This window comes from Rhinoderma darwinii, chromosome 4 (genome assembly GCF_050947455.1).
Source record: "Rhinoderma darwinii isolate aRhiDar2 chromosome 4, aRhiDar2.hap1, whole genome shotgun sequence".
NCBI classification, from domain to species: Eukaryota; Metazoa; Chordata; class Amphibia; order Anura; family Rhinodermatidae; genus Rhinoderma; species Rhinoderma darwinii.
In genome coordinates, this window is record NC_134690.1 from 171,787,858 (window position 1) to 171,932,036 (window position 144,179).

General features: G+C 43.4%; 3 protein-coding genes across 3 annotated transcripts; 1 reads left to right on the plus strand and 2 right to left on the minus strand.

Annotated features, from left to right (window-relative positions):
• Positions 1-6,071: 6,071 nt before the first annotated feature.
• On the plus strand, positions 6,072-29,351 carry ABCF3 (ATP binding cassette subfamily F member 3). Its single transcript, XM_075861885.1, has 21 exons — positions 6,072-6,187; positions 7,737-7,884; positions 12,719-12,795; positions 13,951-14,003; positions 16,606-16,703; positions 17,437-17,559; positions 17,781-18,047; positions 18,450-18,530; positions 18,612-18,671; positions 20,622-20,678; positions 21,803-21,825; positions 21,917-21,972; positions 22,062-22,262; positions 22,385-22,461; positions 22,561-22,605; positions 22,695-22,827; positions 23,701-23,789; positions 24,435-24,526; positions 26,379-26,511; positions 26,626-26,713; positions 28,244-29,351. Exons 1-21 carry the CDS (start codon positions 6,115-6,117, stop codon positions 28,400-28,402), a joined length of 2,133 nt encoding a protein of 710 aa, XP_075718000.1. The 5' UTR covers positions 6,072-6,114; the 3' UTR covers positions 28,403-29,351.
• Positions 29,352-60,507: 31,156 nt separating this feature from the next.
• On the minus strand, positions 60,508-69,343 carry LOC142760942 (uncharacterized). Its single transcript, XM_075864117.1, has 2 exons — positions 69,251-69,343; positions 60,508-61,784 (listed from the first exon to the last, which is right to left on the minus strand). The coding sequence occupies exon 2, from the start codon at positions 61,756-61,758 to the stop codon at positions 60,634-60,636; it is 1,125 nt and encodes a 374-aa protein (XP_075720232.1). The 5' UTR covers positions 61,759-61,784; positions 69,251-69,343; the 3' UTR covers positions 60,508-60,633.
• Positions 69,344-108,752: 39,409 nt separating this feature from the next.
• Positions 108,753-118,640, minus strand: LOC142760943 (uncharacterized). The gene is made up of 2 exons (XM_075864118.1): positions 118,561-118,640; positions 108,753-110,889 (listed from the first exon to the last, which is right to left on the minus strand). The coding sequence occupies exon 2, from the start codon at positions 110,776-110,778 to the stop codon at positions 109,000-109,002; it is 1,779 nt and encodes a 592-aa protein (XP_075720233.1). The 5' UTR covers positions 110,779-110,889; positions 118,561-118,640; the 3' UTR covers positions 108,753-108,999.
• Positions 118,641-144,179: the final 25,539 nt, after the last annotated feature.

Below are 144,179 nucleotides of genomic sequence, written 5' to 3' on the forward strand. Positions count from 1 at the left end.
TTAAGGGTATGTGTAAACGGCCGAAAAATCGGAAGCAGAACGCCTCCAAACATCTGCCCATTGATTGCAATGGGAAAAACGGTGTTCTGTTCAGACTGGCCGTTTTTCAAAAAGAAGTGCATGTCACTTCTCGGGACGTTTTTGGAGCAGTTTTTCATTGACTCTATTGAAAAAGAGGCTCCAAAAACGGCCATAAAATACGCCGCGAAAAACGTGAGTGGCTTAAAAAACGTCTGAAAATCAGGACCTGTTTTCCCTTGAAAACAGCTCCATATTTTCAGACATTTTTTATTTTGGGTGTGCACATACCCTAACAGCCAATCACAATAAAATACCAACCACTAGGTGGCACTGTAGTTGCGTAAATCAGGAATACCACTATATCCCAGAGTTAGTGGCCACCTCCAGTGGCGTAGCTATAGGGATCCCAATTGCGACTGGTCCACGAAGCCAGGGGCGCTCGCAGCCCCCTCACATCATGTCTATTAAAAGTTACTATAGTAACTGGGGCCTTTGTATTAAACTACACGGGCCCTTGTTACTATAGTAACAGACAGTATACTTACCCTCCTCGTTCCACGAGCGCAGAAGAGGTTCTGACGTCTCTTTGCATCATAACGTGGTGTGATCCTTTCTGCTGGTCCCTGTATCTTAGCCTACCTTCAACAGACTGGATTACACATGGGCCCTGTATCTAAACCTACCCACATGTGTTACTAATGTTTTTTTGGTTTGTGCTTTTTTTTCTTACTGGTTCGGTTGTTGTACTACATCAGATTCAAGGACCGGTTCGATGACAGCTTTTTTTTATTTTCAATAAAATAATTAACGAGTGTTTCGTGTTTTTTTTCTTATTTCCATAAAATATTTTGTCTTTGTATTTTTTTTAAAATGTATTACTACGGCCTTAGTAATAGCTGCTGATTGACAGTGTCCATTACTAAGGCGGGGCTTAATGTTTGTCGGTGCAGAGGCTAACACTAACCCCCATTATTACCCCGGTACCCACCGCCACTTGGGCTATCAAGAAGAGCCAGGTGTAATCCAGTATCCGACCATCTGTATTGATGTTCGGGCACTGGGGTGGACGCAGGCTAGTATTATGAGGCTGGGAAAGCCCAAAAACAGTGGGCCTTCCCACCCTGGAAATATTTGGAAAGAACGACATGGGATCCTATTTTTTTGTAACCAGCCAGATACAACATAGAAGCAACAGGCTAGCATTACCAGGGTGGGAAAGGCTACCATTAAGCCCTTCCCTTCCTCTTAACCCCTTCAGGACGCAGCCTGTTTTGGCCTTGTGGCACAGCCGAATTTTTCAAATCTGACGTGTCACTTTATGTGGTAATAACTCTGGAATGCTTTTACCTATCCAAGCGATTCTGAGACTGTTTTCTCGTGACATATTGTACTTTGTGATAGTGGAAAAATTTGGTCGATAAATTCAATATTTATTCGTGAAAAACACCTAAATTTAGAGAAAATTTGCAAAAATTTGCATTTTTCTAAATTTAAATGTATCTGCTTGTAAAACAGATAGTAATACCACATAAAATAGTCACTAGTTACCACTTCCCATATGTGTACTTTATATTTGCATCGTTTTTTGAACATCCTTTTATTTTTCTAGGACATTACACGGCTTAGAACTTTAGCAGCAATTTCTCACATTTTCAAGAAAAATTCAAAAGGCTATTTTTACAGGGACCAGTTCAGTTCTGAAGTGGTTTTGAGGGCCTAATATATTAGAATCCCCCAATAAATCACCCCATTTTAAAAGCGGCACCCCTCAAAGTATTCAAAACAGCATTCAGAAAGTTTCTTAACCCTTTAGGCGTTTCACAGGAAATAAAGCAAAGTAGAGGGGAAATGTACAAATTTCTCTTTTTTTTTCCCAAATTCATTTGTAATAAAAAAAATTGTGTAACACAGAAGGTTTTACCAGAGAAATACAACTTAATATTTATTGCCCAGGTCCTGCAGTTTTTAGGAATATCCAACATGTGGTCCTAGTGCCCTAATGGACCGAAACACGGGCCTCAGAATCAAAGGAGCACCTAGAGGATTTTGGGGCCTGCTTATTTTTAGATTATATTTTAGGCACCATGTCAGGTTTGAAGAGGTCTTGTGGTGCCAAAACAGTGGAAACTCCCCAAAAGTGACCCCATTTTGGAAACTATACCCCTCAAGGAATTTATCTAGGTTATAGGTATAGTTAGCAGTTTCCACAGGTATTTTGCTATATTTATTGGAGTTAGTCTGTGAAAATGAAAATCTACTTTTTTTTCTGAAAAAACATAGAATTTTTTTATATTTACAAGGAATAAAGAAGAAAATGCACCCCAACATTTGTAAAGCATCTTCTCCCGATTACGGAAATACCCCATATGTGGTAATAAACTGATGTTTAGACCCACGGCAGCGCTCAGAAGGGAGGGAGCACCATTTGGATTTTGGAGCGCAGATTTTGCTGGATTGGTTTTCAGTGCCATGTCGCGATTGCAACGCCATGGAGGGAACAAAACAGTGGAAACACCCCAAAAGTGACCCCATTTGGGAAACTACACCCCTCAAGAAATTTTTCTAGGGGTATAGTGAGCATTTATACCACACAGGTTTTTTGCAGAATTTTGTAGAATTAGGCCGTGAAAATGAATATAAACATTTTTGTCCAATAAAATGTTGAATTTTTTTCATTTTCACAAGGGATAAAGGAGAAAAAGTCGCCCTAAATTTGTAACGCAAAAATATCAAAGATCCTAGGTAGTTGGCGGGCACAATACACAAATAACAACTAATTACCAATAGGCAAATAACCCTGTTTTCCAACTACCATGAAAGAGAAAATAAATAAATATAAAGTAAATTCTTTAATGTGCTATATATAGCAAAAAGGACAGACCACACAAAAGGTTAAAATTGTCACTGCTTAGATGACAGGTAAACGTATGCAAGGTTGCTGCACATGCAATAGTATGACACACCCATGGACCAACGTGAAAACCGCTATCCTAGCAGTCAATGGTTAGAGTGTGTACCATAGTGTACCCGGCAAACAGCAGGAATTAAAATATGAGGAGCCCCTCCCCCCCCTCAGGGGAAATGGGGCCATAACTTTTTAATTTTTCCCATGAATTGAGAGGTGTGAGGGCTTACTTTTGGCAGGACGAGCTGTAGTTTTTATTGGTACTATTTTCGGGTACATGCAACTTTTTGATCACTTTTTATTCTATATTTTGGGAGGGGTGGTGACCAAAAAATAGTGATTCTGGCATTGTTTTTAGTTTTGTTTTTTTTGCGGCGTTCACCGTGCGGTAAAAATAACATTATAGTTTTATAGATTGGGTCGTTACGAACGCGGTGATACCAAATATGTGTACTGTTTTTTAACGGTTTCATTTTTTCCCTATAATAAGAGACTTTTGTAAAACATTTTTAATAACTTTTTTTTTAACTTTTTTCTTTACTTTTTACACTTTCTTTCTTTTTTTACCTGTAGCTTTGATCGCTGCTAGAATACATTACACTACCTGGGTAGTGTAATGTATTCCAACTGTCAGTGTGACGTCACAGTCAGGCTGGATTCACACGAGGTCATTACGTCCGTAATTGACGGATGTATTTCGGCCGCAAGTCCCGGACCGAACACAGTGCAGGGAGCCGGGCTCCTAGCACATGATTACAGTACGGGACAGTTGTCCTGCAGCGAGGCAGGTACTCCTAGCATCGTACATAAGTATGATGCTAGGAGCCCGGCTCCCTGCACTGTGTTCGGTCCGGGACTTGCGGCCGAAATACGTCCGTCAATTACGGACGTAATGACCTCGTGTGAATCCAGCCTCACTCTAACAGTCTACGAGGAACAGCCAGAGGCTGATCCTCATAGGCTTCCATACATGGCAGACCCGGGGGCCGTTGTCTGGCCCCCGGGTGCCATCACAAGCATCAGCAGCCCGCACAATTGCATGCGGGCTGCTGATGTGCTACAAACCCCCTACATGCGGAGATCGCAATCGAGCCCCGCATGTAACGGGTTAATTGCCAAAATCAGCGGCACTGAGCCGCTGATCGGCAACAGTGGAATGTCAGCTTCAGGGACAGCTCACCTCCCGGGTCCCGATTCAAACTGTCACAGACACTGTCACCGACAGTGTGCATTGCGAACGGCAGTGACGTCCTGTCACTCTGACAGAAAGTCTATCAGGAGGCTGGCCCTGATAGGCTTCCGTACATGGCAGACACAGAGGCCATTACTTGGCCTCCGGTCACCATGCTAGCCATCTGCAAACCTCACAATTTCATTGCCGTAATCAGCGGAAATAAGCCGCTGATTGGCATACAGTGCAGTGTCAGCTGTCAGGGACAGCTGGCCTCCTGGTTCCCGATTCACACTGTCGCCGACAGAGTGCACCGGGAACCACACAGTAACTGTACGTCCCTGTGCTCGAAGACACTGGCCACATGGACGTACAGTTGCGTCCTGGTGCGCCTAGGGGTTAATAATGGATGCTGTCAATCAGCCAGCGGCCATTACGAAGGCAGTAGTAATAAAGTTTTAAAAAAATACAGACATAGAAAAATATTTTATTAAAATAAAAAAAACATACAATCCTCGTCAACCAATTTATAAAGAATAAAAAAACGCCGTCATCTAAGAAGTCCAACGATCGAACCTGCAAAAAACAACAACACAAATACATTTAAAAAAAAAAAAAAAAAGCAAAGCAATTATTATACTTACCTTTCCTAGGTCCAGCGCAGGATCCGCAATACAGGCGAGCTGGGCCCTATATCTACGTCTATGATGTGTGATACTATAACCCTGTCCATAGCTATAGGGTCATAGTGCTATAATAGGCGGTCTCTTATATATCTATCCCTAGACACAAGGCAGAACACTGTAAATAGTGAAAAAATAAGGATCAGTTTATTCACCAACCACGTTTCAACCCTACTCAATGGGGCCTTTCTCACACCTTTGCTCCACTCCAGTAACTTTACAGCTTAGCTCGGAGCTCATTCACACAAGTATATATCTGCTCTGACTGGACTAACGTTATTTCTATATACAGTCAGTAGGCTCTATATTGACTGTATTCGGCCCACAGAAGTCAATGGAGCATGAAGAAATACGCATAATCCGTATCAGGCAGACACGATCTGCCAAATTGACGGTGATTTATCGTTTTAACTAATGGCAACGACATCCTTCCCAGACCAGCCACGAACGACGCGCCAAAAAGCAGCGGTCTGACGTCACTAGAGTACGATCAACTTTATCCGTACTAACAGAATCCCTGATCACTACTCTATTCGTGCATTAGGCCTCATGCACCCTTCCATCACCATTTTCACGGCCGTTTCTCACGGATCCGTTATGGTATCCGTGTGTACTCCGTGTCCGTGTTTCCGTTTCAAACAGAAGTTGTGCTTCAGTTTGGCTTCCGTTAAAAAAACGGATGGTATTGAACTTTATTTGAACTTGTCACATGTCCCAGTCTGTGAACTTTGGCACGCCCTGCTATTGCTAGAGCAACGGATCCGTCCAAAACGGACAGCACACGGATGCCTTCCGTGTGCCGTCCGTTTTTTTGACAGACCCATTGACTTCTATGGGCCCCACGGTGACGGAATCACTGACCAAAGTAGGACATGCTCTACTTTTCACGGAACGGATCCGTCAAAATAACGGAAGTGTGCATGGGCCCATTGAAATGAATGGGTCCAGGGTGCTATCAGTGACAAAAACGGATAGCACCCTGACAAAAAAATCCTGAAGTGGGCATGAGGCCTTAGTCAGAACACCTCATCATAAAGCACTGGGCAGTAGAAGCACCCACGGAAATGACTGTAAACCGCTGGCAGCCAACTAGCATTAGGCAGTTCCCCCCCGGCTAGAGACAGTTCTGTGACTACTGAGAACAGGCCATGAATGTATCTCTCTCCCGTCTGTCATGCCCAAAATACAAGCCGCCTGGTATAACAGCAAACACTCCCGTCAGACCTGTCCAAGAGACGGCACCAGTGTGGAGTGCGAACTACATTTCCCGTCATCCTCTGCTCTTCCGGAGCGCATGATCTCTTTCTACGCCTGCGCTCTGCTTGCCGGCCAACATGGCGACCTTCGTGGAGATCCTGAGGAGCGAGTTCCCACAGCTGGACACCGAGCTCTTTCAATATGTAACCGGTAAGGGGGTCGGATGAGGCCGGTGACATCTCCGGAGTGGCGCTCAGTCACACGTTAGAGTCCGTGTCGATACGTGAGGACTTTGGAGGTGTCCACTTGCCACATACACCGCCCATACAGCAATGACTGGAAATGTAGTGGCCACACATGCGCCAGGATCTGGATTACCCATCCGCTATAGACCGACACTCTCAGTCCATTGCTAGATGGGATCCTGCCATTGGCTTATTTGTGTCTGTACTAAACATACAGCGTGTGAGGTTCAGAGATTTATTAGCTGCCTGTCAAATATAAAAGGAAATGGCTTACATAGCAATCCCTCATGTAATGTTATCAGAGACGCTCCCTAGCAGATGAAGCGATCAGATCATGACCAAGTTTCCCTACTGATCCATCAGCAGACTATAGGTTGCTGCTTGTGACAGCCTGTATTATGCCGATGGACGTGAAATGCCCCATAGTCCCTTTTATAGGGAGCATTTCCGATAACCATACATAAAGGATTATTTATCCATAATATATTGTTGTTTTTCCTAATTAAATAAGAACTCTATCACTATTCTTCTTGGTGCTGTAGGAACAATCGCTATATCTTTTATAGGTTTTACCCAAGATCATGTCACATCCGTCTGATCAGCCTGTAAATAAAGCTGACGTCCTTGTCATTTAATTATAAACCGTGCTTGTGTCCCCCCCCAGTTCTTTTACATGGGGGTAGCTGTTTTAAATGTCATGGTCATGTATACATGTCCGTACACTGTCTCTTGTCTAGACGAGATATTATTCTCTGTTCACATTACTGTTGTGGCTTCCATTAATAGATCCATGACAGATCTGTCCGTTTTCCTTTTGTTTATGACAAATCGTGCTGCCGCCATAAAGCAACAAAAATCTTTTTTTTTAAATCAAGTCTTTTTTTTATTACATTTCACGTTTTTACAAATAACCCTCTTTTCCCTGAAACCAACTCTCCCTCCCCGGAGCAGAGCTTGCATATACAGTATTGCATTTGTACAGTTAAGTAAACTTTTATATGCAATTTTTTTTTTTAAACATTTATTTTTATTCAATATAATATCCGTAAAGGAAGCAGCAGAGAACTGTCCACATACATTGCCTTGGAAACCTGCCGTCACAGGACTAACAAACCACTTTATAAAAGCCTTTTGCAGATAGGATGTCTAGATAGAAATTTGAGTTTGAAGTATTTTACATGTGTTTAGACTCCTACGACTTTCTCTGCCACCCTCGCTTCTCAATGGTAATTCATGGTCTTGATTGGACTGCAGTTGTGGGTGCCTTTAGTCTCCAGGCAATGATGTCCACCTCACCAGTATATTCAATCACATCCATTGTACGCCTCAGCTCATGCCTATAGGATGGGAGGTTGAGCAGTGAAAGGCTCCATCTAGTCGAAAGTTACTCTGCCACTTTTTCCAGATCTTTTTGGGTATTTATATAGGTACTGATTTCTGTACAATTCAGCCAATGTTAATAAAATTATCCAAAATGACAATTTCTGATATACATTATGACTTGATCCTTCTAGATGTCCTTGATAGTGGTCAGTCTGACTTTGAATCGGAGAATGACTTGTTTGAGGCAGTGGGAGAGCTTCTGCAGGATGTGTCTGGAGATACCAAAGATGATGATGACATCCGTGACATCTGTCAGAGGATGTATAGAACTATGCATATGTGAGTATATCCTACCAGCAAACGTGACATCTGTCAGAGGATGTATAGAACTATGCATATGTGAGTATATCCTACCAGCAAACGTCACATCTGTCAGAGGATGTATAGAACTATGCATATGTGAGTATATCCTACCAGCAAACGTGACATCTGTCAGAGGATGTATAGAACTATGCATATGTGAGTATATCCTACCGGCAAACGTGACATCTGTCAGAGGATGTATAGAACTATGCATATGTGAGTATATCCTACCAGCAAACGTGACATCTGTCAGAGGATGTATAGAACTATGCATATGTGAGTATATCCTACCAGCAAACGTGACATCTGTCAGAGGATGTATAGAACTATGCATATGTGAGTATATCCTACCGGCAAACGTCACATCTGTCAGAGGATGTATAGAACTATGCATATGTGAGTATATCCTACCAGCAAACGTGACATCTGTCAGAGGATGTATAGAACTATGCATATGTGAGTATATCCTACCAGCAAACGTGACATCTGTCAGAGGATGTATAGAACTATGCATATGTGAGTATATCCTACCAGCAAACGTGACATCTGTCAGAGGATGTATAGAACTATGCATATGTGAGTATATCCTACCAGCAAACGTGACATCTGTCAGAGGATGTATAGAACTATGCATATGTGAGTATATCCTACCAGCAAACGTGACATCTGTCAGAGGATGTATAGAACTATGCATATGTGAGTATATCCTACCAGCAAACGTGACATCTGTCAGAGGATGTATAGAACTATGCATATGTGAGTATATCCTACCAGCAAACGTGACATCTGTCAGAGGATGTATAGAACTATGCATATGTGAGTATATCCTACCGGCAAACGTCACATCTGTCAGAGGATGTATAGAACTATGCATATGTGAGTATATCCTACCAGCAAACGTGACATCTGTCAGAGGATGTATAGAACTATGCATATGTGAGTATATCCTACCAGCAAACGTGACATCTGTCAGAGGATGTATAGAACTATGCATATGTGAGTATATCCTACCAGCAAACGTGACATCTGTCAGAGGATGTATAGAACTATGCATATGTGAGTATATCCTACCGGCAAACGTGACATCTGTCAGAGGATGTATAGAACTATGCATATGTGAGTATATCCTACCAGCAAACGTGACATCTGTCAGAGGATGTATAGAACTATGCATATGTGAGTATATCCTACCGGCAAACGTGACATCTGTCAGAGGATGTATAGAACTATGCATATGTGAGTATATCCTACCAGCAAACGTCACATCTGTCAGAGGATGTATAGAACTATGCATATGTGAGTATATCCTACCAGCAAACGTCACATCTGTCAGAGGATGTATAGAACTATGCATATGTGAGTATATCCTACCAGCAAACGTGACATCTGTCAGAGGATGTATAGAACTATGCATATGTGAGTATATCCTACCAGCAAACGTCACATCTGTCAGAGGATGTATAGAACTATGCATATGTGAGTATATCCTACCGGCAAACGTGACATCTGTCAGAGGATGTATAGAACTATGCATATGTGAGTATATCCTACCGGCAAACGTCACATCTGTCAGAGGATGTATAGAACTATGCATATGTGAGTATATCCTACCAGCAAACGTGACATCTGTCAGAGGATGTATAGAACTATGCATATGTGAGTATATCCTACCAGCAAACGTGACATCTGTCAGAGGATGTATAGAACTATGCATATGTGAGTATATCCTACCGGCAAACGTCACATCTGTCAGAGGATGTATAGAACTATGCATATGTGAGTATATCCTACCAGCAAACGTGACATCTGTCAGAGGATGTATAGAACTATGCATATGTGAGTATATCCTACCGGCAAACGTGACATCTGTCAGAGGATGTATAGAACTATGCATATGTGAGTATATCCTACCAGCAAACGTGACATCTGTCAGAGGATGTATAGAACTATGCATATGTGAGTATATCCTACCAGCAAACGTGACATCTGTCAGAGGATGTATAGAACTATGCATATGTGAGTATATCCTACCGGCAAACGTCACATCTGTCAGAGGATGTATAGAACTATGCATATGTGAGTATATCCTACCAGCAAACGTGACATCTGTCAGAGGATGTATAGAACTATGCATATGTGAGTATATCCTACCAGCAAACGTGACATCTGTCAGAGGATGTATAGAACTATGCATATGTGAGTATATCCTACCGGCAAACGTCACATCTGTCAGAGGATGTATAGAACTATGCATATGTGAGTATATCCTACCAGCAAACGTGACATCTGTCAGAGGATGTATAGAACTATGCATATGTGAGTATATCCTACCAGCAAACGTGACATCTGTCAGAGGATGTATAGAACTATGCATATGTGAGTATATCCTACCAGCAAACGTGACATCTGTCAGAGGATGTATAGAACTATGCATATGTGAGTATATCCTACCAGCAAACGTGACATCTGTCAGAGGATGTATAGAACTATGCATATGTGAGTATATCCTACCAGCAAACGTGACATCTGTCAGAGGATGTATAGAACTATGCATATGTGAGTATATCCTACCAGCAAACGTGACATCTGTCAGAGGATGTATAGAACTATGCATATGTGAGTATATCCTACCAGCAAACGTGACATCTGTCAGAGGATGTATAGAACTATGCATATGTGAGTATATCCTACCGGCAAACGTCACATCTGTCAGAGGATGTATAGAACTATGCATATGTGAGTATATCCTACCAGCAAACGTGACATCTGTCAGAGGATGTATAGAACTATGCATATGTGAGTATATCCTACCAGCAAACGTGACATCTGTCAGAGGATGTATAGAACTATGCATATGTGAGTATATCCTACCAGCAAACGTGACATCTGTCAGAGGATGTATAGAACTATGCATATGTGAGTATATCCTACCGGCAAACGTGACATCTGTCAGAGGATGTATAGAACTATGCATATGTGAGTATATCCTACCAGCAAACGTGACATCTGTCAGAGGATGTATAGAACTATGCATATGTGAGTATATCCTACCAGCAAACGTGACATCTGTCAGAGGATGTATAGAACTATGCATATGTGAGTATATCCTACCAGCAAACGTGACATCTGTCAGAGGATGTATAGAACTATGCATATGTGAGTATATCCTACCGGCAAACGTCACATCTGTCAGAGGATGTATAGAACTATGCATATGTGAGTATATCCTACCAGCAAACGTGACATCTGTCAGAGGATGTATAGAACTATGCATATGTGAGTATATCCTACCGGCAAACGTGACATCTGTCAGAGGATGTATAGAACTATGCATATGTGAGTATATCCTACCGGCAAACGTGACATCTGTCAGAGGATGTATAGAACTATGCATATGTGAGTATATCCTACCAGCAAACGTCACATCTGTCAGAGGATGTATAGAACTATGCATATGTGAGTATATCCTACCAGCAAACGTCACATCTGTCAGAGGATGTATAGAACTATGCATATGTGAGTATATCCTACCAGCAAACGTGACATCTGTCAGAGGATGTATAGAACTATGCATATGTGAGTATATCCTACCAGCAAACGTGACATCTGTCAGAGGATGTATAGAACTATGCATATGTGAGTATATCCTACCAGCAAACGTGACATCTGTCAGAGGATGTATAGAACTATGCATATGTGAGTATATCCTACCAGCAAACGTCATATCTGTAATTCTTATTCTGCATTCAAGCACGGAAAGAAGCAGATATTCTATTCATTTAAAAGAGGTGACATTGATCTAGTCAGAAAGCAGCTTTTATTTAATTTTATAACAGCGTAAACCTGAATGACGCCATAAATGTGTCATTACGGTCGCGACGATACCGAATATGTGTATATTTTATGTATCGAGACTTATTTTAATGTTTATTGTAATGTGTGTTTTGTTTTTGTTTTTTATTTAACATTACTTTATTTATTTTTTAACTTTTTTATTTTTAAACTTTAATGTACTGGCATATAGACATCTATATGCCAGTACATTCGCCTGTGTACTGATAGTACGCAGGCAGTTGTTAGGGCATACTGAGGTATGTCCTAACAGGAAATATGATCAGACAGCCCTGGGGTCCTTCAATGGACCCTGGGCTGTCCACCCATATATGGTGTGGCCCACGATCGTGTCACAGGAATTCCCTGTGACGCGATCCAAAGGGCACCCCCCCCCTACTCATTTTCCTCTGAATGCTGCGGTCAGCTTTCATCGCAGCATTCAGAGGAATAGCGGCGGAGATCAGAGGTTTCTCTCATCTCCGCCGTTACAGCGGGACTGTGGCTGTGTAATACAGCCATTGCCTCGGTCCTGACAACAAGTGCGAAGCGGTCAGCATGAGGTGATGCGGCCGGCGCTGCACTAATGAGCGGCGGGGCAGCACTGAAGATAGAACATAGGGGTGATTTGTAGAGCGCCCACCATGCTCTGTCTTCAGTTCCGCCGCTTATTAGTGCAGCGCCGGCCGCATCACCTCATGCTGACTGCGTGCACTTGTCAGGACAGGACAATGACTGTATCACACAGCTGCAGCCCCGCTCTCATACATTCATGTGTTACAATACTGAGCTGTATCGAAATACATGAAATTATTGAATCGTTTGAGGGTGCACAGTATCGAAGTATTAATGCATCGTTTAGCCCTAGAAGGAATACAGAGCTTATATCCTCCCCTACATATAGTAAAGAGACTGGACAAACTGTGCTATAGGGCCGTTTTCTTATATAACAATATCGCATTCTTTCAATGTGCTCTAGGGAGAATCATCAGGTCTCTTCACAAGCACAGATTCTACTGGATGCTCCTATCCAGCTGTCTCAGATAACAGATTATGGTAAGACCTATCCATTCTATTGTTTCTTCAAATTACATTGGTCTATGTATATATTATTACTGTTTTAGAAAGGGTCATATAAGGTCATATAAGTTGAAGTGGTTAACTTGAATAACACTATCTCCCTAATTCCAGCGCTATTTTTCTTCCCCCCCCCCCCTCCATTCCAGAGATATGTCCCACTGTTGTCTTGGCTTTCTATATGCTAATTTGTTGTAGTTAGCCAACGGGGTGGAGCTAGCTTCCCTGCCTCTGATGCTGACCAATCAGGACGAGACAGCTTGAGGGTAGTTCACGCCCTGTTGGCTAACCACAGCAAATTAACATATAGGGAGTCAATACAACAGTGAGCCATATATCTAAAGCAGGAGGGTCCAGGGAAAAAATAAAAAAAACACTGCAGGAATCAGTGAGACCGCGCTATTCACGTCAGTAAACCAGTTTAAATGATATGACCTAGTGACAGGTCTTCTTTAATATTTTCGTCGTTTATTATTGCTTGAAATTCCCTGTTCTCTGCCATATTTCTTCCATCCCCCTTTCACGTGTACCCCTGACTAGCCAAGCTTCACCTCTCAGAATTCTCACCCGAGCTTCTGTAACACGGTGTGCAAGCAACCCTGGCATTGACACAAACCTCTGTTCCTTATTTGCAACATGTATCTCAATGTTATATCTTATTCAGTGAGATTACTTCATGGCTCTTTGCACATCATGTCCAAGAGGTCTGTTCTCCCATACATCTTTTTTTTCATCAAAAGGAAGATTGGATCCGGGGACAAGTAAGAGGAAACCTTTCCTAAGGATTTTTTTCTCTTTTTCCTTGTGCATTGAACGAATTTTTCTTTTGGTCAAAAAAGACCTATGGAGTGGACCTCCCAAACGTGATGTGAAAAGGGCCAAACTAATCCAGTACAGAACTGTAACATAATGCGGAATTTCACAACCCATGGAGCGAAACACTGAGCAGAGAGAACCAGTTGAAACGTCTTATTTTTGGCTTTGTTTCTGACGGTTCTTTAGTCTTTTCCGTTCTTTTCTATGACTGTCCAATAATCCAGAATAACACGCTACCTTCTAATTCTTGTCAACACTTTTGTATTAAGATCCAATATATTTGCTCTAATTCCTTTTTATTTATTTTTTGCCTCTCAGATGTTGACCCTCAGGTCTTGAGTGTCTTGTTAATGAAAAAGGATCAGTCTTCAGTAAGATACATTTTATCTTTCTAAATAAATATATCGGTTTAAGGAGATGTGAACAGTTATGAGACCTAATCATTATTTATATTACAGTCTATGTACACCTTTCGAATTGTATTATTATTTTATAAAATCAATGGTCTTTGTGTTTTTAAGCACTTTATTTTTATTTTTTTTATATATATATTTTTTTTACTTTATGACATACAGCTTCTATGTATCCTGTATACATAGAAGCTATATCTTTCTCTCTTTCCATCAGTTCAGCTGAACTGAGCGCTCGGCTGAGAGCGGGTGCTGTGTGCCCTTGCCACACAGGATCCAGCTGATATCGATCACATCTAAGTTAATAACTTAAACTCAGCTGAAATGACAGAATTGACGGAAAGAGTGATACAGCTTCTATGAATACAGGATACATGGAAGCTGTGTGGTAAACAGTACAATTTTTTTTAAATTAAAAGTAAATTAGAAAAGTGCTTCAAAACACATTAAATAAGAAACATTCCATTTAAAAGTTTACATAGCCTTTAAAGGGGTTATCTAGGACTTTAAGATTGATGGCCTATCCTATGGATAGACCATCAATGTTTGATCGGTGAAGGTCTGACCTCTAGGACCCCCGCCCTTCAGCACAATACAGGGGCAGTGGCACTTGTAGGAGCTAGGACATATCACCATTAGTCCACCTCACAGTGGAGAAATGCAAAGTAGAAGTGCCTCCCATCCATTTATTACATATTCGTCCTTTCATTTGAATAGCTGGCATGTAATACTACATTTCCCCTGCAGCTGGCGTTTAAAGGAAATATATGTTTAAAAAAAAAAAAATGCTGTACTCTTGCAGGCACTTGCATTCTGAATCAGTCTAAAAAATTGCAGCAATGTATATTATCTGTGTTCCACAAGACAGCGTACTGTACTTAAAGGGGTTGGCCAGGAATAAATTGTATTTGTTTTAACTTAATGTGCCGTTCACAATTAATTTTCTAATGTTTAATTGTGCCACCGTTACTTATTTCTATATTGCGGTCACGTGACCGCAGCTAGTGTCAATTTTTTATTTCCTGCGACATTCCGTGTCTTTGCTCAGCCAGCACTTCCACCAGATATCTACAAGGGGGCTGTGTGTGGCACAATCTACAGGGGGGCTGTGTGTGGCACAATCTACAGGGGGGCTGTGTGTGGCACAATCTACAGGGGGGCTGTGTGTGGCACAATCTACAGGGGGGCTGTGTGTGGCACAATCTACAGGGGGGCTGTGTGTGGCACAATCTACAGGGGGGCTGTGTGTCGCACAATCTACAGGGGGGCTGTGTGTGGCACGATCTACAGGGGGGCTGTGTGTGGCACGATCTACAGGGGGGCTGTGTGTGGCACGATCTACAGGGGGGCTGTGTGTGGCACGATCTACAGGGGGGCTGTGTGTGGCACGATCTACAGGGGGGCTGTGTGTGTGGCACGATCTACAGGGGGGCTGTGTGTGTGGCACGATCTACAGGGGGGCTGTGTGTGTGGCACGATCTACAGGGGGGCTGTGTGTGTGGCACGATCTACAGGGGGGCTGTGTGTGTGGCACGATCTACAGGGGGGCTGTGTGTGTGGCACGATCTACAGGGGGGCTGTGTGTGTGGCACGATCTACAGGGGGGCTGTGTGTGTGGCACGATCTACAGGGGGGCTGTGTGTGTGGCACGATCTACAGGGGGGGCTGTGTGTGTGGCACGATCTACAGGGGGGCTGTGTGTGTGGCACGATCTACAGGGGGGCTGTGTGTGTGGCACGATCTACAGGGGGGCTGTGTGTGTGGCACGATCTACAGGGGGGCTGTGTGTGTGGCACGATCTACAGGGGGGCTGTGTGTGTGGCACGATCTACAGGGGGGCTGTGTGTGTGGCACGATCTACAGGGGGGCTGTGTGTGTGGCACGATCTACAGGGGGGCTGTGTGTGTGGCACGATCTACAGGGGGGCTGTGTGTGTGGCACGATCTACAGGGGGGCTGTGTGTGTGGCACGATCTACACATCATTCCTGTATACAACCCCCATCACCCCTGTATGTAACTTCCATCATCCCTGTATATAGGGATGATGGGGGTTATATGCAGGCATGATGAGTGTAATAGACCGAGATGATGGGGGTTATATACTGGGATGATGAGGGTGATATACAGGGGTGATGGGGGTGATATACAGGGATGATGGCGGTTATATACACAGATGATGGTGGTACATCAGGGTTGTCATTAGCTCTTGATTTTGTAATGTGTAATGTTGGGATGTAAACAAACAGAGCAGCAGTGACAATCGAGATCAAACAGAAACTAATTCGGTTAGTAGGGGGCTTTAGGGAATGCAAACCAACTTTTTAAAAAATATTTTTTCCTGGCGAACCCCTTTAAGAGCCATATGTGATGGCATTCACTTTTCACAGTTGAGCATTATGTGAACTGCTGCTGTTAATGAAGTCACTGGTTTTCATCTATTACTACTATAAAGAATTGTTGTAAATTTGCTATCTTACTTGTATATGTATAGTGTGTATATATGCGTATGTGCAGACGTTTATTCTTTTATTTTTCCTAATAACACAATTGTTTTATCCCCAGTCTATTGATGTGAGGAAGCTGGAAAAAGCGGAAGCCAAATTAAAAGCAAAGCAAGAAAAGCGTTCTGAGCGAGAGACACAGAAAGGCGGCGGGAATGTGTAAGCGTGCCTGTGTGGCCTTTTAGGAATTTCATGTCTCTGTACAGCAAAACATATTCATGCCACCCATTCATACACATGCATTATGAGTGCTCGATCTTCTACCCCAGCAGTCTTTATCCTTATAGCCATTTCCTTTTTTGGTTTATTGCCTCAGGCCCAATCTAACAGGGGTTTTCATCTCTGTGGGATAGGTTGATTAAAAACAAAGCTAGAAAATGCACGATGGTAACATCAGACTCAAAAACTAATTCAGACCTCAAATGAAACTCAAAAATTCAGACCCCAGAGCAAAGAAACCCCAGACCCCTCCAATTTCTTAGTGCTCCTTGCAACCGTGTTGGGTCCTGATGTCGTTTAGCTTCCAGAAGTGTAGCGGGTAGCGGGCAGCGGGCCAGCGAGCAAGGAGGGTAAGTAAATGAAAGGCTAAACAGCAGTGGAATTTCTGTAGTAACTGGGTCTGAATAGTCTCCCCTAATGGAAACGACACTGGCCCCAGTTACCACTGTATCGTTGCTGGGCAACCCAAAAAATTACAGATGGCGGTGTTGTGCCCTTTTTTTTTTAATATTATCTTGGCCCCTGACAACTGCCAGCCTGGTTGTTGGTGTCTCACATGTAAGAAGTAACTCCATGTCCTGCATTGGGACTAATGAAAAGCTATAATCATAAATGCAATTTAATGAAAAAGCTAATTAGTTATGTTTTGTTTTTTGTCTCATAATTCATGCAGTGTAATGGAAGAAGCTTCAGCAAGTCAAGCTGCCAGCAAGAAGGAAAATAGAATTGAATCCAGTGGCAAGAACAAGTCCTACGATATCAGAATAGATAACTTTGATGTGTCATTTGGGGAGAGGTGAGTATGCAAAATGTCACAAATGCTTTGTTTTACCAGGGTCTGGGGTGGGCTACAATGTAGAGATCTCAGTAACTCTCATCCTCTTCATTGGTGAGTGATTGTTACTGCGGCCACCTCTCTAGAAAACAGGGGACTGGGTGCCATACCTCTTGTAATCTGAAAAAAACCGGACGCCCAACAATATATATATATTACATTCCCTCTACCTCTCATCGCAGGGTCCTATTGACAGGTGCCGAATTGCATTTGGCATCAGGTCGGCGATATGGTTTAGTGGGAAGAAACGGTCTGGGTAAGACCACGTTACTGAAGATGCTTGCAAGTCGCAGTCTTCGTGTTCCCTCACACATCAGCATCCTACACGTGGAGCAAGAGGTGGCGGGAGATGACACTCCAGCCCTGCAAAGTGTTCTGGAATGTGATACATTACGCGAGAGTCTTCTGAAAGAGGAGCGGGAACTCAATGCACGAATTAGTGCCGGAAAGTAAGTGAACGGAAATGCTTAATTTTAATGGATAATTTAGCTTCATGTCCAAGGATGCTGCTCAATATACAGGGGCCAATAATTTTTTATATAGGAAGTGACTAACCAGTGTATTGTTAATTTGTGCTTCTGATTTGTAAATCCTGCTATATGTGTGGTTTGTGGTTCTCTATAGAACGTCTGCTCTTGACCTCAGTGGACTTGGAGAGCAGATCATTAAACCTCATGTGTCAAAACGTTCTCTGAATAGGAAGTTGGCTACATTTTCTAAATCCTTTTTGATATGGCGTTTAGAATGATTCTGACGTTTCATGCGGTTGTACTTCCCAGCAAGGCATTAGTCTAGGCTTAGTATACTTATTTCTAATGTGCATTTGGTTAAACTCTTATTGTTTCCCACAGGGGAGATGGCTCAGAGAGCGTCCGTCTATCCGAGATCTATGTAAAACTGGAAGAAATCGAGGCGGATAAAGCACCTGCTAAGTATATCGTATTTCTTACATTTATCTCTCAGTCTTTCGATTTGAATAAATGAATAATTTTGTGTCTGTTTACCCTCCTCAGAGCCTCTGTGATTCTGGCAGGGTTGGGATTCAAGCACAGTATGCAACAGCAAATGACAAAGTAAGTGTACGTATGATTTAGACAGAATAGTGTCGAGGTGGCATTAACCCATTTATGACTAATGGTTTGGTGCTCTGAAATTTTGTAAATAATGGGGAAGATGTACTAATGAAGTCTTAAGATTTAGACCGTGTAAACTTAGACACGGCAGTCAGAAGATGTACCAAAGTCAACATAGGGGTATGATAAATTTGGTGCATTTTACTTGACCTGCTAGACACTTCTTTCTCCTCCTTATACCACATTTTGGTTTAGTTTGCGACAGAATTTTGGTGCAGCCATACCCCTTTTTCGGAACACTTTTTTAAAAAGTGTCCAGTGAGGAGCAAACATCTGGTTTAACAAGAAATATGCCAAGATGCACCAGGTTTTGGCGCAATTTACCACACGTTTTAGCTGCAGGCACATTAGTACGTTTCCGCCATTGTGTTTTGTTATGCTAGCTACTTGGCGATCACGATTTATTTTTATTTTGGAGAAGGCTTTCACCGTTCAGTAAAAACTACAACTGATCTTTATTCTGCGGCTCAATACGATTACGGTGATACCAAATTTTATATAGGTTTTTTTATATTTTGTGTCGCCACATTCTGAGAGCCATAACTTTTTCATTTTTTTACCGATTTGAGCGATGTGAGGGCTTATTTCTTGCAGGACGAGCTGTAGTTTTTTATCGGTACCCTTTTTTTGATAGAAGTTTTTGATCACTTTTTTATTAAATTTTTTTGGAGAGCAAAGGGTGTGTTCACATCAGCGTTCGTTTCCACTGAGTGGGTTCCGTTTGAGGTTTCTCTCGGGTTAACCCCTCAGCGGAAAGTCAATGGTGACGGAAACCTAGCTAATGGTTTCCGTCTGTCACCGGAACCCTGTCACAATGGTGACAGACGGAAACCATTAGCTAGATTTCCGCCACTTTTGAAATAAATGGTGAGGGAAACGGAAGCTAAGGTTTCCGTTTGCCTTTTCGTTGAGGGGTTAACCCGACGAAACCCCTCAACGGAAGGGCAACGGTGATGTGAACAGGCCCTAAGTTGACCAAAAAACAGCCATCTTGGCGTTTTACATTTTTTTACGCCGTTCACCGTGCACGGTAAATAATGCTATATTGTAATAGCTCAGACTTTTACAGAAGCAGTGATACCAATTTTGTTAACTTTTTTTTTATTTTTTACATTACTTTAGGGGAAAAATGAGACAAGGGTTTTTTTTTGTCGTTTTTTTTTTATTTTTTTATTTATTTTAATTTTTTAAACTTTACTACTAAAAACGTAGTAGTAAAGTAAACTTAGCGGAGGCAGACCTGGGGGCCTTCATTAGGCTCCTGGGCTGCTGTGATAACCATCGTCACCCCCAATCTTGTTGCCTCAGATGATGCGGTCGCAATTGACTGCCGCATTTGAGGGGTTAGAAAGCCAGGATAGCTGCTTCTAGCTGTTAGTCCCGGGTGACCGCTGTAAAATACAGCCGACACCCGCAGCATATGGAGCGCGCTCCAAACATCTTTGGGCAGCCCGGACTTTTCCCATGATACAAACACCCAGTGGTTTTGAATTGCTTCACCCATTGCGAAATGCAGTCTCTATGCAGAGCAGATTTCCCAAACGTCTGAAGGTTTTCCTGTGCTGTCACTATAGACTCTGTTCTTGAAAAATGTCACCATCTTATGTCACACTATGTAAGCACATTTCAAATTTGGCTCTTGAAAATGAAAGCTGTGCTGTGATTGGTTGCTATGGGCAACTAAGCCTGTTTTGCTTTGACTTTCAGTCAAATTTACCACTGGTGTTACTATAACTACAGGCCTTTACTTTCCACCATCCTTTTTGAATCACCCTGTATATATCTTCTTGGATTGGCTTTCATTTCAAACATATGAATAAGGTGTGAAAAAACGCAATAAACGTTTGCATGGTTTGGCTGATTTTCATTTTGTAACTTCTCTACTGTCAGGGAATTCTCTGGTGGATGGCGTATGAGATTGGCACTTGCCCGGGCTCTGTTTGGCAGGTAGAGTATTACATGTTTATTATTGAAAGTAGTTACTAAAGACAGGTTGCACCCCTCTACTTATTCGTATTGTACTTTACAAAAAGCGTTTAAGACAGCGCTTGGATCTTTATGCCGGAAGTGATGTCACATCTGAATGTGATATGAGGGGGAGCAGGATTCTGGGAGGATACAGATCATGGCTAATAGTGATCTAGTAGCCATTAGCCATTATATTACTGTTATGTGATTTGCACACAAAGGAATGTTGGGATAATAGTATATGAGGTTACACCTACGAAAAAATGGACATCGCCACTTTGCACCCACTTACAGATCCCATACACCAGCTACCTTTGCCATATGGCTCCAAGAACTACTATATATGTTGGATAAAGTACACGTATTTGGTATCGTTATATACAAGATAGCGCGAGGACTATAATGTGGTAAAAAAATATTTGGTTCAAATAATTCGATGAAAATATATAAGAAAAAAAGAATCAAATTTTATTTTATTTATTTTTTCCAATTTTACATATTGTCCTCTATATAAGACGTAATGATTATACTGGTTCTGTTTTGGTATCTTTTTTTTAAAGCATTATCTGTGTGGCAGCTAAGTATAAAATAAGCTATTCACCCTTAGAAAGTGTAAATCTGTGCCCCAGCTGCTGCCAACCAGTCCTGCTCACAGCTGAGAAGTGGGTACAACTGCATCAGTCTAGGCAGTGCTCTGTGAGTTCTTAAACACAGCAGCAGAAATCTCTCTGGTAGTTTGCTACAATGTATCAGTCTGGAGTCCAGGCTGTTCTCGCACAGAGACTGGATACAATTGTATCTCTCTTTCTCAGCTGAGCGCAGGACTAGCTATAGGGGTTTGCAGCCTCTGAATGTAAGCAAAACTGTTCTCATTCACTGACTGCAAACAAATATCTTGAATATGGTCAGGAATTGAAACTCAAAGTATATTATAAAGCTGCAGTTTCCTGACCTCTGATAAATGGCGATAGGCGCTACATTATCCCCCTTATAATGGATGCTCAGTGGCACATTACAAACATTGTGTTGGGAGGATATAACAAAATGTGAATTAAAAGTAAAGTTCTGATTAACGATGTAAATGATCTTTTCTCTCTTTCCAGGCCTGACTTGCTGTTGCTTGATGGTAAATATTTTGCCAGTTTTTTTTTAATTCCAAGTTTTATATTTTTGTTTCTTCTCTTCCTTTTGACTTTCCTTGTATTACTTTTCTACAGAACCTACCAACATGTTAGATGTGCGGGCCATCCTGTGGCTGGAAAACTACCTGCAGGTTACTTTGCATAATGTTGTTTTCCATTCACATGTCTTCCCTGCTGCGCTGTATATCTGAAGCTGAACGTCTATCTTTTGTCTCCGCAGACCTGGCCTTCCACAATCCTTGTAGTCTCCCATGACCGTAATTTCCTGAATGCAGTTGCAACAGACATTATGCACCTGCATAGTCAACGCTTGGAGACTTACCGTGGCAACTTTGAGAGCTTTTTGAAAACCAAGGAAGAGCGTCTGAAGAGTCAGCAGCGGGAATACGAGGCACAGCATCAATATCGGGAACATATACAGGTGATCATAGGAATCCTTTATGTAGAGATCAGTAATAAGAAGCCTGATGCTGCAACTCTAAAATGTGTCATCTTAACAGATTATTAGGGTGTCATTTAAACTCTTTACATACAACTTTATAGGTGTTTATTGATCGATTTCGATATAATGCCAATCGGGCTTCTCAGGTGCAGAGTAAGCTAAAACTTCTGGAAAAACTGTAAGTTTTACATTTTGTGTTTTTATTTTTTTGTTTTTTGGATGGGATCTAATGGGGGGCCATAATTACCAATTTGATTGCCTTTGTCCACTCTTGTAGGCCAGAATTAAAGCCTGTAGATAAGGACTCTGAGGTGATATTGAGGTGGGCATCTATTCATTCCCTTTCTTTTTAATTTGGCCTACCAGTTTTTTTTTCTCAATATAAAAGTCCCCTTTTCTTTCTATTGACAGGTTTCCTGATGGCTTTGAAAAGTTTTCTCCGCCAATTTTGCAGTTGGATGAGGTTGATTTCTGGTATTCCCCCGGTCAGCCGATCTTTAAGAATCTTTCGGTGTCTGCAGATCTGGACTCTCGAATCTGTGTGGTAAGAGCTCATATCCGTACCTCGCTCTATTCTAGAATTAGGCAAAGGGTCAGGCTCTGTTCCAACATGTATTTGCAAGAAAATCAGCAGCAGAAATCCATGTCTGACACTTTGATTTTTGCCCACAGATGTGCAGTTTGATATGCTGCGGATCTGCACTAGAATTAGCCCCATTCAATGGGATTCCGTACGGAATCTGTGACAATAAGTAGCATTCTACTTATTTTGGTATTATTATTTTTTTAAATTAAATCCGCACAGAAATTTTCAGTTGCGTGTGAATGGGTTTGCGGAAACCCAATTCCCTTGCATTGGAGGCAGTAAATCTGTAATGTCTGAACATAAACGGTACTGTGTGTTTTTATGTTGTCCCCAAAATGTTAATCCATTTCCTTGTCCGCACATAAATGTAGAAAAGGAGTTGGCATTCTTAGAATTGTTTAGAGAAGCAGTTAATTTATCCTAAAAAGCTACAATTTGGCTCAGGCACTCTGAGTTCTAAGGAAGCTGTCTATTTTTCTGCGTTGATGTCCCCTGGAAATGTTAGTTGAAAGGATCGTGGCATTCTCCAGAAGCAGATCTGCAGTTCTTGATAGAAAACTTCATGTGGTGACAAGAAAACTGCAAACATATAAAACAGAGCCACGAAGTGAACCGAGGTCCTGTGTTTCTATGAAGTCTGTGTGACTTGATCACATTATAGCTCCATAGCTGGAAAAATGGCTCCTGTATTATAGCCAGTATGTGGTCCCAGCTACAGGAGTAAGGAGAAGGTCGGGAGCATAACTAGCTGACATGGGAAATAAAGAACAGTGCACATTGAGATTCTCAGTATTGATCGTTTTTGAGTTTGGATGTGCTTTCATTTTACAGGTGGGGGAGAATGGAGCCGGAAAATCCACAATGTTGAAGTTGTTAATGGGAGAGCTGGCTACAGTTCATGGGATCAGACAGGCACACAGGTTAGTTGTATGCACATGCAGTGGTCATGTATGATCGGGTTATGAAATTGTGCTGACTATTGAAACTGCGCTAGAAAAATGAAACTGGTTATTATGACCCCAAGAGCATTTTTTTAGTAATAGACATAAGACCTAATGTCCAGTGGCAAGCACCAATTTTATAATGCCGTTTACAACACATTTCCTGCAGATTAAGGCTTGGGCCACATGGCGACTTTTGCCGCGACACAGGTGGCGGAGCGTTCAAAGATCGTGGTGGTATCGCTATGTCGCGCTGCGTACATTGCAGTAATGAAAGGAAATGTGACCGGGTTATGACCCACAAGTTGCTGTGACTGTCGCAAGAAATCCAAAATTCTAGCAACTAAGTCGTGGCAACTTGCGGGTCACAAAGCGGCCAAATTCACTTTCAATATTGTGGTGTACGCAGCGCAACACCACGATAAAACGGCGATCTTTGGACGTGCAACATGTGTCGTGGCCAGAGTCACCGTGAAGCTTAAGCCTTCAGTGTGTTGTCTTATTGTGATGCTCCTATGAACTCTCTTTCAAATATGAAAGGATTTCAAAGGATTCGTCTTCCATCTCATCTGAACTCTACTTGTGCTGTTATACTACAGTAATAGATAAATTCTCCACCACCAGGAATCTTAAGATTGGTTACTTCAGTCAGCATCATGTGGATCAGCTGGATCTGAATGTCAGCGCGGTGGAGCTACTTGCAAAACGGTTCCCAGGTAATACCCTACATGTACTTCTAAGCAGCTTTAAAAATTTATTTTTGTCCAGATCTAACCTCCTGATATTGTAAACGTTTCACAGAAGTTTTTAGTACAATACATTTTTGGAAATGTTTTTGATCACAGCTGCAGTTTGCTTTTTTATTAAAAATTCAATACTCAGATTTCGCATGGACATAAGTATTCATACCCTTTGCTACAACAATTCATTTGCTTGGACATGATATGGAAAGACCCACCCCTATCTATATAATGTCTCACAGCTGACAATTGATATCCGAGCAGAAGCCAAGCCATGAGAAATAAAGAACTGCCTGTAGAGTTCAGACACAGGATTGTGTGGAGGCACAGATCTGGAGAAGAGTACAAAAAGATTTCTACTGCACTGAAAGTTCCCAAGAGCACAGTGACCTCCATAATTCTTAAATGGAAGAAGTTTAGAAGAACCAGGACTCTTCTAAGAGCTGGCACCCCACCAAACTAAGTAATCGGGGGAGAAGGGCCTTGGTAAGAGAGGTGACCAAGAACCCAATGGTCACTCTGACTGAGCTCCAAAGATCCTGTTTACAGATAGGAGAAATATCCAGAAGGTCAACCATCACTGCAGCACTCCACCAATCTGGGCTTTATGGCAGAGTGGCCAGAAAGAAGCCTCTCCACAGTAAAAGACACATGAAAGCCTGGAGTTTGCAAAAAAAGCACCTAAAGGACTCTCAGACTGTGAGAAACAAGATTCTGTGGTCTGATGAAACCAATATTGAACTTTTTGGCCTCAATTCTAAGCGTCATGTCTGGAGGAAACCAGGCACTGCTCATCACCTGCCCAATAATGAAGCACGGTGGTGGCAGCATCATGCTGTTGGGGTGTTTTTTAGTGGCTTGGACAGGGAGACTGGTCAGGGTTGAGGGAAAGATGAATGGAGCAAAGTACAGAGATATTCTTAATGAAAACCTGATCTAGAGTGCTCTGGACCTCAGACTAGGCCAAAGGTTCATCTTCCAACAAGACAATGGCCCTAAGCACACAGCCAAGACAACACAGGAGTGGTTTAGGGACAACACTGTGAAGGTCCTTGAGTGGCCCAGCCAGAGCCCTGACTTGAACCCAATCGAACATTGTTGGAGAGACCTGAAAAAGGCTGTCCACTGGCGGTCCCCATCCAACCTGACAGAGCTTGAGGGGATCTGCAGAGAAGAATGGCCGAAAATCGCCAAGTCCAGGTGTGCAAACCTTGTGGCATCATATCCAGAAAGACTGGAGGCTGTTATCGCTGCCAAAGGTGCTTCATCTAAGTACCAAGTATAGGGTCTGAATACTTATGTCAATGCAATATTTTAGTTTTTCCTTTTCAATAAATAAGGAAAGATTACTAACATTCTCTTTTCACTTTGTCATTATGGGGTATTGAGTGCAGATGGGGAAAAACGTGAATTTTTTAAACATTTTTAGCACAAGGCCTCAACATAACAAATTTTGCATATCTAAATTAGGACAGTTTATTAAAAAGAATAAATTAAACAATATTGATGGCCTATCCTAAGCCGGTGCTTATGTAAAAAATCAAGGGGACACCAAGCTTGCTGGAGCTCTGTTGCCTCTTCATTCAGCTTATCGGTGGAGTCTGACTTTCCCGGGTCAAGTCTCAGAAAACACCTTTAAATGACAACTTCAGATCTGCCCCATCTGTAAATCTTCATTTTGTAGCATTGTGTGACCATTTATTTGATTCCTTATCCTCTGGGTTTGCAACCTGTAGATACTATTTAAGGTTTATGTCCGTAGTCTATAGTATGATTGAGTTTTGTTTTTTTTTAATAAATTCTGCTGCATCATTTCCGTCTTCCACAGGTAAAGCAGAGGAGGAATATCGGCATCAACTTGGAAGTTATGGCATCTCTGGTGAACTTGCAGTACGGCCGGTAGCTAGTTTGTCAGGAGGCCAAAAGAGTCGTGTTGCTTTTGCCCAAATGACAATGCCCAGGTAAGATAATGGGATTTGCATTGCTCAGAAATCACTTTTCATCGCAGCTTCTTAGTGTAGTGGATTTTTGTATGGAGGGTAATTTTTAATTAAATTGTCTTTTTATTTTGTCAGCCCAAACTTTTACATTCTGGATGAACCGACCAATCACCTTGATATGGAGACGATTGAAGCTTTGGGAAGAGCTTTGAACAAATTCAGAGTAATTGTTATTTTACCTTTACCCCATCCTTCTGGATATCTTATTCCTTTTTTCTTGGACTTGACATAAATATGTATAAAATGTTATACTTGTGTCTATTACACCTCACAGCACATGACAGAGATAGTATTGGTGATGGTCTGGATACTGAGACCTCTGCAAATTACTACAACGTAAGGGCCTCAACATTACCTAGTGTTCATGCTAACACTGTAGGGGTCTCATTTTCTGGGCCCCCAATTTTACGATGATCTGACATGTCCCTTTGACTTTACATGATGTAATTGGTGTAGAGACCCATTTGCCTCAGTATGTGTATATCAATTTCTTCCTAATATTCTTTTCTACACTAATGAATTAGTTGTTTGTAGTTTATAATCCTTCTGTCCATGCCGTAATGGGATAATTTACTGCTGTGATATCATGAGAAATTAAGTGGATTTGTAACTCCAAAGGGCAACTCTGAGCATTATCTCTGAACTGTAGTCACTGATCATAGTTCTGACCTATTAGATTACCATTGAAAAAGCAGCTGAGGGTCTTATTCATACAGTGCAGTACTAGTGCAGTTGCCAAAACTGGGATTGGATCCAGAAAACAAAACCTTTTAAAGCTGTATACTACTACCACTCATTTTAGAATTAATTTCTATTTTTTAGTTTCAATCTGGTTTTATAATGTTTTTAGAAAAGATGAGCAGGAAAGGGAAACATAATAAATGCAGTACTGCCTTAAAGATATCACATTCATGATCATAAAGGTTGCCTAATGTCGTCCATATACATGGTGCAAGAGGTAACGCATTCTGGGAATGAATCTTTAACATAATGAGACCTATCAAATAAAGCCATAAAAATATGGTCAAAAGGGACCTGGTCAGAAAATTTTAAGAGGAAGTACGCAGAAAAACTAAGAGGTAATACTGCCAAAAGGATCCATACCAAGCAGTGACCAGCAAGGTGCAGTGAGTAATAAATGACTAATATTAGGTACATTATGTATGAAAGGTAATACATATCAGAGCGGATTACAAAAGTGGTAATGCCTAGCAGGAAAACACTACACAAACAGTATGAACAAAGAAAAAAGGGTCTCAATTGGCAGAGAGAAACACAGAAACTGACAAAGGGCAGGGGTAGAGGAAAAGAAGTGATGGGATGAGAGGAAAAAGAGGGGTGTAAGGGAGGGGCCAGGTAGAAAAAAGCATCAGATGATTTAAAGGTGGACCAGGAAGACCAAACCTGTATAAAATGGTTATCCCGTGTCATCAGTTCCTCCATTCTCATGATCGTGTTCACGTCTTGTGTCCACTCGTGTATGGAGGGAACATCGGGGGCTCAATTATGTTTTATAAAAAAAAACAAAACACCTTTGAAAACACTGAATCAGCACTGCATTATGCGTGCAAATAAGTGTTGAAGAAAACGAATAACTGGTAGTGTTAAGCTCCTCTTTATTTTATGTCACTCATCATGTATGTTTAACCTTCTACTTCTTTTTAATGTGCCATTGGTTATATCCTTTCTTTAGGGAGGAATAATCCTGGTTTCCCACGATGAGCGATTCATCCGGCTTGTTTGTCATGAGCTGTGGGTCTGTGAAAATGGCGGCGTGACTCGAATCGAGGGAGGTTTCGACGAGTATCGGGACATCTTGCAGGAGCAGTTCCGCAAGGAGGGCTTCCTATAGTTTGAACTCTACAAGAGTTTGTCAATGCTCTTGTTTGTCTCCCTAGCTTCGCTGGTGTCCTGTACATACTGATAGTCTCATATTGGAGAGCAAGGTTCCGGATGTTTAAAGAAGTCCTATGTTCTGCCAAGATGGGCTCTAGGACACTGCAGCTAATGGGACTGACTGACATGTTCTAGCTGAGGGAAGATATTTATTACACCAACCGTACAGACGGAGCAGAGATAGCTGTGTTTATGCGGAATAATGTCTTGCTGCACATTACCATTTGATTACTGTACTTTACCGCCTCCATTCTTTTATGCCACACTTGTCTTACAGCAGGTCCAATCTTACATAGGGTCCTTTGCTATTATTTATTTTAAGTGTATATCAAAGTTATGATTCTAATCACGTAGAGATGCAGACGGCCCATTATTCTTTCTATTAAAGAGATGTTTGTATGTATTTTAACTTTTATAATGTCTTGGCTCTGCAGTCCTCGGTCATCCCATAATGTACATCTATTATGACTTGATAGATGGTGTATTATAATTAGTGGGAGTATATGATGTGTATGACTCTCTCGTTTTCTGGTCACCCATTATCTTAAAGATAAGACCGAAGCCAAGGATTATTCCCCTGTTTGTTCCTTGACCGACTCCTCCAATGAAGTGTCCATTAAACGTACAAATATTCCCCAACCTCTGTGTTGTCGCGATGATCTTCTTATGGAGTCTCTTCTACAGGTTTTTATTTTCCTCACCTTCTGCATTCGCTCTGATTTGTTGTATTTTTTTTTATCCGGGGGACCGTGACCTTGTCAGTGATGGGCAGTTCTTGTTCAATCGTAATGTGCAGTTAACATCTCGCTCAATGTAAACCACTATCTCTTGCTTCCTGTTAAGTTATTAGAGGTGCCAAGAGACGTGAAGCTAACCAGATGTAAATAAAGAGCAAAATCCTCCTACTTCTCATGTCTTGTTATTTAACCGTTTAGTTTTTATTGTTTAGATTACTATTTTTCCAAATTAAAGTCTTTAACCCCTTAATGACTGCCAATATGCTTTTTCATGGCGGCCGCTAACGGGCTTTATTCCAATGCAATAGACTTTTCACGGCCCTGCATCTGAATAAATAAACAGAGCAGGGAGTCGTTAAATGTCCCTGCTCTCAGCTACCAGTCCCTGCTCAAACGGGTGAGATCGATATTAGTATCGATCTTACCCGTTTAACCCCTCATATGCGGCGCTCAATAGCGAGCGCCGCATCTGAGTTGTTTTGGAGAGAGGCAGGGAGCTCCCTCTCACCCCACTGACACCCGGCGATAAGATGGCCGAGTGTCTGTGTCTCCGATGGCAGCCGGGGGCCTAATAAAGGCCCCCAGGTCTGCCTGTAGTAAATGCCTGCTAGATCATGCCAGAGGCATGTCCTAGCAGATGCCTGTCCGTTTTAAACGGACGGGCAGTAATACACTGCAATACAAAAGTATTGCAGTGTATTATAAAAGCGATCAGATGATCGAATATTGAAGTTCCCTAGTAGGACTGGTAAAAAAAAAGTTTAATAAAGTTAATAAAAAACAAATGAAAAACCCACTTTTACCCCTTACAAAATGCTTTACTATTAAAAAAACAAAATAAAGCAAAAAAGTTACACATATTTGGTATCGCCGCGTCCGTAACGACCCCAACTATAAAGCTGTTACATTATTTAACCCGCACGGTGAACGTCGTAAAAAATTAAACAAAAAACAATGGAAAAATTGCTGTTTTCTGTGAATCCTGACTTTAAAAAAAATTTGATCAAAAGTGGCATCTACTCCAAAATGGTACCAATAAAAACTACAAGTCGTCCCGCAAAAAACAAGCCCTCATACAGCTGCATCGGCGGAACAATAAAAAAGTTATGGCTCTTCAAATATGGAGTCGCAAGAACAAATAACTTTGAAAAAAAAAGTGTTTTTTACTGTGTAAAAGTGGTAAAACATACAAAATCTATACACATTTGGTATCATTGCAATCGTAACAACCCGCTGAATAAAGTTATTGTGTTATTTATACCACACGGTAAACGGCGTAGATTTAGAATGCAAAAAGCAGTGGTGAAATTTCAGGGTTATTTTATATTCCCCCCCCCCTCCAAAAAAAAGTTAATAAAAGTTAATCAATAAATAATATGTACCCCAGAATGTTGCTATTAAAAAATACAACTTGTCCCACAAGAAACAAGACCTTATACAGTTATGTTGACGCAAAAATAAAAAAGTTGTAGCTCTTGGAATGCGACGATGGAAACAACTATAAAAATTGCTTGGTCATTAGGGCCCAGAATGCAAGCAGGGGGAAAGGGGTTAATAATGAAATAACTTAGGATATAGCCACTCTCCTGACATGTCTGTTTTAGTAAATAATTGTTTTACCCATGAAATAACAATTCTGGAGCATCTTTTCCTAAGCACTCTGCATTGTGCCGTTCCTGTTATTCCTCACAGAAATGTATGAATAAATTGACAACTGGGTTACCAGTTGGGGGGGGTCGGGGTCCCTGCACACTAATGCTGTCCAACCCGTGTTGACAGAGTGAGACTTTGTAAGGACACACCCCTTTATCAAGGGGAATGGTAACGCCCAGTTGTCTATTTATACATTTCTAGGCGGAATAGCAAAGGAGCGGCACAATGCAGAGTTCTCAGAAAATATGTAACAGAATTGTTATAATATGGGGAATTCAAGTATTTACTAAAACAAACAGGTCAGGAATGCTGACAGATCCTCTTTAACAAAACTGTTCAAAAGATGAATAAATCACATTTACAACAATTTTACTAATACCTTTTGAGGTTTCTGTACTGACGGATCTGATCTCTATTGGAAATCAGCAGCTAACACGTATAGAACGTGAGGGGGAGGAGTGAAGCAGAAGTAAAGTATGTGCCCACATGCTGGTAGTGGGGTGACCAAAAGCCACCCACTAGCAAATCACATGGATTTGCTACGGTTGTGGTCATAGTTGTTATTTTCGTTTTTTCTCTTTAACCCCTTCCCCCTGCATACATTCTGGGCCCTAATGACCAAGCAATTTTTTTCGTTTTTTCATTGTCAAATTCAAAGAGCTATAACTTTATTTTCATGCGGACATGGCTGTATGAGGACTTGTTTTTTGCGGGATGAGTTGTATTGTTCAATGTTCTAAGTCATGTGCATTCCATAAGATGCTCACAGGTTGTGCTCGCTGCTGTGAGGGAGGGCCCTGAAGTTGTCCAGTGGCTTGTTAGTGTGGGTTTCTTCTGGACATTCTCTTTTCAGTGCAGGCATTTAATGAGTCCGTTCTCTCTTCTGCGCCACTCCTAGGTCGGCGCCATCATCAGGATTTTTCAGACATATGTTCCAGCCTGCTTTCCAGGAATCCCCAGCCTCCTGCTTGGTGGGACACAGAACCAGGGGTCCAGTGGGCCAGCCCTGTGGGCTCTTTTTTTTTTTTTTTCCCAGGGAGCCATACTTTTACACTTATGGTTCCTTTTCACCAATACTTGAAGAAAAACCTTCCTCTAATACGGGAGGCTTCCAACCGACAACCACGTGATGGTGAGGACACCCTATTCGTGCGGTCGCTGCAACAAAAAATATGCCTGCGGCCAGCCTAACTCTGTTGTGCTACCAAGGCCCCCCAGGATAACGCACTTTCACAGGATGTGCCCCCTCCAACTGGGCTGTTTTTTTCCCAGGACATAGGGGACTTTTCCAGGCTCTCCCAGATCATTATTGAGTCTCGGGAACACCTGCTATCCTAAATGGCAGCCCTGATCAACGTTCCACCAGAATTTACAATAGGGTTAACGCAGTCTCCTTTGCTTGTTCGGCCATGATAAAGGCCCAAAAATGGGGCATATCAAGTTCTTCTGGTGTTTGGCTAGTGCACTCGTCTAGAACCAGCACAGAAGAAGCTGCCTCCCTGCATGGTCAGTCTGGCTCCTCTGGGGAATGCTTTGACTCAGAGTCTGAATAAGATGCCAGATTGGCTGCTGCTTTGCATGATTTGATACGTGCAGTCATGTTAAGGTTGACACCTCTGCCCCCCTTCAGGAGCAGGTTTTCTTTCGAGGTCATCAGTGCCAGCCCTTGCTTTTTTCCAAACCACAGCAAGTATGCGGAACTACTTTCTAAAGAATGGAAGCACCAGACAGGCACTTGGCTTCCTCCAAGAGGACAGATATGCTCTTCCCTTTTCTATTGATAAGAGATTGCATTCTCTGGCTAAGGCATAATTTACACGAGCGTAATATACGCGCGTGCTTTTCACGCGTGTTGTACGCACCTATATTAGTCTATGGGGCAGTGCAGACAGTGCGTGAATTTTGCGCAGCGCGAATGCGTTGCGTAAAACTCACGACATGTCCTATCTTTGTGCGCTGTTCGCGCATCACGCACCCATTGAAGTCAATGGGTGCGTGAAAACCACGCATGCCGCACGGAAGCATTTCCGTGCGAACTGCGTGATTCACGCAACAGCTGTCAAACTCTGAATGTACACAGAAAAGCACCACGTGCTTTTCTGTTTACAAACATCCAAACGGAGTGTCATAATGATGGCGGCTGCGAGAAAATCTCGCAGCCGCGCATCATACGCTGATGACACATGGAGCTGTTAAGTGCCTTTTCTCCATCCCACCCAAGGGAGCGCACTCTTCACTGTCTTGATGTAGTGAGTGCAGTATATATCTGCTGTGACAAAATCATTCAGATGGTCCGACTCTCTTTTTGTGATTCCCAAAGGGCCGTGCATGGTCTTGGTGGCTTTCAAGGTCAAAATTGCTCCCTGGATTAGGTCTGAGATTCTGGAAACCTATCGGTAAAAGGAGAAGTCTCCTCCCTTTCAGGTTACCGCCTATTTTACGTTGCTGTTAGTGCATCCTGGGCGGTGTGGCACCAAGCTTCTGTCTCTCAAGTTTGCAAGGCTGCTACCTGGTCTTCAGGTTCTATTCTGGCTTCCTCTTATGTCAGCCCTGGGTTACAAGGTACTCCAAGCTGCTGTGGGTTAGGCAGATTCTTCTTTTGCCCACCCTCTGGGGACTTCTTTACGATGTCTCATGACGCTGTGTCCCCTAATGACATTTCCAAGAGATATGGATTTTTGTACTCACCGTAAATTCCCTTTTTTATTAAATGCATTGGGTGACACAGATTTTGCCCTCTTTTTTTTTTTTTTTTCCTGGGCCCAGGACTTGTTCTGGTTGTTTGGTTGTTACTCTCCCGGGACTATGGATATGTTGTTCATTTCTTTTCCTACTGCTTCTGCACAAAAGTGATTAGTTATCTTTGAGAAAGGTACGGCCTATCTGGGTGAGCCTTTTCCTACATATTGTCAGCCTCCTAGTGGCAAGGACCTATACCCATGGTGCTTAGTCCCCAATGGATTTAACGAGAAAGGGATTTTACGGAGAGTACAACAATCCAATTGTTTCTCTTCTACAAACTCACATCTAATTTCATCTAAAATGAAATACTTGATACATTCTGATTAATCGCTGTCAAAACACCTTTTTTCCGGTCCAAATATGAAAATATAATTTAAAGGGGTTGTACCATAATTGTCTGATCGTTGGGAGCCCCACCACTGGGAGACCCACTGATCACGAGAGTAGGTGCATCAATGGAGCGGTGGTTGTGCATGCGTCCGACTCTTGTTAAATGTCTTTGTGATTGACGAAAACAGCCGAGTGTTGTACTTGAGTGTTTCTGTCATTCCAGTAGACTTTGAATGGAGGGACAGTGCGCATGCTTGACCACTGCTCCATTCAATGTCCTTCTCACTGCAGTGAGGAGGCACAGGGGTTTTCGGGACCCCAATTCACACAATTGGTGGGGCTACCAGCGATCATTTGCAGCCTTTAGGATACTTTTTCCTGGTAGTGGCTTAAATTTTTCGAGAAAATTACGTATCCTTTGTCTAAGGATTCCTCTTGATTTGTTGTCAATAGATAGGAGAAAAACAAGTGCAGCATTCGGGACACGGCACCTGGCAGGTAATTATTTGTTAAAGGGGGGTGGAGTAATAGCGGGATTCACTAGTTAGTTGCACCCACTATTACTACCGCCTTTATAATTAGGGTCACTAGGGTTATGCCTAGTTCCCCTACCTTTTCCTTATACTAACGTCGATCTAATTGCTTTAGCGGCTACTCAAGGGAATAAGACTGTACAATAAATACAATTGTATAGTAAATAAAGGTCATATTTATTAACATACAGTAATCACTCTCATATGTATAATACAGTAACTAATCACCGTACAGTATAAACACGGTATCAAGATATTATACCGCCACCCACTTACATAAACATACACAGAATACAGTTACGTTACAACACAATACACATAAGTTACTTGTGATTCTCACACGCTCTCTATCTCTATCTCACTCCCTCCTAATATAACTTTCCCTATACACTAAGGGTTAATACGGGATAAGGAGGAACAAGGGGACAGCAAGGGTTAACTCAGGGACTCTGGGACAGCAAGGGTTCAAGGGGTTAACTCAGGGACTCTGGGAAGCAAGGTTTAACTTGGGGAGAGCAAGGGGTTAACTTACTCAGGGAGAGCAAGGGGTTAACTCAGGGAAGCAAGGGTTAACTCAGGGAAGCAAGGGTTAACTCAGGGACTCTGGGACAGACTCTGGGACAGCAAGGGGTTAACTCAGGGACTCAGGGAAGCAAGGGTTAACTTAGGGAGAGCAAGGGGTTAACTTACTCAGGGAAGCAAGGGTTAACTCAGGGAAGCAAGGGTTAACTCAGGGACTCTGGGACAGCAAGGGTTAACTCAGGGACAGTAGGGACAGTATCAAGGGGTTAACTCAGGGAAGCAAGGGTTACAGCAGGAGAGACAGGGTTAAGTGTAGCTGCTGCTACACTTGATACTTAGCGTGCCTTTGTGGAGCAGCAGAGGCAGCAGCAGGAACCCAGGTCTTTGGAGGAGAGAGAGAGAGTTGAGCCGTCGGTGATGTGTGTGTGAGGCAGGCAGGCAGCTCTCAGCTGATCTTCTTCAGCTTCGGCTCCTGAGCTCGGCTACTGAGCGTACCAATGCAGGGCTATCTAACCCTGTCGGTACGCTTGCAGCGGGGAGTGTGGCGCTTGCCCCAGGCTAGCATGGGTCGGCATGGTGATAATGTATCACCAGCCGACTCATGAGAGCCCGCACGAGACAGTCCGTGCGCGCGGGAGACTTGAAATGGAGACAGGGGATAACTATCCCTTGTCTCCATGGTTTCCTAACAAAGCAGGGACATGCTAATTGTCCTGCTCTGCTTCCAACCGTATTCATGACTAGGGCTGCTGTAGTTACAGCCCTGGCTCATGATACAGTATATGTACTATACATACACATATATATTATATATATGTGTATATATATATACACACACACACACACACTGCATACATACATACATACTATATACATATATATATATATATATATATATACACACATACATATACATACATACATACACATATATATACATATACACATATATGGACACTTCCCTTTACAATCCCCCTGTTGTCGGGGACTCGACAATGCAATTTGGGGAAGTGTTTGTGGGGTTCTATTTACCCCCTCAACCTCCCCGGTTACTGGTAATGGTCTGAGATGGAAGGAAGTATACTATTAGACCTAGATATTCGACATCAGCTATCTCCTCAAGAACACCTTCCCGCCAGTCCTCTGACTCTGGAGTCTAGTGTCCAAAGAAACGAAACCTCAAAGTTCACAGAATGAAGATGAAATTAAATCTCCTAGTCCATAGAACAAACTTGAGATAAAACTCACAGTCCATAGAACGAAGCCTCGAAGCTCATCAGACGAAGTTGAAATGAAACCTTCATAGTCCATAGAACAAAGAAACCTTCATAGTCCATAGAACGGGGTTGAAATAAACTCACAGTCCATAGAACGAAGCCTCAAAGCTCATCAAACGAACAAAGCTCATTTGAAAATCTCAAAGTCCATGAGCCGCAGATTTCTTGTTCTTTCTTGCTTGGAGTTTCTTCCTCTTAAGTGGCGTCAGCAGGTCTTTCCAGTGGCCGATCCAATTTTAGCATGCCGACCCGTGTAAGGCTACTTGTGCCCTCATATGGTCAGCCTTGGAATGGCTTAGTCCGCCTTTCAACAACCTTTTGTACGTGATCCATTACTTTTCCAACTTTTCCCAGCATCTTGATTGAAGACGAAACAATCTTTGTGGGCCGATATCCAGGTCTTCATCATGGCAGGTTATCATCCCCGAGGAGGAGGTGAGGTCTTGGTACCCAGGAATCTACTGTGGGGTGGAGCATCGCCTTCCATTTCCCCTCTGACATTCAATCCATCATCATATTGACCATACCAGTTCTCAGGTTGAGGTGGCAAATACCTACAAGGGTGTGTGAATACCTTACCTGTCCCTAAGGGTACCTACACACTACCCAATCATACAAACAAAGTGAAAAATAACCAAACATACAAAAATATTCCCCCACCAACCATAGGTATATGTACATATAGAGATTCATGCTCAAACAGCATCTCACACTACCCCTCCATAAACACGTGCAAGGTACACATGTAAATGAGGTGACTACAGGCTGTAAATATATGCCCGCCTCCATGTACACACTCACTCGCTGTGGGACGGGCACGTCCTCACTGAGTATGCCTATGTTGCGGACACATATCAACACCTAGAATGTCTATATGTACACCTTGAAAATTTTGTACGACCCATTGATTAAGATTTACACTTTACAAATATATATATATACACATACAATAATAAACAATTCTGGGTCGCAGGACTTTATCACTAGGTCCTTAGACCCCGTCTACGAATGTATTCGTGGCTTTCTGCTTGACCTCGTTGTATTTGCTCAACCAGTCCTTTCATTCGTCGGTACACGCAGAACAGTCCAACGTACATAATCGCCACAAGAGTGAGAAGGATTATCACTGGGTGGATGAGCAAGTTGAAGAAGGAAGTGGCCTTGGGACTATATCCAAACAAGCTCTCCCACCAAGACACTTCCGCGTCCGCGTCAAGGTTGTTCACAATTCCTGTGATCTTTTTAGTGTCATGTTCCAACTGAATAGTGGCTTGGTGTTGGGAATCTTTCAGTTTCTCCACGACATCCTCTTCATCATTGAAGTCTAGCAGGAGATTTCTTAGTTCGATGCCAAACCCAAGAGGAATCGTCTGGAGTCTCACAGGGGTGTCTGGACGGATGTCGAGCCTTTTTTCAGGTGTCACCGGAGTTCTTCCCTTTTGATCCGCCACATCAACGCCTAATACGGGATTAAGGGTACAGTATGCTCCGGGGAGGATTATGCCTCTTCCAGAGCAGTTAGTCGCGTGGCATTCTGCATTAGATACCAGCACCAATATCCTTGACCCATGTCTTGAGGAGGGCATTGGAATAGCCTTCATATCACAGGACCCCTCGGTATCCCAACATGGGTGTAGGTCAGGATATCCGAGGGGAGCTGTGGATGAAGCACTGTTTTTGTGGTTCCTCACAATTCTCAGGTTTGTAGAACTATATCCTTGTCTTACCAAACCCATTATCTTAAAATCAAGATATGGGTGTAATGCCAGGGTTACCTCCCCCTGTCCAAAGTTTCCTAACTCCAGTTAAACACAGAAGAATCAGCCATACTGTTATTCGCTGTATTTAATTGCACTCGCATTAGGCCTCAGATGAAGTTGTGTTACCTGTCTGAACCCCCCAGGTCTAGGTGCACAGAATAACATAAAACACTACACCGTGAACTTATGTTACCTGTTCGCACCGCCCAACCTGAGTTCACAGTATAATAACAACTTCAACGTTATCCTAATAGAGAGCAACCAAAACATTGGGCGCAAATACACCACTATCCAATGGTTGATTCTCCAGTTGTTTTCCTGGAGTGGTATTCTAATTATGCATTATAAATACAGGCAACACCCATATAGTATAAATACATATTACTGATAACCAGGAATATACCACAATAGAATATGTGAAAGAACCACAAAATAAAAACACAAATGAAAACAAACGGACAACTGGGGACAAACACAACAGACCATAAACACACATTACAGACATAACACCAGACTGAACATGCAATTTATGGCCAACTTCCTAAACGCCTCCCTGGTTGTGGTTTGTCATTTAGACCCTTAAGTACGTGGCGGAGCACATAAGGCTGTAACGAGACTCTTGTGCAGCAATTTTGTCTAAATCCACGTTTTGTTCTGACGTGACCATTTTCTATTGCAATTTCACTGGGCTTTCCATGGTTGCTTATGCCGTGGCAGTTCCTCGCAATATGTCCCATCTGACCACATTTAAAGCATTTAACAGGTCCACATTTCTTAGTACTCAAAGACTCGCAGTACTTCGTAATGTGGCCTGATCTGGCACATGCAAAACATTTAACAGTACATGCTCTGCTGGACTTAGGGCAGTCAGCAGTGCATGATCTCTTAAAGTTCTGCATGGCTAGGGACGCACTTCTAAATATCGTACGCTTACATCTGCGTAACACTTTCGTAACAATGTTACCTTCAGGATTCCGGATGGGATCACGATTTGTGACATCTGATCCATCACTCTTATTACTCCCCCCTTTTTGCCCTGTAGAGGGCAAACTTACAGCAGAATCAGGCCTTGAAAAAGACAAGGCCGGTAACATTTTTGAGAAATCTTTTATGATGTTTTGCATACTGGCAACCAATTGTGACCTAGCAGCAAGCTTATCATTCAACTTGGCAATGATGGCATCCGTAGAGGCCGCCTTATCCTTAAACGCATTGATCACAGCATAAGACCCAGTCAGCTGTGCATCAATATCATCACCATGATTTCTCAAATCTATCACCTGCGATTCCAGCATGCAAATTTGCTGATCTCTACATTGGACATTCTCTGCCAGTTGTGTCTGCAAATCACAAACCTGCTTCACATTGTTGGCACAACACTGGCAGTGAAGATTTGGGGAATCACTCTTCATTTCTGAGTGATCAGGTTTCCACGTCTCCTCATACACACAGATTAATTTAGCGAGCATGTGGAGACGTTTGGAGGTTTTGTTAAGAACACTCCTCTTGCTAATACACAACTTATCATGTGCATAAGCCTCGTCCAGCAGAGTGGACCACAGCATTCCTGCTGACTTGTATGTCGTGGGTGTTACTGGTTTAAATTTACTGTTTTTGGCGAGGTGTTTAAGTGTGGAGAAGTCCATACTCACTGTTCCAGAAGTCATCTCCGTCTGCGTTGTCCTCCTTGTCACCCGCTGTTTTGAAAAAGGTCCTTTTCTTCCGGAACGCCTTTTCCCGATCAGCTGGACTTCACCGGAAGAACACCGACGTTAAAACTTCTGCAAACACCTTTGTATAAGTTGCTCGCTCGCCCGACGATTCGTCGCCATAGAGCAGCATGCCGCAAAGCAAAATAAAAGACGTTAATACCTCAGAAAATAAAACAAAAAACAATAGGTTCGCTGATCAATTATATCCTGTATCAAGCCTTAAATAAAATTGTGTTACTCGTCTGAACTTCAAAAAGGTCTAGGCGCACAGTATAACCCAACACTACACCGTGTATGTACGTTACCTGTCCACGCCTCGCCGCCTATCTGCAGTTCACGTTTTAACACAATTTTATTGTACAAAAATACAGAAATAAATTGACAACAGTTTGGGCTGGCTCGCCAATGTTAAAGGCGGTTACATATATATATATATATATATATATATATACATATACATATACACATATAGTCTCCTGGCTGGCTCGCCAATGTTAAAGGGGGGTGGAGTAATAGCGGGATTCACTAGTTAGTTGCACCCACTATTACTACCGCATTTATAATTAGGGTCACTAGGGTTATGCCTAGTTCCCCTACCTTTTCCTTATACTAACGTCGATCTAATTGCTTTAGCGGCTACTCAAGGGAATAAGACTGTACAATAAATACAATTGTATAGTAAATAAAGGTCATATTTATTAACATACAGTAATCACTCTCATATGTATAATACAGTAACTAATCACCGTACAGTATAAACACAGTATCAAGATATTATACCGCCACCCACTTACATAAACATACACAGAATACAGTTACGTTACAACACAATACACATAAGTTACTTGTGATTCTCACACGCTCTCTATCTCTATCTCACTCCCTCCTAATATAACTTTCCCTATACACTAAGGGTTAATACGGGATAAGGAGGAACAAGGGGACAGCAAGGGTTAACTCAGGGACTCTGGGACAGCAAGGGTTCAAGGGGTTAACTCAGGGATTCTGGGAAGCAAGGGTTAACTTGGGGAGAGCAAGGGGTTAACTTACTCAGGGAGAGCAAGGGGTTAACTCAGGGAAGCAAGGGTTAACTCAGGGAAGCAAGGGTTAACTCAGGGACTCTGGGACAGACTCTGGGACAGCAAGGGGTTAACTCAGGGACTCAGGGAAGCAAGGGTTAACTTAGGGAGAGCAAGGGGTTAACTTACTCAGGGAAGCAAGGGTTAACTCAGGGAAGCAAGGGTTAACTCAGGGACTCTGGGACAGCAAGGGTTAACTCAGGGACAGTAGGGACAGTATCAAGGGGTTAACTCAGGGAAGCAAGGGTTACAGCAGGAGAGACAGGGTTAAGTGTAGCTGCTGCTACACTTGATACTTAGCGTGCCTTTGTGGAGCAGCAGAGGCAGCAGCAGGAACCCAGGTCTTTGGAGGAGAGAGAGAGAGTTGAGCCGTCGGTGATGTGTGTGTGAGGCAGGCAGGCAGCTCTCAGCTGATCTTCTTCAGCTTCGGCTCCTGAGCTCGGCTACTGAGCGTACCAATGCAGGGCTATCTAACCCTGTCGGTACGCTTGCAGCGGGGAGTGTGGCGCTTGCCCCAGGCTAGCATGGGTCGGCATGGTGATAATGTATCACCAGCCGACTCATGAGAGCCCGCACGAGACAGTCCGTGCGCGCGGGAGACTTGAAATGGAGACAGGGGATAACTATCCCTTGTCTCCATGGTTTCCTAACAAAGCAGGGACATGCTAATTGTCCTGCTCTGCTTCCAACCGTATTCATGACTAGGGCTGCTGTAGTTACAGCCCTGGCTCATGATACAGTATATGTACTATACATACACATATATATTATATATATGTGTATATATATATACACACACACACTGCATACATACATACATACTATATACATATATATATATATATATATATATATATATATATATATATATATATATATACACACATACATATACATACATACATACACATATATATATACATATACACATATATGGACACTTCCCTTTACATTATTCAAAAAAAATGTTTTTCTTAGGTATACATTTTATTGTCACACTATGAGTTTCAGGACCAGAAATGTCCCTTCCTCAGGCTCATACCTCATTTCCTGTGAGTTGGATAAATAGGAATTTGTAGGTATGCGTCTTTGAGGTCGATTAATGCCAAAAAGTCCTCTTGCTGTAAAATATTGATGACTGACTTTATGGAGTCAAGTCCATCTTGAATTTTTTCTTTAGAAGAAATTTGTTTAGATAGGTAAGGTCTATGATAAGCCTCCACTGATGATCTGGCTTCGGAACAGTAAACATCCTTGAGTATACCCCCAGGCCTCTTTGATGAATAGGAACCTCTTCTAGAGCTCCTTTCACGATAAATTCCTGCAAAAGGTGGAGAACAGTTAGGGTATGTTAACACGTTTTTTTTCAGCCGCTTTTCGGGGTGTAAACATCCCGAAAAACGACTGAAAAATCGGGACCAGAACGCCTACAAACATCTGCCCATTGATTTCAATGGGAAATACAGCTTTCTGTTCCGACAGGATGTTTTTTTCTATGCCTCGTTTTCCAAAAACCGCTCGTAAAAAGACTCTCATGAAAAAGAAGTGCATGTCACTTCTTGGGCTATTTTTGGAACAGCTCCAAAAACATCCGTAAAAAACGCAGTGAAAAACGCGAGTTGCTCAAAAAACTTCTGAAAATCAGGAGCGGTTTTCTCTTGAAAACAGCTCATTAGAAACCTGTCTGGAGGAGGGGAGATTAATTCCAGAGAATATCCTCTTTCCACACAGGAAAGCACCCAGGAGTCTGAAGTACATTTCTCCCAGACTCTGGAGAATCTTAAAAGCCTTACGCCCACTTGAGGTTGAGTTATGGCGTCATAATTGGGGATTTTTGGAGGAATCTTTGACGTTATTCCTCCTGATCCTGGTTTAGATTGGAATTTTCTTTTCCTGTCAAAGGGTCTGCAGTTCCTTTTGAACTTAGGGGAAGATCTCCTTTGAGGGCGAAAATTGCGCTGTTTAGTTATCTTAACCTGTGGAAAAAAGATACCCTTATCTTCAGTTAGAGATTCTAAAATTGTATTTAGTTGCAGCCCAAACAATCAGTCAGGTTGAAATGGGAGAGCGCAAAAATTATTTTTGGATGGTATGTCCCCTGACCATTGTTTCAGCCAGAGTGCTCTCCTAGTTGCGTTGGTGAGGGCTAGGTTTTTAGATGCCAATTTAAGGGTATCAATAGGGAAATCAGAGGTTAACTTCATCTCAGGAATAGACTAAAATTGTATTCCTATGGACCCCTTCTTTGAGATCTTTAGTAAGTTAGTTAAGTAGAATACGTAAGGTTCTGGCAACTGAGGCCGAAGCCAGGGAGGCTTTACAGACTGAGGAGGAGGCTATATAAAACTTTTTAAGGAGAGCATCTGCTTTCCGCTCCATTTGATCCTTCAAAAGTGATGAATAGTCAGAAGGTAAAATAGATCTCATTGATAAGCGGGCAACAGCTAAATCCACTGTAGGAGGATCTTGCCATTCCAATATTTTATATTGGTATTCCTGATATATACTTAGATCTAATAAATAGACAGGTTTAAACCTAGCCCCTGGATCTGCGCTTTCCTCTGGTTTCTTCCAATCTGATTTAAAGGGAAGGTGTCACGAAAACATTTTTTTTTGTTATTGCTTTTAGTATGTCATTAAAATAAATTGTGTTTTTGTGTTGTACGTTTTTCTTTTTTCTTTCTTTTACTTCTTTATGGGGGCTGCCATTTTTTTTACATCTCGATTAACGACACACACAGAGATGGAATACGGCACATACATCCCCATAGAGAATGCGAACGAGAGCCGTTCCATTCACTATAGCGTATGCCATCTGGGTGGGAACGGCGCATGCGCCGCTCCCACAGTCCAAAAAGAAGGTCTTCGGCAGAGCGACATCCGGCGCCATTTTCATGTGGACCGGAAGCCACGGCCGGACAGTAAGATGACTACTTCCGGTCGCGGCTTCCGTCCTTATGTTCAGAAGCAAGGACTAAGAGCGAAGGGAGCGGAGGCAGCATCAGCAGCAGGTAAGTTATGTTTGTGTATGTGATGTGTGTGTATGTTCGTGTTATACTGTGTGATTACCACTGTATCTAATCCTCCTACACTGTGCATTCGCTCAAAAAATGGCGGTTTGAACATTCAACGCCCTCCTTTCTCCTGGCACTAGCCAGGATAAAGGAGGGGGGAGTTTTTGAGGACACTAGAGCGAGTGTGTCGTCTCTAATTTTGCAGCATAAAGCAATGAGGTTGCTTTACGACATGCCAATGCTGCAATTTTGGGAATTGCTCCCTCTAGTGACCAGCACGTGTAAATGTTGTAAATTAGAATCTAATTTATAATATTTCCCGACTTGTGAAAAAATTAAAAAAATTAGAACATTGTGTAATCATTTATATCTTAAGAGTTTAAATAAATTTAAAAAATTTTTTTTTCTAGCGACACATTCCCTTTAAAGGAACAGTGTCACGAAAAAAATTTTTTAACATCAGTTTGATTTTAGTCTTTTATTAAAAACTTTTATATTTATTTGTGTGTATTATTTTTACACTTTTTCTTCCCTATGGGGGCTGCCATTTTTTACTCCATTTCTGTATGTGTCGATTAACGACACATACAGACATGGAATACGGCAGCTTACAGTCCCATAGTGAATGCGAACGGGGCCCGTTCCATCCACTAAGCTGTACGCCGTCTGTGTAGGAACGGCGCATGCGCCGCTCCCACACAGTCCAAGTTGAACTGAGCGCCTTCCGGCGCCATTTTCCTGTAGACCGGAAGTCGCGGCCGGACAGTAAGATTACTACTTCCGGTCGCGGCTTCCGGACTTGTGCACTTGGAGCAGTGGCAGCAGACTGAGCGGACGGACCGGAGGGAGCGGCGGCGGCAGGAGCAGGTAAGTGATTTCTATGTATGTTCGTGTTTCAGTGTGTTTACTACTGTATGTAAACCTACTACACTGTGTGTTAGCTCAAAAAATGGCGACACACAGTGTAGGAGGTTTGACCGTTCAATCCCCTCGTTTCTCCCGGCACTAGCCAGGATAAAGGAGGGGGGATTCTGAGAGCTCACTAGAGCGAGGGATTTTTTTCCAATTTTGCAGCATAAAGCAATGTGGTTGCTTTACCACATGCAATTCTGCAATTTTGGGAATTGCTCCATCTAGTGACCAGTGCTGGGAAATATTATAAATTAGAATCTAATTTATAATATTTCCTGACTTGTGAAAAAATAAAAAAAATTAGAACAATGTTTAATCACCTACACACTAATTGTTTAACTTAAAAAAAAAAAATTTTTTTGCTAACAACACATTCCCTTTAAAGAGATCATCTAGAATGGGGTGGTGAGGGAGTACTCGTGCTTTCTTTTTGTGAAAATAGTCTCTCCTTCTTTGAACTGGACTCTCTGAGATCATCCGTTTTTACGGTCTTTTTCACCAGCTTTAGCAGAGAAGTAAGGGTATGTTCACACTCTTACTAAAAAACGTCTGAAAATACGGAGCTGTTTTCAGAGAAAACAGCCTCTGATTTTCAAGCGTTTTTGAAGCTGAAAATGAAGCTTCTTTTAATTTTGAGTTTCTTTTGAGGCTTCTTTTCAGGTGTTTTTTGAGGTGTTTTTCATAGTTTTCAATGGAAAATCAGCTGCAAAAAAACGCCTCAAGAAGTGACATGCTACTTCTTGTTACGGAGCGTCTTTTTGCGTTCCGTTTTTTAATACAGAGGTGTAAAAAGACGCCCCATATGAACTAAATGCTGTTTTTCCCATTGATTTAAATGGGCAGATGTTTGTAGGCGTTCAGCTTCCGTTTTTTCAGGCGTTTTTCGAGGCGTAAATGCCCCGAAATACACCTGAAAATACTGCGTGTGAACATACTCCAACTCTATCTTTATGAAAAAGATTGCAGTCTTCTCCTGAGGAGCTATCGGAGTCCTCAGATAATAATTCTCCCTCAGACCATGGGGCAGATTGTCCAGGGGACTCGTCTGAAGATGAAATTCTCCTTGTTACTCTGAAAACCTCTCTTTTTATGTGAAGAAGTTACTTCCTGGAAGGCTTGTGATAAATTGGTTTTAAACCACGAAAAAATTGTTTGGCTTCTGAGCCCAAGGAGGGATCCTCTGGAGGAGTGCAGCTGGAGCAGAAGTCAGACTCTACATAATCAGGTTAAAGCTGTAGGCATTTAACACATTGTCTGTGTCTGCTTTTACGTTTTCTTTTACCATTAGAGAGGCTGGACATCTAAAAGAATCAGATAGGAAACATTTAGGGATCCTATCCTGGTTTACAAAAGCTCTATATATATATAAAGAGCGCATCAGTCAGAGCACTAGGGTAGAAAACCTTAACTGCTTTAAAGAGGCTCTGTCACCAGATTTTGCAACCCCTATCTGCTATTGCAGCAGATAGGCGCTGCAATGTAGATTACAGTAACGTTTTTATTTTAAAAAAACAAGCATTTTTGGCCAAGTTATGACCATTTTTGTAGTTATGCAAATGAGGCTTGCAAAAGTCCAAGTGGGTGTGTTTAAAAGTAAAAGTCCAAGTGGGCGTGTATTATGTGCGTACATCGGGGCGTTTTTAATACTTTTACTAGCTGGGCGCTCTGAAGAGAAGTAACATCCTCTTCTCTTCAGAACGCCCAGCTTCTGACAGTGCAGATCTGTGACGTCACTCACAGGTCCTGCATCGTGACGGCCACATCGGCAGCAGAGGCTACAGTTGATTCTACAGCAGCATCAGCGTTTGCAGGTAAGATCGACTTACCTGCAAACGCTGATGCTGCTGCAGAATCAACTGTAGCCTCTGGTGCCGATGTGGCCGACACGATGCAGGACCTGTGAGTGACGTCACAGATCTGCACTGTCAGAAGCTGGGCGTTCTGAAGAGAAGTGGATGATACTTCTCTTCAGAGCGCCCAGCTAGTAAAAGTATTAAAAACGCCCCGATGTACGCACATAATACACGCCCACTTGTACTTTTACTTTTAAACACACCCACTTGGACTTTTGCAAGCCTCATTTGCATAACTACAAAAATGGTCATAACTTGGCCAAAAATGCTCGTTTTTTAAAAATAAAAACGTTACTGTAATCTACATTGCAGCGCCTATCTGCTGCAATAGCAGATAGGGGTTGCAAAATCTGGTGACAGAGCCTCTTTAAAGAGTGGCTGCCCGGCAATGTGCTGCACTGACATCTCACACTGGTGCCTTTTTATCCAGGAAGGGAACGCGAGACTTCACAACATCTCGCACATGGGCAGAACTGCACTCATGCCGTTTGATAGGGCTAGCTGCTCGTCATAACAGCATAGCCAATAGTAGCGCAGGTAGATGAGACTCCGTCCCCAAACAGAGCCGACTGCCGGGCATGGGAGCGAAGCCAGGAACACAGCGTGTTGCAGCATGGAGGAGGGATCCACATAGAATCGGCCTACGGGCCGGGCAGACGCCTTAAACACACTAGGATAATTAAGAGGAACACCCTCAGAGTATCCATAGGTGATAAACCTTGGCTTAACCCTTTCAGGACCAAGCTCATTTTGGCCTTCAGGACCAGCCCCATTTTTTTCAAATCTGACGTGTCAATTTATGTGGTAATAACTCTGGAATGCTTTTGCCTATCCAAACGATTCTGAGATTGTTTTCTCATGACATATTGTTCTTTATGTTAGTGGAAAAATTTGGTCAATAAATTCATTGCTTATTTGTGAAAACACCAAAATTGAGAAAATGTGCAAAAATTATGATTTTTCTAATTTTAAATGTATCTGCTTGTAAAACAGATAGTAATACCATACAAAATAGTTAGTATTTCACATATTCCATATGTCTACTTTATATTTGCATAATTTTTTGAACATTATTTTATTTTTCTAGGACGTTAGAAGGCTTAGAACTTTAGCAGCAATTTCTCACATTTTCAAGAAAATTTCAAAAGGCTATTTTTCAAGGACCAGTTCAGTTCTGAAGTGGCTTTGAGGGCCTTATGTACTAGATAGACCCAATAAATCACCCCATATTAAAAACTGCACCTCTCAAAGAATTCAAAACAGCATTTAGAAAGTTTCTTAACCCTTTAGGTGCTTCACAGGAATTAAAGCAAAGTAGAGGGGAAATTTACAAATTTGATTCTTTTTGCTGAAATTCATTTGTAATACATTTTCTTCTATAACAGAGAAGGTTTTACCAGAGAAACGCAACTCAATATTTATTGCCCAGATTCTGCAGTTTTTAGAAATATCTCACATGTGGCCCTAGCGTGCTACTGGACTGAAACACCGGCCTCAGAAGCAAAGGTGCACCTAGAGGATTTTAAGGCCTCCTTTTTTTAGAATATATTTTAGGCACCATGTCAGGTTTGAAGAGGTCTTGTGGGGCCAAAACAGTGGAAATACCCCAAAAGTGACACGGTTTTGGAAACTACACACCTCAAGGAATTTATCTAGGGGTATAGTTAGCATGATGACTCCACAGGTCTTTTGCTATATTTATTGGAGTTTGTCTGTGAAAGTGAAAATCTACTTTATTTCTGAAAAAATATTAAAAAAATAATATTTGCAAGGAATAAAGAATAAAAAGCACCCCAAAACTTGTAAAGCTACTTCTCCCGATTACGGAAATACCCCATATGTGGTACTAAACTGCTGTTTGGACCCACGGCAGAGCTCAGAAGGGACAAAGCACCATTTGGATTTTGGAGCGCAGATTTTGCTGGATTGGTTTTCAGTGCCATGTCGCGTTTGCAACACCCTGGAGGGACCAAAACAGTGGAAACCCCCCAAATGTGACACAGTTTTGGAGACTACACCCCTGAAGGATTTTTTCTAGGGGTATTGTTAGCATTTTCACCCCACAGTTTCTTTGCTGAATTAAGTGGAATTAGACAGTGAAAATTAAAATCTACCTTTTTCTGAAAAAACATAGAAATGTTTAATTTTTACAATGAATAAAGGAGAAAAATCACCCCAAAATTTGTAAAGTAATTTGTCCTGATTACAGCAATACTCCATATATGGTAATAAACTGCTATTTGGACCCACGGCAGGACTCTGAAGGGAAGGAACAATATTTGGCTTTTGGAGCTCAAATTTAGCTGGAATGGTTTTCGGGTGTCATGTCGCATTTGCAAAGCCCTTGAGGTACCAAAACAGTGGAAACACCCCAAAACTGACCCCATTTGGGAAACTACACCCCTTAAGGAATCTATCTTGGGGTATAGTGAACATTTAGACCTCACAGGTCTTTTTCAGGATTCATTAGAATTAGGCCGTGAAAATGAATATCAACATTTTTTTCCACAAAAATGTTGCATTGTTTCATTTTCACAAAGGATAAAGGAGAAAAAGCACCCCAATATTTGTAAAGCAATTTCTCCCAAGTACGGCAATACCCCACGTGGTTATAAATGCTTTTTCAGTAGAAATTAATTAACCCTTTCAGGACTGATCCATTTTTTGCTTTTACTTTTTAGTTTTTCCCTCCCCGCTTTCCAAGAGCCATAACTTTTTTTATTTATCCATCAACAGAGTGGTGTGAGGGCTTATTTTTTGCGGGAGGAGTTGTAGTTTCTAGTGACACCATTTAAAGTACCATTTCATGTACTGGGAAACTGAAAATAAAATTCTTTGAAATTGGAAAAAACTGCGATTCCTCCATTGTTTTTTTGGGTTTAGTTTTTACAGCTTTCATCGTGCGGTAAAAACAACAACTTTAATTCTTTCTGAGACTTAATACGATTACGGTGATACCAAATTTATACAGTTTTTTTTAAATATTTTACTACTTTTACAAAGTAAAACTGTTTATTAAAAAAAAACGTTTTGTTTCACCACATTCCGGGAGGCATCAGTTTTTTTATTTTTTGGTCGATTGAGCGGTTTTTGCGGGACGAGTTGTAGTTTTAATTGGTACCATTTTCTTTTACATACAACTTTTTGATCACTTTTTATGATTTTTTTTTAAAAAGCTAAGGTGACCAAACAAACAGCGATTTTGGCGTTTTAAATTCTTTATTTTTTACGGTCCCAGTGTGAGTTAAATAATGGTATATTGTAATAGTTCAGACTTTTACGGATGCAGCGATACAAATTTGTTGATTTTTTTACATTACTTTAGAGGAAACATGGGAAAGGGGGATTTTTTGAACTTATATTTTTTTCACTAATAATAACTTATTTAACTTTTTTTTTTTACACATTTTATCAGTCCCTTTAGGGGACTGGAACGAGCGATCATTAGGTCGCTGGTACAATACACTGCAATACTAATGTATTGCAGTATAATGTCATTTTTACAGGCTCCTGTAACAGCGCGGTCGCTGTTCCTGTCTTTTAGTCCCGGGTGTCAGCTGTAATACACAGCTGACACCTGCAGAATATGGAGCGGGCACAGCGCATGAGCCTGCTCCATATATAATCCCCCGCACCACGATATACTATTAAGTCATGGTGCGCGAAGGCGTTAATGCGCAGCTAATGGTGCAAAGTGAAAATTGAAATTTTCCACTGATATGCCATTTTAATGCACAATACGTTGTGTCCAGTTTGTGCCACTGAAGACAAATACCTCATACAATGTTGAGTGGGTTTTCCCGGATATAAAATATCATATATGTGGACATAAGCTGGTGTTTGGGCACGCTGTGGGGCTCAGAAGGGAGGGAACACCATTTGGCTTTTGGAGCGAAGATTTTGCTTGGTAATAGTTCTGTTTGGGGTTTTACTGGTGTTTGTTTATAATGTGGGGGTATATGTAAGCTGTGCGGGGTACATCAGGGTATAGTAAGAGGTTATAATCATGCAGTAAATAAATAATAGTTCATAGATATGTGGCCGGTGTCGCACTGATAAATGGCGCCCGATCTTATCTGCTTTTGGACACTGCACAATTTCTGTCGCTATATTCTGAGAGACAGGACTTTTTTATTTTTTCTTCACCGGAGCTGTGCAAGGGCTTATTTGTTGCGGAACAATCTGTAAATTTCATTGGTACCATTTTAGGGTACATGTGATTTTTTTATCACTGTTTATTAGATTTTTTTGGCAAGCAAAGTGACAAAAAAACATAAATTCTGACAATGTTTTTTTGTCTTTTTTTTTTTACAGTGTTCACCGTGCGCTATAAATTACATTTTACTTTATTCTGCAGGTCGGTACGATTACGGCGATATCATATGTATATAGTTTTTTTTATTTTTTGTGGCGTTTGCGCAATAAAATTACTTTTAGATTAAATAATTTCTTTTTTGTGTCACCATATTCTGAGAGCTATAACTTTTTTATTTTTCAATCAGTAAAGCTGTGTAACTGCTTGTTTTTTTGCGGGATGGGTTGTAGTTTTTATTGGTACTATTTTGGGGTACATGCGACTTTTTGATCACTTTTTATTCTATATTTTGGGAGGGTTGATGACCAAAAAAAATAGTGATTCTGACATTGTTTTTTAATTGTTTTTTTGCGGTGTTCACCGTGCGGGACAAATAATATGATAGTTTTATAGTTTGGGTCGTTACGAATGTGGTGATACCAAATATGTGTACTGTTTTTAACATTTTTATTTTTTTCCTATAATAAAATACTTATTATAGGAAAAAAAGCATTTTACGTATTTTTACACTTTTATAAAACATTTTTATTACTTTTTTTTAAAATTTTTACTTGTTTTACTTGAAGACCTGCAGCACTGATAGCCATACTTCCCAAGTTTTGAATTCTGAAAAGAGGGACATTTTAAGCCACGCCCCTAACCACACCCAATATCCCGCATAAACACATCAAATCGCGTCCAGATCCTTCTGCAAATAACGCGCGCGCATTGGAACTGCGGATCTCTAGACTGTCTGGATATCACAGATATTATGGATCCGGTTATATCGTCTTTATGTTACTTTTCCTATCTTGGGTATAACATTTGTTCATCACGGCGGCAGCAGCTGCAGGACAAACCAAAAAGCTGAGAACAATCAAAGTCAAGAGGGAGACCCTGTGGTGGATGACTTTTCAATTGACAGGTAGCAGACTTACATGATGGGGATTTTTTTTTACAGTTGTGTAACTCTGCTACTGGTCAATGGAAAAATCATCCACCAGAGCCCCCCTGTAGATCGCTCCACACACAGCCCCCCTGTACATAGCTCCACACACACACAGCCCTCCTGTAGATTGCTCCACACACAGCCCCCTGTACATAGCGCCAGATACAGCCTCCCTGTAGACAGCTCCACACACAGCCCCCCTGTAGATAGTTCCACCCACAGCCCCCCTGTACATAGCTCCACACACAGCCCCCAATACATAGCTCCACACACAGCCCCCTGTAGATAGCTCCACACACAGCCCCCTGTAGATAGCTCCACACACAGCCCCCTGTAGATAGCTCCACACACAGCCCCCCTGTAGATAGTGCCACACACAGCCCCCCTGTAGATAGCTCCAGATACAGCCCCCCTGTAGATAGCTCCACACACAGCCCCCTGTAGATAGCTCCAGTACAGCCCCCCTGTAGATAGTTCCAGATACAGCCCCCCTGTAGATAGCTCCAGATACAGCCCCCCTGTAGATAGTTCCAGATACAGCCCCCCTGTAGATAGTTCCAGATACAGCCCCCCTGTAGATAGCTCCAGATACAGCCCCCCTGTAGATAGTTCCAGATACAGCCCCCCTGTAGATAGTTCCAGACACAGCCCCCCTGTAGATAGCTCCAGACACAGCCCCCCTGTAGATAGCGCCAGATACAGCCCCCTGTAGATAGCTCCACACACAGCCCCCCTGTAGATAGCTCCACACACAGCCCCCCTGTAGATAGCTCCACACACAGCCCCCCTGTAGATAGCTCCACACACAGCCCCCCTGTAGGATAGCTCCACGCACAGCCCCCCTGTAGTTAGAGCAACACACGGCCCTTTAGGCCTTATTCACACGACAGGGTCTGAGTGTCGGACGATAAAAACGGCCGTTTTGTATCCGTTCCGTTCCGGGCCGTGTTAACGTTTTTAACGGCTGATTTTGACCCGTTTTGCATCCGTTTTTTTCCCTGTCCGTTTTAAAATCGGATGAATTTCATTTAAATTTGTTGGCACACACTTCCCTCTGTAGATAATGCCACAGCCCCCCTGATAATGCCACCCAGCCCCTGCAGGTAATGCCACCCAGCCCCCTGCAGGTAATACCACCCAGCCCCCTGTATGTAATGCCACCCAACCCCCTGTATGTAATGCCACCCAGCCCACTGAAGGTAATGCCTACCCAGCCCCCTGTATGTAATGCCACCCAGCCCCCTGCAGGTAATGCCACCCAGCCCCCTGTATGTAATGCGACCCAGCCCCCCGGCAGGTAATGCCACCCAGGCCCCGGTATGTAATGCCACCCAGCCCCCGGCAAGTAATGCCACCCAGCCCTCTGCAGGTAATACCACCCAGCAACCGGCAGGTAATGCCACCCAGCCCCCTGTATGTAATGCCACCCAGCCCCCTGCAGGTAATGCCACTCAGCTCCCTGCAGGTAATGCCACCCAGCTCCCTGTATGTAATGCCACCAAGTCCCCTGTAGGTAATGCCACACAGCCCCATGTAAGTTGCACCCATCCCCCCACCCTTCCAGGAGAAGTCACTGACTTCAATGTCCATATATGGACAGTGTAGTCACTGACTTCTCCTGGAGAGGAATTCCCGGCCACAGAGTCGGGGATTCCTCTTCAGAAGTGAGTGACGTCACTGTGTCCATATATGGACAGTGTAGTCACTCACTTCTACTGTAGCGGAATCCCCGGCCATAGGGTCGTGGATTCCGCTTCAGAAGTGAGTGACGTCGCTGTGTCCATATATGGACAGTGTAGTCACTCACTTCTCCTGTAGCGGAATCCCCAATACCCGGCTGGGGAGCAAAAAAAGACCCTCCTCCTCACATGCACTCTGCTTTCACTCACCGTCAGAAGAAGGCAGGAGTCTTGCTGCGGCGTTCTCACTGGTGTCGATGCCGGCCTGGGAGTGGACCAGTCCAGTCACCTGACCAGTGAGGTCAGATGACAGATCAGGTGACAGGTCAGGTGACTGGACTGGTCCACTCCTGGGCCGGCATCGATCCCAGTGAGAACGCCGCTGCAAGACTCCTGCCTTCTTCTGATCGCTGCTGCAGTCAGCAGCGATCAGCTGTTTTGATGCAGCACCCAGCGGGACATTTTGAAGACCGGGCGAGACGGCAGGACAGCGGTGAGAAACCGGGACTGTCCCGCCGGAATCGGAATGGTTGGGAAGTATGCTGATAGCTGCTATAATACATTACACTACCTAGGTAGTGTAACGCATTATAAACGGTCAGTGTGACACTGGTCCTCATAGGCTGCCGTACATGACAGACCCGCAGGATGTTGAAATCGGTCCCCGGGAAAGTTTGTTGTAGCAACAAACTTTCCAGTTTGTTAGGCTGGGTTCACACAACCTATTTTCAGGCGTAATGGAGGTGTTTTACGCCTCGAATTACGCCTGAAAACACGTCTGCAATACGTCGGCAAACATCTGCCCATTCATTTCAATGGGTTTGCCGATGTACTGTGCCGACGACCTGTAATTCAGTACGTGACAGTTTTCCCACAGCAAGGCAGCGACTTCTAGCGTCATAGATAAAGATGACGATAAGAGCCCAGCACCCTGCAGTGTGCTCAGTCCTGGAAATGCGGCCGACCTGCGGACCGTATATTAGGGACTGAACACGCTCGTGTGAATCTGGCCTAATTGTTATAACCCATAAAATAGAGTTAACATATTATTTGTAGTGCACAGTTAACAGCGTTAAAAATAAAGTAAAAAAGGTTTATTTTTCATCACCTACCAAAAAAAAAAAGTTAATTAATTATAGGTACCCTAAAATGATGTAATTAATGAATACAACTTGTCACGTGAAAAATAATCCCTTATGCAGCTTAGTCAACAAGGAGAAAAGGGTCATAAAAGCCCAAAGTAGGCTGTGTTCGAAGGGGTTAATTTTAAATGTTTGTAAACACACCAGAAATATTAACCCCTTCCCGACATCTTCCATATATATATATATATATGACGGTGCTGTCAGGCAGGGGTTCCCGCAAAGCGCAGTGCAGTTATGTTACAGCTGACACCCTATTGTAATGGCTAGGACCGGAGCTGGCCTCCGATCCGGACGATTAACCCCTCAGATACTGCACTCAATACAGATCGCAGCATCTGAGGGGTTTTTAGCCACTAGCACCCCAGCAATGTGATCGCTGGGTTGCTGGTGGCTGCAATGGCAACCAGAGGCCTAATACTGGCCTCCCGGTCTGCCAGCTACGGAAGCCTCCTTTGCCCCACTCAGTACCGACGGCAAGATGGCACCAGCTCAGCTTCCGACTCAGAAACTGAGCCGGCGTCTTCAGCGGTGGTGTCAGCTGACACCCTGATGTAACGGCAGAGATGGGAGCTAGCTCCAATCCCTGCCATTTTACCAGGACATCACTTTTCCAGCAACATTCCCCAAACTGCAAAGGTGCAGAGTGTGGACCAAAAGAGTGATAAGAAAGGACACCATCTATAAGTGCGAGACCGGCCTGTGCAGAAAGGATTGCTTCACAGCGTAATAAACTGAAATACCAGTAAAACTCCAAACAAAACTACTACCAAGCAAAATCCATGCTCCAAAAGCCAAATGGCGCTCCCTCGCTTTTAAACCCTACAGTATGCCCAAACAGCAGTATATTTCCACATACAGTGAAGGAAATAAGTATTTGATCCCTTGCTGATTTTGTAAGTTTGCCCACTGTCAAAGACATGAACAGTCTAGAATTTTTAGGCTAGGTTAATTTTACCAGTGAGAGATAGATTATATTTAAAAAAAAACAGAAAATCACATCGTCAAAATTATATATATTTATTTGCATTGTGCACAGAGAAATAAGTATTTGATCCCCTACCAACCATTAAGAGTTCAGCCTCCTCCAGACCAGTTACACGCTCCAAATCAACTTGGTGCCTGCATTAAAGACAGCTGTCTTAAATGGTCACCTGTATAAAAGACTCCTGTCCACAGACTCAATTAATCAGTCTGACTCTAACCTCTACAACATGGGCAAGACCATAGAGCTTTCTAAGGATGTCAGGGACAAGATCATAGACCTGCACAAGGCTGGAATGGGCTACAAACCCATAGGTAAGACGCTGGGTGAGAAGGAGACAACTGTTAGTGCAATAGTAAGAAAATGGAAGACATACAAAATGACTGTCAATCGACATCGATCTTGGGCTCCATGCAAAATCTCACCTCGTGGGGTATCCTTGATCCTGAGGAAGGTGAGAGCTCAGCCGAAAACTACACGGGGGGAACTTGTTAATGATCTCAAGGCAGCTGGGACCACAGTCACCAAGAAAACCATTGGTAACACATTACGCCGTAATGGATTAAAATCCTGCAGTGCCCGCAAGGTCCCCCTGCTCAAGAAGGCACATGTACAGGCCCGTCTGAAGTTTGCAAATGAACATCTGGATGATTCTGAGAGTGATTGGGAGAAGGTGCTGTGGTCAGATGAGACTAAAATTGAGCTCTTTGGCATTAATTCAACTCGCCGTGTTTGGAGGAAGAGAAATGCTGCCTATGACCCAAAGAACACCGTCCCCACTGTCAAGCATGGAGGTGGAAACATTATGTTTTGGGGGTGTTTCTCTGCTAAGGGCACAGGACTACTTCACCGCATCAATGGGAGAATGGATGGAGCCATGTACCGTCAAATCCTGAGTGACAACCTCCTTCCCTCCACCAGGACATTAAAAATGGCTCGTGGCTGGGTCTTCCAGCACGACAATGACCCGAAACATACAGCCAAGGCAACAAAGGAGTGGCTCAAAAAGAAGCACATTTAGGTCATGGAGTGGCCTAGCCAGTCTCCAGACCTTAATCCCATCGAAAACTTATGGAGGGAGCTGAAGATCCGAGTTGCCAAGCGACAGCCTCGAAATCGTAATGATTTACAGATGATCTGCAAAGAGGAGTGGGCCAAAATTCCATCTAACATGTGTAAAAACCTCATCTTCAACTACTAAAAACGTCTGACTGCTGTGCTTGCCAACAAGGGTTTTGCCACCAAGTATTAAGTCTTGTTTGCCAAAGGGATCAAATACTTATTTCTCTGTGCACAATGCAAATAAATATATATAATTTTGACAATGTGATTTTCTCTTTTTTTTTAAATATAATCTATCTCTCACTGGTAAAATTAACCTAGCCTAAAAATTCTAGACTGTTCATGTCTTTGACAGTGGGCAAACTTACAAAATCAGCAAGGGATCAAATACTTATTTCCTTCACTGTATATGGCATCGCCAAACCAGGGAGATCCCTTTTAACAATTTTTGGGGTGTGTGTCTCTAGTGGCACAATTTGGGCATGACATATTTGCCACTGAAATGGCATATCTAGGGAAAAATTGCAATTTTTACTTTGCACCATCCGCAGCGCAACAATTTATGGAAAAGACCTGTGGGGTAAAAATGCTCACTACACCCCTTAATACATGCCTTGAGGGGTGTAGTTTCCAAAATGGGGTCACTTCTCAGGCGTTTCTTTTTGTATTTCACATCAGAACCCTGCAATTGTGAACCAATACTTTGTAAGTCGCCAAATTAGGACTCAACTTCTCATCGTACTCTTTCATTCCTGAGCCCTGTTGATCGTCCAGGCAAAAGATTAGGGCCACATGTAGGTGTTTCTAAAACCGGGAAACACAGCATAATAATTAGAGAGCTGTCTTTTCATGGTGGCAGAAGCTGGGCACCACATATTTGCATATCTTTCGAAAAATTGCAATTTTCACTCTGCAACATCGAGTGAACACTAATTTCTATAAAACACATGCAGGGTGTACACGCCCAGTTGGTAAAACGAGACAACACGCCAAGTTGTCCATTGAAAAGCTCATTTGCATAAATATAAAATTGCTCATAACTTGGGCAAAAATGATCGTTTAAAAAAAAAAAAAAAAGTTTGCTATTATCTACATTGCAGCGCTGATCACATTCAATAGGAGATAGGGATTTGATAATCTGGTGACAGAGCCTCTTTAACATTCTCACTACACCCCTATGTGAATACCTTGAAGAGCGTAGTTTCAAAAATGGGGTCACTTCTGGGGGGTTTCCACTGTTTTTGTCCCACAGGGGCTTTGCAAATGGGACATAGCGCCCAGAAACCAATCCAGCAAAATCTGCACTCCAAAAGCCAAATGGCGCTCCTTCACTTCGGAGCCCAAACAGCAGTTTATGACCACATATGTGGGTATTGCTGTATTCCGGAGAAATTGCTTTACAAATGTTGGGTGCTTTTTATCCTTTTATTCGTTCAGAAAATGAAACATTTTGAGCTAAATCTACATCTTATTGAAAAAAAAATTATTATTATTATTATTTTTACTGCCCAATTTAATAAAGACTATGAAACACCTGTGGGGTCAAAATGCTCATTACACACCTAGATTAATTCCTCAAGGGGTGTAGTTTCCTAAATAGTCAATTTTGGGGAGTTTCCGCTGTACTCGTCCTTCCGGGGCTTTGCAAATGCAACATGGTGCCGAGAAACCAATCCAGTCAAATCTGCGCTCCAAAAGCAAAATGGCGCGCCTTCACTTCTGAGCCCTGCCATGTGCCCAAACAGCAGTTTATGACCACATATGGTGTATTTACATACTCTGGAGAAGTTACTTTACAAATGTTGGGGGGCTTTTTCTTCTTTATTCCTTGTGGAAATAGATTTTTGTTTTTTAGATAAATCGACATGTTATTGGAAAATTGTAAAAAAAAAAATGTTCACTTCCAAATTCTAATAAAATCTATGAAACACCTGTGGGGTCAAAATTCTCACTACACCCCTAGATGAATTCCTTGTGGGGTGTAGTTTCCAAAATAGGGTATTCTTTTTGGTGTTTCCTTTGTTTTGGCATCACAAGACCTCTTCAAACCTGACATGGTGCCTAAAATATAATCTAATAAAAAGAAGGCCCCAAAATCCACTAGGTGCTCCTTTGCTTCGGAGGCCGGTGCTTCAGTCCATTAACACACTAGGGCCACATGTGGGATATCTCTAAAAACTGCAGAATCTGGGCAATAAATATTGAGTTGCGTTTCTCTCGTAAAACCTTCTGTGTTACTTTAATTAAATTTGAATTTCTGCAAAAATAAAAATTATTTATAAATGTCACCTCTACTTTGCTTTAATTCCTGTGAAACGCCTAAAGGTATAAGAAACTTTCTAAATGTTGTTTTGAATACTTTGAGTGATGCAGTTTTTAAAATGGGGTGACTTATTCGGGGTTTATAATATATAAGGCCCTCAAAGCCACTTCACAACTGAACTGGCGCCTGTAAAAATAGCCTTTTGAACTTTTCTTGAAAATGTGAGAAATTTCTACTAAAATTTTAAGCCTTGTAACGTTCTAGAAAAATAATAGGATGTTCAAAAAATGATGCCAATCTAAAGTAGACATATGGGAAATGTTATATAGTAATATGAAGTATTAGCAAGGGTTCGCTCATCGTGTTTCCACCACGTAAGGCCTCATGCACACAACCGTATAAAATCTCCGTAATTACGGACTGTAATACAGTCCGCAATTACGGACACGCCCGGTACTATTGGCCACGGACATCTTTCCGTACCACTACGGACAGGTGTCCGTGTCGTAGAACCGTGCCAGGAATTATGGAGCATGTCCTACTTTTCGTTTTTTACAGGCCGTAATCCCATACACGGCCGTGTGCATGAGGCCTTATTCCGTTTTCATCCAAAGCCACGTTGTGAATTTCAATGGTGCCTGTAGAAACAGGAGAGAGAGTCCTCTGTGTCGGCAGCGGATATAGAAGGTAATATTCAATGGAAAAGAACATTGCATCCAGCAATCTTGATAATAAAATGTATAGATTTTCGTCATCTTAAAAACAGAACGAATTAAAACAATGATCCCGGGAGAATGCTTACGTGTCTATTATTACCCCATAACCACCGCCACCTGGGGTACTGGGAAGAGCTGGGTATAATCCAGTACCCAACCATCTGTAGTGATGGTTGGGCACTGGTGTGGCCGCACGCTGGTATTATTAGGCTGGGAAAGCCCAAAAACAGTGGCCCTTCCTACCCTGGTAATGCTAGGCTGTGTCTTGCTGAGTGACTGTGCTCTGTCCAAGCAACCACTTCAGCGCAATGATTTTATGTTGCCCCCTGCACTCCCACAGAGCCCCTGAACACCTACTTTCTCCCCCTTGGCCATGCACAGAGCCTCTGCCCACCTGTCTCTCCGCTACCACAGAGCCCCTGTCAGGTTGTCTGCCTCTTGCCTCTGAGCCCCCAGCCCTACCCCCTTACAGAGCCCTGCCACATAGTCTCTCCACCTTGGGTCCTGACAGAGCCCCTGTCCTCCTATTGTCTAAGTCCCGCCCCTCCACAGAGCCCCTGCCAGTTTGCATTTCGTCCCTGCTCCCTCTCCTGATACTTTTAGGGGGTCCGGACTCCTTGGCTGTATTGGTCCCAGAAATTCCTGATGTTGGTCCTGGCTGCATGCTATCAGGCAGAATACATGCTTAACCCCAAAAGAAGATGAAAGGACTGTATTTTATGAAAGTATTTTAATATGATAAAATTCCATTTAAAGCTGTAAATAATAATTTTCCACTAATCTAGTGTCCTTACATATGGATTTCCATTTTCACATATAAAGAAATGTTTTATATGAATACACAGACTTCTTTTCTTTTAGATTATTTTACTTAATCTTATCACTATTACAGCAATTCCAAAAGCAAACATCTAGTGGTTTTAAGACCGGACTCAAAATTTAAGCAGTTGTACCCACACAGCAGGTCACTTCTTTATTCCTCTGGGGTGTACACACCTTTATTCGGCACATCTTCTTTGGAGGTGCCCCCTTGTTTTACATTAGGCAGTACAGCCTCCATGTAGAATCTTTCCAGCTTTGGTTCTGTGACTTTCCAGAACTCTAGGTCGAATTTCACTGGGATAACCGCAGTCTCTTTGTTAGTGTGCACAACAAAGTCTGCATTGCTTATGCCCGTAACTGCCATCTGGCACTGTACCTGGGTATAGTAGGTATGTTGTGGTTTCAGATGATAAGAATCTCCATTTACGGACAAGCAGAAATCGCGGTCTTTGCATGCCTCGTATATTGTGTGCTCTCTATGTTTATATGGGCACTTTACCTCTAGAATATTTAGGGTCTTGCCTGTGTGCCTGTCTATCACTAGCCCATCAGGACTTGCTGCCAACCAATTTTTGGTTGGGTGAATGAATAAACCACACTCTTCCACCTGCACTTCTCTGCCTTTACTGATTGATGCCAGTCTCTCATAGGCACGCACAGCTTTTTTCTCATTTCTAATACCCCAGTTCATGGCAGCAGTTTGCACTTTGGGTGCTAAACCCAGTATAGCTTTCAAATAGGATTGTGGAATATCATTGGTCTTTTGATTAGCAAATCTACTGTGAGATATTTGATGCGCTAAAGATGCGGTAATGCGCTTCTGACGCCAGTAATACCATTCCTGATTCTCTCTCTGGCCACGGGTCTGTATTTCTATTTTCTCAATATCTCCTTGAGAAAGATGATTTTGAAGATGATATACAGATTTCCTTGTTGCTTGTCTTTTAGGGACATCACGGACAGGATGGAGAGGCCCAGATTCCTTTGAGGCAGTTGTGTGCTTATTGTCAGAGGCTGCTCCTTTTGAAGCATTTGATGAGTCTTCTGAGCTTTCTGTGCTTCTTGTTGTAGGGTGGATGTCTTGTTGTTTGTATATTTTCGGTGGTTCACTGGCACTGCGTGGCTCTTGAATTTTTTTACGTGGACCAGGCTTCTCCAGTGCTTTACCTTGACGAGATCTTCTAGCCGACAAGTTGCTCTGAGGGCTGTCTACAGCAGGTGGAGTGCTGCTTCCAGGCACAGCCTTTTGTAAATGTTTTTTTTCTGGTGGTCCCATTGTACTTTTTTAAAAAGTTGAAGAAACTGAGAAAGAAACAAATTTGCAGTTGTTAACCTGTATTTGTATGAGTCTGGATAAACACTGTAACCAGATCTGAGTTAGTCTATGGCAAAATATGAAAATATCTACATACAGTGATTTGGTTTGTAGCATCTGTTTTTTTTTTCTTTTTAACCAAAATGTGCTCTAGGTCTGAGGTTTGCCAAGAAAATCGCATGTACAAAATTACACAAAAATTTAAACCGGCATTAAAAAGACACGTAAAAAACACTGTATGGAGGTGGCCTAAGGGTATGTGCACACGCTAGCTACCTTTTACGTCTGAAAAGACAAACTGATTTCAGGAGAAAACAGCTGCGTCGTTTCAGACGTAAAAGCTCCTCCTCGCATTATGCGAGGCGTCTTTGATGCTCGTAAATATTGAGCTGCTCTTCATTGACTTCAATGAAGAACGGCTTAAATTACGTTGCAAAGAAGTGTCCTGCACTTCTTTGCCGAGGCAGTCATTTTACGCGTAAAATTACAGATCGTCTGCACAGTACGTCAGCAAACCCATTCAAATGAATGGGCAGATGTTTGCCGACGTATTGTAGCCCTATTTTCAGACTTGTTTACGTCTGAAAATAGGTCGTGTGAACCCAGCCTAAGACCTTATTGACATGTTTTGGCTAAGTCACGTTTATTACTGTGGTTATCACAAAACCACTGCAAAAAAAGTGACGAGTAAATAAAGCCTAAAATGTAGATTTAGAAAACGCATACTCTTTCAGATTGTTCAGTATTATGTATCTATGTAGATGACAATCCTGACTATTTAGGCTACATAGATAGTGCAGTGTATTAGAACAGCAATCAGACAGTTGGACCTTGAAGTCCCCTAGTGGAACTAAAAAATGAAAAAAAAAAATATTACGTTTCAAGTAATAAAATAAAACAATTAGGGCCTGTTCACATCAGCGTTTGGTTGCATACAGCATTTAGTCGGCGGAAGTGATGAACAGAAAGCCGAACGGGAACTGTAGCTTCCGTTTGCATTACCATTGATTTCAATGGTAATGCTTCCGTTGGAGTTGGTTTCTGTTTCTCTCTGTTCCATATAGTTTCCGTTTTTTTCCACAGAAACAAAACCGTACTGCAATGGAAGCATTACATTGAAATCAATGGTAATGCAAACGGAAGCTATAGTTTCCGTTCATCGGTTCCTCCAACGGAATGGTTGAACGGAACCTATGAACGGAAATCAAACTCTAATGTGAACAGAACTGCTGTTTTTTTGTCACCTTGCTCTCCAAAAATTGGAATAAAAAGTGATCAAAAAGTTGCATGTATCCAAAAATGGTACCAATAAAAACTATAGCTCGTCTGACAAAAAAAAGAAAGGAAAAGACCTTATACAACTCAGTCAACGAAAAATGTTAACATTTATGGTTCTCTTAACAGGGCGACAAAAAAAAATTTTTTTTTCCTTTTACAAAAGTAATTTTATTGTGCAAAAAGTTGTAAAACATAAAGAAGCTATATAAATGGTATCGCCGGAATCATACTGGCCTACAGAATAAAGTTAACACATCATTTATAATGCACGGAAAAACAATATAAAAAAAAACTAAAAATTGCTGTTTTTTGGTCACCTTGCCTCCCAAAAAAATAAGATAAAAAGTAAACAAAAAGTCGCACGTATCCCAAAATAGTACCAATAATAACTATAGCTCGTCCTGGAAAAAAAACAGCCCTCAAACCATTATATCTATGAAAAAATAAAATAAGTTATGGCTCCCATAAGTCTGGAAAGACAAAATATACAGTTGTGCAGGCCAGAGGGGAACATTTCTTCTGTTTCAGGAGATGATATTAGGAAACCAGGAAGGGGACGGCTCAAGCATATCTGCTGGAAGCGAGGGTGCCCGTATTATACCAGGACAACACTTCCCAGCAAAATTCCCCAAACTGTCAATATTGCAATTTTTACTTTGCACCATCCACCCCACATTAATTTATGGAAAAGATCTGTGGGGTCAAAATGCTCACTATACCCCTTTATAAATGCCTTGAGGGGTGTAGTTTCCAAAATGGGGTCACTTCTCAGGGGTTTCTTTTATTATTTTACATCAGAGCCCTGCAATTTTGAACCGTAAACTTTGTAAGTCGCCAAATTAGGCCTCAATTTCACATGATACTCTCTCACTCCTGAGCCCTGTCGAATGTCTAGGCAAAAGATTAGGGCCACATGTAGGGTGTTTCTAAAACCGGGAAACACAGCATAATAATTAGAGAGCTGTCTTTTCATGGTGGCACAAGCTGGGCACAACATATTGAACACTAAAATGGCATATCTATGGAAAAATTGCCATTTTCACTCTGCAACATCGAGTGCACACTCAGTTCTGGAAAACACCTCTGGAGTTAACATGCTCACTACACCCTTAGGGGAATACCTTAAAGGAACAGTGTCATCACAAATAATTTTTTTATATGTTAAAGATGTTAGTGCTTTAATAAAAACGTTTATTTTCATTTGTGTGTTTGTGTTTTACTGTTTCTTATTTTTACACTTTTTCTTCCCTATGGGGGCTGCCATTTTTTGTTCCATTTCTGTGTGTGTCGATTAACGACACACACAGACATGGAATACGGCAGCCACAGTCCCATAGGGACTGTGAACGGCTCCCGTCCCATTGACTGCCGTGTACGGCGTCTGTGTGGGAACTGCGCATGCGCCGCTCCCACACAGTCCTATTCGAAATTGGCGCCGTCCGGCGCCATTTTCCTGTGGACCGGAAGTCGCGGCCGGACAGTAATATTACTACTTCCGGTCGCGGCTTCCGGACTTGTGCACACGGAACAGCGGCAGCAAAGGGAGCGGACGGGCCGGAGGGAGCCGCGGCGGCAGGAGCAGGTAAGAGATTTCAATGTATGTTAGTGTTTGTGTGTGTTTACTACTGTATGTAAACCTACTACACTGTGGGTTACCTCAAAAAATGGCGACACACAGTGTAGGAGGTTAAACCTTTCAAATCCCTCGTTTATCCCGGCACTAGCCAGGCTAAAGGAGGGGGGGATGCTGAGAGCTCACTAGAGCGAGGGCTTTTAACCCAATGTTGCAATGCTGCAATTTTGGGAACAGCTCCATCTAGTGACCAAAAATGGGTAGTATTATAAATTAGAAATAATTTATAATATTACATGGACTCGTGCAAAAAAATTAAAAAAATTTGAACAATGTTTAATCACCCACACACTAAATGTTTAATTTTTAAAAAAAAAACATGTTTTTCTGGCAACACATTCCCTTTAAGATGTGTAGTTTCCAAAACTAGGTCACTTCTGGGGGGGGTTCTACTGTTTTGGTCCCACAGGGGCTTTGCAAATGCGTCATGATGCCCAGAAACCAATCCAGTAAAATCTGCACTCCAAAAGTCAAATGGGGCTCCTTCCCTTCTAAACGCTACTGTATGCCCAAACAGCAGATTATGAGCATATTTGGGGTATTGCCGTACTAGGGAGAAGTTGTTTTACAAATGTTGGGGGGCTTTTTGTCTTTTATTCCTTATGGAATTTTTTTTTTTTAGCTAAATCATCTTATTGGAAAGAATTAAAATGTTTTAATTTTCACGTCCAAATTCTAATAAAATCTATGAAATACCTGTCGGGTCAAAATGCTAACTACACCCCTAGACGAATTCCTTGTGGGTGTAGTTTCCAAAATGTTGTTTTTTTTGGTGGTGTTTCCTTTGTTTTAGCACCACAAGACCTCTTCAAACCTGACATGGTGCCTAAAATTGAATCTAATAAAAAGAAGGCCCCAAAATCCTCTAGGTGCCTCTTTGATTCTGAGGCCTGTGTTTTCCAGTAGCACACTAGGGCCATATGTGGGATCAGGCAAGTGCCGGGGCCCACTACCCTTGGGGGGCCCACTCGACTGCCGGGTGCTGTCGCTGCCATTGTCACGGCATCACTGTCCATATATGGACAGTGATGTCGGGAGGAGAGAAGGAGTTCCAGGCAGAGCGCTACAAGCGGCTCTGCAGCTGGACTTCGTCTCAGGGGAAGCCCCAGACATCACTGTCCATATATGGACAGTGATGTCAGGAGGAAAGGAGTCCCAGGAAGAGCGCTAGTGGCTCTGCTCCGGGACTCCGTCTCTGGGGAAGCCCCTGACATCACTGTCCATATATGGACAGTGATGTCATAGGGAGAGAACGAGTCCCAGGCAGAGCAATACAAGCGGCTCTCACGTGGAGTCCGTCTCTAGGGAAGCCCCTGACATCACTGTCCATATATGGACAGTGTTGTCAGGAGAAGAGCAGTGTCCCAGGCAGAGTGCTAGTAGCGCTCTTCCTGGGACTTTAGCTCTGGGGTTGCCCTTGACATCACTAGCCGTATATGGATAGTGATGTCAGGGGCTTCCCCAAGAGCTGGAGTACTGGAGCAGAGCCTTTTCTAGCCCTCTGCCTGGGACTTCAGCTCTGCTCCAGACATCACTATCCATATATGGACAGTGGATGTCAGGAGCAGAGCAGGATTCCCAGGCAGAGGGCTAGTAGTGCTCTGCCTGGGACTATGGCTCTGGGGTTGCCCCTGACAACACTGTCCATATATGGACAGTGATGTAAGGGGTTTCAGGAGTCCGGGTGTCAGGACACGCACCGATCATATACTGATGACCTATCCAGTGGATAGCTCATCAGTTGTCAGAAAGTGGAAAACCCCATTAATGTCTTATTCACACGGACGTGTCCATTTTGCGCGCGCAAAACGCAGCAAAAGGTCCGTGTGTCATCAGCATATGGTGCGTGGCTGCGTGATTTTTGCGCAGCCGGCATCATTATGACACTCTGGTTTTATGTTTACAAACAGCAAAGCACGTGGTGCTTTTCTGTTTTTATTCATTTATTTTACTGCTGTTGCGCGAATCACGCGCGGCACCCGGAAATGCTTCCGTGTGCCGAGCGCGATTTGCACGCACCCATTGACTTCAATGGGTCCATGCAGCGTGAAACACGGGCAAATATAGGACATGTCATGAGTGTCACTGACAATCTGAACGGCCCCATTCATTAACATTGGTCTGCGCGACGTGCGTGAAAATCACGCGCGTCGCACGGACGTATAACACGTTCGTGTGTATAAGGCCTAAGGCTAAGTTGACATCTCGTTTTGTGCACACAATTGTGGTATATGACGACGTATAAGTTTTTAAAGTTACAAAAACGTATGCATTTGTAACATACGCTTAAGTTATTTTGTGCTATAAGTCGTATACGTTTGTGTCCGTTCTTACTTATAAAAACGTATACGTTTTTTGTGTTCTTTAGATAAATCAAACTTTGTAAAGTCAAGATTTCCCATATAAGGTTGCAAAAACGTATACGTTTTACGTATGTAAATGTAGGGTTTAATATTGCATACCTCGTCACAACATCGCCATTGACTTCAATACAAATAAAAACGTATACGTTTTTGAAAAGTGCTAAAAAGCGTAGTAGACTACGCTTTTCAGGACATGGGAAAAGAAAGGATACAACGTAAGCACACAAAACGTATGCACAAACTGTATCCGTCCTGACCATAGAAATCAATGTGCACGCTGTGGTAACGTTTTGACACTATTTTCGCATCTCAAAACGTGCACGTCAGATGTAGAGTAAAAACGAGATGTGAACTTAGCCTAACCTGCGGTGTGTATTTTTCGAACCGCAGCAAGTCATTTCCTGCTGCGGAAAGTGAACTGAATTGCTGCTTTTTTCAGGAGACGTCACCATCTCCCAGCATTTCGAAAAACGCAGCAAAATCCGCACCATATTCTGCAGTAAAAAAACGCAGGAAATGGTGCGATTTTGCCGCAGCGGTATGTCTGCTAGATTTAACGGAAATGCCGCAGACATTTTTTGCAGCAATTCCGTTACGCGTGGACAAGCCCTAACCCATCCTTCATCCACACTTTTGTTTTTCAGTATTTGAAAACGCATGTAAAAATAAGCCATGTGGTTTTTGTTTTTATTAAGGCCTCTTTCACACAGTTTTTCTGGTGTTTTAAAATGTATGCAGTAATTATATGGTGCTTTAAGTTGAATTTCTTATTTAGTTTGATTTAATACATGTATTTTTTTTTCCTGCTGTTTTCTGGTGTTGTATTTTCCAAATAGTGTGTTTTAATACCTGTGTTTTTTTTTTTGGAAGTTGCATTTTTACATTGCAAATCAGTCCTCTTTGCAACACGATTTAGTCTAAAAAAAAAAAGCCACAAAAAATATGACTAAATTACATGACTACATGAATAACGCCACTAACTGCATGAAAAACTCTAAACCAACACCTTGCGATTTGCAAAAACCGCCACTGAGGGAAAAAACTCAAGACAAAAGAAGAAAAAAAACGCCACCTCAAAAAATGTAATGTTTGCAGTGCATTCAATATCTCACCATTGACTTTCAGCTAACATCTCACGTAGCTTTTTTTTTTGCGGCAAAAAAACGCCAGCAAAACACCAGAAAAAAAAGTGGTTTATTTTAATTTTTTTCTTAAAAATGCTGTGTTTCAGGTGCCCAAAAACACATGTAAAAAAATCTGTAGTTTTCTAAACTTGTGTACAATTTTTCGGACATTTTTGAAACTCTGGGAGAGATTTTGTCTCTCCCCAGGGCAGCGTGTGGCAGTTATCTATCTAAAATATTGTATGCGTATAAGCGGAGATTTCAACATAGAAACCTGCTTTATATTTTGACACGAAATAAGATGTTACTTTTTTTCATATGCATTTATATTAAATTATGGATTTTTATTATTGTGGAACACCGACGTCATTTATCTTTTTTCCAAGGGACTAGAAGTTACTCCAACATATTACTCCTGTGTGGATACGGAATAGGGGGAGCAGATTAACTGTTTTTGTTTTTCATCCACAGCCAGGGGATTTCCTTCATGACAGTATAAATAGAAGCAAAGTCTTGCCAGTGGCACAAGTCTTAACTTGTCAGAGAAACCACTGAATCACAACAATCTCTCTCTAGACAATGCCCCCTGCTGGTCATAAATTAAGAGAACAGTATAGTGTGCTGCCTTTTAGAACTCCACTGCTCTATATAACCAGGCTCAGCTCCCTGTTGACTTATAGCCATTATTTATTTATTTATTTCTGTTACTTATATAGCGCCAACATATTCCGTAGCGCTGTACAGAGGTCCTTTCTTACTGTCCCAATTGGGGCTCACAATCTAAATTCCCTATTGGTATGTTTTTGGGAGGAAACCAGAGTACCTGGAGGAAACCCACACAAACACGGGGAGAACATACAAACTCCATGCAGATGTCCTTGGTTGGTTTTGAACCCAGAACTCCAGTGCTGCAAGACAATAGTGCTAACGGAGCCACCGTGGTTAAATTAAAGGCCATTAAAGTCTGCCAGTGCCCGGAGATAATTAGTAAATTACGAGTTACTAAAATACCTGCTTAGAGCGCCCAGTTTCTTAGAAACCCTCTGTTATATTACCTTATATTAGTCTCTATTGGGTATTCCTCTCCTGGAGATTTATGTCAGTGATCACTTGCAACTGAGTTTCGTTTCTTCAGATTATTTTCTGATCTGTAGCCCTACCTCCTCTGTGTTTTCCCCTCGCCCCACCCCACGCCTCACAGCACATGATGAACAGCGTGCATCCAGCTTACTAAGCAAAATGAACAGAGAGGACATGCCAGGACATTTACTGAATAACTCCCAGTACAGCCAGATTCACACAGGGCTGTTTGGTGCAGTATTGTATGTGTTTGTTTAGCCAAAACCACAAGGGGAATAAACTATAGGGAAAGAGTTATCTTAATTTTTTATTTCCATGCCTGGTTTTGGCTTCAAACAGTCGAGAACATTTAGGCCAGGACTACGCCAAGACTCTTTGTAGCCCAATGATTGATTTTAATGGGCTACAGCTGCAGTCCAAATGAATGCATTTCTGTGCCTCAAAGCTACACCGCTGTTTTTCTGACGACTACGCAAATGTTATAGGTGTCGGGAAAAGTCAATACTCAATGTATCTAAACGGCAAGGTTTAAACAGGGCCTAAAAGTATCCACTACAAGGTACTGAGGCTCTGATGTTTGATCTAGCTGTCATTAGAACCATCAACTCAAAAGCAAGGAGCAGGAGGATACATCTGTAATTGAATAAATGTTTTATCCATTCCTCTTTGTTCATACAGTGGAGTTTTGATGCAGTTGTTTTTTAGCCAGAAACCAGGATTGAATCCAAGGAGATTCTCTTTAGAATTTACTTCTGGTTTAAAGGGGTCTTCCAGTCTAGCGGTTCACCAAGAGTAAGGACATATCAGAGTGGTGTCACTTACTTATATGTCTTTAAGCCGTTAATGACATCCAACGTACTAGTACGTTGTTGTCAGGGGCGTATGCTAAAAGCTCATGGGCCCTGGTGCAAGAATTTAGCTTGGGCACCTCTACCCCTCCCCAACACCACCAGACCCCTGTGCGCGCCTATGCCCAGCCGCCTTGCCCAACAGCAACCATGGATGCCCCCACACAGTATAATACCCTCCATAGGTGCCCCCACACAACATAATGACCCCCATAGATGCCTCTACACAGTATCATGCCCCCCCATATAGTATAATGCCCCCATATGAGCTCCCCATACAGTATAATGCACCCCATATCAGCTCCCCATAGAGTATAATACCCCCATAGAGTATAATGCCCCCCATATCAGCCCCTCATACAGTATAATGCCCCCCATATCAGCCCCACAGACAGTATAATTCCCCCATACAGTTTAATACCCCCCCATATCAGCTCCCCATCAGTATAATGCCCCCATACAGTATAATGCCCCCATATCAGTCCCCCATACAGTATAATGCCACCATATGTGCATAATAGAAAAATAATAAAATTACTTACATATCCCAGTTCCCACGCTGGGTGGAGGATCCTTGTCCACCTTTGCCCTGTAATATGAGTGACTCGGCGCAGACTGGCACGATGATGTCGCTACATTACGGCTGTCTGCGTCGAGCCGCTCATGGCTCAGTGAATGCTGGAGGAGGGAGCCGTCAGCTTCCGCATCGGCTCTTCCATGCTGGCCGGAATGCCCCTCACATGACATCACGGTCACATGGTACACTGAGTATACCATGCGTCCGTGACATCTAAGGAGCCCGGCCCGTAACCGCCGCGCACTGTGTGGCAACAGGGCCCCGTGGGCCCCCCAGGCTTAGGGGCTAGGTCGCAACTAGGGGCTAGGTCGCAACTGCGACCACTGCGACCCCTATAGCTATGCCACTGGTTGTTGTCGTTAAGTACTTAACACAACAAATAGGTACGTTCTGTTGCTAGTGTGGGCTCAGAAGCTAATCCTGCGCCATCCCCAGTGGGAGTCAGCTGTATATTACAGCTAACACCATGCTGCAAGGCCAAGACCGGAGCTAGCCTCCGATCTGGCCGATAAACCCCTTAGAGTTCCGATGGCTGCTCTGACAGACCAGAGGCCTAACAATGACCTCCTGTCTGCCAAGTACGGAAGCCTATTAAGTCCCGCACAGAAGTGTGGCCTAAAAGGCTTCCGGCTGCAAAAGGTAGATGGCGCAGGCTCAGATGCGGAGCCTGCGACATCAGCTGCGGGTGTCAGTTGTATGTTACAGATGACACTCTGCTGTAACAGCAGGGAACTGTGCTAGCTCCAATCCCTGCCATTAACCCCTTAGATGCAGCGATCGAGGCATCTTAGTGGTTTGTAGCGATCGGCATAGCCACAATGTGAATGTGGGGATGCCGATCGTTGCTATGGCAATCAGAGACCTAAGAATGGCCTTCTGGTCTGCCACATACGGAAGCACATTAGGCCCCGCCTGGAGGCGGGACCTAATAGGCTTGCTGTCAGTGAAAGACAGATCTAATGCATTGCACTATGGCGGTAGTTCAATGTATTAGAGTAAAGATCAGAGGTGCAGGCCTTCAAGTCCACTAGTGGGACAAAAAAAAAGTTAAGAAAAGTGTAAAAATAAAAGTTTCAAGTTAATAAAAACAAAAATGGCTTTTTTTCCTATAATAAGCCTTTTATTATCACCGCATCCGTACCAACCCAAACTATAAAACTGTAATATTATTTTTCCCGCACGGTGAACACCGCAAAAAATAAAATAAAAAAATGCTAGAATCACTATTTTTTGGTCATCATCCCTCCCAAAACATGGAATAAAAAGTTGCATGTACCCCAAAACTTTACCAATAAAAATGACAAACCATCCCGCAATAAACAAGCCCTTACACAGCTTTTTTGACTGAAAATGTTAAAAGTTATCGCTCTCTGAATATGGTGACACAAAAAATAAATGATTAAAAAAAAAAAAGGATTTTATTGTGCAAACGCTGCAAAACATAAAAAAAGATATACATATGGTATCAACATCGTAATCGTATTGACCCACAGAATAAAGTAAAATTGTCATTTATAGCCCACGGTGGAATACTGTAAAAAAAACAACAACAAAAAAGTGTCAGAATTGATGGTTTTTAGTCACCTTGCTTGCCAAAAAATGGAATAAAAAGTGATCGAAAAATCACGAGTACCCAAAAATAATATCAATGAAAACTACAGATTGTCCCGCAACAAATAAGCCCTCATACAGCTCTGCTGGATAAAAAATAAAAAAGTTCTGGCTCTCAGTCTATGACACAAAATGTGCAGAGCGTTCCGAAAGCGGATAAGATTGGGCACCATTTATCAGTGCGACACTGGCCACACATCTGTGGATTATTATTTATTTACCGTATTATACCCTCTTATTATGCCCTGATGTTCTCCGCACAGCTTACATATGCCCCCACATTATGAACTGAAATACTAGCAAAACCCCAAACAGAACAACTGTCAAGCTAAATCTGTGCTCCATAAGCAAAATGGCGCTCCCTCCCTTCTGAACCCTGCACAGTGCATAAACAGAAGTTTAAATCCACATATATTGCATCGCCATACCCAGGAGAACCCAATTAACAGTTTATGAGGTATTTGTCTTCAGGGGCACAAACTGGGCACAACATAGTGTGCCCTAAAATGGCATATCAGTGGAAAATTGCAATTTTCACTTTGCACCATCCGCTGCATATTAATTTCTAATGAAAAGACACCTGTAGGGTCAAAATGCTCACTACGCCCCTTAAAATACCTTAAGGGGTGTAGTTTCCAAAATATGGGTCACTACTTGGGGATTTGTTTTACTATTTGACCTCAGAGCCCTGCAATTGTGAAAATCTCCAAAATAAGGCTCAAATGCGCATGGTGCTCTTGACTTCTGAGCCCCGTCATATGTCCAGGCAAATGATAAATGCCTTAAAAAGGTGTAGTGTCTATAATAGGGGTCACTTCTTGGGGGCTTCCACCTTACTCTGGTACCTCAGGGTTTTGCAAATGCAATATGGCACCCAAAAAACAATCCAGCAAAATCTGCATGCCAAATAGCGCTCCTGCATTTCTGAGCCCTGCCGTGTGTCCAAAAAACTGTTTATTACCACATGTGGGGTATTGCTGTAATGGGGAGAAATTGCTTTTCAAATGTTGTGGTGCTTTTTCTCCTTTATTCCTTGTAAAAATATAAAATGTCCAAGTTTTATCAGAAAAAATATTAGTTTCAATTTCACAGCATAATTCCACTAAATTCAGCAAAAACTATGGGGGGGCAAAAGCTCACTATACCCCTCGATAAATTCCTTCAGGGGTATAGTTTACCAAATGGGGTCACTTTTGGGGGTTTCCATTGATTTGGTACCGCAGCTGCTTTGCAAATGTAACATGGCACCGCAAACCATTCCAGCAAAATTTGAGCTCCAAAAGCCAAATAGCGCTTCTTCCCTTCTAAGGGTATGTTCACACGGCTTATTTTCAGGAAAAATAGGAAGCAGAACGCCTCCAAACATCTGCCCATTGATTTCAATGGAAAAAACGGCGTTCTGTTCCAACTGGAGCATTTTTTGAAAAAGAAGTGCATGTCACTTCTTGAGCCGTTTTTGATTGCATTTATAGAAAAACAGCTCCAAAAACGTCCGTAAAAAACGCGAATTTGCTTAAAAAAGGCTGAAGATCAGGAGCTGTTTTCCCTTGAAAACAGCTCCGTATTTTCAGCCGTTTTTTAATAAGCGAGTCAACATACCCTAAGCCCTGCCGTGTGTCAAGACAGCAGTTTATCACCACATATGGGGTATTGCTCAGAAGAGTTCACGTTACAAATGTTGGGGTGATTTTTTTTCCCCTTTATCTATTGTGAAAATGGAAAAATCTGAACTAAAACTACATTTTTTTAGAAAAAAACATAGATTTCATTTTCACTAAATTCAGCAAAAAACCTGTGGGATCAAAATTCCCACTATACACCTCGATAAATTCCTTCAGGGGTGTAGTTTCCCAAATGGTGGTCACTTTTGGGGGGTTTCCACTGTTTTGGTCCCTCAGGGGCTTTGCAAATGCAACATGACACCCGAAAACCATTCCAGCAAAACTTGAGCTCCAAAATCCAAATGATGCTCCTTTCCTTCTGAGCCCTGCCGCATATCCGAACAGCATTTTATTACCACATATAGCTTAAATTTACTTACCAAAATGTTTCCTTTCCCTGAGTTCAAAGGCAGCACACAATGGGTTAATGTCCGGCTTCTTCCCAGCTAGTACAGAAGAAAAGAAGACATAATTAGTCTTAATTACAACCTCGTTAACCCTCAGGCCTATGGTATAAGGCACACCTTGACCAGACACACAATGTGTAGTAATTTAGCAATAACCCAAAAATAGGGGTGGGAAGCTGTGCTGCCTTTGAACTCAGGGAAAGGAAAAATTTTGGTAAATAAATTTAAGCTTCCCTATCGTTCCAAAGGCAGCACACAATGGGAATTCAAAGCAATAACAAAAATAAATGGGTGGGTTTACATGTCAGCAACCTCGAGTACCCTTGTGGCAAAAGACACCTCCGCATCAGCCAAGGTATCCAGCCTGTAATGCTTCACGAAAGTATCTGCTGAAGACCAGGTTGCTGCTTGGCAAATCTGATCTAGACCTATGTAGAATCTTTAAGCCCAGGATGTTGATAGGGCCCTAGTAGAATGGGCCCTTAAATCAGAACGAACCGGTAAGTTAGCTTGAGAATAAGAAAAATAAATTACATTTCTAATCCAGTGACTAAGAGATGTCTTAGAAGCCTACTCTCCTTTACGTGGACCTTGAAACTTCCTAAAAGGTATGACATTTATCTATGTAGGAAAGTTCTGACCTTTTTACATCCAGACTATGGGCAGGATGGTCCAGAGATTCTGAGGGCAAAGTAGGAAGAAAAATTTCTTGACTAATATTATTTAATGATGGAACTTTTGGTGGAAATCCTGGCACGGTTCTTAAATAAGGCAATCAGGCCTGATCTTAAGGTAAGGATCCCTGGAGGAAAGAGCCTGCAGTTCCCCTACCCTTTTTGCTGAAGAAATAGCCACTAGGAATAACGTTTTCCAAGTGAGGTATTTAAGCCTTATATCCTGGATGGGTACGAAAGGCTGCTCAGATAAACAGCGAAGAGCCATACTTAGGTCCCAAGACGCAGGTCTGAGGAGTTTAATTGCTCTAAAATCCTGAAGGAATTGAATCACGGACGGCAACATTGAGGGACATTTACTATTTGACGAGCACCAACTAGCAAATTTTCTCCATATCCTAGAGTATGGTTTAGATGTAGAAGGTTTTATCCCACAGACCGGTAAATCAACAAGCTTACCTGACAGGCCTTTATCAGCTAGATTTCTCCTGTCAATTTCCATGCCGACAAATGCAGTTTCCCTGGTACTGGGTGAAACAGCACGCTCTGCTGTAGGAGATCTTTCGATATCGGCAGTTTCCAAAATCGAACCCTGGAAGGCTCTAAGGCGAGAGGAAACCAGTCTCTTCAAGGCCAGAATGGAATAATCATTATTGCTATAGCACGATCCCATATTAATTTTTTTAGGACTCTTGAAATTAAGGGGACTGGGGGAAACGCATAGATCAGGAGAAACTTCCATGAGATGGAAAGGCCGTCGAGAGCCTCCAGATGACCTTCCCTGGAGAGAGAACAAAACCTCTGGACATTGGCATTGTGGAATGATGCCATCACATCTATTTCTGGCAGACCGAATCTTGAAGTGATCTGAAGAAAAATTCCATTGTTGTGGCTCCATTCCCCCGATTTGATGAAATTGCGACTGAGCCAATCTGCTTGGAGATTCAGATGCCCCTTTATGTGGATGGCCGCTAAATCTGCCACATTCGCCTCCGTCCAAATCATGATTTTCTTGCATTCCTGAATTAACGATGGACTTCTTGTCCCTCCCTGCTTGTTCAGATAGAATACTGAAGCTAAGTTGTCTATTTGTACAACTACTTTGGAGATCTAATTTGGTCGCTTTGGAGAGGTGAATACTATAGTCTAAGGTTTTTAGAGATCTGTCCCATTGGGACAGAATCTCCAATTAGAGGCTCCTGAAGTGTGACCTGGCCCATGGTACTGCATCCAGAGTCGAGGTGAGAAGACCTGGGACACTCAATGCTTCCCTGATCTGAACTCTGTGAGTTGTAATCAACAAGTTTAACTTTTTTATTATGTTGATAATTTTCTGAGGGGACAGATTGATGTACATATGAACCGAATCCATTACAAACCCCAGAAAGGGGTTTCAGGGTTTCGAGGGTTAAATTTAGATGATCTAAGAGACGTTCCTTTGAGGAGCCCCTGAGAAACCAGTCGTCCAGATATGGTACGAGATACAGTATATTCCTCTCATCCTGAGGAAGGCTACAATAACCACCACGAACTTTGTGAATACTCTCAGTGAAGATGAAAGGCCAAAAGGGAGGCATGTGAACTGTAGATATTTGACTACAGGCCCTAGCTGAATTGCTACTCTGAGGAATTTCCGGTGGCAACGGATAATAGGCACATGTAGGTAGGCATCTTTTAGATCGATCGTCACCATCCAGTCTTGTGGTTGTAAGAGGGATATTACTGACTTTGCAATATTTAGAGGAAAAAGACATGGACCGCACAATCCACAATGTATACGTTGATCTGGGCCGCTAGGCATAATTTCTAAACATGAACATGAGATTCTTAGTTAACATTTTGATCAAACTGTATAAGCCCACTTGCCACTACACGGCGACCTCTTTTAAAGTGGGTCCCTACTCTAGCGGTTGCAGCACCGCATGGCGGCCACCGCCACCGCAGCACCGCTCCTGCAGAGGGAGCAACCCAGGGGCCCAAAATCACCCATGCCATCAGACCGTGCCAAGCCTCCTTGGCTCTGGGCTACGTCCCCCCACAAATGCAGCACTACAGCAACAGACACCACCATACAGCACCACAACATGTGAACAGATGGAATAAGCTCACTTTACCATGCGCCCCCAGTGGCTGACTGAGAGCACAAGCATAAGGAGAAACACTTAGGTCATTCGTGGATTAAAATCAGCTGTTTTTTTTTTCAAATGTGTGAAGTGCTGGTACCAAGTAAAACAAATAAATGGAAAAGGGTAGATTATATATATATTGCAATATTTAGAGGAAAAAGACATGGACCGCACAATCCACAATGTCTTTTTCTTCTAAATATTACCATATATATTACTGACTTTACTGACTCAATCTTGAATTTGGTTTCTCTCATAAACCTGTTCAGAAATGTGAGATCTACTACTAGCCTACCTCCCTGATCTGGCTTGGGGACCGCAAAGACTCTTGAATAGACCCCACACCGTCTCTGGTGATATGGGACCCCTTCCAGAGCCCCCTTTTTCAGAAAATCCTGAAGTAGAACTAGCATAATTTTTGGAACATTTAAGAAGAAATTGATTGGGGCGAAAGACCCTAGCTCCAGTGAGTACCCTCTTTTTATTGTAGAAAGAACCCAAGCGTCTGATGTGACCACTTGCCCATTGAAGAAATATTTTTGAAATAGGGCACCCACTGGAGGAAGAGACATGGCGTCATTGATTATTTTGTCTGGGCTCCTCCTGACGCCTTTTCACAAAGGAGGTAGCAGAGGTTTGGCCTTTTCTCTGGTTAAATCTGCGGTTAAACTTTTAGTTAGAATAAGACCTGTTAAATTTCGGTGACCTTCTGGGTTGACCCCGAAAATTACTGGGTCTCACATAATTAGTTTGAGAAAATGAGACCACTTTGTTGTCTTTAAGGGATTTAAGAATGACCTCCAGATTTGGGACAAACAAGCTGCTAGGATGAAAAGGAATGGAACAAAAATTAAGTTGGGAACGTCCCCCTTTTTCTATTCTTTCAACCATAAAGACCTTCTGGCCGATGTAGTAAGTAAGAGCCATATTTTTTACATTAAGAAGCATAGTGTCTAAAGGAAAATCTGACAGAAATTCAGCAGCTAATTTCATTTTGAGAAGTAACTGTAAGAACTCGCTTCTGGAGTTACCTTTCTGCAACCCTTAAGACAAATCACTTAGCCAAATCCTTAGTGCCCTAGCCACAGGGACCGAGGCAAAGGATGCTTTACATACATCTGCTGACGATGAATACGCTCTTTTAAGAAGAGAATCTGCCTTACTATCCATAGGATCTCTAAGCAAAGACAACTCATCAGCAGGAAAAAATGCTTTTTTAGATAGCCGGGCAGCAGCCAGATCCACTTTAAAGAGGCTCTGTCACCAGAACAAAAATGCTCTATCTCCTACATCAGTTTATCGGCGCTGGAATGTAGTTACTAGCAATGTGTTTTTATTTTAAAAACGATGTTTTTTAACAAAGTTATGGCGTTTAGAACATTTATGCAAATGAGGTCCTTAATTCCCAACTGGGCGTTTTTTAATTTTCAACCAAGCGGGCGTATGACAAAGAGGTGTATGACGCTGGCCAATCCGCATCATACACCTCTCTGCCTTACACCCAAGCTAGATAAACTGAGCAGCATGATCTTGCGAGACCGCGCTGTGACGTCACTTCCGCCCACAGGTCCTTGATCCATGCGTCTGAAGACAACATCTTTCGTCTCCCTCCAGGCTGCTGCTGCTGCTACTACTGATCCGACGACTGGGACTTCTCATCGGCCTGGAGGGAGACGAAAGATGTCGTCTTCAGACGCAGGGATGAAGGACCTGTGGGCGGAAGTGACGTCACAGCGTGGTCTCGCGAGATCATTGCTCCCCGATATATAGGGCCATACAAGGTCATTGAAGTCCTTAACCCTGTCTCCTTCTGACTGGAGTTACCCCCGTCTTTTCGAGAACACGACGTTTTTCATGCCTCCCTCCTTAAACGCTGCTCCCCGTCCTTGGCTCCCTCGAGGAAACCTCCGGTCCCTGTTCTCACCCCTGAAGGGGTAGAATTCGAGGTGGCCAAGATTGTGGACAGCAGGATGGTCCAAGGCTCCCTCCAGTACCTGGTCCATTGGAGAGGATACGGACCTGAGGAGAGGACTTGGGTACCTGCCCGGGATGTTCACGCTGGGGTATTACTCAGGAGGTTCCATCTTTGCTTCCCCAATAAGCCAGGTCCACCTAGAAAGGGTCCAGTGGCCCCTCTTAAAAGGGGGGGGGGTACTGTAAAGGATCTGCCAGACACAGCTTCTGTGTCAACGCCCATGGGTAATCAGTCTGCACCTGCTCCTATGTCTGAGAGAGTGACACGATCTTCTACCAGTCAGGCTGGGAGACTGAGGAGTGGGAGAGCCTATCACAGCCTGGCCAGACGGAGCTAGCTCCGCCCTCTGTCTATTTATACCTGCATTTCCTGCTCCTCCTTTGCCTGTGATTCTTTTCTGTTTCCTGGCTCTGCTGCTCCTGCTATGATTAGTGACCTTGCTTCATTTTTGACCATGGCTTTACTTACTACGCTCCTGCTCTGCGATTTGTACCTCGTGCACTCCTGGTTTGACTCGGCTCGTTCACTACTCTTGTTGCTCACTGTGTTGCCGTGGGCAACTGCCCCATTTCCCTTAGCTTCTGTGTACCCTTGTCTGTTTGTCTGTCATGCACTTATTGAGCGTAGGGACCGTCGCCCAGTTGTACGCCGTCGCCTAGGACGGGCCGTTGCAAGTAGGCAGGGACTGAGTGGCGGGTAGATTAGGGCTCACCTGTCTGTCTCCCTACCCCGTCATTACACCAAGATTGGTGGGACTGATCCGCTGAGGATAAGTTTTCATTAGCAGTTGTTCTTCTTCGTTTAGTGGGAATACTGCATTCCCCTTTGGCCTCTTTAAAAGCTTCCACAAGATGGCCTTTAAACCAGTCAAAAAACTTTTTAGCCTGTTGCTGTACAGGAAAAATATCCCCATAATTCTTATCATCATCATCATCTTCATCATTATCCTCTTGCTGTATACAAGTATTGCATAGGTCAGCTTCACAATCGACAGATAGAGGCTGTCCACACTGAGAACACATCCTAGGTCTAGCTTTCTTGAGCATTTTCCCCTCTGAGAGTTAGGCATCTAGGGACAAACGTAAGGACAGTGTGAGAAAACAGCAGGCTTGACCAGCAAACAAACTACTTCTTTTTACTCTATAAATCCTTAAGAGATAAAGAATATCCACATCCTACTTGTTTTTTGGCTGACTGGAGGTGCGAGCCTGGCAATGGTACCGGCAAAACATTGCGGAGAAGTGCGCCATTATTTTCTAGATGACATCTCGCGATGTCCGGTAACTCCTGCGCATGCGCATCGTGCGCCCGTGCCAACTTCCAGACCTGCACACACCGCGCTTTTACCCAGACTAGGGCATCAAAGCACTGACTTTTGGAGTTGCGCAGTCAGTGGAGGCTCCATTCCAGCCAAGCCCAGCAGAACACCCTGCTAGTGCTCCATCTGTTTAATCTTGGCAGGACGTAAGACACACCTAATCATCCGACCAGGGAGGTGTCATTCAATGCCACTCCAGTATACACCACACAGGGGTAAAAACACATCGGAGGGCTAAGTGGACGCACTAGAGGCCCCCCTAGGATTCCACCAACAGCCATCATTGAATAAAATAAACAAACCTGTTGGGAGAAAAAAAAAATAACCTCTCCAGCTGAGACAGAAGATAAAAACTCGTGCGTCTGGTCAAGGTGTGCTTTATACCATAGGCCTGAGGGTTAACTAGGTTGTAATTAAGACTAATTATGTCTTCTTTTCTTCTGTACTAGCTGGGAAGAAGCAGGTTATTAACCCATTGTGTGCTGCCTTTGGAACGATAGGGAAAGGCTATTGCTGTAATCGGAAGAAATAGCTTTTCAAATGTCGCCAAGATAGAGGGCGCAAGGGACGACCTCACCAACTGAACTAGCTCCAATCCAGCAGCCTCCACAAGAAGTCCGGGCATCTGGTCCCCTCAATATCCACCTGCGGTCAAAGGGAACGAAAAACATGACAATTAAAATGAGATAAAGCATCAACAACATTATGGGCACCCGGAATGTGGCGAGCCCGAAACAGAATGTTACATTGTAAACAACACAACACCAGATGGCGAAGCAAAGCCAGAACCGGTTTCAGCACACCATGCCGAACCAAGCATTGTGCCAAAACCCATCGCCCCAGCAGCATCGGTAAACAATTCAAGGTCAGCATTGGAAATAGGAGGCGCCCTCCAACACGTACGACCATTATAATCCTCTAAGAAGGTACGCCAGATGCGTAAAGGGGCAGTGCGTGCACCGGACTTTAATGTAAAATTAGCCCATGAGTGCCCTGGACTATAAGAAGAGCCCAGCCCCTTCCTCGAATGCCTGAGCATTGTTGTCATACCCAAAGTTTGTCTATGCAAATGGTATGCTAGTGTTTTCCAGTTCCCAGTGTTTCTCGTACCTGTATCCTGTATCCCGTGCTATCCTGGTCAAGTGCCGTGCTGAGCTGTAGTCATGCTGTGCTGCATACCACGCCTGTCCTGCTACACCACGCCTGACGTCTGCCTGTTGCCTAGTCCCAGCTGAGCCTGCCTTGCTACTGTCCGAGCTGCTACAGGTACACTATACGAACTATAGACTGTGACCTGCGCCCTATTGGCCAGCTGCCATACCGTCAAAGCTGTACGGCCCAGTGGGTCCACGAACCCAACGTGACAGTACGCTCAGGGAGTGGACCCTGTTGGTCGATCCAAGACCAAGATGACGTCACAAGCGATGCGGACGGATATGCTGGACCTCCGGTTTCGACAGGACCAACTCCTCCATGCTGTAATGATGGGGGTAGGGAAACAGACAAGTGAGCCCTAATCTACCCGCCACTCAGTCCCTGCCTACTTGCAACGACCCGCCCTAGGCGACGGGGTACAACTGGGCGATGGTCCCTACGCTCAGTAAGTGCATGACAGACAAACAGACAAGGGTACACAGAAGCTAAAGGAAAAGGGGCAGTTGCCCACGGCAACACCGTGAGCAATAAGAGTGGTGAACGAGCCGAGTCAAACCAGGAGTGTACGAGGTACCAAACGCAGAGCAGGAGAGTAGTGAACAAGCCGAGTCAAACCAGGAGTGTACGAGGTACCAAACGCAGAGCAGGAGAGTAGTCAGTAAGCCAGGGTCAGAATGAAGCAGGGTCAAATAGTTCAGAAGCTGCAGTAGGGCCATGAAACCAAACGAGAAGAATCACAAGCAAGGAGGAACAGGAAAGGCAGGTATAAATAGACAGAGGGCGGGAGCTAGCTCCGTCTGGCCAGGCTGTGATAGGCTCTCCAACTCCTAAGCCTGCCATCCTGAGTGTTGGAAGATGGAGTCAGTCTCACAGACATAGAAGCAGGTGCAGACTGATTACCTATGGGCGTTGACACAGAAGCTGTGCCTGGCAGATCCTTTACAGTACCCCCCCTTTTATGAGGGGCCACCGGACCCTTTATAGGTGGACCTGGTTTATTGGGGAAACGAAGGTGGAACCTCCTGACCAATACCCCAGCGTGAACATCCCGGGCGGGTACTCAAGTCCTCTCCTCAGGCCTGTATCCTCTCCAATGGATCAGGTACTGGAGGGAGCCTTGGACCATCTTGCTGTCCACAATCTTGGCCACCTCGAATTCCACCCCCTCAGGGGTGAGAACGGGGACAGGAGGTTTCCTCAAGGGAGCCAAGGACGGGGAGCAGCGTTTAAGGAGGGAAGCATGAAACACGTCGTGTACTCGAAAAGATGGGGGCAACTCCAGTCGGAAGGAGACAGGATTGAGGACTTCAATGACCTTGTATGGCCCTATAAACCGGGGAGCAAACTTCTTGGACGGGACCTTAAGGCGCAAGTTCTTAGACGATAGCCACACCAGATCCCCGACCCTAAACAAGGGGTTAGCAGAACGTCTTCTATCTGCCTGAGTTTTTTGTATGCTCTGGGACGCCTCTAGGTTCTTCTGAACCTGGGCCAAGACTGTGCAAAGTTCCCGATGAACAACCTCTACCTCGGGATTGTTGGAACTACCAGGTGAAACGGAGGAGAACCGTGGATTAAACCCAAAATTACAGAAAAAGGGGGAGACCCCTGACGAGTTACTGACCCGGTTATTAAGGGAAAATTCGGTGAGGGGAATGAATGATCATATTGACAGTCAGAGATAAAACACCTTAAATATTGTTCTAGAGACTGATTAGTCCTCTCAGTTTGGTCATTAGTTTCAGGATGGAAGGCAGAGGAGAAGGACAGATCAATCTCCAACTTTTTACAGAAGGCTCTCCAAAACAATGAAACAAATTGTACCCCTCTGTCCGAAACAATATTGACAGGGACCCCATGGAGACGCAGGATGTGTTTGACAAACAAGGTAGCTAACGTCTTAGCATTGGGTAGTTTCTTGAGGGGCACAAAGTGGCACATATTACTGAAGCGGTCTACTACAACCCACACCACCGACTTGCCTTGAGATGGAGGCAAATCGGTGATAAAATCCATGGAGATATGGGTCCAAGGTCTCTGGGGAATGGGCAAAGAACGTAGTCGGGACCTGGGAGTCTTGGACCTAGCACAAACCTCACAAGCGGCGGCGTAGGCCTTAACGTCTTTAGGCAACCCAGGCCACCAATAGTTTCTGGCAATGAGGTGCTTGGTACCCAGGATGCCTGGATGACCAGATAGTGCGGAGTCATGATTTTCCCTAAGTACCCTTAGCCGGAATTGCAGGGGAACAAACAGCTTGTTCTCAGGAAGGTTCCCGGGAGCTCAACCTTGATCAGTCGCAATTTCAGAGACTAAATCAGAATCAATAGAGGAAATGATTATACCTGGAGGCAAAATACAAGCAGGATCTTCCTCCAAAGGAGGGCTGGCCATGAAGCTACGCGACAGTGCATCAGCCTTAATATTTTTAGACCCAGCCCTATAGGTAACCAAAAAGTTGAATCTGGTAAAAAATAACGCCCATCGAGCTTGTCTCGGGTTTAGCCTCCGGGCAGATTCTAGGAAAACCCGATTCTTGTGGTCGGTAAGGACCGTTACCTGGTGCCTAGCCCCCTCCAGGAAGTGGCGCCACTCTTCAAATGCCCATTTAATGGCTAAGAGTTCGCGGTTGCCAATATCATAGTTACTCTCAGTGGGCGAAAACTTCCTGGAGAAGTAGGCACAGGGACGGAGATGGGTGAGGGACCTGGTACCCTGGGACAAGACAGCCCCCACTCCCACCTCGGATGCATCAACCTCCACGATAAATGGCTCCATTTGGTTGGGCTGAACCAGCACCGGGGCCGAGATAAAGCACTTCTTAAGGAAGTCAAAAGCCTGGACAGCCTCAGGAGGCCAGTGGAGGAGATCAGCACCTTTGCGAGTGAGGTCCGTAAGAGGCTTAGCGATGACCAAGAAGTTAGCAATAAATCTCCTGTAATAATTAGGGAACCCCAAGAAGCACTGTAACGCCTTTAGGGAGGCAGGTTGGACCCATTCGGCCACAGCCTGGACCTTGGCGGGGTCCATGCGGAATTCATGAGGAGTGAGGATTTGACCCAAAAATGGTATCTCCTGCACCCCAAACACACATTTTTCGGTCTTCGCAAACAGTTTGTTTTCCCGAAGGACCTGGAGCACCTTCCTGACATGCTCAATGTGGGAGGACCAGTCCTTGGAAAACACAAGTATGTCATCAAGGTACACTACAAGAAATACCCCCAGGTAATCTCTTAAAATCTCATTTATGAAATTCTGGCAGACCACGGGGGCATTACACAACCCAAAGGGCATGACGAGGTATTCGAAATGACCTTCGGGCGTGTTAAACGCAGTCTTCCACTCATCACCCTCTTTGATGAGGATAAGGTTATACGCCCCCGTAGATCAAACTTAGAGAACCATTGGGCCCCCTGAACCCTGATTAAAGAGATCAGGCATCAAAGGAAGGGGATACTGGTTCCTTACAGTGACCTTATTCAAGTTACGGTAGTCAATGCATGGCCTAAGACCACCATCCTTCTTCCCTACGAAGAAGAAGCCAGCACCTACCGGAGAAGTAGAGGGGCGAATGTAACCCTTGGCCAGGCATTCCTGGATATACTCTCTAGTGGCTTCACGTTCGGGACAAGAGAGATTAAATATCCTACCCTTAGGGAGCTTAGCTCCTGGTACCAAATCGATAGCGCAATCGTATTCTCTATGAGAAGGTAACACTTCGGAGGCCTCCTTAGAGAAAACATCAGCGAAGTCCTGAACAAACTCAGGTAGCGTGTTCACCTCCTCAGGGGGAGAAATAGAATTAACAGAAAAACATGACGTCAAGCATTCATTACCCCATTTGGTAAGCTCCCCAGTATTCCAGTCAAACGTGGGATTATACAACTGCAACCAGGGAAGGCCTAAAACCAAATCGGACGATAATCCCTGCATCAACAGTACAGAGCACTGCTCCAAATGCATGGAGCCAACAAGGAGTTCAAAAACAGGGGTATGCTGTGTAAAATAACCATTAGCAAGAGGAGTGGAGTCGATACCCACTACCGGGACAGGTTTAGGCAAATCAATCAAAGGCATAGCTAGAGACATAGCAAATTCCACAGACATGATATTAGCAGAAGACCCTGAATCCACGAAGGCACTGCCGGTAGCAGACCTACCACCAAAAGAGACCTGAAAGGGAAGCAAGATTTTATTACGTTTCATATTTACGGGAAATACCTGTGCGCCCAAGTGACCTCCCCGATGATCACTTAGGCGCGGAAGTTTTCCGGCTGCTTATTCTTACGCCTAGGACAGGTGTTCACTTGATGCTTGTCATCCCCACAATAGAAGCAGAGACCATTCTTCCTGCGGAACTCTCTACGTTGTCGGGGGGACACGGAGGCCCCAAGTTGCATAGGTACCTCCGAGTCTTCCGTGGAAGAGTGAAGCAACGGGACCTCGGGAGGCATCATGGGGGAGTCAGAGGGGAAAACACAAAAACGTTCAAGTTGTCGTTCCCTGGGACGTCGGTCAAGTCGTACCGCTAAAGCCATAACCTGGTCTAGGGAGTCAGAAGAGGGATAGCTAACTAGCAGGTCTTTCAGGGCGTTCGACAGACCTAACCTAAACTGGCACCTTAAGGCAGGGTCATTCCACCGAGAAGCTACGCACCACTTCCTAAAGTCAGAACAATACTCCTCAACAGGTCTCTTACCCTGACGTAAGGTCACCAGCTGACTCTCGGCAAAGGCAGTCCTGTCAGTCTCGTCATAAATGAGTCCGAGAGCAGAAAAGAAAAGATCAACGGAGGAAAGTTCAGGGGCGTCAGGAGCCAAGGAGAAGGCCCATTCTTGGGGCCCTTCCAGGAGCCGGGACATAATTATACCCACCCGCTGGCTCTCAGAACCTGAGGAGTGAGGCTTTAAACGAAAATAGAGCCTACAACTCTCCCGAAAGGAGAGAAAAGTCTTCCGGTCCCCTGAGAACCGGTCAGGCAACTTGAGGTGGGGTTCAAGAGGTGAGGTGAGGGGCACTACCATGGTAGCGTCAGGCTGGTTGACCCTCTGAGCCAGGGCCTGGACCTGGAGGGAGAGACCCTGCATTTGCTGAGCCAGGGTCTCAAGGGGGTACATAGTAGTGTGAGGGACCAGGGTAGACTAGGTATATGGGCTTGTGATTATGTAATGATGGGGGTAGGGAAACAGACAAGTGAGCCCTAATCTACCCGCCACTCAGTCCCTGTCTACTTGCAACGACCCGCCCTTGGCGACGGGGTACAACTGGGCGACGGTCCCTACGCTCAGTAAGTGCACGACAGACAAACAGACAAGGGTGTACAGAAGCTAAGGGAAAAGGGGCAGTTGCCCACGGCAACACCGTGAGCAACAAGAGTGGTGACCGAGCCGAGTCAAACCAGGAGTGTACGAGGTACCAAACGCAGAGCAGGAGAGTAGTGAACAAGCCGAGTCAAACCAGGAGTGTACGAGGTACCAAGCGCAGAGCAGGAGAGTAGTCAGTAAGCAAGGGTCAGAATGAAGCAGGGTCAAATAGTTCAGAAGCTGCAGCAGGGCCAGGAAACCAAACGAGCAGAATCACAAGCAAGGAGGAACAGGAAAGGCAGGTATAAATAGACAGAGGGCGGGAGCTAGCTCCGTCTGGCCAGGCTGTGATAGGTTCTCCCACTTCTAAGCCTGCCATCCTGAGTGGTGGAGGATGGAGTCAGTCTCACAGACATAGAAGCAGGTGCAGACTGATTACCTATGGGCGTTGACACAGAAGCTGTGCCTGGCAGATCCTTTACACATGCCTTGAACATTTTTGCACGTCAGCAGGGGGCACAAGCTGTCGTTCCTCCTGCTACACCTCCTGGCAGTGTTGATCCCCGTTTTTCTTGGCCACTTCCTGACCGCTATGATGGAGACGCAGGTACCTGTCGTGGATTTTTGAACCAGTGCCAGATCCACTTCAGTCTGTATGCAAGTGCATTTTCGTCTGATGGCGCAAGGGTCGCTTTCATCATCTCTCTCCTCACTGGCAAGGCCCTTGCATGGGTGAATCCTATCTGGGAGAGACACGGACCAGCGACTCGTGACTTCCAGGGCTGCCCCTGGACTTTTCGCATGGTGTTTGAGGAGCCTGGACGAGTCTCATCTGCAGTGGCTTCCTTGCTAAACCTACGCCAGGGAGACACCTCTGTGGGCGAGTACACCATCCACTTCCGCACCCTGGCGGGAGAACTGTTGTGGAGCAATGAGGCCCTGGTGGCTACATTCTGGCAGGGACTGTCTCCTAAGATTAAGGATGAACTTGCCGCTCGAGATCTGCCGCCTACCCTGGATAACCTCATCCTTCTGTCTGCCCGGATTGATATGAGGATCCGAGAACGGCTCCAAGAAGTTCGTGGGGTTTACTCACCTTCCGACGCCCGCAGCCATGGATCTGTGAGCGCTGGTCCCCATCTCTTTCCTAGGAGACACCAGCGCTCACTTCCGCTCCCATCTGCTGTGTCCCGGGCCAGCGCGCGCACAGAGGAAGTCATCATCATCATCATCAACTGCCATGATTTCCTGGTCTATAAGAAGGCCCCAGGCCTTCTGATCCTTGCCTGAGCGTTGTTAGTTTTCCCAGTCTGTCTTGCAAATGGTCCCTTAGTGTTTCCCATTCCAGTTGTTACCCGTGCCCTGTTACCTGTTCCTGTATCCCATGCTGTTCTTGTTCCTGTGCCTATTAGTGTCAGAGTTGTGTCACGTCCTGTGTAATCTGCCACGTCCAGAGGAATTCGCCATGTTTGGCGATACCTGCTGCACCCACCTCCATCTGTGCCAGAGCTGCGGCCACCGTCTGGACAATCCAGGTACCCTTGTGCAGGACTTTGTATTCTGGGGTTCCTGTTGCTCCCTGCTACAGTGGTGCGGCCTAGTGGGTCCACTAACCTGCTCCGTGACAATAGGTCGGTTAATAAATGTTAATAAATGTTGTTTGATGCTTTAAACCTCACCGACTGTGAGGGATAAGACACAAAATCTGTATCTTGTGTGGGGATAAGAGCAACTGGCAGCTCCCAGTGCTCCGAGACAGCTAGAAAATGGTTGACGCAGGGCCGAGAAGGTGCAATACGAGGTAATCTAACTGATAAAGGGGTTGGCATTGATGAATGCCACCGGACGGGACATGATCTTGTTCTCCTGGATGTCAGGAGTAATAAATCACTCCAGGAATGTGCTTCAACCCAACATGTACTTCAAATATGTGGGTTTAAAAAATATATGTGGTTGCCACCCAAGAGAAGAGGAGTATGTACCCTAGCCAGACTACAATCAGCTACTTAGATAGAGATATATTGTGTTTAAACTTGTAATATGTTTGATTGCAAAAGTATCAGCAGTTAACAAAACAGCACAGGATATTAAAGTGCATGTGGTCTAGACCACCCACCACCCAAAGAACTGAGGAGTAGGAAACATTCAGAGTCACCTGCTTACATGACACTGAATGCTTCCATACCTGATAAAGTTAATTTGTGAAGCTGTAGCACGACACCAAGGTGGATGATATTGCCAGAATTGTAAAACCTGTAATTCCCTAAATCTACAGGTGTGTACAGTATGTAATGCTGTATACTCACCTATTGCTAGACATGTATACTGAGTACCCATCCAATGAAGAATGGCACACGGTGCCCTGATTCAAGGGAGCTGATCAGAATGTAGCTGTTGAATGTGCATTCTAATACATGGCTAATCAAATTTATGTTCAAAAGAAGGGAATTGTCAAAGATATTTTAATATCTTTATAAAATGTGAACCTAAAGTTGCTCAACATAATGGACAGTTGTAACTCTGAAACAGCCTACACCGGGGGATGAGTATTCTATTCCAAGACTTCTGGTATATGACCCAATGACCTTGTATTCAGCTGATACAAAGGCTGACATGACAAAACCTAATGACACTTGCATTCCATTTTGCTAAATATATACACTAAGATAAGCTTGGAATTCTGTATTTTACCATATGTGGTATGTATATGTGTAAGTATGAGGGTAACACCTACTCTCATTTCATTATAAATAAAGATACATCTGCCCCCCATGGCAGAGACTGTTTCAACACTGACGCTGCGTGCCATGGTCTCTCTCCGGCCGGCCGGCCTCTCTCAGATCCACCAGTGAGGGAGCATTCATTAATTTGGAACTCATAGACAAATGCAGATAATGTCCAACGTTAACGGACAACGTAAATTCTGCAGAGACATTACATGGCCTGTTGTTATAAACAGCAGCCATCTTTACTTTATAACTTTCTAATTTTACACTATAACCATTTCCCCGTTTGTCGTAAGTATACGACATTTTGCGGGAAGCACTGGCTTTCCATGATGTATACTTACGATAAATGTCGGGAAGGGGTTAAAGTCCAAACTTGGCTTTATTGCAGTCCAAAAACAAACAAGTCCTTATCCACCTTACAAGACTTGCAGCATATAAGCCAAACAAACACCTTGCCCATCTGGGCACTAACTAAACCGCAGGTTTCCTCACCTATTATAAATCAGAATTACAGTATTCCTTGGATCAGGCTTTACACACTATCCTTGTGTGGATTCCAAGGCTCTGACCCTCTCTGCACTAACTACAGAGCTTTTATGGCTCAGTAACAAGCCCAGTAGCTTCACCTGAGCTAACTAGGCTAGGGGTAACACCTCTACTGTAGTAAGGAAGGGAATGACGAATCCCACTACCAATTCTACTTGCCATTCCATAGAGATCTAGTCCCAAAACACACATTTAACAAAAGTACCAGCAAACTAGTTTTGCTAAAGAATCCAAGCTTTCCTTAATTCCTTTAGTGTGATACACATAGCATCCAGTACTTCTTCTATTGGGCTTGGTATACACTTGGTATAAATTTAGAATGAATTTATTTTCTTCGTTTGAAAAGAGTCATATCTTCATTCCTCAAGTCTTTCCGAGTTTACCCCGCCTCCTTACTCTTGATTGACAGCTCCTCGCCTTCCCCCAGCATACAAAATCCTGTGCTTGTGCATTGATGTCCTTTTCTGCTGTGTGCGTACAACGGGACACCGGATTATTGCGATTAAAGACGCAAAATGTTTTCAGACCGTTATTTACAGTCGGAGAAGGAGTTTAGGAGCGGGGATAACGGCAATGAACTTTTTATAGCAGCGGCCAGTGAGGGATAAGTAAAGTTCAATAGGTGAAATGTTGGTGACAGGTTCCCTTTAAGTTCATCCAGTTGGCGGACCATGATGTTAACCAGGGAGGAAGCTCAAGTGTCCACCTCTAGGGGCCCATAGACTTCAAAGTGGGTGAAGCTTTGAAAAAAGCTATGATGGCAAAAGGGCAAACATCTTGAGTAGGGCCCATGTTTACTGTAGATGACGTACACTTAAGCAGTGGGTCCGCCTCCAAAAATGTATATGGCTGTCGCCAAATTGTCCAGGCATTCTATCGTACCAGGCTTCAATATTACCATACTTTGTGTGCGCTTTAAAGGACTTATTCTGCTGGGAAGGGCCAGGGGCTATTCTCTTTTTACAAACAATGTGGTCTGTTATTTGATGTCCTCCATAAGCGGACTGCAGCCGCTGTTTACATTTATCTCACACAGACAGTGTGGTTTCAGAGTCAGCGTTCTGACACTGTATTAAGACGATACACACGGTTTAGTGATACCAGTAGAATACTATCGGGACATTCAGATCACATTGGGTATTTTAATTCTGACTGTGTGCTTAATATTAACAGGTTCCCGACCGCTGGCTGTATTTTTAGCGATCGCGTGCACACAGCTCTATCAGCCATGGGCACTGGGCAGAATGTCAGGGGCCAATCTTTTGGCCCCTGAACATGTGATCGCTGTGACAACCGATCACAGCGATCACATGCATTTGTACGTATAAAACAGTGTGCACGCGATCGCGTGCACACAGCCCTGTGCCCACGCTGTTACCAGCAGCTCTGGGCACTGGGCAGAGTATCAGGGACCAATCTGATGGTCCCTGAACATGTGGTCGCTGTGAAAACCTATCACAGCGACCACATTTGTTTTATTTTGACTTTTCTGGCATCAAATCTCCTGCCTCTTTTCTTCTCCTCAAATATTGTTTCAGTGTGAGGAGAAGAAGAGACTCGAGAGAATTGCTGCCAAAAGAATAGAGTTACAAAAAAATACAGTTACACTATAAAACATTCTTTGTATAGATAGATTTCTATCTATCTATACAATCTATCTATCCATCTATCTTTTTTTCTATCTACCTTTCTTTCTTTTATTCTATTAGAATAGGCAGGTAGGGAGTATATAATTATATATATATCCACATATATATAATATATATAGCAATAGCGGTTTATTTTTTGTTAGCGGTAGTGTAGATATATATACCAGTTAGTTTGTGTGTTTTATAAGAAAAAAAAAAAAATTTGTTTAGTTAGTGTTAGTGACGTTATGGCGAGGAAGTTGTTTAGCGCTGAGGAGGCATACGCCATGCTGTGGTCTGAGTCGGAGACCGCATCAGAGATGGCATCAGAGATGGAACCTGTTTTGGGCAGTGACGATGATAGCGTCACTTCAGGTTCATCTTCAGGGGACGTTGTCCCTGATGCAGTTGAAACTGCAGAACATGAAAGCGCAGGGCCAAGTAGCGCTGTAGCACGGGACAGCCTGGTCCCTCCAGTCTAGGCTCTTGTATGGGCACCTGCCCCATCTTTTGGGCCTAGAATCCACGGATTTACTGCCACTCCTGGCATAACCGTGGACAATACAAATTTTGTCCAAATGCATTACTTCCATTTATTTATAACGGACGACATCCTAAATCTGATTGTCCACGAAACGAATTTATATACCTTCATCCAACCATGCCAGACATTGGACGCCCACCAATTTGCAGGAATTAAAAAAAAATTTGGGGCTCACCCTAAATATGGGTATTGTCAAAAAGCCCTCCATTAGGTCTTACTGGTCAACAAGACCCGCCCAAGCCACCCCAGTATATTCTGCAGTAATGCCCAGGTCTCGTTATGAGACAATAATGAGGTTCCTCCACTTCAACGACAACGCACAGGCCCCCCCCCCCAAGTACCGATGCAAACCGGGATCGGTTGTTCAAAATTAGACCACTGATAAATTCCCTGAATAATTTATTTCTGCAACTCTACACCCCTGAGCAGAATGTAAGCGTGGACGAATCCCTCCTCAACTTCCATGGAAGACTTAGCTTTCGCCAATATCTACCTTCCAAAAGGGTAAGATATGGCGTTAAGCTTTATAAACTGTGCGAAAGCGGGTCAGGATATACCACCCCCTTCAGGATTTATGAAGGGCGGGACAGCACAATAAATGTTCCTGGATGCCCCCCTGATCTTTCCACCAGCAGTAAGATCGTGTGGGAGATAATGCAGCCTCTGCTTCACAAGGGGTACCACCTGTACTGTGATAATTTTTATTCGAGTGTGCCCCTGTTTAGGCATTTGCATGCTGCAAGGACTGGGGCATGTGGTACCATGCACAAAAATCGAATTGGTTTTCCACAGCAATTAGTGGGGAAGCGCATGTTAAAGGGGGACTCTTATGCATCTGAGGAATTGCTGGCGGTCAAGTTCAGGGATCGCAAAGACGTGTATGTGCTAAGCACGATTCATACCGCAGGAACAGTGGCAGTGAGGGAAAGGGGGGCAACATCGGACAAGCACAAACCAGTGAGCATGTCCGAATATAACAAGTACATGGGGGGGGGGGGTGGATTTGAGCGACCAGGTTTTACAGCCCTATTTAGTGAAGTGAAAAAAAAAACCTGGTACAAAAAAGTGGCCATTTATCTGTTACAGGTGGCAATCCACAATTCATTTGTGCTCTACAAAAAAAAACAGAGGCAGAGACACATACCTGGATTTCCAGGAGAAAATTATTGAAGGCCTCATTTTTGATGTTCAGGACACCAGAGAATGCCCCCAGTCTGAGGATGTCACGCGACTGACTGAAAGACACTTCATCAGTCGGATTCCCCCAACACCAACCAGAAGCAACCCCCAGAAAAAGAGCCGCGTCTGCAGAAAAGACGGGCACCGCAAAGATTCCCGATATTTCTGTCCCTCATGTCCCTCGCAACCAGGCCTGTGCATTGAGCCATGTTTTAAAAAATACCACACTGTTCTGAATTATTAGATTTTAGTTAATTAGTTGAAAATATATTTGCTCTACATTACTTTTTTATTTTTCCCCTGATTTTACTCCAATTGTGATGGAGGGAATGGGTGGGGGGTGGATGTCATGTTTGCTTATTTTCTAAAGATCATCTGCTGGAGAGCTCCATTTGCATAAACCTGCAATTTATTATTTTAGAAAACCCAAAAAAATAAATTCCCATTATACCCCTAGATGAATATTTTGGGATTTCTGCTTCAAGAGCAGATATTTTGGAAGTGTTATAGAAACTCTGTTGAGTTTTGTAAAACCAGCTTTGAAAAAAAGCGATTTGTGAAATAATCTTCTTCTATCCTCCGCCCTCCTACATCTCTATGTGATAATAAGGCCCACATATTTGGTATCCCCATGCACAGGAGAAGTGGCAGAATGTGAAAGGAGATGAATTTTGTCCGTGGTCTATACTGTGTGTGAAAAATGCTGGCATAAACTGACGCATTTGCTAAAAAATTGCTAATTTTATTTTGATCCATCTTATTCAAGAAACTTTCAGAAGAAAACTGGACTGTCTAAAAATATGATAAACCCCTTGAAGAAAACCTTGTGGGGTCTACTTGTGTGAATGAAGTCATTTATGGGGTGATTCTAATCTTTCAGCAGCATTACACCCCCCAGATTACAGTATGCTGCTATAAATCAAATGCAAAATTCCTGGACCGAAAAGGCCAAAAAGCCTACTTTTATGCCAAGCCCTGGCACATGCCTGCACAGTGAATAAGGCACACATATTTGGTATCCCCATGCACGGGAGAAGTGGAAGAATGTGAAAGGAGATTAATTTTGTCCGTGGTCCATACTGTGTGTGAAAAATGCTAGCATAAACTGATGCAATTGCTAAATTCTTGCATTTTTTTCCAATTTTGCCAACTTTAGAGAAAAAAATAAAAATGATATATACTGACAAATGCCACTAAAACAAAGCCCTAACTGTCCTTCAACCCCTTAACGCTCAGTGACGTACTATTACGTCATGGAAAGCACCCTGTTCGCGCTCCATGACGGAATAGTACGTCTCGGGAGTAACGGCCGTTTCGGCCGTCCTCCCGACACATACAGGAGCTGTGACAGCTGCTGTCTCGTACAGCAGCTGTCACAGCTCCTACAGCGGGGACCGATCGCTGTGTCCCCGCTGATTAACCCCTTAAAAGCCGCGTTCTATAGAGATCGCGGCTTTTTAGGGGTTAAGCTGCCATCGCCGGCCTGCTACACGATAGCGGCCGGCGATGGTGACTATGGCAACCGGACACCAAACAATGGCGTCCGGCTATGCCATAGACGGAAGCCTAGTGGGTCCTGACAACGTCAGGACCCACTATGCTTGCTGTCAGTGAGTAGCTGACAGTTCTAATACACTGCACTACGCATGTAGTGCAGTGTAATAGAATAGCGATCAGGGCCTCCTGTCCTCAAGTCCCCTAGTGGGACAAAGTAAAAAAGTTAAAAAAAAGTTAAAAAAAGATGTGTAAAAATAAGAAAATAAAAGATTTAAAAGTATTAAAAGTAGAAATCCCCCCTTTTCCCTTATCAGTCATTTATTATTAATAAAAATATATAAACAAACAAATAAACTATACATAATTGGTATCGCCGCGTCCGTAACGGCCTGAACTACAAAATTATTTCGGTATTTATCCCGTGCGGTGAACGCCGTAAAAGAAAATAATAATAAACCGTCCCAGAATCACAATTGTTTGGTCACTTCACCTCGCAAAAAATGGAATAAAAAGAGATCAAAAAGTCGCATGTACCTAAAAATGGTATTGATGGAAACTACAGTTCGTTACGCAAAAAATAAGTCCTCGCACGGCTTTATTGATGGAAAAATAAAAACGTTATGGCTCTTAGAATAAGGTAACACAAAAAGTGAATGATTGTTTACAAAGCGTATTTTATTGTGCAAACGCCATAAGACATAAAAAAAAACTATAAACATCTGGTATCGACGTAATCGTATCGCCCCGCAAAATAAAGTGAATATGTAATTTATAGCGCACGGTGAACGCTGTAAAAAAAATAGAATTAAAAAAAACAATAGTAGGATTGCTGTTTTTTAGTCACCACGCCACCTAAAAATAGAATAAAAACTGATCAAAAAGCCGCATGCACCCCATGAAAACTACAATGAATTCCTCAAGGGGTCTAGTGTCCAAAATGGGGTCACTTTTGGGGGGTTTCCACTGTTTTGGCACCACAAGACCTCTTCAAACCGGACATGGTGCCTAATAAAAAAGAGGTCTCATAATCCACTGGGTGCTCCTTTGCTTCGGAGGCCGGAGCTTCAGTCCATTACTGCACTAGGGCCACATGTGGGATATTTATCAAAACTGCAGAATCTGGGCAATAAGTATTAAGTTGCGTTTCTCTGGTAAATCTTTTTGTGTTGTAAAAAAAATGGTATAAAGAGGATTTTCTGACAAAAAAAATATGTAAATTTCACACCTACTTTGCTCTAAATTCCCGTGAAACACCTAAAGGGTTCATAAACTTTCTAAATGCTGTTGTGAATACTTTGAGGGGTCTAGTTTCTAAAATGGGGTGTTTGATAGGGGTTTCTAATATATGGGCCCCTCAAAGCAACTTCAGAACTGAACTGGAATCTAAAAAAATAAATAAATGAGGCAATACTTCGCTTCTTACATTATACTGATAATGAGCCATGCCCACCCCGAGGTGACCCCAGTTTTGACCGTTTGTATAAACGGAGACCCCTATTAGACCGTTTCAGTGCCCGGTTTTCCCAAGCATACACCCCCAAGAAGTGTATTTCTATTGATGAGTCCCTGGTACATTTTAAAGGGAGGGTTCAATTCCGCGAGTACCTGCCGGGTAAGAGGGCAAGGTATGGCGTGAAGATATATAAGCTGCGAGAGTGCATCAGGGTATACCTACAAATTTAGGATATATGAAGGAAAGGCCACCCCCAAACCAGACTGCATCCTGGACTACAATAGGTACATGGGAGAGGTGGACTTGTCAGATCAAATCCAGAAGCCATGCGGTGTGGTATAAGAAGCTGGCCGGGCACATCATACAGATGGCTTTGTACAATGCGTACGTGCTACGTCGATGTGCAGGCCAGACGGGAACTTTCCTGGAATTTCAAGAGGTGATTATCAAGAACCTAATCTTTAGGGACCAAGAAGGGGGGGCACCCAGTACTTCTGGAAGCGGGGCCACACGCATCGTACCAGGGCGGCAACACTTTCCAGGAGAAGTTCCCCAAACTGGCAAGAAGGGAAAAAGTCAAAAGAGGTGCAAAGTCTGCTATAAGGGATGACACAATATATCAATGTGACACGTGTCCCGAATAAGCAGAGCTCTGTATGAAAGAGTGTTTTAAAATTTATCATACATCCCTTGGTTTATAATTTACCCAAATTTTACTTACCCTGACGCCCCCCGCACAGCTTATCCCCCCTCGTCTTTCCCCTCTGAGCCCTGCTGTGTGCCCAGGCAGCTGATAACAGTCACATGTAGGGTATTGCCATACCCGGGAGAACCCACATTACAGTTTATGGGGTGTAGGTCTCCGGTCAAAATGCTCACTACACCTCTAGATGAATGCCTTAAGGGTGTCGTTTTTAAAACGGGGTCACTTCTTGCGGGTTTCAACTGTACTGGTACCTCAGGGGCTTCTGCATACATGACTTAGCACTAGAAAATCCCCAGTAGGCCAAATGGTGGTCCTTTCCTTCTGAGCCCTCCCATGGGCCCAAACGGCAGTTTATCACCACAAATGGGGTATTGCTGCACTCAGAACAAATTGCGCAACAGAATGGGGTATTTTGTTTCTTGTGAAAATAAGAAATTTTCAGCCAAAACGACATATTATTTGCAAAAATAATTTTGTTTTCATTCCCAGCTCAATTCAAATAAGTTCTGTGAAAAAACTATGGGGTCAAAATGGTCACAACACCCATAAATGAATTCCTTGAGGGGTGTAGTTTCCAAAATGGGGTCACTTCTGGTGGGTTTCTATTGCTTTGATACCTCTGGGGCTCTGCAAATGTGACATGGCACCCGAAAACCAATCCAGCAAAATCTGGACTCCAAAGAACAAATAGCGCTCCTTTGCTTTTGAGCCCTCCCATGGGCCCAAACAGCAGTTTATCACCACAAATGGGGTATTGCCGCACTCAGGACAAATTGGGCAACAAAATGGAGTATTTTATTTCTTGTGAAAATAAGAATTTTTGAGCTAAAATGACATATTATTGGAATAAATATATATTTTTTTCATTCCCAGCCCAATTCAAATAAGTTCTGTGAAGAAAGTATTCGGTCTAAATGGTCACATTATCCATAAATGAATTCCTTGAGGGGTGTAGTTTCCAAAATGGGGTCACTTCTGGTGGGTTTCTATTGCTTTGATACCTCTGGGGCTCTGCAAATGTGACATGGCACCCGAAAACCAAACCAGCAAAATCTGCACTCCAAAGAACACACAGCGCTCCTTTCCTTCTGAGGCCTCCCATGAGCCCAAACGGCAGTTTATCACCACAAATGTGGTATTGCCACACTAAGGACAAATTGGGCAACAAAATTGAGTATTTTGTTCCCTGTGAAAATAAGAATTTTTCATAAAAAATTACATCTTATTGGAAAAAATGAATTTTTTTTTAATGTCACAGCCCAATTGAAATAGGTGTTGTGAAAAAACTGTGCTGTCAAATTGCTAACAACAACCATAAATGAATTCCTTGAGGGGTGTAGTTTCCAAAATGGGGTCACTTCTGGTGGGTTTCCATTGCTTTGATACCTCTGAGGCTCTGCAAATGCGACATGGCACCCGAAAACCAATCCAGCAAAATCTGGACTCCAACAAACACATAGCGCTCCTTTCCTTCTGAGCCCTTCCATGAGCCCAAACGGCAGTTTATCACCACAAATGGGGTATTGCCACACTAAGGACAAATTGGGCAACAAAATGGGGTATTTTGTTCCCTGTGAAAATAAGAAATTTTGATCACAAATGACATTTTATTGGAAAAAAATGAAATTTTTTTCATTTCACAGCCCAATTCAAATACGTGCTGTGAAAAAACTGTGTGGTCAAAATGGTAACAACAACCATAAATGAATTCCTTGAGGGGTGTAGTTTCCAAAATGGGGTCACTATTGGGGGATTCCTACTGTTTTGGCACCTCAACACCTCTTCAAATCTGGCATGCTGCCTAAAATATATTCTAATAAAAAAAGAGGACTCAAAATGCACTAGGTGCTTCTTTGCTTCTAGGGCTTGTGTTTTATTCCACAAGCGCAGTAGAGCCACATGTGGGACATTTCTAAAAACTGCAGAATCTGGGCAATACATATTTAGTAGTGTTTCTCTGGTAAAACCTTCTTTGTTACAGAAAAAAAATGAATAAAATTGAAATTCAGCAAGAAAAATGAAATTTGCAAATTTCACCTCCACTTTGCTTTAATTCCTGTGAAATGCCTGAAGGGTTAAAAAACTTTCTAAATGCTGTTTTGAATACTTTGAGGGGTCTAGTTTTTAAAATGGGGTGTTTTATCAGGGTTTCTAATACATAGGCCCCTCAAAGCCTCTTCAGAACTGAAGAGGTACCTTTAAAAAAAGGCTTTTGAAATTTTCTTAAAAATATGAGAAATTGCTGTTTATGTTCTAAGCCTTGTAACGTCCAAAATAATAAAAGAATGTTCAAAAAACGATGCCAATCTAAAGTAGACATATGGGAAATGTGAACTAGTAACTATTTTGGGTGGTATAACCGTCTGTTTTACAAGCAGATGCATTTAAATTCTGAAAAATGCTATTTTTTCAAAATTTTCTCTACATTTTGCAATTTTTCACCAATAAACACTGAATATATCGACCAAATTTTACCACGAACATGAAGCCCAATGTGTCACGAGAAAACAGTCTCAGAATCGCTTGGGTAGGTTTAAGCATTCCGACGTTATTACCACATAAAGTGAAATATGTCAGATTTGAAAAATGGGCTCTGAGCCTTAAGGCCAAAACTAGGCTGCGTCCTTAAAAAGAGTGTAAAATTCAAAGATGAACTTTATTCACCTGCAGAGTTATAGTCATCTAAAGAAGCGCATAGCAAAATTGTGAAATTTGCTCTGGTCATTTAGCTGTAAAACAGGCTAGTCCTTAACCGGTTAAGTTATAATAAAAGTAATGTTTTATACAGATTAGGAAGTATTCATTTGGTACCTGGGAAACAAGGGCTCATTTATTTGTCTTAGACAAATTTGGTGTTTGTTAGTGTTATATTTCTGTAATGTACTTCTGCCCGCCCGGCCATTGCTAGGCAATGGCTCGGTCACACACGGATGCCTTCCGTGTGCCTTCAGTTTTTTTGATGGCCCCATTGACTTTCATGGGCCTCACGGTCACGGAATCTCGGACCAAAGTAGGACATGCTCTACTTTTGTCGGAACAGAGCAACGGGACCGTAAAAAAAACCTGAAGTGTTTATGGCCCCATTGAAATGAATGGGTCAGGGTGCTAGCCGTCAGATAAACGGCTAGCACCCTGAAGAAAAAGACTGAAGTGAGCACTAGGCCTAAAGCTTGTCAGCCGAGGGAAGCATGAGGTGCTCTAAGATTTCCTGGTAGGCGGCTGCGTTGACTCTGGACTTGATATAACACAGTGGACCAACACCAGCAGATGACATGGCTCCCCAAACCATCACTGACTGTGGAAACTTCACACTGGACCGCAAGCAACTTCGATTGACGCCTCTCCACTCTTTATCCAGACTCTGGGACCGAGATTTCCCAATCAAATGCAAAATTTACTTAATCTGAAAACAGCATTTTGGACAACTGAGCAACAGACCAGTCCTTTTAACCCGTTAGTGACCGCCAATAAGCCTTTTCACGGCGGTCATTAGTGGGCTTTATTCTGATGCAATAGCCTTTTTTACGGCGCTGCATCAGAATAAATAAACAGAGCAGGGAGCCGTTAAATCTCCCTGCTCTCAGCTACCTCTGGTAGCTGAGGGCTGGGGGCATCCCTGCTCGAACATTACACATATTTGGTATCACCGCGTCCGTAACGACCCCGACTATAACGCGATTACATTATTTAACCCGCACGGTGAACGCCGTAAAAAATAAAATAAAAAACAATGGAAAAATTGCTGTTTTCTGTTAATCCTGACTTTAAAAAAAAGTGATAAAAAGTGATCAAAAAGTCGCATCTACTCCAGAATGGTAGCAATAAAAACTACAAGTTGTCCCGCAAAAAAAATCCCTCATACAACTGCAATGGCGGAACAATAAAAAAATGATGGCTCTTCAAATATGGAGACGCAAGAACAAATTACTTTGAAAAAAAAGTGTTTTTACTGTGTAAAAGTGGTAAAACATACAAAATCTATACAAATTTGGTATCGTTGCAATCGTAACAACCCGCTGAATAAAGTTTTTGTGTTATTTATACCACACGGTAAACGGAGTAGATTTAGGACGGAAAAAAGGGTGGCAAAATTGCTGTTTTTTTCTATTCCCCCCCAGAAAAAGTTAATAAAAGCTAATCAATAAATTATATGTACCTCAAAATGGTGCTATTAACCCCTTCCCTCTTTAGCCACTTTTCACCTTCCTGACAGAGCCTCATTTTTCAAATCTGACATGTTTCACTTTATGTGGTAATAACGTCGGAATGCTTTCACCTATCCAAGCGATTCTGAGATTGTTTTCTCGTGACACATTGGACTTTGTTAGTGGCAAAATTTGCTCGATATGTTCAGTATTTAATTGTGAAAAACACAAAAATTTTGCGAAAAATTTAAAAAATTAGCATTTTTCTCAATTTAAATGTATCTGCTTGTAAGACAGGCAGTTATACCACACAAAATTGTTGCTAACTAACATCCCCCATATGTCTACTTTAGATTGGCATCATTTTTTGAACATCCTTTTATTTTTCTAGGACGTTACAAGGCTTAGAACTTTAGCAGCAATTTCTCACATTTTCAAGAAAATTTCAAAAGGCTATTTTTACAGGGGCCAGTTCAGTTCTGAAGTGGCTTTGAGGGCCTTCTATATTAGAAACACCAAAAAAGTCACCCCATTTTAAAAACTTCACCCCTCAAAGTATTCAAAACAGCATTTAGAAAATGTCTTAACCCTTTACACATTTCACAGGAATTAAAGCAAAGTAGTGGTGAAATTTACAAATGTCATATTTTTTTGCAGAAATAAATTTTTAATACAATTTTTTTTATGACACAGAAGGTTTTACCAAAGAAATGCAACTCAATATTTGTTGCCCAGTTTCTGCAGTTTTAGGAAATATCCCACATGTGGCCGTAGTGTGCTACTGGAATGAAGCAACGGCCTCAGAAGCAAAGGAGCACCTAGAGGATTTTGGGGCCTTATTTTTGTTAGAATATATTTTAGGCACCATGTCAGGTTTGAAGGGCTCTTGCGGTGCCAAAACAGTGAAAATCCCCCAAAAGTGACCCCATTTGGGAAACTACACACCTCAAGGAAATTATCTAGGGGTATAGTGAGCATTTTGACCGCACAGGTTTTTTACAGAAATTATTGGAAGTAGGCCGTGAAAATTAGCAATTTTTTTTCTCATTTCCACAAGGACTAAAGGAGAAAAAGCACCGCAAAATTTGTAAAGCAATTTCTCCCGAGTAAAACAATACCCCACATGTGGTAATAAATGGCTGTTTGGACACACGGCAGGGTGTAGAAGGGAAAAAACGCTATTTGGCATTTGGAGTTCACATTTAGCAGGAATGGTTTGTGGAGGCCTTGTCACATTTACAAAGCCCCTGAGGGGACAAAACAGTGGAAACCCCCCACAAGTGACCCCATTTTGGAAACTATACCCATTGAGGAAATTATCTAGGGGTATAGTGAGCGTTTTCACCCCACAGGTTTTTTGCATAAATTATTGGAAGTAGGCCATGAAAATAAAAATCTACATTTTTTCAAAGAAAATGTAGGTTTAGCTAATTTTTTCTCATTTCCACAAGGACTGGAGGAGAAAAAGCACCCAAAAATTTGTAAAGCAATTTCTCCCGAGTAAAACAATACCCCACATGTGGTAATAAACAGCTGTTTGGACACACTGCAGGGCTTAGAAGGGAAAGAGCACTATTTGCCTTTTGGAGATCACATTTAGCAGGAATGGTTTGCAGTTGCCATGTCACATTTGCAAAGCCCCTGAGGGGACAAAACGCCCAAAAAGTGACTCCATTTAGGAAACTACACCTCTTGTGGAATTCATCTAGGGGTGTAGTAAGCATTTTGACCCCACAGATGTTTCATAGAATTTATTAGAATTGGGTAGTGAAAATAAAAACAATCCTTTTTCTTCAAGAAGACGTAGCTTTAGCGCAAATTTTTTCATTTTCTCAACAAATAAAGGGGAAAAAAAGCAATTTCTCTCGAGTACGGCAATACCCCATATGTGTTCATAAACTGCTGTTTGGGCACACGGCAGGGCTCAGAAGGGAAGGACCGCCATTTGGAGAGCAGATGTTGCTGGATTGGTTTCTGTGCGCCTGTGTGCCCAAAACAGTGGAAACCCCCCAGAAGTGACCCAATTTTGAAAACTATACCCCTCAATGCATTTACCTAGGGGTGTAGTAAGCATTTTAACCCTGCAGGTGTTTTGTAGAAATTAGTGTGCACTCGAGGTTGCAGAGTGAAAATGGGATTTTTTCCATAGATATGCCAATATGTGGTGCCCAGCTTGTGCCACCATAACGAGACAGCTCTCTAATTATTAAGCTGGGTTTCCTGGTTTTAGAAACACCCTACATGGGGCACTAATCTTTTGCCTGGACATTCGACCAGGCTCAGGAGTGAAAGTGTACCATGTAAAATTGAGGCCTAATTTGGATATTTACAAAGTATTGGTTCACAACTGCAGAGGCTCAGATGTGAAATAATAAAAAGAAACCCCTGAGAAGTGACCCCATTATGGAAACTACACCCCTCAAGGCATTTATTAAGGGGTGTAGTGAGCAATTTCACCCCACAGGTCTTTTCCATAAATGATTGCACTGCGGATGGTTAAAATTAAAAATTTATATTTTTCCCTAGATATACCATTCAGTGGCAAATTTGTCATGCCCAGCTTATGACGCTGTAGACACACATCCCAAAAATTGTTAAAAGGGTTCTCCCCCGGGTATGACGATGCCATATACAGTGAAGGAAATAAGTATTTGATCCCTTGCTGATTTTGTAGGTTTGCCCACTGTCAAAGACATGAACAGTCTAGAATTTTTAGGCTAGGTTAATTTTACCAATGAGAGATAGATTATATTTTAAAAAAAAACTGAAAATCACATTGTCAAAATTATATATATTTATTTTCATTGTGCACAGAGAAATAAGTATTTGATCCCTTTGGAAAACAAGACTTAATACTTGGTGGCAAAACCCTTGTTGGCAAGCACAGCAGTCAGACGTTTTTTGTAGTTGATGATGCGGTTTGCACACATGTTAGATGGAATTTTGGACCACTCCTCTTTGCAGATCATCTGTAAATCATTAAGATTTCGAGGCTGTCGCTTGGCAACTCGGATCTTCAGCTCCCTCCATAAGTTTTCGATGGGATTAAGGTCTGGAGACTGGCTAGGCCACTCCATGACCTTAATGTGCTTCTTTTTGAACCACTCCTTTGTTGCCTTGGCTGTATGTTTCGGGTTATTGTCGTGCTGGAAGACCCAGCCACGAGCCATTTTTAATGTCCTGGTGGAGGAAGGAGGTTGTCACTCAGGATTTGATGGTACATGGCTCCATCCATTCTCCCATTGATGCGGTGAAGTAGTCCTGTGCCCTTAGCAGAGAAACACCCCCAAAACATAATGTTTCCACCTCCATGCTTGACAGTGGGGACGGTGTTCTTTGGGTCATAGGCAGCATTTCTCTTCCTCCAAACACGGCGAGTTGAATTAATGCCAAAGAGCTCAATTTTAGTCTCATCTGACCACAGCACCTTCTCCCAATCACTCTCAAAATCATCCAGATGTTCATTTGCAAACTTCAGACGGGCCTGTACATGTGCCTTCTTGAGCAGGGGGACCTTGCGGGCACTGCAGGATTTTAATCCATTACGGCGTAATGTGTTACCAATGGTTTTCTTGGTGACTGTGGTCCCAGCTGCCTTGAGATCATTAACAAGTTCCCTCCGTGTAGTTTTCGGCTGAGCTCTCACCTTCCTCAGGATCAGGGATACCCCACGAGGTGAGATTTTGCATGGAGCCCAAGATCGATGTTGATTGACAGTCATTTTGTATGTCTTCCATTTTCTTACTATTGCACTAACAGTTGTCTCCTTCTCACCCAGCGTCTTACTTATGGTTTTGTAGCCCATTCCAGCCTTGTGCAGGTCTATGATCTTGTCCCTGACATCCTTAGAAAGCTCTTTGGTCTTGCCCATGTTGTAGAGGTTAGAGTCAGACTGATTAATTGAGTCTGTGGCAGGAGTCTTTTATACAGGTGACCATTTAAGACAGCTGTCTTTAATGCAGGCACCAAGTTGATTTGGAGCGTGTAACTGGTCTGGAGGAGGCTGAACTCTTAATGGTTGGTAGGGGATCAAATACTTATTTCTCTGTTCACAATGCAAATAAATATATATAATTTTGACTATGTGATTTTTTTATTTCTTTTTTATATAATCTATCTCTCACTGGTAAAATTAACCTAGCCTAAAAATTCTAGACTGTTCATGACTTTGACAGTGGGCAAACTTACAAAATCAGCAAGGGATCAAATACTTATTTCCTTCACTGTATGTGGAAGGAAACTGCTGTTTGGGCACATTGTAGGGTTCAGAGCGGAGGGAGCGCCATTTGGCTTTTGGAGAGCGGATTTTGCTTGGTAGTAGATTTGTTTGAGTATTGCTGGTGTTTTCATTTATAATGTGGGGGTACATGTAAACTGGGCAGAGTATATCAGCGGTATAGTCAGGTGGTATAATAATGGGGTAAAAAAATTATAAAATGATCCATAGATGTGTGTTACGTTGTGAAGCAATCCTTTCTGCACAGGCCGGTGTCACACTGATAAATGTCCTTTCTTATCCCCCTTTTGGTCCACACTCCGCACCTTTGCAGTTTGGGGAACTTTGCTGGGAAAGTGTTGTCCTGGTATAATACAGGCACCGTCGCTTCCAGCAGATATCTTTGGGCCCTCCCCTTCCTGGTTCCCTAATTTTAGGTCCTTGATAAATCGCCTCTTGAAACAGAAGAAATGTTCCCCTCGGGTCGGCACAACTGCATATTTTTTATTTCCTGACTTATTGGAGCCTTAACTAATTTTATTTTTTCATAGATGTAGTGGTAAGAGGGCTGGTTTGTTGTGGGACGAGCTGTAGTTATTGGTACCATTTTGGGGTACATGCAACTTTTTGATCACCTTTTATCCTATTTTTTGGGATGCCAGGTAAACAAAAAAACGCAATTCTGGCATAGTTTTATTTATACAGCGTTCACCACGCGTTATAAATGACATGTTAACTTTATTCTGCGGGTCAGTACAATTCCGGCGATATCTAATTTATAGCACTTTTTTATGTTTTACAACTTTTTGCACAATAAAAGTACTTTTGTAAAAAGAATGTATTTTTTTCTATCGCCAAGTTGTGAGAACCATAATTTTTTTTATTTTTTTGTCGACGGAGCTGTATGAGGGCTTGTTTTTTGCGGGACGAGCTATAGTTTTTATAGGTACCATTTTTTTATACGTGCGACTTTTTGATCACTTTTTATTCCAATATATGTTGGGCAAAGTGACCAAAAAACAGAAACTCTGGTAAAGTCTTTTACGTTTTTTTTTACGCTGTTCACCGCGTGCAATAAATAATATAATATTTTGATACCTCAGGTCGTTACGGTCGCGGCGATACCAAATACGTATGGTTTATTATTATTTTTCAATAATAAAGAACTTGATAAGAGTAAAAGGGGGAATGTGTTTTATTTTATTACTTAAAACTTTTATTGTTTTCAAACTTTTATTTTTTTCCCTTTTTTTTACACTTTTTTATACTTCTTTTACACTTTTTCTCAAGTCCCACTAGGGGACTTGAAGGTCCAACAGTTTTTTTTTTCTAGTACATTGCACTACCTACGTAGTGCAATGTATTAGATCTGTCATTTATTCACTGACAGCAAGCCGATTAGGCTTCGCCTCCCGGCGGGGCCTAAATCGGCTTCCGTAATGACAGAGCAGGAGGCCATTGTGTCTCCTGTTGCCATAGCAGCAGTCGCCAGTCCTGATTGCCTGTCAGGGCTGGCGATCTGCTAGTAACCGCTACGATGCAGCAATCGCTTTCGATTGCTGCATCGAAGGGGTTAATGGCAGGGATCGAAGCTAGCTCCCTTCCCTGCCGTTACAGGTGGATGTCAGCTGTAACATACAGCTGACTTCCACCGCTGATGACGCCGGATCAGCTCCTGAGCCGGCGCCATCTTGCCGGCGGCTACGGAAGCCGATCAGGCTCCGCCGCCGGGCGGATCTTGACCGGATTCCATGCTAGGCAGACCGGGAGGCCAGTATTAGGCCTCCGGTTGCAATTGCAGCCACCGGAACCCCGGCAATTTCATTGCTGTGGTTCCGATGAGCTGCAAACAGCTTAAATGTAGCGATCACGTTTGAACGCTGCATTGAAGGGGTTAATGGCGGGGATCGAAGACAATTTCGGTCCCCGCAATTACAGCCGGATGTCAGCTGTCAGATAAGACATTTTGCGGGAAGCACTGGCTTTCCATGTCGTATACTTACGACAAATGTCGGGAAGAGTTTAAAGGGGGTTAAAAAAATACAACTTGTCCCGCAAAAAACAAGACCTTATACAGCTATGTCGACGCGAAAATAAAAAAAAGTTATAGCTCTTTGAATGAGACGATGGAAAAACGTAAAAAAATACCTTGGTCATTAAGTTTTAAAATAGGCTGGTCATTAAGGGGTTAAAGGCTTAGGAAACCTTTGCAGGTGTTTTGTGTTGATGAGCTGATTAGAGTGTGACACCGTGAGTCTACGATCTTCAACTTTTACCAAATATTCTAATTTTCTGAGAGACTAAATTTTGGGTTTTCATTAACTGTTAGCCATAATCATCGACATTAAATTAAAAAATTGTTGGGAATAGATCACTCGGTGTGTAATGAATCTATATAATGTATGAGTTTCACTTTTTGAATTGAATTACTGAAATAAATAAACTTTTTGATGATATTCTAATTCATTGAGAAGGACTAGTATATATGTGTCATAGCAAGTGCTTACTAGAACTAACTAGAAACCGTGTATTAGCAAATTTAAAGCAATACCAGGCTAATAAATCACACAAATAAAGCCACAATAATAAAAGGACTCATCTTGTGCCAAACTGCAACACCAATGACCAAGATCTCAGGACCCTAACGCGTTTTGCCCTCAGCTTTCTCAACGGGGAACTTTTCTGTGTAATCTGATTTGTGCCAGGAGTCTGTTATTTTTTCTGGAAATGTATTATTAAATTGACCATTAGGACAAGGGACATTATCATTTTCTTTGTTAATAGGGGGTGTCCCCACACAGTCTGATACTGTCAGCGATAATTGGACAGTGTCAGAGTGTGTAGGAACACGCCACATTAAGAAAGCGAATGTAAACGGCCAGTTGTCAATTCCTTCATACATTTCCAAGAGGAATAACAGAGGAGCATTACAACGCAGATTTAAAAAAAAAAAAAAAAAAAAGCTGCTCCAGCATTGTTATTTTATAGGGTATGTAAACATTTTATAAAACAGACATGTCAGGAGTTCTGACAACTTATCTTTAAAAGTAGCTTGCCCTACATAATAGTGGTCACAGCATGGATTGGAACACGCCACATTAAGAAAGCGAATGTAAACGGCCAGTTGTCAATTCCTTCATACATTTCCAAGAGGAATAACAGAGGAGCATTACAACGCAGATTTAAAAAAAAAAAAAAAAAAGCTGCTCCAGCATTGTTATTTTATAGGGTATGTAAACATTTAATAAAACAGACATGTCAGGAGTTCTGACAACTTATCTTTAAAAGTAGCTTGCCCTACATAATAGTGGTCACAGCATGGATTGTTGTACTGTCAAATCATGCATATGGTGCAAAAAATATTGTTGGAGACCACCACATCTTTATAAACCACTTGGTCAGTACAGTCATACCAATATAGTTTGATTATTCTTCTGTTAGGTCATTACAGGTATTACTGTCTAATGGATCACTGATTGGATTTGACTCAATCTCATTCTTTTTCAGGTAAGGTAGAATGTTACTTGTGAAGAAAGTTTCCAGCGTTGCTTCTGTCTGTTTCCAAAAATCAAAGTCAAAACACACGAGCAGAATAGTGGTCTCCTTACGTGTGTGGACAACTAGCTCTGCGTATGACGTGTCAGTGATAGCCATAAGACACTGGATTTGAGTGTAGTAGGCATGGTCCATTCTCAGGGTGTAAGACGTCCCATTCCATCTCAAGCAGAAGGACCGATGTTTGCTGGCCTGTCGCAATGTACTGTCAGGATACTTGTGTAAGCACTTTACCAACAGGGGCCAGCTCTTCTCATTCTTCCTCCTAATCACGGATCTGCTGGAACATGCTAGCCAAAATTTTTCTTTGTGGTGGAACACATTATATTCTTGTACTTCTAATCTCTGTTTGTGTTTTTCTAAGTTCAGCTTTTTGTACTTATGAACGGCTTCCTCCTCCATATGTTTGATCCACTCACTTTGTGTCCTCAGTTTCCTATCTCCTGAGCTCAGCATAGCTCTTACCTGTGATTCAGGCATATGCTCATTTGTATTCTTAGCAAACCGACTGTGAACAATCTCATGTACAGAGGAAGCCATTATGCAATTTTTATACTGGCTATTCATCAAAGATTTTGGCCTTTTATGGTGAGAATGTGGTCTGCGGTTGAAGGGTTGAAGGCATTCCCAAATGTTTTTGAACCCATCTGACACTGGCCCATATGTCTTTTTTTTTGCAGTTTTTTTCTTGAAATTATTTTCAAAATAAATCATGAGATAATCTTCCCTGCTGAAACATAGAGATGTTTTTTCTCTACATTTTGGGGAACATTTATCCTTGGAATTAGACAAAGAACATTCCTCAATATTTTCAGTATTTTCTTCTGCGTGCTTTCTGGAAAATTTAGGTAGATTTATTTGGGGAGACACATTCTGAGGAAATAAAAGGTGTTCAAAATGTATTTGCATAGGTTGTATTACTTTGATAATGTCAGTCAGGTAGAATGTGTAGTATGTGTACGATTGCCTCTTATTTTTTTTAGAGAGATGGTCATCGGCATGAATGATGGCTTTACTTCGGCTTGTGGTCTGGGCTATTGAAGCTGGCTTCTTGTAGCTTGAAGAAGGATTGTTTATGAATGAGCTGGTAGAGTTTGGCTGGGGGAGCACAGTAGATTTGTTCTTTTTTCTTGAAGCAGGTTTCTTAGAAATTGCACCAGGATTTTCCAGTAAAGGAACAGATTGATCTTTTGTTTTTCTGCTACGTTTCCTCACTTTTTTTTTCGTGATTGGAACAGAATTACTTTGAAGACACATAGAACTGTTTGCACCTTGTACAGGTGAATTGGCTTGAGTAAATGCTTCAGACTTGGCCATGCAAGCTTTATTCCTGTTGTTCTCAATACTTAGAGTTGTTGAAGCATCATTATCTTGTACAAGTTTATCTGTGTTCTTTGTATTTAAAGGAAATGTGTTTGATGTGCATAGTGCGGGGCTGCTGGGAAGTAAACTTGAATTATTTCTTTGATTTAAAGATGAAATGTTAGAAGGCATCTTCCAATATAAGCTGCCTGTTGACATGCAATAGACATGTCCTGTTGCTGGACATTGTAGAAACCTTCTATTTGGGTTTTGTGGGTCTGTTGGTAAATGCATAAAAAGGCGTAATTTATCCAAAATTGGAACTAGTAGAGGTGCTGGATGATCCATGCTCAGTAGAATGAGATTAATGTATTCAGAATAAGAACAATGATGTGAGCCCGATAACGGATAGCTGTATATAATAAATCGCTAGAGTTCGGTAGAGGTTGAAGAACAGACCTAAAAATGAAACAAGAGTAGAGATATTTATCATATTCTTATATAATTTGCTCATGAACAATACAAATGTATAACAATATTGCCATATACACTACAAAGATCCCCTACAATTCGTATATTACTCAAGTCATTACATGTACAAATCACCTGTTTTTCTTCCATGCAGTCATAGGGATAGATTTATTAAGATTGGCGTTTCATATGCCAGTCTTTCTAAACAAGTTGCAATAAGATGCAACAAAATTATTTAGAGGCGCATGCCTCTTAATAACATTGTGGCGTCTTCAGCTGTCTGTGCGCCATTGATTTAAAGTTACGGCATTCAGACTTTTGCTATAATTAACACAAGTTTGTGGCGTGAATTATAGTAATTACGGCAGGGTTGCTGGTGGCCATGCCCGTTTACACTAAGTGCCGATTTTTTTCGGCTGTTTGTGACTAATTCTATACCAGAAAACTGGCCTAGACACTTTAAGTTTCCCCATAGAACTTACATGATAGAATTCTGGTTGCTTGCAGCAGCCATCACAAGGGGAGCCTCGGAGTGTACAGCAGACAGGTTTATTATGGAGTTGGGGTTATTGAATGGGAGCTGTATAAATCTGTACGCAGTAAGCTCCCCTAGAAATGGCTGCCACTGGCTTTTTAAAACAGAAAAATACTTTAAATACTTTATCCACCTTTGCAATCAAAGTTTTTATTTCTCCAAAGCATCTAAAATAAAAAATGGAGAAACTTTGCAAATTGTCTTGATTGAAAAAAAATACATTACTGTGTTGTTTTTACAATTCCTATACACAACTATATGTATCCATGGTAAAAAACTAAAAATAAGTCCTGAGTAGTTTGATCCTGCAACCATACTCCTTTCCATATGTCCCCTACTTATTGCCAATCAACCAAATGTAAGTTAGCAAAAAGTAGAGAACAGAAGGAAAGGGAGTATGACTGCAGTGTCACACTACACAGGGTTTGTTTGTAGGACACACATAACCGTTGCTTAATTTTTTATTTTAGATGCTGTAAAATACATCAACAAAGGTTATGTAATGTAACAAATCAATTGAAAAATGTTAAAAAAAAAATGTCTGCATAACACAGCCTTATGAAGACCCAAAAGACTTGGGGGTTATTTAAAGGGGTTGGCCAGTAAAAAAGTATTTTCTAAAAAGTGTCCCCCTGCCTTGATTTGCCTTCCCTAATACCCCCAACATACTTTCTAACCAGTTTCTGTTTGATCTCAATTGTCACTGTTGCTCTTTCTTTTTGTTTACATCCCTTGATTCTGGTCCTGGCTGTTTCCTGTCTTGTAACCCACCATACCCATGATCCCTTGCTGTACCTGAGGAGACTGCTTACATCCCCCCTTCCTCCCTCCACAGCATCTTTGCTATTTGCATACTGCCACACGAGGTCATTCCCTGCTCTAATTACAGTCACCCAGCTCCCTGCACTGTCACACACACTCAGTAATAATCACACAGGGGGGATGGGGGTTATATACAGGGATGTGGGGGTAATACACAGGGTTGTTGGGGGTAATACACAGGGTTGATGAGGTATTACACAGGGAACACACAGGGTATATGTATCGATGATGGGGTAATACACAGGAATGATATAACTCCATCATCCCTATATATAAACCCCATCATCCCTGTATATAACCCCCACCATCCATGCATATAACTGCCATCATCCCTATGTATTACACCAACATGCCTGTATATAACCGCCATCATGACTGTAAATTACCCCCAACATCCCTGTGTATAACCACCATCATCCCTGTGTATAACCTCCTACATCCCTGTGTATAACCCCCACAGGGATGTTGAGGCTAATACACAGGGATGTTGAGGGTAATAAACAGGGATGATGGGGTTCACATACAGGGATGATGGGGGTCACATACAGGGATGATGGGGGTCATGTAACCCAATCAGCCCTGCCTTTATGTAACCATCGGGAGACATCGGTTACATTCCTCAAGCGTGGAGATTGAGGAATAATAACGCCGCCCCCTCCTCCTTCTACATCTGAGTAGAAGGAGCAGGGGGCGTGTACTAGGAGAGACGACGCTCCGTGTCTTTGATTTGCCAGCACTTCCATCTGAACAGAGGCAAGGCGCGTCATCAACTAGCTTTTACAGGCATTGCAGGAGCTCCAAGAGTGAAGGAAGAGGTGTTGATGACCAGACAGGAGGAGGAGGGGGCGAGTACTATGATTAATGACGTTCCGTGTCTTAGCTCAGCCAGCACTTCCGGCTGTGTAGAGACACGGCGCGTCATCAACTTTTGTTTACAGGCGGCGGGACCAGAGGTGGCGGAGCTCTGAAGAGCTCATGAAACATCTGCCCGGCCCACTGCCTGTAAATGTAGTTGATGACGCACCGTGCCTTTCTTCAGCCGGAAGTGCTGGCTGAGCAAAGACACGGAACGTCACAGGATGTATGTCCAGCCTTAAAATAATCAAAATTAAAAAGCAAAAAAAGGGAGACCTACAAATGAATAACTGTAACCTAATGGTATTACTATAAAGTAAAATTCATTGTGTAAAATAGTGCTCCGCATTTTGGAACCGTTCTGGCTTCTTCCTCACGCATTGCACATAAGGAAACTTTAAAAGCACTTCCATTTTAAGAGAGAAAAAAAAACGCGAAAAGACAGGGTGTAAGGTTAACCCCTTCCCGCCGTAGCCCTTGTTCAGATTTTCATTTTCGTGTTTTCCTCCCCACCTTTCAAAAGCCATAACTTTTTTATTTTTCCATCGATATAGCCCTATGAGGTCTTAATTTTTGCGGGACGAGTTGTATTTTTTTGTTGCACCCTTTATAGTGCCATATAATGTACTAGGAAACGGGAACAAAATTCTTTGTGGGGTAGAAAATTAAAAAAACAGCTATTCCTCTATTGCTTTTTGCGCTTCGTTTTTACGGAATTCACTTTGCAATTAAAACAACATGTTAACTTTATTCTGTGGGTCAATACAATTACGGCGATACCAAATATATATAGTTTTTTCTATATTTTACTACTTTTACAAGTAAAAACCTAACTTTTTTATTTTTACGTCGATTAAGTGGTATGAGGGCTTATTTTTTGCGGGATAAGCTGTCGTTTTTAATGATACCATTTTGGGTACCTGCAACGTTTTGATCACTTTGTATTTCATTTTTTTTGGGAGATGAGGTGACCAAAAAATAGAGATTCTGGCATTTACAATTTTCTTTCTTTACGGCGTTCACCGTGCGGGTTAAAGAGGCTCTGTCACCATATTTTTTGAAACCCCTATCTCCTATTGCAGCAGATCGGCGCTGCAATGTAGATAAGAGTAACGTTTTTTGTTTTTTTTAAAAACAAGCATTTTTGGCCAAGTTTCGACCATTTTTATATTTATGCAAATGAGGCTTTCTAAAGTACAACTGGGCGTGTTTAAAGTTAAAGTACAACTGGGCGTGTATTGTGTATGTACATCTGGGCGTTTTTACTTCTTTTACTAGCTGGGCGTTGTGAATAGAAGTGTATGATGCTGACGAATCAGCATCATCCACTTCTCTTCGTTAACACCCAGCTTCTGGCAGTGCACAGACACACGGCGTGTTCTCGAGAGATCACGCTGTGACGTCACTTTATGCCCCAGGTCCTGCATCGTGTCGGACGAGCGAGGACACATCGGCACCAGAGGCTATAGTTGATTCTGCAGCAGCATCAGCGTTTGCAGGTAAGTAGCTACATCGACTTACCTGCAAACGCCGATGCTGCTGCAGAATCAAATGCGCGATGAGCTGTAAGAATCAAATGCGCGATGAGCTGTTAGAGGGGGTTGCCCCCTCTTTCAAACAATTTAAATGCTGCAGTCGGCATTTAACGAGTTACTCTGAAGTGTAGGCTGTAACATGCAGCCGACGCCGGCATCATATGGAGCGGGTTCACTCCGTGAGCCCGTTCCATACTTCCCCTACCCGACTTTGGCGTATGGATACTTCAAATGTCGGGAAGGGGTTAAAGGTGAAGGGTTACATGAATTGTTGTCATTTCTAAATTCATATGATGCATAAAACATTTGGAAAACATGTTAAAATACAGCTTTGCTCAAACTGTTTGTTAAATGTTACTTCAAATGGATATATTACTTAAAAACAAAAATTAGCTAGTCGGTGTAACATTGCGTGTATTGGTGGCCACGACAACCAGCTCTGGGCTGAGGGTGAATCCATCTCTGACCCCAATTATCACCAGAAGCTTGGGACCTAGCTCATTCAAAGAGGGTGGAGGTAAGATAGTGGAAGGTAGGGAGGCTTTTTGTGGTTGCAATCTGTATTCTACGGGACTCTATGTTGGTATACTTTGCCTAGGTTATCGGCGAAACTAAGGAGAACAGGCAGGGTACAGAGGCCTGTGTGGGTCAAAGTGGAGCGCTGATTGAGCTACTGGTAAAGGCAATAGCTCGGTGATTGCGGGCTCTCTAGTGACTAACGAGGGTTTTATACTGGCCAATTATAGGGCAAACGATCGTTCATCGAATGCTCGTTTGCTCGTTGCCGATAATTGCCCTGTGTAAACAGGGCAGCAATCAGCAGATGAACGAGCAAACACTCATTCATCGACTGATTGCATCGTTTTAAAAAAGTTAAATATTATCGTTGTCGGGAGCACATCTCCTTGTGCAATAATGTATGGGGACGATAATGTATGGGGATGAGCGATCGGAGTAACAACCACTCGTCCCCATACATAGCTCCTTGTGACAGGAGTAAACGAGCGCCGATCAACGAGCTGTCTCGTTGATCAGCGCTCGCTGCAACAGCCAAAATCGGATGGTGTAATCAGGGCCAGCCCCAGATGTATGTGGGCCCTTGGGCAACACCGACTTAGTAGGCCCCTTTGCAGGGCAACTCACGGCGGCAGTAAAATGGCAGAAAACGCCACTTTGTGCCCGCCATATAGACGTTAGGCCCTGTTTATGCCCCCATTTCGAAGTTTGTACCCCCAAAATGTAGTGCCACACATCTCCCCTTCCCAGGTAGTGCCACACAGACCCTCCCTCCCAGGTAGCGCCACACAGCCCCCACCTCCCAGGTAGCGCCACACAGACCCCACCACGCAGGTAGCGCCACACAGCCCCCACCTCCCAGGTAGTGCCACACAGCCCCCACCTCCAAGGTAGTGCCACACAGCCCCGTCCTCCCAGGTAGTGCCACATAGCCCCCCTCCCTGGTAGTGCCACACAGCCACCCTCCCTGGTAGTACCACACAGCCTCCCTCCCTGTAGGTAGCGCCTTTGGGGTTCCCTCTAGGAGTGGAATCCCCAGCCAGAGCATTGCTCTGGCTGAGGATTCTGCTTCAGGAGAAACACCTGACGTCACTGTCCATATATGGACAGTGTTGTCAGGGGCAACCCCAGAGCCATAGTCCCGGGCAGAGCAGTACTAGCACTCTGCCTGGAACTCCTGCTCTGCTCCTGACATCACTGTCCATATATGGATAGTGCTGTCTGGAGCAGAGCTGAAGTCCCAGGCAGAGCGCTAGTAAAGGCTCTGCTCCGGTACTCCAGCTCTGGGGAAGCCCCTGACATCACCTTCCATATACGGCTAGTGATGTCAGGGGCAACCCGAGAGCCCAAGTCCCAGGCAGAGCCAAAGTCCCAGGGTCGGGCTGGATTTGTTTGGCGTGCCGCGCTTTTAAAACATTTTATTATATGTTTGAAATATACTTATCCTTGTGAGTATAGAAATAAAATTTGTACTTTGATAAATCTACAAACAGTGTTGCACTATATTTTTCTTTTTCATCTAGAAATATAAAATCCGTAACCTGTTTGATCTACGAGTAGTGGCAAACAACCTTGGAAAATCTGGATTAGCCTCCATATAACTACAGGACTCAGGGGAAGTTGTCCACTTTTTGCATCCTTTTTGGACTTTATTTCCGATTTGTGTATGTGCTGGGAAAAAGGATATTTTCTAAGGATGTTACACTAGGTTGCTATTTTTAAATCGTCAGAGCGGTATAATATTTCTTTCTGTTTCGGGTCTTAGATTGTGTGTTTATTAGGACACACATTCAAGTGGCTAAATAGACTGGAGGGGCATCATTGGTCGACAAGGTTGAATTACTTTCTGATGTGTAGAAGGTATTTTTAGTCTTTAAATGGACACTAACGTTTCAACTTAAAGGGAACCTGTCACCAGCATTTCACGTATTAAACCTGCAATACCTGGTGGTAGTGGGTGAAAAATCATTTCTATATCGCCTATAATTGTCTTCTTAGTCGGCTCTGTAGCTTTAGTATTCAGTTTTTTAGCGTTCCCACACCGTATGCTAATGAGCATAAGAGTCATATCTTCATTTAAAAAGAGTCAAATCTTCGTTTGAAAAGTGTCATATCTTCATTCCTCAAGTCTTTCCGAGTTTACCCCGCCTCTTTACTTTTGATTGACAGCTCCTCACCTACCCCAGCACACAAAATCCTGCGCTTGTGCATTGATGTCCTCTTCTGGTGTGAGCGTACAACGGGACACCGGATTATTACGATAAAAAGCGCGAAGTGTTTGCAGACCGTTATTTACAGTCGGAGGAGGAGTTTAGAAGAGGGGATAACGGTAATGAACTTTTGATAGCAGCGGCCAGTGAAGAATAAGTAAAGTTCAATAGGTGAAATGCTGGTGAAAGGTTCCCTTCAAGCTAATCTTAATAGTATATCTGATATATAGATCAACTTTTTAATTTACTTACTATTAAAATGTTGTTGTTTTATCCATGCAAATTCTGTGTGAAGCTACTGCCACTAGGTGTCTCCCTTCCTGTAATCTGCTGTCCAACCCCTGTTGCCAAGCAACATTCGTCCCTAGTTACAGAGCAGAAATAAAGGACTACAGAAAGTGGGGGGGGGGGTGTCTCCTCTCTGTCTGACAATAGAAGTCTATGGAGAGGGAAGGGCGGATCAATCAGGATGAGGGAGCAGAAGAGAAAGACGCATACACAGTTCCCATAGAAGTCTGTGGGGAGGGGGAGCAGAAGGAGGGAGCAGAGTGAGTCAGACACAGACATGCTGTCCATAAAAGTCTATGGAGGAGGGAGCAGAGTGAAAGAGACACAGACAGCCGCTGCAGCTTACTGGTAAGTGTTGTATGTCACCCCAGTGCTGGATTCTCAGCTACACTGCTCATTACTGCTGTATAATCCCCTCCATGTTGCTACAGCTTCTAAATATATGTGATAGAGATAGGCAGGATTATCCTTTTCTATGTGTGTAGTGTATATATGTCTAAATATATGTGATAGAGTGATATATGTGATAGAGATAGGCAGGGTTATCCTTTTCTATGTGTGCAGTGTATATAGGATCGCTCTTAAGCTCCACCCACTAGTTCAGAGGGAACTGAGAATTAGAAATAGAGCATGCAGGGGAGAAAACTACTAAAAAATGCAGAATACAAGTCATATAATGGCCAGAAATATTGTTAGGCCTCATATACACACATATGACAGCTTATTCTGAAATATCACCTCAAAAGTTAGGTACATTTTAAGTGAGATACTATGATCTAAACTTAATGATGATAATCAGGGGTATTCACTAAGGTAACAGGGATTAAAGTTCAGCCTTATTCTTCTATTTACTTCATAATATATTAATCCTTCTGCCAGCAGTTCCTGCCTTTCTTACCTCTGTTGATTTCTCTCGGATGTGACAGTGTAGTTCTCTGAATGTTTCCTGCTCTGGATTCAGCTGAATACAATCCTGTGGTTACTCTGCTTTGCCTGGTTGCTCTTCTAAGTTTCGTTTTCCCTTCTATGACGTCATGTTTTCTCCACCCCTAGTGGTGAACTATAGATAGCAATCTGGTTCTAATAAACATTCATAGAATCCTCACAAGTATCATTTCTACTTATATTTTATTAGCTGGAAAAGTTTGTTCATATTAGTAAAGAGAGAGATAAGCTTACCACTTAGGCTTAATTCGCACGACCGAATGTTAAATCGGCCATGAAGAATGGCCGGGTGAATTAGCCCCATAGACATGGATTGATTTTAATGCAGCTGTGTGACGGCCGTTACAAAAAAACAGCCATCGCACAGCTGAGTTTCCCTGTCATCTGAATAGGGCTAAGGGGTAGCAGGCAAGATGCCCAATCCTTCTTTCCCCATGATGGTAGACATTAGGGGACTGCCGGGCTACCCCATACACATTAGATCATCGGCAATTCTGCTGAAATCAGGGGGTTTGGCTGACATTCATCTAATGTATATGACCAGCTTTATAAGCATGAGCTTTATTTCCCCACATACTTATCCCTATTCTGCACCTGGTCTAACCCTGTTTATGCTGGGATTGTATCAGTAATCAATCAGATCCCATCATTATTTAGCCTAGAAATTTTTTTTTACCCAAACATCATTATTGTTAGTATCGTAGCATAAAAAACCCAGTATGGAGAAATTTAGGTATTTGTTTTGCTATTATGGATGTAATGGCCGCCGCTCCCTACCACCGTTCCATATTTATCCGGTCCCAGCGTCTTCTCCCTCATGGCCGGTGTTGCTCCTCTCCTCTCATGTCAGCGTCTGGCAGTCTCCAAAGCCGCCGACGCTCTGCTCTAGGTCCTATTGCCAAATTATCTAAGCTTTCCCTTTGTATAAAGGGTCCTCCCTTTCCTGTGTTCCTTGCCTGAATTTAGGTTCTTCCTAGCTAGTCTAGTGATAGTATTTGCTATATCATTTTTGGATTTTCTGTGATTGACCTGTCTATACCTTTTGACCACCCTTGACTGTCGCCTGGCCTGACCTCTTGCTAGTCACCTGTGACGAACCTCCGTCGCCTGCCCTGAATTTTTTTAGTGACCCGTGCTGTCAGCCTTGACCTTTGCTATACCTGACTCTGCATATTGTCCATTGAGTTTGCACTATGCCTGTTTACATTGGCGATCACCAAGGGAGACTACTCTGGGGGTAGCGACCAAGGGTTCCCTTGCAGCAAAGTCAGATCCCTGTATGGGGGTTAAAGGGTGAATACCAGGTGTTCCCTTAGATTCCGCTCCCTGCTTTAGCCCTATGCCAAATCCCTTGTTGACAAAGTGGGTTCACACTACCCTCTGCTGGCCCTGTGACAGATTTATTCCACAGGGCCCTTGACAATTGACATGTTTTTTTTCTTTAAAAATTGTTCCCACCATAACAAAACATCCTGAAAATATTGTGACATCCATCTATCTGGAGGCGAAATCTGTAAGTGTTAAGGGGGTTTTACACTGGATAAAGTGTTAAAGGGGTTTAATTGCCTTGTGTAAACAGGGGAACGATCAGCAGGTATCATTTCTACTTATATTTTATTAGCTGGATCTTTGAATACGTGCCAATCAAAAAGAAAAAAATCTGAAATGTTAAACAGGTGATCAATTAACCTTTTAGGGACTAGTCTATTTTGGGCATTAATGACACAGCAATTTTTTTCCGTTTTTTTGATCGTCACATTTCCATAACTTTTTTTATTTTTCAATAGCCATGTGAGGGCTTGTTTTTTGCAGGACAAGATGTATTCTTTACAACCCTTTTGTGGTACTTATAATTTATTAATGAACTTTTATTAGCTTTTTTGGTAGTAATTAAAAACAAAAAAAAAATGTGTCTATTCTTTGCATCTTAATTATTTAAAAAAAAAAAAAGTATTTGTTTTTGTGTTGCCATATTCTAAGAGCTAGAACTTGTTTTTCTGCCAACGTAGCTGTATGAGGGCTTTTTATTGCATTTTTTCAGAGTCAGGATGAACAGAAAACAGCAATTCTGGCATTCTTTTTTTTCTTACTTTTTACAGCGTTTACCTTTAGAGTTAAATAACATAATAGTTTTATAGATCCGGCCATTACGGGCGAGGCGTTACCAATTATGTGTATTTTGTTTTATAGTTTTTGTTGTTTAATAACGGATTTTTTAAGAAGATAAAGTGTTTTTTTTACTTAGGATTTTTTATTTATTTATTACTAACTTTATTAAGCTATTTTTTACTCTATTTTTAGTCTCACTATAAAACTTTACAATGCGTTTGATTGCTTTTATAATACACCGCAATACAGGGCCTAAAAGGCATACACTTATGGCAGACCTTTGTTTGGACCCTGGGTGCCATCAAAACCATCAGCACCACTTGATCGCATTGTGGGTGTGCCAATGTGGTGATAGAGGGAGCCCCCTTTCTCTGAAACCACTAAGATGCCGCAGTTGCCATTAAACGCAGCATCTAAGGGGTTGAACGGTCCTTAAACAGTCCACCTGCTGTAGCCGGCACGGGACACCCACACCGGGATTATGACACAGTGCCTCAAAATCCGAAACGGAATTTTGAGGCAGATTTTCTGCCTGCAAAAAACTAAGGTTGGGTTCCCACGTAGCGTAAACGCTGCGGAATTTCCACAACAGAATTAGCAGAAAAGTTGTGTGGAAAATGTTCTGCGGTACGACTTTCAATTCCGCAGCATGTCAATTTACGCTGCGGGTTCTGTGCGACGATCCTGCGTGTTTGGCCCATAGACTTCAAAGAGGAGCATAAATTTTGCAACATTTGTTTTGTTGCGGTTTTTACAGCATTTACGCAGCGGAAACGCAGTAAAAACCACTGGAAATCCGCAGGTGCACATATACTTTGCTATAACCAATGTTTAACACTAAATCCGCAGTTAAAACTGATGCGAAAGAAAAACCGCAGCATTTCCGCAGCAATATGAGCAGGAAAAATACACTATTTAGTGTGGATTTTTGTGACAGTTTTACCAGCGTTTTTCTTGAGATTCTGCTGCAGATTTTCTGTTGCAGAAAATCTGCAGCGTATCCTGTGTGTGGGAACATACCCTAAGGCCTTATTCACACGAACGTGTGCGTTTTGCGCGTGCAAAAAATGCTGCGTTTTGTGCGCATTGCAGTTCCGTGTGACATAAGTGTTTGTTGCGTGGCTGCGTGATTTTCACGCATATGCCATCCATATGACATGCGGTTTTGATGTTTAGAAAAAGAAATGAAGGAAGTGGTTTTATTTTTCCCTTAATTTCTTGATCTACTGTTTCTCGAATCACGCGCGACACACGGAAGTGCTTCCGCGTGCTGCGCGTGATTTTCACGCACCCATTGACTTCAATGGGTGCGTGGTGCATGAAAATCGCCCAAGTATAGGACATGTAGTGAGTTTTACGCAGCGGACACACACTGCGTGAAAATCACGGAATGTCTGAACGGCCCCATTGACTAACATAGGTCCATGCGACGCTCGTGAAAATCACGGACGTTAAACACGTTCGTGTGAATAAGGCCTTAGGCTGAGTTCACACAGGGCGGATACGCTGCATAAAAGCACGCAGCGTATCCGCCCTGTGCGCCACAGGAAATTTCCGGGTGAAAAACCGCACCAAACTGTGGTGTAGTTTTTCGCCTGGAATGTCCAATGCGGAAAACTGCAGCACTTAGCTGCCAGGAGACCTCTGCAGCCTGTGATTGACTGCAGCAGTGGTCACAAGGGATGACGCGTCATCCCAGGAGAGTTTTTTTTCCGCTCAATATTTACGCAGCGTGTGGATGAGATTTGTTCTATCTCATCCACTTTGCTGCTACTGTATTTGGTGCGAAAAATCTGAAGTATTTACGCAACGTGTGAACTGACCCTGAGGCATCATTTAGACGAGCGTAATATACGCGCGTGCAACGCGCGTGCTTTTCACGCGTGTCGTACGCACCTATATTAGGCTATGGGGCAGTGCAGACAGTCCGTGAGTTTTGCGCAGCGTGAGTCCGCTGCGTAAAACTCACGACATGTTCTATATTTCTGCGTTTTTTGCGCATCACGCACCCATTGAAGTCAATGGGTGCGTGAAAACCACGAAGGTCGCACGGAAGCACAAGTTAAAAAAAGTTACAAAAAAAAGTCGTACAAAAATAAAAGCTTCAAGTAATAAAATAAAAAATTGCCTTTTTCACTTATAAAGTCCTTAATTATTAGAAAAAAAAAAGAAATAGAATGAACTATACATAATTGATATCACCGCATCCGTAACGGCCTGAACTATAAAAATATTATGTTACTTATCCCGCACGGTGAACGCCGTAAAAGAATAATAAAAAAGCAATACCAGAATAAATGGAATAAAAAGGGTTCTAAAAGTCCCATGTACCCCAAAATGGTACCAATAAAAACTACACTTTGTTCCGCAAAAAACAAACCCTCACATAGCTTACTTGATGAAAAAATGAAAAACTTAATGGCTCTTAGAAGAACACAAACACAAAAACACAAACACAAAAAATAAATGATTTTTTAAAAAACAAAAGAGATTTTATTGTGCAAACGCTGTAAAACATAAAAAAGATATGCATTTGGTATCGCCGTAATCATATTAACCTGCAGAATAAGGCCTCGTACACACAAATGTATTTTTGCCTCCGCAATTCACCTGAATATCTGCAGGTGAATTGTGGACAACTTCATTGCTATGGGCCCATGCACACGACCGTGGCTCATTGAAATCAATTTGTGCACGATCCGTGATTTGCGGGCAGCCCGCGGATGACACTCTGCGGCCGTCCGTGCCGCAATCACAGGCTGTGCACACAGCTACGGTCATGTGCATGAGGCCTAAAGTAAATATGTAATTTATAGCGCACGGTGAACGTCGTCAAAAAAACTGAGAAATAATAAAAAAAGAAAACAATAGCAGAATTGCTGTTTTTTTGATCAAATAAAATAAGAACTGATCAAAATGTTGATCGTACCCAAAAATTGTAGAAATGAAAGCTACAGATTGTCCCGCAAAAAATAAGCACTTACACAGCTCAGTACAAAAAAATTATTATTATAGCTCTCAGAATATGGCGACACAAAATGTGCAGAGTATGTTCCAAAAAGGGGATTGTCACGATCCATGGGTATGTGGACCCACTAGGCCGCACCGCCGTCACAGAGTAGTAGCTGGCTAAACAATAGTGTACCAAGTCTATACAAAGTCAACGCACAAGGGTACCTGTAATAGTCCAGACAGTAGCAGAGGCTTAGGCACAGATGGAACTTTGACGGTAGATGACGCCAAATGTGGCAGGTGATACCAGGCATGGCAGATGACACCTGACGTGGTGTATGACAGCAGGTGTATGAGATGGCTCAACATGACTCCAACACTAGAAAGGGCACATGAACAAACACAGCACGAGATACAGGTAGCAGGGGACGGGAACACTGGGAACACGATACGACTAAGGGACCATTTGCAAGACTAACATGGGAATACACAACAACGCTCAGGCAAGGACTGAAAGGGCAGAGTCCTTTTTATAGTCCAGGGTGATTAGGGCTGATTTATATTATTTTTTATGTGTGCGGAAGTGAGGGCTGGTGTCTCCTAGGAAGGAGATGCCGGCCAGAACTGGGGAGTCTGCGGTGGCGGCCATCGAGTGGTGAGTGGGAACGACGGGCCGCGGCTGTTACAGTACCCCCCCCTTACGCCCCCGCTTCTTGGGTCCAGAGCGTGAGAGGAATTTCTTAATGAGGTAGGGGCATTAAGGTTCTCTTCTGGCTCCCAGGACCTGTCCTCAGGACCAAACCCTCTAAAATCCACTAAATAAAAAGTCCTTCCTCCTACCAGGATCACTTTTACTTCGAACACATCAGAAGAACCGCTGGGAGCAACTGCAGAACTAGCAGTCTTACTGTAGTGTTTTAGAACCACAGGTTTCAGGAGGGATACATGAAAGGAGTTGGGGATTCTGAGGGTAGGAGGCTACCGAAGCTTATAGGAGACAGGGTTGATCTGTTGCAGGATCTCAAAAGGTCCGAGGTACCTTGGAACAAATATGTACAAGGGAACCTTCAGGCGAATATTCCTTGAGGACAGCCAGACTTTGGTACCCACAAGAAACTGAGGCGGCTTTCTTCTTCTTGTATCCGATTTGCGCTTCATGCGATCGACTGCCAGCAGAATAGAGGAACGGGTCTGCTGCTAGTTATGTAGAAAGTCCCCAAATGCAGAGTCAGCTGCGGGTACCTGAGATGTAGCCGGAACAGGAAGAGGGATTCGTGGATGTTGGCCGTAGACAATGTAGAATGGTGTGGAAGCAGTGGACTCACTTGTGTGGTTGTTATATGAGAACTCGGCCCATGGAAGAAGCTGTACCCAGTCATCATGCTGCATGGAGATGAAGTGACGAAGATAATTCTCCATGATTTGGTTAATCCTCTCGACTGCACCATTGGACTGGGGATGATAGGCCGAGGAAAAGTCAAATTTCACATCCAGGAGTTTACAGAGGGCTCTCCAGAATTTTGAGGTGAATTGAACCCCCCGATCAGACACGATATGGAGAGGCAAGCCATGCAAGTGGAAGATGTGCTGAATGAAGAGATTTGCCAGTCGAGGATCAGGAGGTAGGCTGGTCAGCGGAATAAAATGTGCCATCTTCGAGAACTGGTCCACCACCACCCAGACCGTATTGCATCCTGCTGAGGGAGGAAGATCTGTGAGGAGGTCCATTGCAATATGCTGCCAGGGAGCGTTGGGTACCGGCAGAGGTTGGAGCAGACCGGCAGGCTTGGAGTGAGCAACCTTGTTAGACGCACACACAGTGCACGAAGAGACAAAGTCCGCAATATCTTTGGGCAGCGTGGGCCACCAGAAATGACGAGATATCAGATCTCGAGTCTTGCGAACAGCAGCGTACCCAACCAGTTTGGAGTGGTGTCCCCAGCGAAGGATTCTCCTCCTGTCTGCTAGACGAACGAAAGTCCTCCCCGGAGGGATGTCTCTAACTTGCAGGGGATTAGCAGCAACAATGCAGGACGGGTCTGTGATACATTGAGGGGTCTCCACAGTGTCCCCTGTTTCAAACAACCTGGAGAGGACCCTCACATTTTTGTAAGCGGGACGGTAGTGGAGCACAAATTGGAAATGGGTAAAGAACAGCGACCACCTGGCTTGACGGGGGTTTAGCCATTGAGCCGACTGGAGATAGGTGAGATTGTTGTGGTAGGTGTATACCAGGATAGGGTGAACTGCGCCCTCTAGAAGATGTCTCCACTCCTCTAGAGCCAACTTAACAGCCAGTAACTCCCGATCCCCAATAGAGTAATTGCACTGTGCAGGAGAAAAAATTCTCGAGTAATAGCCACAGACTACTGCCTATCCTTTGAGGCTTCTCTGGAACAGAAGTGCACCTGCACCAACAGAAGAAGCGTCCACCTCTAACGAGAACTGTCGAGACACCTCAAGATGATGGAGGATTAAGGCTGAAGTGAAGGCACTCTCGAGGCTATTAAATGCCAATTCTGCCTCTGGAGTCCACACCTTGGCGTTCATACCTTTCTTGGTAAGGGTAGGGATGGGAGCCGTTAGTGACAAAAAATTTGGGATAGAAGTTAGTGAATACCAAAAAACGCTGTATGGACCGCAGGCCCTGAGGATGTGGCCATTCCAGGACGAACTTTACTTTCTCAGGATCTATCTGGAGGCCTTGATTCGAGGTGATGTAGCCCAGGAAGGGCAGAGAATTATTTTCAAAAATGCACTTCTCTAGCTTAGCGTACAGGCGATTCTCCCGTAATCGTGGCAGGACTTGACGGACATGCCTCCTATGTGTCATCGGATCTGGAGAGAAGATCAAAATATCATCGAGATAGACCACAACACAGACATAGAGGAGATCTCGGAAGCAAACGTTGTAAAACATAAAAAAGATATACATTTGGTATCGCCGTAATCATATTAACCTGCAGATTAAGGCCTCGTACACACGAACGTGTTTTTGCCTCCGCAATTCACCTGAAAATCACCAGGTGACTTGTGGACACCTTCATTTCTATGGGCCCATGCACACGACCGTGGCTCATTGAAATCAATGTGTGCACGATCCGTGATTTGCGGGCAGCCCGTGGATGATACTCTGTGGCCGTCCGTGCCGCAATCACGGGCCGTGCACACAGCTACGGTCGTGTGCATGAGGCCTAAAGTAAATTTGTCATTTATAGCGCACGGTGAACGTCTTAAAAAAAACAAAGAAATAATTTTTAAAAAAGAAAACAATAGCAGAATTGCTGTTTTTTGATCAAATAAAATAAGAACTGATCAAAATGTTGATTGTACCCAAAAATGGTAGAAATGAGAGCTACAGATTGTCCCGCAAAAAATAAGCACTTACACAGCTCAATCGGGACAAAAAATAAATAATTATAGCTCTCAGAATATGGCGACACAAAATGTGCAGAGTATGTTCCAAAAAGGGGATTGTCACGATCCGTGGGTATGTGGATGTTATAAAAGTTTTATTTTAAATTTATGCTGATTTAGATCTGATATAGACTAAAGATTTAAATATGCTATCAAGTGTGAGGGTGGTGGGCAGTCTCCATTTTCTATTCTGTACATGATGTGTGTAATTTCGTGCAGCGGCCATCTTGTCTGGAGTCCCCATCTTGTTTCTCTTGTAATGAATAAGGAAGTCATTGTTCCTTTTAGACAGGTTTTCATGTTATTAAAGTTAGTTATCTTTGACCTTGGTTGTCATGTGAAACGCAAGGGAAGAAGAAGACAGGGAGTGAGATGGGAGGAGGGCAAAGATGCATTTGAGAATGCCTCCCCCATCTTACAGGAATATTCTTGCACCTGCAAACCTGATGTGTGAAGAATTATAATGATGTATCTGGTATCGTATGTCTGTACTTGGCTGAATAAGAAATAATTTTATCCCATGCATAAAAACCATGATACGCAAGGTAGCTGTAATGTCGGGGTAGGGAGAAGGACAGGTGAGCCCTAATCTACCCACCACTCAGTCCCTGCCTACTTGCACGGCCCGTCCTAGGCGACGACGTACAACTGGGCGACAGTCCCTACTCTCAATATGTGCACGACAGACAACACAAGACAAGGGTACACAGAAGCAAAGGGAAGTGGGGCAGTTGCCCACGGCAACACCGTGAGCAACAGGAGTAGTGAACGAGCCAAGTCAAACCAGGAGAGTATGCGGTAGCAAAAGCAGAGCAGGAGAATAGTCAGTCACGCCAGGGTCAATATGATGCAGAGGTCAATGGTAATAGCAGAAACAGCAGAGCCAGGAAGCAAGAGAGGCAAAGGACAAGCAGCAAATGAAAGTATAAATAGACCAAGGGCGGGAGCTAGAACCGTCTGGCCAGGCTGTGATAGGTTCTCCCACTCCTCAGCCTACCAGCCTGAGTGGTAGCAGATCGAGTCACTCTAGCAGACCTAGGAACAGATGCAGGCTGATTAACCACGGGCGTCGACACAGAAGCTGTGTCTGGCAAATCCTTTACAGTAGCAGCAGACAAAGGCTGAAAGATGACTTAATCTGATGTTGTTTTGTCTCCTCGTTAACAAGAATAGAAGGCGGGGGGGCGTGGCTTAGCGGCATATGTGAGCGGACGCAGAAACCGGAGCTCCCGCTGCCGATATCCTGATACACATCCTGAGGCTGAACTCTCCTAACGGAGACATACCTGTGCAGAGAGGGGAGAAGGAGGAGAACCTGGTGACACGATTCTGCAGAATCTGGAGGCTGTAATGACCCGCTCAAGAAAGTCTAAGGCGGCAGAGGAAGGTGAGCTGGGCTTCCAAGATGGCGCCGACATGTGCATGATGGCAGAGAGCAGGGACCTGAGAGGGGCGGCGGCATCCCGACTGGAGCGCTTTGCCAGAAAGACACCCATGAAGGCAGATGCTGGAGGAGAGATGACAGGTGGAGGGAAAGAGCAGGCAGGCTGCTCCGGGTCCAGATATGAACCGCTGCGGGCACAGATGGAATCAGAGGAGGAGGAGGAGAATGGAGAAGATGCTGCAGGCAGCTCAGGAGGAGGGCCGGATCGAGGCTCGCACAGTTCAAATAAGCCTGGGCCCACGCTAGCTAAACTCACCTGCCAGGTGGGCGGAATTAAGGAGGATATTTCCATAATACGGCACGATCTACAGAAGGTGTCGGAGCGTACAACAGCGGTGGAAGGTAGAGTCAGTGATGTGGAAGACAGAATGCTGCCCATGAGGAGGGATGTAAACGCGGTAGCTGTGGATGTTACTTACCTGTTATCTAAAACGGATGACCTGGAGAATCATCTACGTCGCAATAACGTGAGGATGGTGGGAATACCCGAAAAAGTGGAAGGGTCCAATCCGGATTCCTATTTCGAAAAATGGCTACTGGAGGTGTTTGGTAAGGAGTCATTGACACCATTGTTTGCGGTGGAAAGAGCCCATAGAGTACAAACTCGCCCGGGTCCACCTGGACGGCCGCCAAGACCTGTGCTGGTAAAGCTGCTTCATTATAAAGACAGAGATTTAATTATTCGGTAAAAGCAAGATATACGGGTGAATGGGGTGAAAGTGTCATTTTACCCAGATTTTTCTGTAGAGGTCCAGAAAAGAAGGATGCAATTTCTGGATATCAAACGACGACTGAGGAATCTGTGTGTTCAATACTCCATGTTGTACCCGGCGAAACTTCGGGTTGCGGCGCTGGGATCCGTACAATTCTTTGAGAACTCAAAAGATGCGTTAAGATGGCTGGACAGTCACGAGGATCGCCTTCGTCAGAATCGAGAGGAAGCTGCTGTGTGATCATCAGGTGGATGGTTGAAGAGGGGACTGTTTTTCTGCATTTATTTTCTGTTCTAATGTGGGGCTGCAGCCTCTATGTTTATAATGCTGAAGGGAAGACAGAGATGTCAGTTTAAGTGAAGCATCAGTTGTTGGAGTCACTAAAATGCTATATGTCTATGGTAGTAAGGTGGCGGGAGGTTTGTGGTTCTCAGGTTTATATTGCGGGAAAAGATGTGTTTCTGCAGTGTGAATGGGAAGCTGAATAGTCACATTGGTGGAGATTTCTTCGCCAGCCCGGGCCCTCTTTGGAGGGTAAGTTTATGGAAAGTTGGGGGGGGTTAGGGAGGTGGGTGGAGGGAGGAACATGTTTTGGAGGGAAAGGGAGTTGGAAATGCACTACGCTCTGATTGGCACTGGATTCAAGGGTAATGGCCTCTGTCAGATAAAAGAAATGGATAGATGGGGGGTAGGGTAAATCTTTTGTCCTGGAATGTGAGAGGTATGGGAGAGGCAACAAAACGGCGAGCTATATTTGATTTCCTGAAAGGGCAGTCTGCTGGAGTGATGGGACTACAGGAAACGCATCTTACCGCTGATACTGTGCAGCAGGCACATAGGGTATGGATTAGACACAGTTTTCACTCCTTTCATTCCACATACTCAAGGGGGGTTAGTCTCCTGGTTCATAGGGATGTACCTTTTTGCTGTTTGGCTTCCTTTAGAGATGGAGAGGGCAGATATGTAGGGGTACATTGTAAACTGTTTAATTGGGAATGTATAATTGTGGTACTGTATGTACCTCCCCCATACTCGGTGGTTCCAATAAGAGAAGTGTTGGAAAGGCTGGCTAGTTGGCCGATGGTCCCGACTATACTTATGGGAGATTTCAACAATGTAATGGATATAAGACGTGATAAATTTCCAAAAGGGGGGCGGGGGGGGGGTAGGAGAGGCTGTTCTGACGCAGTTTGGGAAGTACATGATGGAGGTTGGGTACACGGATGTTTGGCGTGCAAAGTGGCCATCTACTACGCAATACTCTTGTGTGTCATCTACTTATGGATCGTTGTCTAGAATAGATTTGATGTTTAGTAACGGGTTAGGGATTGAGTGTGTGGAAGGGGTGGAATATTTGCCAAGGTCACTGTCTGATCACTCCTCAATGATATTGAAGGTCCGAACTAGTCCACAGATAGGGGGCTAAGACTGCATTGGAGGTTAAATCCGTTTTGGATCCGACTAGTGGGGGAGGAGATAATAACTGCGAGCTTGCAGGAGTACTTTGAGTTTAATAAAGGTACGGTTCCTATGGATATCTTATGGGACGCTATGAAGGCAAACATCAGGGGGGTGTATATTCGGGAAATCACGACCATAAAGAATAGATCACGACAGGTGGGAGAACATCTGCTGGAAAGGGTGACGTTATCCGAGGAGAACCATGTAGCTAATAATACAGCAGAAACGATGGCCCAGTGGAAGGTAGCCCTAAAACTGCTAAAGGAACATCAGCTGGAACAAGCAGCTAATAAAAGGTTGTTTTTGCAACAAAAATACTATGAGGAGGGGGAAATGACGGGCAGATTGTTGGCAAATATGGCTAGGCCTCAGCGGGAGGGTGCGTTCATCCACCAATTGCAGGACAAAGAGGGGACACTGGTTGGAGAAACAGGGAATATACTGGGTGTGTTGAAGTCCTTTTATACTGAGCTGTACCGCACAAGGGTAGATTATTCGGAAGATCTTCTGACAGACTATCTAGAGGAAATGGAGTGGGTTACCTTAGGGGAGGAGGAGAAGGAGTGGCTGGAGGAGCCAATTACTTTGGAGGAACTGCAGGAAGCAGTGAGTTCTATGGCAAATGAAAAGGCTCCAGGGATGGATGGTATACCTACTGAGCTGTACAAAACATATGGGGGGGAGCTTCTGCCAGAGTTATTGGAGGTGTTCCAAGATAGTTTTACCAGGGGACGACTGCCGCAGACTATGTATGAAGCGGCAATAGTAGTCATTCCTAAAGAGGGGAAAGATCGAACACAGCCGGATTCTTATAGACCAATATCCCTGCTGTCCGGTGATGTAAAAATCTCGGCAAAGGTTCTGGCTAATAGGCTGACAAGAGTGGTGACTAAGGTAGTGGGCCCGGATCAGTCGGGATTTATGCCATCAAGATCTACAGCGGTTAATCTAAGAAGATTATTCTTGAATTTGCAGACAGAGGCTGCAGATACACAGTGTAGAGCAGTGTTGTCCTTAGACGCGGCTAAGGCATTTGACAGTGTGGAGTGGGGGTACCTGTGGGCTGTTCTGGAGCGGTTTGGTTTTGGGAGTAATTTTATAACATGGGTAAAATTGCTGTATAAGGAACCGGTGGCTAGGATTAGAGCCAATGGGCGGATGTCAGATTCCTTTAGACTGGAGAGGGGGACGCGTCAGGGATGTCCACTTTCCCCGCTATTATTCGCTCTAGCGATCGAACCTCTGGCAAATATGGTAAGGCAACATCCGGGTATAGAAGGATTTCGATGTGGGGAGCTGGAGGAACGCATAGCATTATATGCGGATGATATTTTACTATTCCTGGGAGAGATAGTTCGGTCACTGCCGGTGATAATGACGGTATTGGAACGGTTTGGTAAATTTTCAGGGTTGCAAATTAATTGGAGCAAATCGGCATTGCTGCCACTCAAACCATTGGAGGTGCCACTGGTGGTGGGGGGAATTGCTGTACCTTGTGTTAAGGAATTTAAATATCTGGGGATTAAGGTCTCGGTGAGGGTGCAGGATTTTGTTGCATTGAATGTGAAACCATTATTGGACAAACTAAAAGATAAGACTAGAATATGGCTTGGGCTACCACTTTCAGCGCTAGGAAGAGCAAACCTGATCAAAATGATTCTGATGCCTCAGGTTCTTTATGTGGTGCATAATGCCCCAGTGTGGTTGCCTAAATACTGGTTCAGGAGAATACATAATTTGTTTAGAGACTTAGTGTGGAAAAGGGGGATCCCCAGGATTAAATTGGAAAAATTACAATTACCAACAGAAAAGGGAGGATTAGCTATTCCAAATGCGTGGATATATTATTTAGCAGCCCAAGCGCAACACTTTAAAGGTTGGAAGAATAGGGAAGAGTGGGACTCTAGTGGGAAACTGAGTCGGAGCACGGATATACTAGAGGCAATGGAGTCTCATAAACTGAGGAGGGAGGCGAAAGAGAAACCGACTTTGCTATTGATACATAGGGTCTGGTGGGAATGCAAAAAAATACTGGGAGTTACTGGGTGCTCCAATTATATGCCTCTATGGGACAATCCCTACTTATGGGAATTCAATACCTTGGATGGTTTTCAGGAGTTGGGAACAAGCTGGGGTCAGATATGTATACCAGGTATATGAGGGGGGAAGTCTCAAATTGTTCTCACAGCTACAGGAGGAGTTTGGTCTCCCACATCGGATGTTTTATCAATACCTTCAGCTGCGTCACGCGGCACAGGCCCAGGGTAGGTTGGTGGACTTGAGCTGCTCTACTATGGGAGTGATGGAACAGGTATTGGGAGCAAAGGACACTAAAGGGATTATTTCTGTGATCTATGGTACATTACTTTCCAAATTCCTTGGAGATCCGATGGGGGAGATCAGATGCAAATGGGAAGAGGATCTGGGGAATATAACTGATGATGAGTGGGAGGAGATACTGGAATCGCCCAAAATGCTTTCCATTAGTGTAGCACACAGGAGGTCACAACTTTTTCTCCTACATAGAGTGTATAGGACGCCTAAGGTGTTAATGCAAATGAGGCTCAGACCAACGCAGGAGTGTCCCAGGTGTTCGTTTGAAGGGGCAGACATAAAGCATATGTTCTGGGGTTGTCCGAAGCTGAATGATTACTGGAAGGAGGTTGGAGGCATGGTAGCGAGGGTATTTGGGAGAGATTTTCCGTTAGAACCTAAGATCTATGTGTTGGGTTGTATGGGGGAAGAAGGAGGAGATGGAGCTGAATTACTGGCCATAAAAAAGGTTTTGTATCATGCTAGAAAATTAATAGCAAAATATTGGCTGAATACGGATCCCCCGGAGGTGTCTGAACTAGTGGGATACGTTAATCACACGGTGGCATTGGAACATCGGATATATCTAAAACGTGGGGCAACACACAAACATGATAAGCAATGGGGAAAATGGGTACACAATTATGGCACGGCAGGGAGGTAGGAAACATCGTAAGGTGAAATGATCAGGAGGCGATTATTGATAAATAAGTATGAGGCAGGAGAGAGAATGGTTATACGAGTCAGGGAAAGGAGGAGGTACTGCGGGGGGGGGGGGGGAGTTGGGATGGAGGGAAGGGGGAGTTATGTTAAATGCAACTGTATATGATGTACAAAACCAAAAATGTATTGACTGTTGGAATTGAGTTGATGTACATGAGATTTATAATGTATGTTGTAATATCAATAAAAATTGGTTTGATTTAAAAAAAAAACAAAAAAACAAGAATAGAAGGCCGCAATATTTCAATTTATTCCGGTGACTGCTTGAATCTGATTGACAAATACATAAATTCTACTAGCAATTGGTGCGTTGGCCGGGAATCCAACATCTCCTGACCCCTCGTCTACCCGAGGACTGCATACCGTGTATGTGGTGAGTTATTCTATGAACACACTAAATCTAAAGACCTCCAGCTCAATTGCTGTCAAACAGAGGCCAGTCTGATGGGACGGACGGGGTGGAGTGAAGGATTCTAAAAGAACCTATAGAGAGGAATGGAGGATTCAGGTTTTCATCTGAATAAAGGTAATATAATTTTATATATATATGTTTTTATTATTTTCCAGATTTAGATGTATAAGGTTATGTGATAAAAACCTAAGTTGGGGTGGCTAGCTGAGGACCGGAGCGGACGCATTCTTGTAGAGCTCCTGACTCCACCAAGTGCAGCCCGGGGCATCCGTCCCGCTGACCTACGCTAAAAACTCACCGGTAGGAGCATCCCTCCCCCCGCACCGCCACGCGCAGTTTGAGCCCTCTCTGGCCTCATTAGGCCTCCGGAAACTTGCGGCCTAGCGTCGCGAGTGAAGCCGTGGCCTAGATTACAATAGGCGCGGCGGCCGCGCATCAGATACCCCCTCCCGACGCACTCACCGGAGCTTCCCTCGCCCTTCCTTTGCGCCCTCTATCCTCATCCCGGGGTTGGTGCACAGAGGGAGCTGCTCTGCCACTTCTGTCTCGACCGTTGTCAGGCCTCTGGACTTGCGGCCTACCGTGAGAAGAGGAGCCGCGGCCTCGATTTTCGAGCTCCCCGCTCGCGGACGCGGCCTTCCCAGCTACCCGACACCACACTGGAGTACTCACAGGTGGGATCCTGTGCACCTGTGGCTGTGCTGAGGCTCTAGCCTGGAGGTGAGAGGGAGAGGGGGACAGAATCTGACAAGCCACCACCTTACCTACCTGCTAGCACCCTGCACCTGGCTGGTGGGGGCCAGTTGCTGTAGCCCATGTGCCAACACTGATTGGGTCCTTGATCCTTGGGCCTAGGTTAGACCTGGAAACACAAGTGGCCTCCCGCACACCTGCACCTTACTCCACCTATATAGCACTGGAATATCCCTGCAGTTTCTCATCACAGTGCCATCTTGAACCATATCGCTACTATCACCATACTACTATATGGACGAGCCTGGCTTTAATTTTTGAGGAGGACCTATTTCCCAGAGTTTTGCATCTCTTGTGTGTGGGACAAACCTCCGTACCTATGTCGCATTAACTTTGTCACTCCTCTCAGATCGATATCTAAAAGCTTTGTCTTCAGCAATGAACTCTCCATAACCTTACACATGGTCTAACTACCTGATTCTACTTACCCGCAGACCTAGCTGCTTGTATGATGGTCAAAATTGGGCAACAAAAAGCAAGAGACGTTACTGTACAGTCTAAAGCCACTAGCCTGGATAACTTCGTTAAAAAGTCTCAACCCTCATGCGTCAGAGATCACCGTTCTACTACTACTAGACACGAGAAAGAAATGTCTGCTAAGGCCCGGGCTGCGCCTGTCGCGGATGCTGACAGTGACATGGATGATACCACATCTACCAGGGACTTGCCCGTTTCCAGATCCTTTATTAGCAAGGTTCTAAACAGGGCACTAGAACCGGTCGTCAAAGAGCTAAGTGACATCAAACAAGAAGTACGCCAGATTGGCAACAGTGTTGAGCAGCTGGAGTCTACTCAAACCCATATCATCAAATACGCTGAGGCCTCTACGTCCTCTTTTCTCGCCTGTCAGGCCCACCTGAACTCGGTCATAGACTGGCTGGAGGACCAAGATAACAGAGGGCGCCGTAATAACTTGTGCTTGAAGGGCGTATCTGAATCGATTCCTGACGAATCCTTGTATACCTCGATCAAGCAAATTTTCACTCAAATACTTGGATATAACTATCGGGACGAAATTAGCATGGAGAGGGTTCACAGGGCTCTGCGAGCCAAACCTAAGCCTCAAGAACCTCCACGTGACGTTATTTGCCGCCTTTTCAGCTCAAAGGTCCGGGATGACATCTTGAAACATGCGAGACTTTGTGATTCCCTCTTGTGGGAGGGATCGAGAGTTTTTGTCTACCAAGATCTGTCAAGAGCCACGTTATCCAAACGCCAAATTCTGAAACCCTTTACTGAGGCCCTCCGGCGCAACAATATTGCTTCTCCTTCATGATTGAAGGCAAAAGATTTATGATTTGTAAACATGTGGACCTGGAGGATGCACTGGTGGCCTTGGGAATCCCTGACTTGGAAGTTCCGGACTGGGCTGCGGTTCAAAATCTGGCCGATCTACCACCGTTACCTCCTCACACACCCTGGGAAACTGCCAATCCACACAAGATGGCCAAGAATCGTAAAAGATCTGGAAAAGCGGCGCCTGGCAGAGTCTCCATGGACACTACTTGAACCCCTGGACTTCAGGGGGTACCAGCGGTTCCCCATATCCTTTTTCATATTAAGGCTCTTGTTTCCTTGTATAAGCAGTTACGCTTTGCCACTTTTTTATAACCCTGTTATATGCACTCTGCGGGTTCACGCCCTCTCCAGATTGCTCTATAATGTTAGACCACTGCATACTTAGCTTTACTGTAATTTGGAATGTTACCATTGCATAGCACTATCTAAAACCTACTATTTTGGTTTGTCGATCTGAAATGTACTGTTAATATGGTACATACTTTGCCTATCTCCAGGCTTTTGTTTTGTTTTGTTATATCATTTTGTTTTGTGATACCAGTTTTAATCCTGTATCTTTCAATTTTCGAGATGTTTTTTGTACCCGTTGAGATACTGAAGCCTCCACAGGATAGTGTGATGTCTCAAGGAGTCAAATTTTAGCACTCCTGAAAAAGGAGAGGGCTGATGTCATTTTTTGCAGGAAACCCACTTTAAATCCCTAAGGCTACCCACTCTCTCACATTACCATTACACAACATGGTTTCATAGCACTCATCCTTCCTCCTCCTCTAAAGGGGTTAGCATAGCCTTTAAAAAGAACATACCCTACATCCACTCAGTGTCTAAATCTGACCCAGAAGGTAGATTCCTTTTCATTAAGGGAACTCTTGCTGGCTCACCCATCTCCTTTGCTAATTTATATGCTGCAAATCAGGGACAGCCTCAGTGGTTAATTAAAACTTTAAACTTATTTAAAGAATTTGCAGAGGGACTTTTAGTGGTGGGGGGAGATTTTAATGTTTCACTAGATCCCCTGCTAGATACGTCCTCCGCTAGATCGCCTATTGCGCATTCTCTCCCTCAAAAGAATTAGGAGCTGCCTCCAACACCTAAACCTGATAGATGTCTGGCGACTTCATTTCCCCACAACTAAAGATTACTCCTTTTATTCCCATGCCCATGGAAGCCACCATAGGATTGATTATCTTTTTATTTCTAGTAGACATCTGTCCATGGCGACTGTCCCCATTTCTCTTAACCTCAACATGGAAAACCTTCCCCCAAGGGCGTGGACTTGGTCTTTGAATGAAACTCTCTTAGATGATCCCCGCAATGTAACTTCCCTATCTGCCCATCTTGTTGACTTCTTTCAGAGAAACTAAACTCCTGATATCTCAACGCCAATTGTGTGGGAAACACACAAAGCCTTCATCAGAGGTGAACTTATTGCACTTGGTGCTTATTGCAAAAAACAAAGGGAGAAAGAGCTCAACTCCATACGCTCACAGATTTCTGCTCTTGAGAGAGTTGGTAAACGCTCACAAGCGCTTGAGATACAGGGAGATTTGAGTGACTTACGGAAGAAGTTGAAGGATTTGCTTAATATTAAGTCAGCTAAAATTTATCAGCGTAGCTCTTTCAAATTTTATGCACACGGGGATAGAGGTTCCAAAGTCATGTCCAAACTTCTTAAAAAACGTGTAGAACAATCCTTTATCAAGGAGATCAAGACTCCCTCAGGTTCTCTATCTTCTGATATTGGAGATATAACAAGGGAGTTCTTGCAATACTATACATCGCTATACAACTTACCCGAACCTTTGGACTTGCACACTCTCACTGATCAATTTCTACGACATATAAATCTCCCCTCCCTCACAGACGCAGATAGAGACACTCTCATTCAGCCTTTTACACTAGACGAATTGCCCAAAGTTCTCTCATCAATACCTAATGGTAAAAGTCCTGGACCTGATGGCTTCCCCATTAGCTACTATAAAAAATGTAAACAGATATTATTACCCAAATTCCTTACTGTATGCAATAGTCTTTTGGAGGGCTCTACTCTACCTCCGCAAGCTTTGGAAGCACATATTACCCTGTTACATAAAGAGGGTAAGGATAGTGCAGAATGTGGAAGCTATCGGCCCATCTCCCTTCTTAACACGGATCTTAAATGGTGGGCAAAACTTCTGGCCAACAGACTCAATCCTCTCCTTTCCCACTTGATCAATCCCAAACAAGTGGGGTTTGTACCCGCGAGAGAAGGCAAGAATAACACCACTAGACTTCTTAATATAATTCATTATGCCACACAGAAGGGGATCCCTTTAGTCTTACTAGGGACTGACGCCGAGAAGGCTTTTGATAGGGTCAGGTGGTCCTTTATGCTTGCCACTCTACATAAATTTGGTTTTCCTGACAAGTTTATATCTACAGTTTTCTCTCTATACACTAGACCCAAGGCTAGCTTACGCTTTATCGGCACAATCTCACCCACTTTTGACATAAATAATGGTACAAGACAAGGTTGCCCCCTCTCCCCAGCCTAATTTATCCTCACCTTAGAAACACTTATTCAGAAACTCATACAGACTACTGATATCTCAGGCATACAACTGGGGAACCACAACCACAAAACAGCTGCTTTTGCAGGTGACCTCCTGCTGTTGATCACTAACCCTAAGCAAGCATTTCCCTTGATACTACAAGCTTTTAATTCCTTCGGTTATGTGTCAAACTTCAAAATTTATTATTCCAAGTCAGAAGTCCTTAATGTTTCTGCGCCACTGGCGGATATACGTGACATACAACAGCTGGCCCCATTCCAATGGCCACAACATAACATCAAATATCTGGGCGTCAAGCTTACTAAAAAATCCTCACAACTTTATGCTGCCAATTTCGTCCCCTTACTAAACAAGATTAAAACCCAATTAAATTCCTTGCGGATTCCCTTCCTATCTTGGGTGGGGAGGAAAAACTACCTGAAGACTTACATTCGCACTCAAATCTTATACGTGCTTCAAACCATACCCATTCATCTGCCCAATACTTTCTTTAGCTCCATCAAATCTCTATTCTCCAAATTTCTCTGGAACTCTAAAAAGCCATGATTAGCACATAGACACCTGATTCTCAAACCCCACTCCGGGGTATGGGCCTCCCGGACATTTTAACTTATTATAAAGCTATACACCTTGGCAGATGGGTTTCCTTGAATAGAATCAGGAACGCATCCCCGACCCTGGATGCGGAGAGAGCTCTGCTTTCTCCAGGTTTACAAGCTCGATTCTGGTGCCCTTCTTTAAAAACTGGTCTTGCAAACTCCATAAGCCCTACGATTAAAGGCACCATATTAGTATCTCAGAATTTTTTATGCGGTTGCACCCCAATGACAAAAATACTACCGCTTACACCTCTCCACCTACTCCCGATACTCACAAATTGCACGGCTGACCCCAATGCTTTCTGGTCTTCTTTAAAATACAATACTGTAGTTGACACTTTTGCTGTAGTTCCCACCTTACAATCCCTTTTGCCTACAGATACACACTCGACCATCCCTTTCTTACACTCCCTGGGTTTCAGAGAAATAAGCAACCTCTTCCTGAAGATGTTTCCGGATATCTCAGAACCCTCCTGGTTGGAGACATATGTGTTATTATCTGCTCTTCCTAGGGGCCTAGTCTCTAAGATATATTTTGGCTTGATTCTAGATGGTTCTCCTGCCAAGCCTAGATTTCTCCTAGCCTGGGAGAAGGAACTAGACGTTACCTTCAGTAGGGAAGATACGTCTTTTATTCTAAAGCACGTATTCGGCTTCTCTAGATGTGTGAAAATTTAGGAGAACTCCTTTAAGACCACAACGAGGTGGTACAGGAATCCAGATTTCCTGTACAAAATTAATTTGATTCCATCCAACCAGTGTTGGAGATGTAATGCTGGCGTGGGTAACATATCCCATATCTGGTGGGACTGCCCCTTGATCAGGCCCTTTTGGGATAAAGTGTCTGACACAATTCAGAGAGTTACGAAACAAATCCTCCCCCTCGGGGCTCCTCTTGTCCTCCTCTGGGCTCCATCACAAAACTTCCGCCCGAAACGTAATGATCTGATAACTCAAATGATTACAGTGGCCAGACTACTGATTCCACTCCACTGGAAATCGACCGCACCCCCGACTTTCCGTGAGTGATTAGATAAGATGGACTCTATTGGCAGGATGGAGGAGCTCTTGAGCTGGGAGCTCAGAAAGAATGATGACTATCTGAAGGTGTGGATTCCGTGGTTGACTTTCCGTGCCTCTCCAACCTGAGTTTCCCCTTACCCCTCATGATCTTTGGGGGGCGGCAGGAGTTGTTTATCTTAAGATTGCACAGAACCCCTCCGCATGTGGAGACCCTAACGCTACTCCTTTTCCCTCAAACCCTGTATGACATTAGACTTCTCTCTTGTATCTCCCTCTTAGGCCGGATTCACACGAGCGTGTTCAGTTCGGGATATACGGTCCGTATGTAGGCAGTATTTCCCAGACTGAGCACACTGCAGGGAGCTGGGCTCTTATCGTCATCGTTATCTATGATGCTAGGAGTCGCTGCCTCGCTGCGGGAAAACTGTCCCGTAGTGAAAACATGCTTTCAGTACGGGACAGTAGTTCCGCAGAGAGGCAGGGACTCCTAGCATCATAGATAACGATGATGCTAGGAGCCCGGCACCCTGCACTGTGTTCGGTCCGGGAAATGCGGCCGACCTGCGGACCGTATATCACGGACTGAACACGCTCGTGTGAATCTGGCCTTAACTTAATTTTCTCATGCTATGACACGGGTACCCAGTTTATCGTTACTAACGTTTCTACTTTATTGTTTATTGTTTCTCATCCTGCATACTCATTATTGAATAGAACTTCGGCCTGCGTGCCGTAAGCTTTCTCTGCGGTTCCCCATGATCTATGTACGGATGTTCTTTTGTTGTATATCTTGTTATATATCTTCAATAAAATAAAGATTAGGTACTAAGACTGGGTCTTAGTTATATAAAGCACAGGTCTTAATATAAAAACCTGGGAATAACGGTTCTCGAGGTTAGTAGTCCATAGCCTGTGTGAGAAGGCTACAGGTAATAAATAACTCCGTGCAGCACGTTAAAGATAAAGTACTTGGAGATTTGGAGGATCTCCTATAGATTAAGGATTATAGAGTATTATGATTATTTGTTGCATAAAGTTCAATATTGTGGTTAAAAGTATTGAATGATTGAGATATGAGGGGGACAGCTGTTTGTCTTTGTAAGTGTCCGAATTGTGCTGTGTAAGGTAATGACGTGTATAGGTTTATGCTTCTGTGAATGTATGATATGAAACATATATGAGACTCCTTGACTGTGAAGAATGAATGTATTAGGGTTAAATAAATAAAACCCTGTGTGTATAAGGGAGTCCAATTAGGTATGGTCCTAGGTAAAATTGTTACCAGGACAAATTCGTAGAAAAAATACTGTTAAAACACCCAGGAACATTAAGTATATGACTGATCAGCATAATACTTATAAATATTGGTGTGAGTGTGATAGAAAAAATTAAGAAATTAAACTTTTTACTAATGTATTAACATGGAAAATGATGACGTGTTTTGTGGGAGAACAGAAGATATACTGCTTCTATTGTGTGAGTTACCAGGGAGTCACAGGAATTCCATCTGTTCAACTAACCATTGTATATAATAAATTAACCTTTATCTTTACTGCATTATATTATATAGACATGTGCCAGTGGTATTGTACACTAGGTCTCTCTATCTTCAGATGTGCATACGTCACATTGGCTATATAAACTGTTGTAATGGGAGAAAAAAAGGCTAATACAATTATTGAATGTTACTAAAATACAGGGCCGGCCTTAGGGGTGTACGACCTGTGCCATTGCACCCGGCGCATCACCCCAGTAGATAGAAGGGGGTGCTGTGCTGACTCCCTTCCCCTGCTTGTTTCAGAAGCGCCCGGGCCCGTCGACTCAGCAGCCGCCACTCTGCCCGGGCGCTTCTTCACTCAGTGGCGTCGCTACTGCTGTAGCAGCCATAGCAGCTGCTAGCAGCGACACCGGGAATGATGGCAGAATGACTTGCCCCATCAATCAGCGCCTTTCAACCATGGAAGTGGCGCACCACTAGCGTCGTTGAAAGGCGCTTAATGATCAGGCACGAAACGTGCCCGGCCATTCAGCGCTAATGCATGTATTTGTACCTGCGTGCTATAGATGCAGGTACAATTACTGCAAGTGGGGGTGGCTGTCGCTAGCACCGGGGCCACCTCTAGTGCTAGAGATGCCACCGGGCATGAGAGGGCCTGTGCCGCCCGGTTCATAAATGTTAGAGACTCAGCGGTGCGGGCCCCGTAGTAGCGTCACTCTTGCTGTAGCAGCCATAATCGGTGGCGGGGGCCCGTAGTAGCGTCGCTACCGCTGTAGAAGCCATAATGGCTGAAAGCGGCGCCACCGGACATATGGGGGGCATGTCGGCAGGCGGCATGGGCCCCCTCATGCCGCGGGCCCCGTAGTAGCCGCTACGGCTGCTACGGTGGTAGTTACGCCACTGCCAGGATGAAGTCTGGGTTGGAGTTCATTGTAGTGCTACCTCGGACAGGGACAGGGGTGCTGCCGCTACCGTGTGTTGTGGTCAACATAAAGACATCCCTCTTGTCCTTATACTTGACCACCAACATGTTCTCGCTGTGTAGTGCCCTGCTTTCTCCCTTTCATTATTGGTTGCCCAATAGGAGTTTTAGAAAGGCCTCTCAGGTTTTTGCGCACGGTGCCGCGTGCTGCAGTACTTCTGGTGGAGAGGCAGTTAAATAGTGGGATGCTGGTGTAGAAGTTATCCACGTAAAGGTGGTAACCCTGGTCCAGAAGTGGGTGCACCAAATCCCACACTATTTTCCCTCTAACTCCTAGGACAGGGGGGCATTCTGGAGGTTCTATCCCGGTGTTCTTCCCTTCATAAACCCTAAACCTGTAGGTGTACCCTGAGCTGCTCTCGCACAGCTTGTACATTTTTATTCCATACCTTGCCCTCTTGCTTGGCAAGTATAGGCAAAACTTTAGGGGTCTAAATTGACCAGCCAATAGCAGCAATCGCCGATGTGGGGGGTGGGGGGCGACACCCCACTGGACATCGTGTAAAGATGGCCTGCTGTTATAAACAGGAGCCATCTTTACTTTATAACGTTCTAATTTTACACTTTAACCATTCCCCCGTTTGTCGTTAGTATGCGACATTTTGCGGGAAGCACTGGCTTTCCATGACGTACACTTAGGATAAATGTTGGGAAGGGGTTAAAGTCTACACTTGGCTTTATTGCAGTCCAAAAACAAACAAGTCCTTATCCACCTTACAAGACTTGCAGTATATAAACAAAACAAACACCTTGGCCATCTGGTCACTATTTAAACCGCAGGTTTTCTCACCTATTATAAATCAGAATTACAGTATTCCTTGGATCAGGCTTTACACACTATCCTTGTGTGGATTCGAAGGCTCTGACCCTCTCTGCACTAACTGCAGAGCTTTTATGGCATAGTAACAAGCCCAGTAACTTCACCCGAGCTAACTAGGCTAGGGGTAATGCCTGTATTGTAGTAAGGAAGAGAATGACAGGTCCCACTACCAATTCTACCTGCCAGTCCATAGAAATCTAGTCCCAGAACACACATTTAACAAAAGTCCCAGCAAACTAGTTTTGCGAAAGAATCCAAGCTTTCCTTAATTCCTTTATCTCACCTATTTCAATAAAGTGAGTGTGTTATACATCGCCTCCAGTACTTCTTCTGCTGGGCTTGGTATACACTTGGTATAAATGTCAAATTAAGTTATTTTCTTAGATGTCTTCAGCAGGTTTTAGCAACAGACATTTGGTAGGAAGAAAAGGAACATCCAAATTATAGCACTGTAGCAGGAGAGGATTTCCCCCTGCCTGTTAGCTAAAATTTCGAGGTTCCA

What these genes read in the sequence shown, in the direction of transcription:
- ABCF3 (XM_075861885.1), top strand. Translation starts at nt 6,115, where the DNA reads ATGGCGACCTTCGTGGAGATCCTGAGGAGCGAGTTCCCACAGCTGGAC. An exon ending in ATGCAACAGCAAATGACAAA is followed by an intron (nt 18,672 to 20,621) that starts GTAAGTGTACGT and finishes CTCTACTGTCAG; the next exon opens with GGAATTCTCTGGTGGATGGC. An exon ending in CTAAAACTTCTGGAAAAACT is followed by an intron (nt 22,462 to 22,560) that starts GTAAGTTTTACA and finishes CCACTCTTGTAG; the next exon opens with GCCAGAATTAAAGCCTGTAG.
- LOC142760942 (XM_075864117.1), bottom strand. Translation starts at nt 61,758, where the DNA reads ATGGGACCACCAGAAAAAAAACATTTACAAAAGGCTGTGCCTGGAAGC.
- LOC142760943 (XM_075864118.1), bottom strand. Translation starts at nt 110,778, where the DNA reads ATGGATCATCCAGCACCTCTACTAGTTCCAATTTTGGATAAATTACGC.